This window comes from Microcaecilia unicolor, unplaced genomic scaffold (genome assembly GCF_901765095.1).
Source record: "Microcaecilia unicolor unplaced genomic scaffold, aMicUni1.1, whole genome shotgun sequence".
Taxonomy (NCBI): Eukaryota; Metazoa; Chordata; class Amphibia; order Gymnophiona; family Siphonopidae; genus Microcaecilia; species Microcaecilia unicolor.
In genome coordinates this window covers 1-127,940 of record NW_021963278.1, presented here as the reverse complement: position 1 = coordinate 127,940, position 127,940 = coordinate 1, and the positions used below count along the sequence as shown (strand labels likewise).

The 127,940-nt window shown below is 45.2% G+C and overlaps 1 protein-coding gene across 1 annotated transcript; it reads left to right on the top strand.

The window, feature by feature from the left end:
- Positions 1-11,035: 11,035 nt before the first annotated feature.
- Positions 11,036-114,940, top strand: LOC115459136 (amyloid-beta A4 precursor protein-binding family B member 1-like; the record flags this gene model as incomplete). The annotated part of the gene is made up of 12 exons (XM_030189009.1): positions 11,036-11,134; positions 27,438-28,181; positions 69,585-69,790; positions 83,800-83,856; positions 85,111-85,196; positions 88,544-88,604; positions 89,208-89,354; positions 101,330-101,457; positions 107,009-107,123; positions 108,546-108,630; positions 113,353-113,436; positions 114,825-114,940. Coding segments are annotated over exons 2-12 (1,815 nt in total), but the record flags the coding sequence as incomplete, so codon positions are not given.
- Between the last annotated feature and the right edge of the window lie 13,000 nt (positions 114,941-127,940).

Here is a 127,940-nt window from a genome sequence, read left to right as displayed (position 1 = left end):
TGTATTTTTAGGGGTGTCTCATTGGTATGTGTGTAGGTTTCGTATATTTTAGAGGGGTCTCGGGGGTATAAATGTGTGTTTCTGTATATTTCAGGGTGTCTCATGGCTGAGTCTGTATATGTAGGGGATACTTGGGGTGTAAATGTGTGTTTTTGACTAAAAGGCTGTTTTTTTGTATAGTTTGAGGTGTCTCGGGGGTATAAATGTATTTTTTCAGGGTGTCTCATTGGTATCTGTGTAGGTTTCGTATATTTTAGTGGTGTCTCAGGGGTATAAATGTATTTTTTCGGGGTGTCTCGGTATAAGGGCCCTGTTTACTAAGCCACGTTCTAGGCGCGTTAACATCTTTTAACGTGCGCTATGTACACGCCCACAATATCCCTATAGGCGCCTACACGGTAAGTGTGTGCTAACGCGCCTTAGTAAACGGGGCCCTAAATGTGTGTGTGTGTTTCTGTGTATTTTAGTGGTGTCTCAGGGGTATAAATGTATTTTTTAGGGGTGTCTCATTGGTATGTGTGTAGGTTTCGTATATTTTAGAGGGGTCTCGGGGGTATAAATGTGTGTTTCTGTATATTTCAGGGTGTCTCATGGCTGAGTCTGTATATGTAGGGGATACTTGGGGTGTAAATGTGTGTTTTTGACTAAAAGGCTGTTTTTTTGTATAGTTTGAGGTGTCTCGGGGGTATAAATGTATTTTTTCAGGGTGTCTCATTGGTATCTGTGTAGGTTTCGTATATTTTAGTGGTGTCTCAGGGGTATAAATGTATTTTTTCGGGGTGTCTCGGTATAAGGGCCCTGTTTACTAAGCCACGTTCTAGGCGCGTTAACATCTTTTAACGTGCGCTATGTACACGCCCACAATATCCCTATAGGCGCCTACACGGTAAGTGTGTGCTAACGCGCCTTAGTAAACGGGGCCCTAAATGTGTGTGTGTGTTTCTGTGTATTTTAGTGGTGTCTCAGGGGTATAAATGTATTTTTTAGGGGTGTCTCATTGGTATGTGTGTAGGTTTCGTATATTTTAGAGGGGTCTCGGGGGTATAAATGTGTGTTTCTGTATATTTCAGGGTGTCTCATGGCTGAGTCTGTATATGTAGGGGATACTTGGGGTGTAAATGTGTGTTTTTGACTAAAAGGCTGTTTTTTTGTATAGTTTGAGGTGTCTCGGGGGTATAAATGTATTTTTTCAGGGTGTCTCATTGGTATCTGTGTAGGTTTCGTATATTTTAGTGGTGTCTCAGGGGTATAAATGTATTTTTTCGGGGTGTCTCGGTATAAGGGCCCTGTTTACTAAGCCACGTTCTAGGCGCGTTAACATCTTTTAACGTGCGCTATGTACACGCCCACAATATCCCTATAGGCGCCTACACGGTAAGTGTGTGCTAACGCGCCTTAGTAAACGGGGCCCTAAATGTGTGTGTGTGTTTCTGTGTATTTTAGTGGTGTCTCAGGGGTATAAATGTATTTTTTAGGGGTGTCTCATTGGTATGTGTGTAGGTTTCGTATATTTTAGAGGGGTCTCGGGGGTATAAATGTGTGTTTCTGTATATTTCAGGGTGTCTCATGGCTGAGTCTGTATATGTAGGGGATACTTGGGGTGTAAATGTGTGTTTTTGACTAAAAGGCTGTTTTTTTGTATAGTTTGAGGTGTCTCGGGGGTATAAATGTATTTTTTCAGGGTGTCTCATTGGTATCTGTGTAGGTTTCGTATATTTTAGTGGTGTCTCAGGGGTATAAATGTATTTTTTCGGGGTGTCTCGGTATAAGGGCCCTGTTTACTAAGCCACGTTCTAGGCGCGTTAACATCTTTTAACGTGCGCTATGTACACGCCCACAATATCCCTATAGGCGCCTACACGGTAAGTGTGTGCTAACGCGCCTTAGTAAACGGGGCCCTAAATGTGTGTGTGTGTTTCTGTGTATTTTAGTGGTGTCTCAGGGGTATAAATGTATTTTTTAGGGGTGTCTCATTGGTATGTGTGTAGGTTTCGTATATTTTAGAGGGGTCTCGGGGGTATAAATGTGTGTTTCTGTATATTTCAGGGTGTCTCATGGCTGAGTCTGTATATGTAGGGGATACTTGGGGTGTAAATGTGTGTTTTTGACTAAAAGGCTGTTTTTTTGTATAGTTTGAGGTGTCTCGGGGGTATAAATGTATTTTTTCAGGGTGTCTCATTGGTATCTGTGTAGGTTTCGTATATTTTAGTGGTGTCTCAGGGGTATAAATGTATTTTTTCGGGGTGTCTCGGTATAAGGGCCCTGTTTACTAAGCCACGTTCTAGGCGCGTTAACATCTTTTAACGTGCGCTATGTACACGCCCACAATATCCCTATAGGCGCCTACACGGTAAGTGTGTGCTAACGCGCCTTAGTAAACGGGGCCCTAAATGTGTGTGTGTGTTTCTGTGTATTTTAGTGGTGTCTCAGGGGTATAAATGTATTTTTTAGGGGTGTCTCATTGGTATGTGTGTAGGTTTCGTATATTTTAGAGGGGTCTCGGGGGTATAAATGTGTGTTTCTGTATATTTCAGGGTGTCTCATGGCTGAGTCTGTATATGTAGGGGATACTTGGGGTGTAAATGTGTGTTTTTGACTAAAAGGCTGTTTTTTTGTATAGTTTGAGGTGTCTCGGGGGTATAAATGTATTTTTTCAGGGTGTCTCATTGGTATCTGTGTAGGTTTCGTATATTTTAGTGGTGTCTCAGGGGTATAAATGTATTTTTTCGGGGTGTCTCGGTATAAGGGCCCTGTTTACTAAGCCACGTTCTAGGCGCGTTAACATCTTTTAACGTGCGCTATGTACACGCCCACAATATCCCTATAGGCGCCTACACGGTAAGTGTGTGCTAACGCGCCTTAGTAAACGGGGCCCTAAATGTGTGTGTGTGTTTCTGTGTATTTTAGTGGTGTCTCAGGGGTATAAATGTATTTTTTAGGGGTGTCTCATTGGTATGTGTGTAGGTTTCGTATATTTTAGAGGGGTCTCGGGGGTATAAATGTGTGTTTCTGTATATTTCAGGGTGTCTCATGGCTGAGTCTGTATATGTAGGGGATACTTGGGGTGTAAATGTGTGTTTTTGACTAAAAGGCTGTTTTTTTGTATAGTTTGAGGTGTCTCGGGGGTATAAATGTATTTTTTCAGGGTGTCTCATTGGTATCTGTGTAGGTTTCGTATATTTTAGTGGTGTCTCAGGGGTATAAATGTATTTTTTCGGGGTGTCTCGGTATAAGGGCCCTGTTTACTAAGCCACGTTCTAGGCGCGTTAACATCTTTTAACGTGCGCTATGTACACGCCCACAATATCCCTATAGGCGCCTACACGGTAAGTGTGTGCTAACGCGCCTTAGTAAACGGGGCCCTAAATGTGTGTGTGTGTTTCTGTGTATTTTAGTGGTGTCTCAGGGGTATAAATGTATTTTTTAGGGGTGTCTCATTGGTATGTGTGTAGGTTTCGTATATTTTAGAGGGGTCTCGGGGGTATAAATGTGTGTTTCTGTATATTTCAGGGTGTCTCATGGCTGAGTCTGTATATGTAGGGGATACTTGGGGTGTAAATGTGTGTTTTTGACTAAAAGGCTGTTTTTTTGTATAGTTTGAGGTGTCTCGGGGGTATAAATGTATTTTTTCAGGGTGTCTCATTGGTATCTGTGTAGGTTTCGTATATTTTAGTGGTGTCTCAGGGGTATAAATGTATTTTTTCGGGGTGTCTCGGTATAAGGGCCCTGTTTACTAAGCCACGTTCTAGGCGCGTTAACATCTTTTAACGTGCGCTATGTACACGCCCACAATATCCCTATAGGCGCCTACACGGTAAGTGTGTGCTAACGCGCCTTAGTAAACGGGGCCCTAAATGTGTGTGTGTGTTTCTGTGTATTTTAGTGGTGTCTCAGGGGTATAAATGTATTTTTTAGGGGTGTCTCATTGGTATGTGTGTAGGTTTCGTATATTTTAGAGGGGTCTCGGGGGTATAAATGTGTGTTTCTGTATATTTCAGGGTGTCTCATGGCTGAGTCTGTATATGTAGGGGATACTTGGGGTGTAAATGTGTGTTTTTGACTAAAAGGCTGTTTTTTTGTATAGTTTGAGGTGTCTCGGGGGTATAAATGTATTTTTTCAGGGTGTCTCATTGGTATCTGTGTAGGTTTCGTATATTTTAGTGGTGTCTCAGGGGTATAAATGTATTTTTTCGGGGTGTCTCGGTATAAGGGCCCTGTTTACTAAGCCACGTTCTAGGCGCGTTAACATCTTTTAACGTGCGCTATGTACACGCCCACAATATCCCTATAGGCGCCTACACGGTAAGTGTGTGCTAACGCGCCTTAGTAAACGGGGCCCTAAATGTGTGTGTGTGTTTCTGTGTATTTTAGTGGTGTCTCAGGGGTATAAATGTATTTTTTAGGGGTGTCTCATTGGTATGTGTGTAGGTTTCGTATATTTTAGAGGGGTCTCGGGGGTATAAATGTGTGTTTCTGTATATTTCAGGGTGTCTCATGGCTGAGTCTGTATATGTAGGGGATACTTGGGGTGTAAATGTGTGTTTTTGACTAAAAGGCTGTTTTTTTGTATAGTTTGAGGTGTCTCGGGGGTATAAATGTATTTTTTCAGGGTGTCTCATTGGTATCTGTGTAGGTTTCGTATATTTTAGTGGTGTCTCAGGGGTATAAATGTATTTTTTCGGGGTGTCTCGGTATAAGGGCCCTGTTTACTAAGCCACGTTCTAGGCGCGTTAACATCTTTTAACGTGCGCTATGTACACGCCCACAATATCCCTATAGGCGCCTACACGGTAAGTGTGTGCTAACGCGCCTTAGTAAACGGGGCCCTAAATGTGTGTGTGTGTTTCTGTGTATTTTAGTGGTGTCTCAGGGGTATAAATGTATTTTTTAGGGGTGTCTCATTGGTATGTGTGTAGGTTTCGTATATTTTAGAGGGGTCTCGGGGGTATAAATGTGTGTTTCTGTATATTTCAGGGTGTCTCATGGCTGAGTCTGTATATGTAGGGGATACTTGGGGTGTAAATGTGTGTTTTTGACTAAAAGGCTGTTTTTTTGTATAGTTTGAGGTGTCTCGGGGGTATAAATGTATTTTTTCAGGGTGTCTCATTGGTATCTGTGTAGGTTTCGTATATTTTAGTGGTGTCTCAGGGGTATAAATGTATTTTTTCGGGGTGTCTCGGTATAAGGGCCCTGTTTACTAAGCCACGTTCTAGGCGCGTTAACATCTTTTAACGTGCGCTATGTACACGCCCACAATATCCCTATAGGCGCCTACACGGTAAGTGTGTGCTAACGCGCCTTAGTAAACGGGGCCCTAAATGTGTGTGTGTGTTTCTGTGTATTTTAGTGGTGTCTCAGGGGTATAAATGTATTTTTTAGGGGTGTCTCATTGGTATGTGTGTAGGTTTCGTATATTTTAGAGGGGTCTCGGGGGTATAAATGTGTGTTTCTGTATATTTCAGGGTGTCTCATGGCTGAGTCTGTATATGTAGGGGATACTTGGGGTGTAAATGTGTGTTTTTGACTAAAAGGCTGTTTTTTTGTATAGTTTGAGGTGTCTCGGGGGTATAAATGTATTTTTTCAGGGTGTCTCATTGGTATCTGTGTAGGTTTCGTATATTTTAGTGGTGTCTCAGGGGTATAAATGTATTTTTTCGGGGTGTCTCGGTATAAGGGCCCTGTTTACTAAGCCACGTTCTAGGCGCGTTAACATCTTTTAACGTGCGCTATGTACACGCCCACAATATCCCTATAGGCGCCTACACGGTAAGTGTGTGCTAACGCGCCTTAGTAAACGGGGCCCTAAATGTGTGTGTGTGTTTCTGTGTATTTTAGTGGTGTCTCAGGGGTATAAATGTATTTTTTAGGGGTGTCTCATTGGTATGTGTGTAGGTTTCGTATATTTTAGAGGGGTCTCGGGGGTATAAATGTGTGTTTCTGTATATTTCAGGGTGTCTCATGGCTGAGTCTGTATATGTAGGGGATACTTGGGGTGTAAATGTGTGTTTTTGACTAAAAGGCTGTTTTTTTGTATAGTTTGAGGTGTCTCGGGGGTATAAATGTATTTTTTCAGGGTGTCTCATTGGTATCTGTGTAGGTTTCGTATATTTTAGTGGTGTCTCAGGGGTATAAATGTATTTTTTCGGGGTGTCTCGGTATAAGGGCCCTGTTTACTAAGCCACGTTCTAGGCGCGTTAACATCTTTTAACGTGCGCTATGTACACGCCCACAATATCCCTATAGGCGCCTACACGGTAAGTGTGTGCTAACGCGCCTTAGTAAACGGGGCCCTAAATGTGTGTGTGTGTTTCTGTGTATTTTAGTGGTGTCTCAGGGGTATAAATGTATTTTTTAGGGGTGTCTCATTGGTATGTGTGTAGGTTTCGTATATTTTAGAGGGGTCTCGGGGGTATAAATGTGTGTTTCTGTATATTTCAGGGTGTCTCATGGCTGAGTCTGTATATGTAGGGGATACTTGGGGTGTAAATGTGTGTTTTTGACTAAAAGGCTGTTTTTTTGTATAGTTTGAGGTGTCTCGGGGGTATAAATGTATTTTTTCAGGGTGTCTCATTGGTATCTGTGTAGGTTTCGTATATTTTAGTGGTGTCTCAGGGGTATAAATGTATTTTTTCGGGGTGTCTCGGTATAAGGGCCCTGTTTACTAAGCCACGTTCTAGGCGCGTTAACATCTTTTAACGTGCGCTATGTACACGCCCACAATATCCCTATAGGCGCCTACACGGTAAGTGTGTGCTAACGCGCCTTAGTAAACGGGGCCCTAAATGTGTGTGTGTGTTTCTGTGTATTTTAGTGGTGTCTCAGGGGTATAAATGTATTTTTTAGGGGTGTCTCATTGGTATGTGTGTAGGTTTCGTATATTTTAGAGGGGTCTCGGGGGTATAAATGTGTGTTTCTGTATATTTCAGGGTGTCTCATGGCTGAGTCTGTATATGTAGGGGATACTTGGGGTGTAAATGTGTGTTTTTGACTAAAAGGCTGTTTTTTTGTATAGTTTGAGGTGTCTCGGGGGTATAAATGTATTTTTTCAGGGTGTCTCATTGGTATCTGTGTAGGTTTCGTATATTTTAGTGGTGTCTCAGGGGTATAAATGTATTTTTTCGGGGTGTCTCGGTATAAGGGCCCTGTTTACTAAGCCACGTTCTAGGCGCGTTAACATCTTTTAACGTGCGCTATGTACACGCCCACAATATCCCTATAGGCGCCTACACGGTAAGTGTGTGCTAACGCGCCTTAGTAAACGGGGCCCTAAATGTGTGTGTGTGTTTCTGTGTATTTTAGTGGTGTCTCAGGGGTATAAATGTATTTTTTAGGGGTGTCTCATTGGTATGTGTGTAGGTTTCGTATATTTTAGAGGGGTCTCGGGGGTATAAATGTGTGTTTCTGTATATTTCAGGGTGTCTCATGGCTGAGTCTGTATATGTAGGGGATACTTGGGGTGTAAATGTGTGTTTTTGACTAAAAGGCTGTTTTTTTGTATAGTTTGAGGTGTCTCGGGGGTATAAATGTATTTTTTCAGGGTGTCTCATTGGTATCTGTGTAGGTTTCGTATATTTTAGTGGTGTCTCAGGGGTATAAATGTATTTTTTCGGGGTGTCTCGGTATAAGGGCCCTGTTTACTAAGCCACGTTCTAGGCGCGTTAACATCTTTTAACGTGCGCTATGTACACGCCCACAATATCCCTATAGGCGCCTACACGGTAAGTGTGTGCTAACGCGCCTTAGTAAACGGGGCCCTAAATGTGTGTGTGTGTTTCTGTGTATTTTAGTGGTGTCTCAGGGGTATAAATGTATTTTTTAGGGGTGTCTCATTGGTATGTGTGTAGGTTTCGTATATTTTAGAGGGGTCTCGGGGGTATAAATGTGTGTTTCTGTATATTTCAGGGTGTCTCATGGCTGAGTCTGTATATGTAGGGGATACTTGGGGTGTAAATGTGTGTTTTTGACTAAAAGGCTGTTTTTTTGTATAGTTTGAGGTGTCTCGGGGGTATAAATGTATTTTTTCAGGGTGTCTCATTGGTATCTGTGTAGGTTTCGTATATTTTAGTGGTGTCTCAGGGGTATAAATGTATTTTTTCGGGGTGTCTCGGTATAAGGGCCCTGTTTACTAAGCCACGTTCTAGGCGCGTTAACATCTTTTAACGTGCGCTATGTACACGCCCACAATATCCCTATAGGCGCCTACACGGTAAGTGTGTGCTAACGCGCCTTAGTAAACGGGGCCCTAAATGTGTGTGTGTGTTTCTGTGTATTTTAGTGGTGTCTCAGGGGTATAAATGTATTTTTTAGGGGTGTCTCATTGGTATGTGTGTAGGTTTCGTATATTTTAGAGGGGTCTCGGGGGTATAAATGTGTGTTTCTGTATATTTCAGGGTGTCTCATGGCTGAGTCTGTATATGTAGGGGATACTTGGGGTGTAAATGTGTGTTTTTGACTAAAAGGCTGTTTTTTTGTATAGTTTGAGGTGTCTCGGGGGTATAAATGTATTTTTTCAGGGTGTCTCATTGGTATCTGTGTAGGTTTCGTATATTTTAGTGGTGTCTCAGGGGTATAAATGTATTTTTTCGGGGTGTCTCGGTATAAGGGCCCTGTTTACTAAGCCACGTTCTAGGCGCGTTAACATCTTTTAACGTGCGCTATGTACACGCCCACAATATCCCTATAGGCGCCTACACGGTAAGTGTGTGCTAACGCGCCTTAGTAAACGGGGCCCTAAATGTGTGTGTGTGTTTCTGTGTATTTTAGTGGTGTCTCAGGGGTATAAATGTATTTTTTAGGGGTGTCTCATTGGTATGTGTGTAGGTTTCGTATATTTTAGAGGGGTCTCGGGGGTATAAATGTGTGTTTCTGTATATTTCAGGGTGTCTCATGGCTGAGTCTGTATATGTAGGGGATACTTGGGGTGTAAATGTGTGTTTTTGACTAAAAGGCTGTTTTTTTGAATATTTTGAGGTGTCTCGGGGGTATAAATGTATTTTTTCAGGGTGTCTCATTGGTATCTGTGTAGGTTTCGTATATTTTAGTGGTGTCTCAGGGGTATAAATGTATTTTTTCGGGGTGTCTCGGTATAAGGGCCCTGTTTACTAAGCCACGTTCTAGGCGCGTTAACATCTTTTAACGTGCGCTATGTACACGCCCACAATATCCCTATAGGCGCCTACACGGTAAGTGTGTGCTAACGCGCCTTAGTAAACGGGGCCCTAAATGTGTGTGTGTGTTTCTGTGTATTTTAGTGGTGTCTCAGGGGTATAAATGTATTTTTTAGGGGTGTCTCATTGGTATGTGTGTAGGTTTCGTATATTTTAGAGGGGTCTCGGGGGTATAAATGTGTGTTTCTGTATATTTCAGGGTGTCTCATGGCTGAGTCTGTATATGTAGGGGATACTTGGGGTGTAAATGTGTGTTTTTGACTAAAAGGCTGTTTTTTTGTATAGTTTGAGGTGTCTCGGGGGTATAAATGTATTTTTTCAGGGTGTCTCATTGGTATCTGTGTAGGTTTCGTATATTTTAGTGGTGTCTCAGGGGTATAAATGTATTTTTTCGGGGTGTCTCGGTATAAGGGCCCTGTTTACTAAGCCACGTTCTAGGCGCGTTAACATCTTTTAACGTGCGCTATGTACACGCCCACAATATCCCTATAGGCGCCTACACGGTAAGTGTGTGCTAACGCGCCTTAGTAAACGGGGCCCTAAATGTGTGTGTGTGTTTCTGTGTATTTTAGTGGTGTCTCAGGGGTATAAATGTATTTTTTAGGGGTGTCTCATTGGTATGTGTGTAGGTTTCGTATATTTTAGAGGGGTCTCGGGGGTATAAATGTGTGTTTCTGTATATTTCAGGGTGTCTCATGGCTGAGTCTGTATATGTAGGGGATACTTGGGGTGTAAATGTGTGTTTTTGACTAAAAGGCTGTTTTTTTGTATAGTTTGAGGTGTCTCGGGGGTATAAATGTATTTTTTCAGGGTGTCTCATTGGTATCTGTGTAGGTTTCGTATATTTTAGTGGTGTCTCAGGGGTATAAATGTATTTTTTCGGGGTGTCTCGGTATAAGGGCCCTGTTTACTAAGCCACGTTCTAGGCGCGTTAACATCTTTTAACGTGCGCTATGTACACGCCCACAATATCCCTATAGGCGCCTACACGGTAAGTGTGTGCTAACGCGCCTTAGTAAACGGGGCCCTAAATGTGTGTGTGTGTTTCTGTGTATTTTAGTGGTGTCTCAGGGGTATAAATGTATTTTTTAGGGGTGTCTCATTGGTATGTGTGTAGGTTTCGTATATTTTAGAGGGGTCTCGGGGGTATAAATGTGTGTTTCTGTATATTTCAGGGTGTCTCATGGCTGAGTCTGTATATGTAGGGGATACTTGGGGTGTAAATGTGTGTTTTTGACTAAAAGGCTGTTTTTTTGTATAGTTTGAGGTGTCTCGGGGGTATAAATGTATTTTTTCAGGGTGTCTCATTGGTATCTGTGTAGGTTTCGTATATTTTAGTGGTGTCTCAGGGGTATAAATGTATTTTTTCGGGGTGTCTCGGTATAAGGGCCCTGTTTACTAAGCCACGTTCTAGGCGCGTTAACATCTTTTAACGTGCGCTATGTACACGCCCACAATATCCCTATAGGCGCCTACACGGTAAGTGTGTGCTAACGCGCCTTAGTAAACGGGGCCCTAAATGTGTGTGTGTGTTTCTGTGTATTTTAGTGGTGTCTCAGGGGTATAAATGTATTTTTTAGGGGTGTCTCATTGGTATGTGTGTAGGTTTCGTATATTTTAGAGGGGTCTCGGGGGTATAATAAATGTATTTTTTAGGGGTGTCTGGAGGGTATCTCTCTCTGTATACTTTGGGGTGTCTCTGGGTTAAGGTCGGATTCCTGGGCGGAGACCAGCGACCTTCTTCCTCCCACTACGCCACGTCCGTCCCGCCTTTTCGTCCTGGACCTTCCTAAGATGGCGCCGCCCTGCGACGGTGCGGACATACGTCACCGGAAGTGCGTGAAAGCGGATGTTGTGAGTGAGTGAGCAGTGGCGTCTCCATCCCTCCGCCGGTGTCTCCCGTTACAGCTGTTGTATGAGGAGGAGGAGCTTCTTTTGGACCGTATCTCTGACCCCGCCCCCTCCACGTAAGCACAACCCAACCTCTCACCTTATGTTTTTCTTTCGGCCTTGCGTTCCCGTTCGTGGGGGTGGGTTGGGGTTGGGGTTGGGGTTGGGGTTGGGGGGTTAGTGTCACTTCTCCCCTCCCCCCCCCCGGGCCTGGGTGTGAAGAGACGTTACTGCACCTCCTGCTCTTCTGTGTTTATCATCAGTTACTTAATCAGGGGATCTGAAGCCTTTGTGGAAATTGGCCTCGCCCTTAGCTTTAGCTTTTCAGAAGCAGCTGCCTCAGGTCCGTCCAATAGACCTATTGGTGATTAAAATATTCTGTAGTTTCCTTCTGCAAACATGAAGTCAGCCTCCCCCCCCCCCCCCCGAATAACAACCATGTGACGCTCTGTGGGGCCCTTTTACTAAGGAGCGTAGGCGCCTACGTCGTCAAATTGGTACAACCGCCCGGCTACTGCGTGCGTGGGTGCTAATTCCATTTTTGACACGCGTCCAAAACATGCGGTAGAAAATATTTTTCTACTGTGCAGCACTTAACCCGGCAGTAATAGGCAGTACACGCATGCTGCCGCTTACTGCCCACTTAGCGAATGAGACCTTGCCGCTCAATCAATGAGTGGTGGTAAGGTCTCAGGCCGAAAATGGATGTGCGTTGGTTTTAGTTTTGCCACATGTCCATTTTCGGCCAAAAAAGGGGCCTTTTTTTTTTTTTTACTGGCGCGCTGAAAAATGAACCTGCGCACGTCCAGAACACATACCTACACCAGCGCAGGCCACTTTTTGATGTGCCTTACAAAAACGGCCCCTGCATGACCTCCTTTCTCATTCTCCCTCCACAGAAAATGAAGGGCAAGGCCTGCTGTACTATCTCTTTCCTTCCCACCTTCCCCTGTAAATAAAAAATAAGATCAAGGTGTTCTCCACCCCTCCCTTCTTCCCTCATCCTCCCGAGAAAGTGAGCTTCTACTTCTCTGTACCATTTCCTCTCCTGGGAAAGTGGGGGCATAACATTACGCTTCTCCTATCCTCCCCTTATTGGGGAAAGTGGGACAGACCATGCTTCTCTGCCCCTAAAGGGACATCATTCTGCTCATTATTCTTCCTCTCGCTCCTCCTGTGGAAAGTGAGGGCTCGTCCCCAGTAAGGAAAGTGAAGGGTAGGGCTGAAACGTTAATACTGAATGCAGCCCTTCATAAAGTGAACTTATACACCTCTTTTGTCCACTATTCCAGTTACTGAGGTCATTAATGATGAGAAGGAATTGAGGATGGACAGATTAGATGAACCTTGTGGTTTGTACCAGACTTCACTTTGTATGTGTGTATTTTCTCCTTTCTGACTTCCTTCCTTATCCTTTTTCTTCAGTCTCCCACTTCTTCCCTCCAAAAGCTTAGAGGCTGTCTGCCTCTTTTTCTTGTTTTTGTCTTGCATTGTCAGTCACTTCCTGGTTCTTCATGGCACAGGAACTGATACTACTACTACTTAACATTTCTAGAGCACTACTAGGGTTACGCAGCACTGTACAAATTAACAAATAAGGACCGTCCCTGCTCAGAAGAGCTTACAATCTAAAGAACGAAATGTCAAGTTGGGGCAGTCTAGATTTCCTGAATAGAGGTGTAGTGGTTAGGTGCCGAAGGCGACATTGAAGAGGTGGGCTTTGAGCAATGATTTGAAGATGGTTAGGGAGGGGGCCTGGCGTATGGGCTCAGGGAGTTTGTTCCAAGCATGGGGTGAGGCGAGGCAGAAAGGGCGGAGCCTGGAGTTGGCGGTGGTGGAGAAGGGTACTGAAAGGAGGGATTTGTCTTGAGAGCGGAGGTTACAGGTAGGAACGTAAGGGGAGATGAGGGTCGAGAGGTAGGGAGGGGCTGCAGATCGAGTGCATTTGTAGGTTAGTAGGAGAAGCTTGAAATGTATGCGGTACCTGATCGGAAGCCAGTGAAGTGACTTGAGGAGAGGGGTGATATGAGTATATTGGTTCAGGCGGAAGATAAGACGTGCAGCAGAGTTCTGAACGGACTGAAGTGGGGATAGATGGCTAAGTGGGCCAAAGTACTGAGCCTGAATAAGACTTTGGTGTTATAGAAAACACAATTTAGCAAAGTTTTGGATGTGTATAGAAAAAAAAAGGAGGCATAGGGTGACACTAAGGTTTTGGGCTGAGGGGACTGGAAGGATGACAGTGTTAATTATAGAAATAGAATAAGAAGCAAAGGGGTGGGGGAGGGTAGAACATTGTTATTTTTGTTTCTGTGAAATCAAATCGATTATGCTAAGTTGAAGATATTAGCCACAAAGGCTGAGATTTGGCACTGGATTCCTGGGGAAATTTTTGGATAGAGTAGTGTGGTTGCTGTTAGTACGTCCAACTGCACAGAAATAGAGGTAGATAAAAACACAAGGTAATTTCTTTATTGGTAGGTTTGGGAGGGGGTCACTACCTTCTACATTCACCACTCCAAGGTAGCGAACTACATAAGAGGAAGACAAGAAAACCTCTTGATGAGGTGGGAGGTCTAGAACATGAAGTAATGGGGCTGATTGTATAGAAATAAAGCATAAAAGCAAAGAATGTAATCATTTCTATTAGACTAAATGCATTTTTGACTAAACTCAGATCAGAACAGAATAAATGAAAGATCTTTTGTGTCCTATTGAGCTACTATTGAAAAGGTGTGAGAGAAATTCAAATCCTTTATTCTGCATATTTTCTGTATTTCTGCCCCACACCTTGTCCGACTGTGGCTGGGAAATATCCTTGAAGCATGAACAGGAATAATTGGGCAGACTTGATGGTCCAGTTGGTCTTTCTGCTATCATGGGATATGTTATTTTAGAGAGGTGAGGGTGAAACCAAAGGTCAGCGAGGGTCTGTGATGTTTCATCAGGAAGTATGTTGGGCAGACTACATGGGCCTGGAGATCTCTATTTGCCCTTGCCCACTTGTGTTTCGGTTTTTTTTTTTTAATGGATGGTTGATGTAGGTACAGTTGGTGGATGAGCACAACTTCCAGATCCAGGTTTTATGAGTTTATATGTACTATCCAAAGGCAAGACTTAAAAAGTAGAGGATCAAGGTAGATCAGGGCTGCACAGGGCATGACAGGAGAATCTTGTGTCTCATTGTTTTCCACCCTAGGTGGAGATGTACCCTCTGAGGAGTGTGCAGTTACTACTGAAGGCTAAGTGAGGAGAAAACCCAATGCGTAATTCTAGGTTTGTAGATGCTGTGAGATATTTGTTTCTTTGGGTCCTGTTTACTAAGGTGCGCTTGCATTTTTAACGTGCGCTAAACGCTAGAGACACCCATATATTCCTACATAGCGCAGCTTAGTAAACAGGGCCCTTTGTTTTAAGCCCCCTAGTGTAAAAATACTCTATGCAAGGTAAAAAAAATAACACAATCAAAATATAATACAGAATAAACTAAGCAACTGTAATAAATAGTTATGCTCAGTAGAATTTTGTAGAGTTACATTAGAACAAATCATTCAAGTGCCTCAGTACAAAGCAACATATTAGTTTTTTCTTGGTTGTAAGAAAGTAAATATGCATTATCAGGGGTCTTTCAAGTTCATATCCTTTCTGATGCTTCTTAATCCGAGTCATGCATGTTCATCTGGATCCCTAGGAGTAGATTCATTTCTTTTTACACCTAGGAATGATCAGTGCTTCAGTCATTGTATTATAAAGAAACAAAGGGGTCCTTTTACCAAGCTGCAGGAAGGCCGTTTCCCCCCCCCCCCAAATGACTACGTGGTGAGATAATTACCGTGTGGCCATGCGGCAGGGAGCCCTTACCCACCACCCATTGAGGTGGCGATAAGGGCTCCCACGCTACCCCAGCAGTAACTAGGCAGTGCGCAGCGATGTCCGATTACTGCTGGATTATCGCTGCACAAGCCATTTTGGGGGTTTTCTTTTTCCCCCAGAAATGGTGCATGCTGAGGGTGGGGCTACCACCGTTGGTCGCGTTGGGCGGTGGTAGTCCTGGAAGAGCGAGCGGTAAGCCCGTGTTGGTCTTCCCGCCAGTCTGTAAAAGGGCCCAGAGTTGGTTTCTTTGTCTTCATTACTGAGCACAGAGACAAACATGGTTTAATGGGTCACAAGTTTTGCCTTGCCAATCTGCTAAGCATTTTTGAAGGCTTGAGTAAAGATGTGGATAAAGGTGAGCCATTTGATGTCGTGTACGATTTTCAGAAAGCTTTTGTCAAGGTCCCCCATGAGAGACTCCTGAGAAATTTAAAAAGCTGTGAGGTAGGAGGCAGTGTTCTGTTGTGGACTGATTAAAAGAGGGTAGAATTAAATAACCAATTCTCTCAATGGAGAAAGGTGAATAGTGCAGTGCTCCATGGATATGTACTGATACCGGTGCTCTTTAACGTATTTATAAATCATCTGGAAATGGGGAGAAATGAGTGAGGTGATCAACTTGTAGATGATACAAAATTCTTCAAGTTGAAAAATTGCATACAGACTGTGAGAAATTGCAGGAGGACCTTATGCGACTGGGGGACTGGCCATCCGAATGGCAGATAAAACGGAATGTAGAGAAGTTCAGAATGAGGTATTGGGAAGAATAACCCAAAATTGTAGATAAATGTGGGTTATTCTTCCCAATACATAAATGAAAGAAAGAGATCTAGGTGTTATTGTGGACAATACATTGAAATCTTCTGCTCAGTGTGGGGTGGCAGCTAAAATAGCAAATTAGGAAATGAAATAAGAGGCTAAATGAAATATAGAAGGCCTCGGTATCACTCCAGGATGCAACCGTTGTGTGCCTCAAAAAAGGTAGTGGAACTGGAAAAGGTACAGGTTAGGGCGACCAAAATGATAAAGGGGAGGGAACGATCTCATTTGAGGGAAGGTTACAGATGGAAGAACGTTTCAGCTTGGAGAAGAGACGGGTGGGGGGGGGGGGGCAAGATAGAAGTCTACAAAATCCTGAGTAGAACAGTAAATCTGAATCCGATGTTTACTTTTTCAACAAATAGATTTCTTTTTCTCTCAGCGCATAGTTAATCCGTTGAACTCATTGCCGGAGAATGAGGTAAAACTCAGTGTAGCTAGGTGTAAAAAGTGTTCTTGAATTGTAACAGTTTATGGATTTTCCTTCCTATTTAATAAGCTTATTATACCTCAATTTGCATCTGTTTGGTACATTGTGGATAACAAGAATTGACAATGTTAACAAATCTATGTAAGCCACATTGAGCCTGCAAAGGGGGTGGGGGGGGGGGGGGGGGGTGGGGAATGTGGGATACAAATGCAACAAATAAATAAAACAAATGATCTGACAAAAATCGTTGAATCTCCAGATATCTGGAAAATAAAAAGGTCTTTAATTTCTGGTGGAAACTCATGTAGTTATAGAAAGTTGTAATTATTTAAAGGTAATAAGTTCCAAAGTTTTGGTGCTTGATAAGCAAAAATAGAGGCAAAAATCTGTTTGTATATTATGTGTTTTGCTGTTGAAAAATGGACGGTTGCCTTCTATAGTGAGATGTTCTATACGGTGAAGGGAAAACTAACAGATTAATTGTATAGGTCAGAGACAATCTGTGACTGAATTTCTGAACAGCAAAATGCAGGGTTTAAAAGATAAGCATGCCTCTTTTGACCACCAGTGCAATTTTTGTAAGAGTTGGTAAATTCTGCAGGGTCTGCAAGCTTTTTATCAGTTCTATAGAACACCCAGCATGTAAGACATTACAGTAACCTAATCGTGTTAAAAGACTGAAATGATCAAATTAAAAGTACTTCATTATTCTACGTAGTTGGTGACATTTCCAAAACACCTTCTATATTAACTAACGTATTTTAAAGAATAAAGACAGTTTTAAAGTGATTCCTGAAAACTTTAAAGAATTCACAAGTAAAGGGTCTGTAAGGATAAGACCCTTTCCTGTTAACCATATCAATCTCGTTTTATCAGTGTTCCTCTGAAGCCCACTTTTCCCACTACAATAGCATTTATTCAAATAAAACAGAAAAAGAAGAGGGGAAGCCAGTGCTTGTCTCTGGGTCGGTGGCAAGGAATCCTGTGGCCACTTGGGATTCTGCCAGGGACTAGTGACCTGGTTTGGCCACTGTTCGAAGCAGGATACTGAGCTAGATGGACTTTTGCTCTGATCCAGTATGAATAAATGTTCTCATTTTCTTTAAACTGTTGCTATCCGCACGTCATCTGTTGAGTGGTGGGTCCACCACTCTTTCTTTGGTGAGTATTTGACCCTTCAGTATTACGCTGTTCTTTAATATTTGCATTTTAAACCCTTCTTCTTTCACCATATCTTGTGGCACAATATTCCAGAATTAAACTGTTTGCTGAGTGATTCTGTTACCTATTCACTTCCACAAAAGAGAGGGTAGAACAGTATACAAGCATACAACAAGAACAAAAAGAAGCAACACTGGGCCTTCAGGAAAGAGATAATTGCCGTCCTTTATTATGAAAAAGACCCGACACCGGCCGTGTTTCGGTGCACAAACGCCTGCCATAAAAACACAAAAATATATAATCATAAATACAAACTACATAAAAAATTTTTCTTTCATAAAATTGTGTAATGAATGGCTAAATTGAAAAACAGCTAAATTAAAAATACACAAAACCTCAGAGTAATAATTTAAAAAATGTAATGTTTTAAAAGAATAGAACTTTAAAACAAATTAGGACCAAAACCTTATGTAAGAATGTCAGTATTAACCCAAAAGTTTATAATGAAATAACAGAAAAAGCAGCTGCAATATACCAATATGTACAGTGATATACACATTAATAGTTTCCATAGATATAAAATAATAACATGGTGTTGGCTGTTCTTTTGTTCTCTCTGTGGATTAACTTGCATACATAAAGGAATTATTCAAGCCTATCAGCTTCTTCTCAGAGAAAGTTGATTGTGACCCCTGAGGCAGGCGCTCTGGCGCCGAAACACGGACCATGTCGGGTCCTTGATATGAATATTCTGAATAAACTGGTTTTTGATATCATCTCCCTATTGGTTTGCGCATTTGTCAGCCTCTACTTCTGCTGTTTTTCTTTGACTTTCCGTGGAGGCTTCTCCTGTCTTCTTGGATTTGCTCTTCACCTCCAGTCACCAATGACTTGTACAGGGGCATCAACAGCACCTTTCTTCTGCTGGTTATACCCCTCTCTATGCAGCCTAGCATTCTTCTGGCGATGGCCACTGTTTGTCACCTTGAGATCCTCAGACACCATCAGCCCAAGGTCTCTCTCCTGAGCTGTGCTTATTAATCTCTCTTCTCTTATCTGGTACATCCCTTTGGATTTCTGCACTTAACTAAATCAAATTCCTCTAAAAGTACCCAGAAATGTTCTAATAACAACAAACTTAAAAAAATCAAATGCATTAATTAAATATGTTAATGGTGCTCAGAGTTATTAAGTGTCTCGCATCAAAGGGTATGAATACCCAATCTATGCACTCAATATTTGACCATCATTGCACTGTACCCCTACTGCTTGCTAAAACCCTGGTGGCAAACAATATTATGCTGCATAGGCAAAATTCAGTCAGAAAAAAAGCTGCTATAAACGTCAATCAAGCTGGCTAGCAATAATTCAATGTCCTTATGTACTTATCTGAGGTGCAAAGTTCAAATCAATAGAGTTGACGTCTCCTTAATGGTGCGAAGACTGTATAACCAAATGAGTGTTCATCTGTGATTTCAACCAAAGTTCTGTTCTCACCATTAAGGAGATGTCAGCTCTATTGATTTGAACTTTGCACCAACAACAACAGTACTGCCCTCAGGTAAATACATAAGGACATTGAATTATTGCTAGCCAGCTTGATTGACGTTTATAGCAGCTTTTTTTCTGACTGAATTTGGCCTATGCAAAATAATATTGTTTGCCTCCAGGGTTTTAGGAGGCAATGATGGTCAAATATTGAGTAAATAGACTGATGCGAGGCACTTAACATAGTAACATAGTAGATGACGGCAGAGAAAGACCTGTACGGTCCATCCAGTCTGCCCAACAAGATAAACTCATATGTGCTACTTTATGTGTATACCTGACTTTGATTTGTATCTGCCATTTTCAGGGCTCAGACCGTAGAAATCTGCCCAGCACTAGCCCCGCCTCCCACCACCGGCTCTGCCACCCAATCTCCACTAAGCTTCTGAGGATCCATTCCTTCTGAATAGGATTCCTTTATGTTTATCCCACGCATGTTTGAATTTCATTACCGTTTTCATCTCCACTGCCTCCCGCGGGAGGGCATTCCAAGTATCCACCACTCTCTCCGTGAAAAAATACTTCCTGACACTTTTCTTGAGTCTGCCCCCCTTCAATCTCATTTCATGTCCTCTACTTCTACTGCCTTCCCATCTCCAGAAAAGGTTCATTTGCGGATTAATACCTATCAAATATTTGAACATCTGTATCATATCACCCCTGTTTCTCCGTTCCTCCAGGGTATACATGTTCAGGTCGGCAAGTTTCTCCTCGTACGTCTTGTAACGCAAATCCCTTACCATTTTTGTAGCTTTTCTTTGCACCGCTTCAGTTCTTTTTACATCCTTAGCAAGATATGGCCTCCAAAACTGAACACAGTACTCCAGGTGGGGCCTCACCAACGACTTATACAGGGGCATTAAAACCTCTTTTCTTCTGCTGGTCACACTTCTCTCTATACAACCTAGCAACCTTCTAGCTACGGCCACCGCCTTGTCACACTGTTTCGTCGCCTTCAGATCCTCAGATACTATCACCCCTAATCACTAATCACTCTGAGCACTATTTAATTAATGTATTTGATTTTTTTTTAAGTTTGTTATTAGAACATTTCTGGGTACTTTTGGAGGAATTTGATTCAGTACACGAGTACCTGAACAATAATTTATATCTTGCAATTGTTTGGTGTATTAAATTTTAACGTCAGACCTTTGACCACTCTTCTAATTTTTGGAGATCTCTTCTTATGGTTTCTACTCCCTCCAGGGTATCCACTCTATTGGCTCTCTTTGTGTCATCTGCAAAAAGGCAAACCTTTCCTTACAACCCTTCAGCAATGTCTCTCACAAATATATTAAACAGAATTGGCCTCAGCATCGAACCCTGAGGCACTCCACTACTCGCCTTCCTTTCCTCTGAGTGGATTTCGTTTAGCACCACTCTCTGTCCCTGTCGGTCAACCAGTTTCCTGTCCAGGCCACCACTTTGGTCCTAAGTTCAGCCCTCTCAGCTTCTTCATGAGTCTTCTGTGAGGAACCCTATCAAAGGCTTTGTTGAAATCCAAGTAGTTTACATCTAGTCCGTGTTCTTTGGCCATCCAGTCAAAGAAATCAATCGGATTCATTTGGCCAGATTTTGCTTTGGAAAGCCATGTTGCCTTGGATTCTGCAACTCGTTGGATTCTAGAAAAAACATTGTACAGTTGAGCAGAATTCCCCCAGGAGAAGACATAAAAAAATTCTCTCTGAGGGATTGTGAGGGTTTTTTTAATTTTTTAAAATTTTACTTGTTTGTTGATCAGAGGTTTTTAAAAAGACGGTCAGTGGTTTGGTGCTTTTGTGAGGAATTTAGTCTGAATTCTGTGCAGACTTTGCTGTTCATTATGAATTTTAGCTTTGGTTAGAGGACACTTGAGCATTTTGTTAATGTTGATCTCTGTTTATAGATTGGTGTAATTAGTCCCTCTGAGTATGAGCTAGAGGAATGGACAGAAAGTAGAATCAGGTTAGTCTTGTTAGTGCTTCCTGCATTTGTAAGTTGATGTATTTAAGCATTTCATTAAGTATGCTTTAATGGCGGTATTTCTTGATTTACTGTGTTGTTATAGGGGTGTGTGGTGATGGTTTGCCATTTTCAGTCATTTCAATTTCTCTTGTGTGAGAGATCTTCAGGTTTAATTTTCTTTTCTTTTTTTATATGAGGTAGTACTGGAATGGTTTAGGATTTGCCCCTTCCACATATTACAGAAGGAATTTTTGATTTATTCAAATGAACTAGAGCTGCTTCAATTTCAGGTAACTTTTGTTCATATATTTAATTAAATTTCATTTCAAAGTTGCTTTGGATTGTTTAAAAAGGTTGTGTGAATCTTTCTTGAGGAGCTCTGTGCTTTTTTAATAAGGAATATAAATCCTAGGTCAAATTATGCTTTATTGTGTTCTCCTAATTTTCTAGGTAGTGATTCCTTTCTCTTCTGGGGAAAATTGCATTTATTAATATTCATTTTCCTGAGCGTCAGCTCCACTGTTCTCACAAATGGGTATTATTCCCTCCTAACAGCAGATGGAGGCAGGGGTTTCACCTTGCTGGTGGTGCTGGCTGGAAAGATCCAGTATTTTCTCTACTTCAGCAGATGGTAAGTCATGCAGTCTTCTGCCCCTGCCATTGGCCTCGCTCCACGCTCTTCTGGCTTTGGCCGCACAGCTTGGTTGAGCCTAAGGGCTGCTCCCAGGATATCCAGTCCCTGGTCTGAATCTTGTAGAACGCGGAGCTTGGCTCCACTGCCCTCAGTCATGCTTTTTAGCATCTACTGGGTGAGGCTTGTGGCTGAGTCCTGTGGGACCCTGCTAGTGGGGTGTGGGTTCCCATTCATCCACTCCTTGCTTGCTTGCCTTGTTTGAGTGCCCTCTGGGGCTCCCCCGCAGCTACCAGGCTTAAAAAAAAATCCTAATTGGTTTGCCTGGCTTAGCTTTATTCCTGGGTGCAGGGATAAAGCTTTCAAAAAATAAAAGCAAAGCAATCAACCCCCCCCTTTTAACATAGCACTTGAGGCAGCAGGGGAATCAATGGAGGCCGGGCTCAAGTTGGCTTGAGTGGATAGGCAGGTCTGCAGCCTGCAAGAGCCAGCAGATTGCCAGATCTGCTGACTATCTGTCCCTCCTGTGATGGGCTGTTTCTAACTTCAGAGGTGGCCCCCTAGGGGGGTCGAGGGGCCACCAAAGCTACCTCTTTTTTTTTTTTTTTTCTCCTTCCTCTGAGACATCAGGACCCACGGTCCTTATGACCTTGGCAGGAATGGCAGCTATTTTGTCTCAGCTTCTGTTTTCTTCTGCTGCTGTTTCTCATAAGAATAGCCATACTAGGTCAGACCAATGGCCATCTAGCCCAGTATCCTGTTTCCAACAGTGGCCAATCCAGGTCACAAGACATAAACCCAAATAGTAGCAACATTCTGTGCTATCAATCCCAGGGCAAGCAGTGGCTTACCCATGTCTGACTCAATAGCAGACTATGGACTTTTCCTCCAGGAACTTGTTCAAACCTTTTCTAAACCCAGACATGCTAACCTCTTTTACCACATCTTCTCAGCAGCAGTATTCTTCACAGCTGCTATCAGGGCTCGAGGAGGTCGGGGAGGGGGATGAGGAGCCTTGCCTTCCCACCCACCTCAGGTCATCTTGCGGGGGGGGGGGGGAGGTCTCGATGGGGGCTTTTTGGAGCCCTGTGGATTATTTGGATCCAGACGACCCAAATGGTCAAGTCCTGCAGGAGGAGGCTAGCCTTTTGGCCAATGGTGGGGCTCCTAGGGACCCAGATGCTCCCAGCTGCGCTGCTGTTGTGGGAACCAAGCATCGCAGGGGGGATTGAAGGGTTATGTGGCTATCACGGTCAGCTCCACGGTGTCGGAGGAGAACCTGGAGCCCCTTTTTCACCCGCAGTCCCTATGATTCAGATTTAGATGACATTCCCCCACAGGAAGAGGAGGAGGAGCGGTCCCATGTGATCTGGCTCTTCCGTTGTGAGGATCTCTTGTCTTATTGATGAGGTTATGGGACTCTCGGGATGCTCTTGGGAGACTTTGTGGACCTCTCGGAGGGGGATTCTGTCTTGGAAAGCCTTGCAAGGGCCCTTGAAGCATTTTCCGTTGCATATGGCTTACCCACATGATGCTGGCAGAGTGGGAGGCTAAGGATGTACTGTAAGGTGGGTGTTCACGTTATGGCAGTCATCAAGGTGACCGCTGTCCCTGTTCAGGGAAGTTCAGCCCTCAGAGACAGCGGGAGCTCCACAGTAAGCAGGTGGAGCAGCAGTTGCATCTAGCCTTTCGGTAAGGGGGTCTAGCATCCACGCAGCTATCTTTGGCGGCTATGTGGCACAAGCTATGCTGTGCTGGAGTGGCCTTCTTAGCAGATTTCCTTTGTGGTCTGGTCTGCTGGGTCTCTCGGCCAAGAGCTCAGCTGTGGTGGACCGTCGCTGGCAGATGCAGCCTCCAAGAAACAGCTGTTTGGGGAGGGCCTGAAGAAGCTGATGAATGATATGGGGGAGGCTAGACTCCATCTGCCTGAGATGAGGCAAAATGGTTTCTGGGGGGGGGGGGGGAGGAGGAGCTGTTTCTGGCCAGCCTAACGTGTTCCGACCCAGGTCTCCACTTCAGGGCAGCCCTGTTAGTCGGTCTCCTTTTTGGGGCCCTAGGAGAGCCAGTCCTTCCAGGCCAAGCTCCAGCTGATACGCCAAGTCCCTCACTGGTGTGAGTGGGAGGCAGGTTGTCCCTCTTCCACTATGAGTAGACTCACATCCCCTTGGACCAGTGGGTTCTAAAGGTGGTCAAGAAGGGATACTCCTTGGAGCTCGCCTGTGCTATTCCTGACACCTTCGTGTCTTCCCCATGTGGCTCAGAGCAAAAGCTCTGGGCTGTCACACTAACTCTCCAGCACCTGTTGGAGCTGGGCACTGTGGAGCCAGTGCTTCATGAAGAGTGTGGCCTGGGCCATTATTCCATTTATTTTGTGGTCCCCAAGAGGGCAGTTCCTTCCGTCCCATTTTGGACCCATTTTGGGTTCAACATTTTCTCATGGAAACCATCAGGTCGGTGAGCACCTTGGTGCAGCTGTGCTAGTTCCTGACGTCCCGGCCTAGCTGTGCATTCCCATTACTTCACATCATAAGTACATCAGTATTGCCACACTGGGACAGACCAAAGGTCCATCATGCCCAGTATCCTATTTCCAACAGTGGCCAATCCAGGTCATAAATACTTGGCAAGATCCCAAAAAGCTCAGTACATTTTATGATGCTTATCCCAGAAATAAGCAGTGGATTAACCTTCGCTTCTGTGTTCTTGGGCATAGTTCCTAATTTTGGGTCCTGCCCTTTGGTCTGGCTACAGCCCCCCATACCTTTTGTCAAGGTTACGATGGTGGTTGCTGCTTATCTGTGTTGCAGGGAATCAGGTTGCATCCGTGCCTTAACGTCTGGCTGATTGGTGTGAACTCAGCAGCGGTGTGCAGCCTGGGCACTTCTCAGGTCATCTCCCAATTGGAGACCCTGGGCTGGGTTGTGAGTTGGAGCAGGGAGTTCGCTTCAGCGTTGCTAGGGGGATGATGTTCTGATGGAGGACCAGGCGGAAAAGATTCAAGTGCCATGGGTGGCGCCTTGGGCGAGGGCTCACATGTGGCCCTCCAGTTGGCCCTGTGGCTCGGTGGGTGCCAGTCTCTCACAACTTCTACCATCCTCTGTCTCTTTCACCCAAGGCAAGAATCAGTCTGTCCTGTTGGGACAGCACAGTTCCGCTCCTGGTTGAGGGGGGAGGGGTGCTGCTGTCTCCCTTCACACCCCCCCCCCCCCCCCCAGTTGATGCTTGTGACATGTATGAGAGTCTCCTCAACTGGGGTGCTCATTGCCTGGGTCGGGTGACTCGGGGAACCTGGATCCTGTGGGAGGTGGCTTGGTCCATCAGTCATCTGGAGACCCAATGGTTTGCCTGGACCTGTTGGAATTCCTGCCACCCTTTTGGGGGAAGGCAGTCAGAGTAATGTCGGACAGTGCACCTACAGTGGCTTATATCAACAAACAGGAAAGTACCAGGAATCGGACGTTAGCCTTGGAAGCAATGTGCCTCTGTTGGTGGCCGGAGAGACACTTGTAGGCCCTCACAATGGCTAATGCAATGTGCCTCTGTTGGTGGCTGGAGAGACACTTGTAGGCCCTCACAATGGCTAATGGCCCATACTGAGGGCAAGCACATTGTACGTGGATTTTCTCAATCACTCTCTCCTGGATCCAAGGGAGTAGGAGCTGGGGCAATAGGCCTTTCAGCTCATCCTGGACCACTGGGGCCCTTTGCAGTTTAATCTGTTAGCTTCTGCAGCCAATGCAAAAGTGGAGCATTTCTTCATTCGTTGGAGAGAACTGGCTTCTCAAAAGATAGATGCCCTAGTTCAACCATTTCCAATGAAGAAAGCACTCTGTCTTCTCTCCTTGGCCTTTGATAGGCTGTCTGTTGCACAGGATGGTGCATCATCCTTGTTTGGTCTTTTTAGTGACTGTGGATTGACCTTGATGGCCGTAGTGCGACCTTCTCCTATTGCCCAGGCAAGGGCCAGCGGAAATGCAAGATCCGGATCCCTTCTGGTTTATAGTCTGGCCATTAAGAGGGGGCACTTAGAGAAGTGCAGTTTTTCTCCCGCCACTTTTGGAAGTCCTCCATATCTGTGGCTTATATTAGGGTGTGGAAAGTTTTTGAAACCTGGTGTGCGGAGAGAGCTCAGGTTCCCAATATTCTAGGATTCTTGCAGCAGGGACTGGATCAGGGTCTGGCATTGGGCTCCCTGAGGGTCCAGGTGGCTGCTCTGTCAGTTTTTCGGGGTAAGGTGTGAAAGGCACTTCTCTGGCTTTGCACAGAGAAGTGTCCCATTTCCTGAGAGGCGTGATGCATTATGCGCTTCCTCAAACATGCCCCTCCTTCCCCTTGTGGGCTCTTGGTTCTCCAAATTCTGACCAAGGCTCCATTTGAGCCTCTGCGTTCGGCCTACATTAAAGATCTTGCTATAAAGACTGTCTTTCTGGTCGCTATCACCTCGGCTCAGAGTTTCCGAACTATAGTTGCTGTCTTGTCGGTACTCGTATCTCTCCATTGCAGAGGATTCAGTTCTCTTTTTATGGTCCCTTCCTTTCTCCCTAAGGTTGTCTGTCCATTCCATGTGAATCAGGAAGTTTGTTTCTCCTCCTTTGTGGAGGAGGGTTCTGTTCTGTGGACTGGAGTCTTCATAGTCTGGACGTTTGGAGGAGGATGCTAAGGTACCTGAAGAGATGAATGATTTTTGCCTCTCAGACAACCTATTTGTTCTTTTCCATGGTCCAAGGAAGAGCCAGGTGGCTTCTAAGGCTTCTATTACGAGGTGGATCAAAGCAGCTATTGAAACTGCCTACATTTGTAAGAATCATCTGGTGCCTAAGCGCCTGAAGGCCCACTCCACATGGACTCAGGCCACATCCTGGGCAGAGGCCTGGGCGGTGGCTCCTGAAGAAATTTGCAGGGCGGTGGTTGTTGGTCCGTTCATTTGATAAACATTACAGATTGGATGTACCAGCCAGAATCTGTTTGGAATTTGGCAGGGCCATCATTCAGGAGGGCCTTGTCTTCCCAGGCTCATTAGATCTGATTTGGTACACCCCACTTGTGCAGAACAATGGAACCGATGCTTATGAAGGACAAATTATCTTACCCAATAATTTTCTTTCCTTTAGTCAGCTACACCATTCTGCAACCTGCTCTCGGAAGATTTGGGCCCAGGACTCTGGTTGTGCTCTGCAATTTCCCTATCCGTGTTTAAAAAAAAAAAGGAGAGAGAGAGAAAAATGTAAAGAGTTAAATCACAAGTGTTAGTTTCCAGCAATAAGAGTGTCCCGTTATGATGATATATTCTGGAATATGCAGGGTTGCAAGTGGCACTCTGTGGTGTTAATGCTCGCCTGCTGTTCATTGCAGCTGCAGTGGTCAATGGGGCATGGTTGTGTTACAAAAAAGGACCTTCTGCTACTTTGGCAGATGCATACTGGATCTTTCCAGGGAGCACCACCAGCTAATACCCATGAGGTCACTGGTAAAACTCAGTTTTCTCTATTTTCATCTGCTGGTAGAAGAGGATAATATCACTTGAGCAGAACAGAGGAGCTGACTAAAGGAAAGAAAATTATCAGGTAAAACATAATTTATCCATGTGGTCAGTGACTTGTGGTTTCTGACTGTAGTTGTCATCAGGAAAGTGCTCATTTGGTCTTGCACTGAAGATTATCAAGTAGGGCCCTGGCTACTGGTGCTTTCTTTGCTTATAGATGTACTGACAACTGGGCTAACAGGGCATTTCTTTTTTTGTCTAGGATGGCTATGGTATAATCACTCCATCCCATTTCTCTCTTCTCTTTCAGACACACACACACTTTACGCTCTCTCTCGCTCTGTCGCTACTTTCTTCCCTCTGACATTGTATAAATGCTGTGCTTTTGGTGATGCACCTCCAGGGATAGGCAAGGCATGCACACAGTCTCTGTAGCCAGTTGGCAGTCGGTCCTGCTTTTCTCTCATATACTTTTTTTTTTCTTTTCTTTAGGATTGTAGGGGGCCATGTCAGGATCGTTTACTAAGGACCTGCTAAATGATAACAGCTGTCTGCAGTCACCCCTGACCTTAGACCTCCACTCCTCCCACAACCAGCTTCTCAACAACCAGATAACGAAGAGCACGTCACCTAAGAGCCGCAAGATCTATGCTTCCACCAACCTGCAGAACGCCATGGGCCTGGGGGCTCCGTCCATCAATGCAGGGTCTGACTGTACCAATACGAAGTGGATAAAGGAAGGGCAGAACCAGCTGCGCAAAGCTGCCGAGCACGTGATGCAAGACCAGAATCAGAATGTGACTTGTGAGCTTCCCAAGAAAGAACTATCTAATGAAAACCCTTTTGGGGACAAAGAGGAAAGCCAATCGTCTTCCAGTGCCAAGGGCTTCCTCAGCTATTACTCACAGCTTGAGGTGTCGGCACGGAACTCCATGAACAGCAACAATGGCAGGGAGACGCTGCTCATTGAACTGCAGGAGGAGAAGAGAGAGAGTGAGGAAGATGAAGACTCTACACCCGTGCAGAGTGAGCAAATGGATCCTGTTACCATGGATCTCAACTCTGAGACCTTGAAACCCAAACTTGAAGCAGATATGCAGCCTGAGGGAACAAAAGATCATGGGAAGAGTGCTAGCCTACTGTTTGGAATGAGGAACACAGCGACCAGTGATGAGGACTCCAGCTGGGCCACACTGTCACAAGGAAGTCCATCCTGCAGTTCTCCTGATGATGCAGGTAGGACATGGGTAAGGGAGATACAAGGTATCATCAGTGCTGTTTCTTTGTGTGATTTTTATGTGTAAATATTTTTTATTCAGTCATCAACAACCTTTGCAATATACAAGGTAGCAGATACTCAAGTACTTAAGCACAACGATAGACAAATGATGATCAAAATGATTGATTTTCCATCACATTCCCCACCCATACATCACTCAATCCCCCTATTCATGAAGTGCGCTAAAATTCACATCAAGGAATAGCACAAGTCTCAGTTGTGATCACTTAACATTCTGTCTGCTCCCCAAGCTCTTGTGCTCCCAGCCAGGTCCTCCAGTTATGATACATCTAAGTCATTTAAGATAACAGGATGGACTCTCAAGTGTGAAGTCGCCAAATAGGGATCCCATATCTTCAAAAATTTCCTGTTTGCAGTCCGTCCCCGAAGGACCGCTGTCATGTTTTCTATCTGAAGCAGCTCAAACATCTGATTATGTCATTGATACACAGTGGGTGGAGCTCTATCAATCCATTGTAACAATATACAGCACTTTGCCATCAAACAGGCTTTGTACAAAGGAAGTCCTGAGAATGCCATGCCCTCCACAATGCCATCCAGCAAATGCAAGAGAGATCTATGGGGGAGCACCTGCCAGTTACCGCCACAGACAGCACTCAGGGGGTCCAGAGAGTCTGTATTTGAAGGCATTCCCATACACAGTGTTTATAGGAGGCATTTGGAGCAGAACATTTCAAACGTTCTCTGGAATAAGTGCGAAATCATCCTCTATGATAATATGGAGGTGGTCATATTGATGACTAGCCAGTTGGAACGTGAGGGGTTGTGAGGCGCTGATTGGGTTAAAGTGCTAGGAACACATTCCTCTATTGTTGATGTTTTATCTAGTTCAAATGTAGACTCAAGGTACTGGTTTTGGAAGCTGAGGAATGGGGAACTCTCATAGTTGCTGGTGATGCATGTGGTCTGTTCTGGAGATTGGTTGCCCCTGAAATGTGAGTGGCTTACAGGCAGGGGTGTCCACCAAGCCAAGGCAGCCTGGTAGGGTGGAGGAAAGCGAGCAAAGGTTTATTTCAGAGTTCCAAATGTAGAAGTTAATGCCATCAGCAGCGGTATTATCCTTGATGGGATTCGTCTGTTTGGAAGGCACAATTAGGGGGAACCCTTGGGATAGATAACCTTACATGTGTGAGTGGTGTGAGCTGGATGAGAGCAGGGAGAAAAGCATACTCGTGAATCATCAAAGGCCTAGCCTGCAAGCAGCTGCAGGTTTGAGACTTGCTTTTCCTTGTGGTAGTCTTGGTTGCATTCTTTGGAGGGTGGGAGAGTCAGAGGTTCAGGTGAAAGTAAGTCATCTCGGTTGGGCCCTTATTAGAGCACATTCAGGTTCAAAGAAACTTTTGTGTAGGGAGATATGGATCACATGGGATCTGGTGAAGGGAGCTATTTCTGTCTCACCAGGTGATCGCCCAGTGATGAGTTCTCAAAATTTCAAATGCTCTGAATAGCGTCTGGGTGATTGGATCGAACCTGCATGAGTACAGGTCGTCACACTTGTTTCAGGTGTTACAGCCATTCGCAGAGTTGGAAGTGGAGGATGAGGATTATACCACATGTATGAACAACCGTATCTCAAATAATTAATTATTACCTGAATTGGTTATTACTCTATTTACCATTAACTTTCTTTTTGCTTCATGTACAATTTCTCATTCATAATAGATTTTCTAAATGTTAAACATCCATTACTTTCCCAGTATGTTTATGATATTGTATTGTAAAATTGGATTCTTACAACAAGTTACTTCCTTAAGCATTCTTCTTTGTTATGTATCCTATACTATTTATTGTAAGCCACATTGAAGTCAAACTTGTTTGGGATACTGTGGGATATAAATGTCACAAGTAATAAATAAATGTTAGAAGGAGAAATATGGAAGCAACAGGCCTCTGCTCATTTTTGTTTTCTTGGCAGGGTGAGAATAGTCTGGGTTGTGGGCCGTTCATTATTATTTTGGGCCCATCACTAGGCACATCAGATAGACCCCACCTTAACTCGGTCAGGATGGGACTCTTAAGGGGGGCATGAGGATGGCTTGGGAAAGCACAGTGAAGGACTTGATGGTCATAGGTTAAAGTTTGGGGATAAGCCTGTATGGGCAAATGGGGTCAGAATGAAAATCGAAATTAGTCTGACGAAGTTCACCTACCAGGAGCTCACATTGACAGTTATGTCCACAGGATCCTTTATGATTGCCTCCTATGCTCTGTTATTAGTCATGTTTTATTGGGGTGGGGGATAATTTATCAGTTACTAAAGAAAAAGGGGGGAAGGAAAGGGAAATGGGACTTGATATACTGCCTTTTTGAGGTTTTTGCAACTACATTCAAAGTGGTTTACATATATTCAGGTACTTATTTTGTACCAGGGGCAATGGAGGGTTAAGTGACTTGCCCAGAGTCACAAGGAACTGCAGTGGGAATTGAAATCAGTTCCCCAGGATCAAAGTCCACTGCACTAACCACTAGGCTACTCCTCCACACAGCCTTGGGGGTACTGTTGGCACTGCATAATAGTCAAACAACGGCTTCTGAGAAGGGCAATAGTCTGTCCTTGATGGACTCTTAATAGGAAGATGGTTGCCAGGGAGCAGTCGTGCCTGGGAACATGTGGCTGGTCATGTCTGGAGCTCTGAGGTGGGGCCTGATTGGGGGGAGCATGCAAAAAAGGAGAAAACTGACCAGGCTCATGGTACGTTTGGTACAGGTAAAACTGGCCAAATTTATCCTAAATCAGTGACTATTGAATTGTATTGGGCTGAGAACCTGGGGAACTGGGTTCGGTTCCCACTGTAGCCCCTTGTGACTTTGGGCAGGTTGCTGAACCCTCCATTGCCCCAGGTACAAAACTTATATTGTGAGCCCACTAGAGACAGAGAAAGTACCTGCATATAAGAAATTAAAGCAGTTTGATTGCAGCACAGAAAGCGTTATATCAAATCCCATTGCCCGCATTGGAAGGGGGTAGGACTGCATGAAGGGTGAGCACAAGGGGCATCTCGGATGCCTTGGTTAGCACGTTTCTATAATTGTTATTTCATGTTGAACATGACGAGAATCTTGGCTAGTTCAGTGAACCAAACTCCTATATGAATGCAGTAGGAATTGCACATTTTTTACATCTGCTGCCTTAAAAAAAAAAGTGTGAAGACTTTTGCAAGGCAGTGTAGCTAATTCCAGCAGTTGAATGGTATTTAGATAGAGGTATGCTCCTTTTTTCATGCTAAACCCCTTATTAAATTATGAGTGAGGATTATTTCACAGAAAGACGCGTTGAAATGGAGTTAACAGAAGCTTAACACATCTTTCCGAAACCAGGATGCTAGTAATGCTGGCTTTCAGGTCTCCCCCCCCCCCCCCCCCCCCGCCTCTTTTCCCTTTCTGAACTACTGTAATGTTGTACAAAATTGTAACGGGAGAGGAGAGACCCAGGCCACTGCACTTGGTGGAGCTGTGGCACTTAATAGGGATAAAAACTGACGTAAATCTGGACATAATGCTGAATGACACTGAAGAGGAAACTTGATAAAAATAGTCTGAGTTCACATGACTTCCAAGAAGCTATAGGCAGCGTCTTTCCTAGAACACAAACACATCGGGCTCTTCGCAGGGGTCTTAGGATAGAAGGATTGGGGAAGTACATCTGGCACAGCAGCGCATATAGTTCTTGACTTCCAAACTGGTTGCTGTGTTCTGAGATTTCAGCTCTGTTCCCTTTGGGATTATGTTCTGCAGTGTTGATCGCTGCTGTTCTTTGTATTTCCACGGCTAGTCCATTGCTGTCTTGTTTTAGTCCAGGGCTTCCCAGACATATCCTGGTGACTCCTCCGTAGCCAGTCAATCTGTTCTGCTCTGAGAGTTGTTTTACATTATAATCAGTTTCAACTCTTCATGTCTTATGTACCGATTATCCTGAGCCATTAGCGTCTGATCTGTGGCGCAGGTTTTTCAGGCTTGTCCTGGGATACCCAGTAGCCAGTCTGGTTTTCAGGATGCCCACAATGAAAAGTGTATATTTGTGTGCACTGCCTCCATTATATGTATGAATATTTGAAAACCAGGCCATGGTTGGGCTTAACAAAGCCAAGACTCCAGATCCCCACGGTGACCTAAAACTGAGATGTGGCAGCTGTAGCCAAAGAAAGATCGGCAGCTTCCTCCACCTGGAGATGACAGAGGAGGGGGTATTAGTGATACCTTGGGCTCGGAGGAGGACAATGAGGCAGCATCAACCCACAGGTGGCCACAGGCAGGCTAGTGAGAGGTAGTGATAGAGCTCCTTCTTTGGTGGCTTCGCATGCTGATATCGGTGGCCCGCTTGACTTTAACATAGCGGTATCAGGCCTGAGGATATGAGACCTGTTATCTATTAAATGGATTATGTTGGGGGAGCAATGCAATATGGTAGAGCACACTTTTTTTGGTGGGGGAGAAATTGAGCTGTAAATGTTACTGTTACAGAGGGCAGAAAGGAAAAGGCACATGATGGGTTTCATGTCCGTCTTCAGGGCTATGCTAGATGTAATGAAATGCCAACCAGATTTATGTAATGGAAGGGGGGGGGGGGGAGGTGACCTTTTCCAGAAAGAGGGAGCCACAAAACAATGCGTCAGATATCTCAGAGCAGGTAGATTCAGACAGCCTGATGAAACAGTTGCCTTAACCCTGGTAAAAATAAATTTGTTAGTGCCTTTCAGAGAAGCTTGTACACTGAGAAATGCAGGTGGCAGGGAGGTGTCTGGAGATAACATGCCTTCAAGCTGTTGCTTCTCTAGACTGGAAGTCATCTGCCCTGCTGGGACATGTGTTCTCTGTGGAGTTAATTATCTCTTTTACAGGCTGCAGACTCAGTGCTGTATCCAAGGCTCCACATATGTCAGGAGATGGCTGAGCTTTGTGAGCTTGATATGGTGGTGTCTCAGCAGACATTTTAGAGACTTGGATTGGCCTCTGTTAACTTTGCTGCTTCTTGTTCAATAAATAATTATTGATCAGATGATTGTATTCTTTTTGAGCCCAGTCTGCATTAGAAAGGGGTGGAGAATGTCTGGAGCAAACTCTCTCAAAATTTCATGGAGTGGGACCAAATTTGATGTGGGGGCAAACCAGTTGAAAAATGGGCCGGATCCAGAGAATGGTCCCCATGCTTCCTTGGGCCCAGATGCACAAAAATTAACGAGCCAGCAACGTTGTTTTTATACTGGTTTTAGCCAGTTAAGTGAGCACAGAGTTCAGCGACACATGCACAATGTAATGTATTTCCAAGGAGAGGTGAGCCCTTATACTCGATGAAGGAAATCCCTCACTGGGCTGCCGGCCAAAACCCTGAGTCCTCCCTGTGCCTCCCACCGTTCCCCAGGAATTGAGCTCCTGAGTGCGAGTAGCCAGCTACAGAAAGAACAAAGTCCAGCACAAAGTCCACAGGGTTAGACCCGGCAGCAGATAACAGCAAAACCCAGGGCTAGGCAAAGGTAGTACCAGGTAGCGGTCAAAAGCAGGTCCAAAGGCAGGCAGAGGTCAGTACAAGGCAGTGGTCAAGAGCAGGTCCAGTACCAGGCAGCGGTCAAGAGCAGGTCCAGGAACAGGCCGAGATCAGAACCAGGCATCAGACAGAAGTAGATCCAGAAGCACTGCAACTATCCAGCGAACTGAGTAGAAGCTGAAGCACGGATGGACTGAGGGCAGAGCCTTAAATAGAGAATCCTCCGGTGCCCATACTTGCAAAGACAGGGAACATGACACACAAAGGGGTTCTGCAGGCTCTTTTCCTGTCACGGTAGCATAAAACGATAATTACATGGTAAGTTATTTAAATGAGCCACTTACCATTCAAATGTGCATTCCTAGTAATGCATAGCTGTTTTCGTAGCGATGCACAGAAAGGACCGCCTATCTTTACAATGAATTTTTAACATGTGGTCAGGAGCTGTCGGTTCTGCCTTGCTGGCAGAGGAGAGCTGTGAAGTTGCAAAACGTAATAACAAAGTAAATGATGGCAGATAAAGACCTTACGGTCCATCCAGTCTGCCCAACAAGATAAACTCATTTTACATGGTAAGTGATACTTTATACCCAAGTTTGATTTGTCCTTGCCTTTCTCAGGGCACAGACCGTAGAAGTCTGCCCAGCACTGTTCTTGTACTAAAAGTTCTGAAGATTCCGTAATCCTAAAGAGTTACAAGATTCTGGAATCCCAATTAGTAGCAACATTCCATGTAGAACCCCAAAGAGTAACATAGAGGGGCATAATCGAACGTCGCCGGCGAAATAGATTGCCGGCAATCTATTTTGGCGGCGGCACAACAGCTGGCCGGAACCGTATTATCGAAAAAATGGCCGGCCATCTTTTTTTTTCAATAATACGGTTTAGCCCGGCCAAATGCCAGAGTTCACCGGGTTTGAGATGGCCGGTTTTGTTTTTCAGCGATAATGGAAAAAATTGCCGGCCATCTCAAACCCGGCGAAATCCAAGGCATTTGGTCGTGGGAGGAGCCAGCATTTGTAATGCACTGGTCCCCCTCACATGCCAGGGCACCCTAGGGGGCACTTCTAAAAATGTTTAAAAAATACAAAAAAAGCTCCCAGGTGCATAGCTAGCTCCCTTACCTTGGGTGCTGAGCCCCCCAAAATCTCCCCCAAACCCACTCCCCACACCTCTACTCCATTACCATAGCCCTTATGGGTGAAGGGGGACACTTACATGTGGGTACAGTGGGTGTTGGGGGGGTTTGGAGGGCTCAACACTTAGCACCACAAGTGTAACAGGTAGGGGGGGGGGGGGGGGATGGACCTGGGTCTGCCTGCCTGAAGTGCACTGCACCCATTAAAAACTGCTCCTGCTGTCAGGGACCTGGGTATGACATTTGAGGCTGGCATACAGGCTGGCAAAAAAGTGCTTTATTTTTATTTTTTTCGTGTGGGAGCGGGTTGGTGACCACTGGGGGAGTATGGGGAGGTCATCCCCCATTCCCTCCAGTGGTCATCTGGTCAGTTGGGGCACCTTTTTGAGGCTTGGTCGTGAAAATAAAAGGACCAAGTAAACCCGGCGAAATACTGCTTAATGCCTCTTTTTTTTTTTTACATTATCCGCGAAACCCGGCCATCTGGTAGCCACGCCCATGCCCGCCCATGTCCCTCCTTTGCTTCGCTGGCGACAAGCCCCTTTGAACTTTCGCGGCGAGACGACGGGAAAGCGGCGATGCTGTCAAAAAAGCAGCTTTCGATTATACCGATTTTGCCGCTTTTCCGAGATCACCGGCCACCTCCCGATTTATGTCGGAAGATGGCCGGCGATCACTTTCGAAAATAAGCTGGATAGTAACATAGTAAATGATGGCAGATAAAGACCTTACGGTCCATCCAGTTTGCCCAACAAGATAAACTCATTTTACATGGTATGTGATACTTCATACCCGAGTTTGATTTGTCCTTGCCTTTCTCAGGGCACAGACCGTAGAAGTCTGCCCAGCACTGTTCTTGTACTAAAAGTTCTGAAGTTAACGTCAAAGCCCCTTAAAATTTACACTCCAGCCCATCCATATCTATTCAGGCATGATCAGGGCACAGACCGTAGAAGTCTGCCCAGCACTGGTTTTGCTTCCCGATTACCGGTGTTGCCACACAATGTCTGCTAAGATTCCACGGAACCATTCCTTCTAAACAGGATTCCTTTGTGTTTATCCCACGCATGTTTGAATTCCTTTATCGTTTTCATCTCCACCACCTTCCGCGGGAGGGCATTCCACGTATCCACCACCCTCTCTGTGAAAAAATACTTCCTGACATTAGTCCTGAGTCTGCCCCCCTTCAACCTCAATTCATGGCCTCTAGTTCTACCGCCTTCCCATCTCCAGAAAAGGTTCATTTGCGGATTAATACCTTTCAAATATTTGAACGTCTGTATCTTGTCACCCCTGTTTCTCCTTTCCTCCAAGGTATACATGTTCAGGTCAGCAAGTCTCTTCTCATGTGGTTTGCAACGCAAATCCCATACCATTTTTGTAGTTTTTCTTTGCACCGCTTCCAGTCTTTTTACATCTTTAGCAAGATACGGCCTCCAAAACTGAACACAATACTCCAAGTGGGACCTCACCAACGACTTGTAGAGGGGCATCAACACCTCCTTTCTTCTGCTGGTTATCTCCCCATCCTTCTAGCAACGGCCGTCGCGTTGTCACATTGTTTCTTCACCTTCATATCCTCAGACACCAACACCCCAAGGTCTGTCTCCTGAGTCAAGCTTACTAATCTCTCCCCTTCTATTCGGTATCTCTCTTTTGGGTTTCTGCACTCACAAAACTTTACTGGGCCTGCCTGTTCTTTGTTTTTGCAGCTAACAGCGCCTTAGATGACAGATCAGCCCAGAGTTCTTCCAGCAGGAGCGGGAGTCAGGAATATGGGGAGAACAGATCTCAGCAGTGTGCTGCCAAGTCCTCAACCTCTAACCAGCTACATTGTTTGTACTAATTCCGAAAACCTCCAAAATATAGTAACAACATGACAAACTAGTGGAGGACAAATGAACTGTTTTTGGACCTTTGCAAGGTCCTTGTGGGTACAAACTGCTTTCATACACCCAGTTTGTATGTGTGTATGAAAGCTGTCTGTAGCATGTGCATAGCAGGCACACGTAGCGATTGGCTGTTCCTGGCCATGCTCGACAGACTGATTGGCTCCTTCCCCCCACTGAGCTGATAGTTGTTTTTGCAAGCAGCTCATTTGCATCCCGTTTCGTCTGAGCATCGCTCGCTATTTCCAACGCTGTAATTTTTACTGAGTTGCAAATAGCGATCAGTGCTTTAACAGGTCTTTAGTGCATCAAGGTGTTTGGAGTGAAGATGAGTATTTAAATTCCGTATTAAAGTTCAATTTAAATAAATGATTAAAAAAAACAAAGATTTCAATCTTGGTGGAGTTATTGGACCCCTGATGAAGATCATAAGTGATGCCGCTGAAAGTTTGATATACCACTTTTGGAAGATTTCTTTCTGTGTATGATTATATGGCATTTCAAGTTCTGTTAGATTTATTTATAATAGTGCCTTGTGTTGAACCACCAATAATATTTAAGCACAGAATAGCATTTCAGACTTCACATATTGTGTACAGATGAAACTCCAGCTTCCAATTGTTTATCTTGTACACAAAATATTCTGCTGCTAATGCACGCCTGTTTACATGCTGACTGGTGTGCTGTCCTGTGCTTGTTTGCATCAAAATATTTGCATATGGTTAGGTTAACAGCATTAGGGGTGCTTCAGAAAACCATGAGCTGAACTTAAGCCCACAACTGTAGTACATGGATTATTACACCGACCCCAAATGAGTACCTGAGGCAACAGGGAGATAGCACGACTTGTCCAAGGTCACCAGGAGTTACATCTTGCTTCTTCTCCAGCTCTTTGCATATTCTATACCAGGAAGCCTGCAACCTTTTGAGCTGAGACACTCGTGTAAATTTCCTCCCTCTTCCCTAGTTTCATGTTTCAAACTTTTTTGATATACTCAGGCTTATTTTCGAAAGAGAAAGACGCCCATATTTACACCCAAATCGGGAGATGGGCGCCCAAAGTTGATGGGGGCGTGTCGGAGGCATGGTGAAGGCGGGACTGGGGCGTGTTTATTGGTCGAGGAGAGATGGGCGCACTCGGCCGATAATGGAAAAAAGAAGGGCGGCAGTAGTGAGAATTTGGGCTGCTTTTTTTGGACCCCTTTTTTTCATGAACAAGTCCCCAGAAAGTACCCAAACTGCCCAGATGACCACCCGAGGGAATCGGGGGATGACCTCCCCTGACCTCCCCCAGTGGTCACTAACCCCCTTTCCACCAAAAAAAAAGAACTTTAAAAACTTTTTTTTTCCAGTCTCTATGCCAGCCTCAAATGTCATACCCAGCTCCATCACAGCAGTATGCAGGTCCCTGGAGCAGTTGTTAGTGGGTGCAGTGCACTTCAGGCAGGTGGACCCAGGCCCCCACCCCCCCCACCTGTTACACTTGTGGGTTTGGGGGGGAGGGATTTGGGGGGCTCAGCACCCAAGGGAAAGGAGCTATGACTTGGGAGGTATTTTACTGTTGTTTTTTTTTTACTTTTTACAAGTGCCCCCTAGGGTGCCCGGTTGGTGTCCTGGCATGTGAGGGGGACCAGTGCACTACGAATACTGGCCCTTCCCACAACCAAATGCCTTGGATGTGTTCATTTTTGAGCTGGGCGGCTTCAGTTTCCATTATCGCTGAAGACCGATACCGCGCATCTCAAATCCGCCCAAATCTGATGCATTTGCCCGGCACCAACCATATTATCGAAACAAAAGATGGACGCCCATCTTTTTTGAAAATACGGTCTGTCCCGCCCCTTCGCATACCCGTCCTCGGAGATAGTCGCCCATGGAGATGGGCGTCCAGGTTCGATTATGCCCCTCACTGCCTGTTAGAGAACAGTTTATATACAATCGCAGTCATGAATGTAAAAAAAAAAAATAATAATAAAACACAAAGCAAAAAGAAAACAAACAAATATAAAATAAAAATAAAATTAAATTGTTAAAGAAAAGGAAATTACAGTAAGGATTTAAATGATGAAGCAAAAAAAAAAAAAAATAGTGGTTCACTAGAGTTTAGCACCAATATCTTGGAGTCCTGTAAGCTATCGGAAACCAATGTTCTGCCTTTAAAAGAGGAGTAATACGATCACATTTTAGAGTGTATTCCCTCTTTTCTTGGTCTTTGCTAATGCTGATCTTGTTCCTCTCATCTGATTTCATTGGCCTCTGTTTCTTGTCTGTTTTCGGCCATTGATATGCTGCTCATTCCCTGCTGTTTCATCAGCCCAGTCTCTACACATTCCCTCTTGCTAGCCATTCCTGGTCCAGCTTTACTTTCTCTGTGAGCCTTGTCTAAGATTTGTATGTAAGATGAAACCTAGGCCTATACCCCCTAATTCTAGACAGAATTTGTTGGTTTGTATTTCTGTTTGCTCTGAAGCAATTGATGTGGTTGTAGGAGGAAGGAGAGTTACTAAGAACGGTGGTAATAGGGTACAATGTTCTTCTAGGCTTGAAGAAGAGTCTTCTAATTGAAGGAATCCACTTGATCTTAAAGCGCTAGTCGAAGAACCATTATGCGTTATTGATCATGATTTTACTCCAGTCCCTGTCATTTATCTGTGAATAATAAGCTTCTTGTCTTGCAAGACCTATTGCTACCTTATAATTTGGATTTTATGTTTATCTCGGAAACTTGGTTGACTGAATTAGACAGCCCTGTACTTTCTCAGTTATGTCCTTCTGGTTATGGTATTCTTCGTTCTCCAAGACAGTGTAAAAAAAGGGGGTGGTTTAGCTGGAATTTATAAAACATTTTTCAATCTGTCGTTAACTCACTCAGGTGTTTTTCCAGAGATTGAGTTGATGTGAATTTTGCGATTACTTTATTAATGAGTGTGGTGCTGTTTTTATTGTATCGTCCTTCAGGCTCGTGGGCTGAGGCAGAATCTATTCTTTTAGATATAATCAAGCTGCATGTCAGTGTTCAAGACTGATTGTATTAGGTGACTTAAATCTGCATTTGATACAACTGTTTTTTAAAGTTTTTTTTTGTTCTTGTGATTTGTGTCATTTGGATTGGCTGTTTTCATGGGTAGGACTACATTCTTTAGATTTTCTTGCTATGTTCCCTTCCAATCTGGTTGATACCTTTTCTTGGTTGGCTGTTCCACAGTCCGACCATTTTTTGATAGATTTTACTTTGACAATTGTTTTTCTAAATCTGTTAAAAAGAGGTTGACCCAGATTGGTTTCACCCGGGGTAAAGTTAACGAGGCTTTATTTTGGCCCGAGCTGGGGCCCCAGGGGTCTCCTTTATCTCTGTACTTTTTTACTTTTTTTAATGTCTTTGGGTACAATTCAGTTGGAAGTGGGAGAGCTAATTCTTTCTTTCTTTCTTATTCAGATGGTATTTTTTTCTTGTTACCAGTACTTCTTCATGTTCCAGATCTTTCTAATAATGTATTGTCTGCAATGAATAGGATACAGAATTGGGCATTAACCAATAAGTTAAAATTAAACCCAGATAAAACGAAGGTGCTTTGGTTTAAAAATCTTGTAGTAGTTGTACCTTTTGTTACTCATTTTGTCATATAACAAAATTTTATCAGTTCAATTAGAACCATTTTGGATTATTACAGTACTAGTAAAAAAGCCCCGTTTCTGATGCAAATGAAACGGGGGCTAGCAAGGTTTTCTTCTGTGTGCATGTGGGAGTGTGCTGTCTGTCCCCTCTGCTCTCTGTCCCCTCCTCCCTCGGAGTCAAGTCCTTCAGTGTTGTTTCCTGCTGTGCTGTGTTTGTGTTACAGAGAGAGCGAGGGCGGGGCAGACACTCATGGGGAAACCAGATATCTCTCCCCCTTCACACTTCCGGCTGGAGGCTTCATTTAGAACGTTGGTGGTGCCTTTTATATATAGAGATGGTTCCCATGTAAACCACCTTTGGCAAAAAAACTCTCTTAGATTGAGGCAATCTAGATTAATAAGAGGTTTTTTTTTAATCTAGAAATGTTTGCTGACTTAGTTCAAATGTCAGTCCTCCCCCATTTAGATTACTGCAATGTTCTCTATGCGGGCTTGTCTGCGCGAAATTTTAAAAAGCTGCAATGAATACAAAATACTGCAATCAGGTGAATTTTTGGACTGTCACGTTTACCAGCATTTCTAATTATATTGCTCAACTTCATTGGCTTTTAGTTAGAGAGCGGAGTTCATTCAAGGTGGCATGTATGGGATGACTTCAGAACTATTGATTAAGTTTATTTCTGTTCCTCTGTTTGGGGTTTTCATTTTGCTTATGTGATGATTTGATTCTTTGCCCACCTATGAAGAAAGACTAAGGAGGCTAGGGCTTTTCAGCTTGGAGAAGAGACGGCTGAGGGGAGACATGATAGAGGTATATAAAATAATGAGTGGAATGGAACAGGTGGATGTGAAGCGTCTGTTCACGCTTTCCAAAAATACTAGGACTAGGGGGCATGCGATGAAACTACAGTGTAGTAAATTTAAAAGTTATCAATAGAAATCAAACAAAATAAAACATGGAAAAGAAAATAAGAGGATACCTTTTTTATTGGACATAACTTAATGCATTTCTTGATTAGCTTTCGAAGGTTGCCCTTCGTCAGATTTGCTTATTTCCGATCTGACGAAGAAGGGCAACCTTCGAAAGCTAATCAAGAAATGTATTAAGTTATGTCCAATAAAAAAGGTATCCTCTTATTTTCTTTTCCATGTTTTATTTTGTTTGAGTTCTATTGATAACCTTTAAGAGTGGACTAACACGGCTACCACACATCTCTACGTAAATTTAAAACAAACCGGAGAAAATGTTTCTTCACCCAACGCATAATTAAACTCTGGAATTCGTTGCCGGAGAACGTGGTGAAGGCGGTTAGCTTGGCAGAGTTTAAAAAGGGGTTAGACGGTTTCCTGAAGGACAAGTCCATAAACCACTACTAAATGGACTTGGGAAAAATCCACAATTCCAGGAATAACATGTATAGAATGTTTGTATGTTTGGGAAACTTGCCAGGTGCTCTTGGCCTGGATTGGCCGCTGTCGTGGACAGGATGCTGGGCTTGATGGACCCTTGGTCTTTTCCCAGTGTGGCATTACTTATGTACTTATGATAGGAACGAACTCTTCTGTCAAGACTCCAGGCTGATGGGGCAGGGTTCACTTGCCCGATGAAATGGACACTGTGGCCGAGGAACTCACTGTTTCCTGGCCCACAGCAATTACATTTCACATATGTTGTTCCATTGGTCTTTGTACCAGGGCCATCTTTTTCATGGGCCCATTTATCTTCCTTTTGCCCATGAAGGAAAACAACCAGAGTCCCCGTCCCTTGGCTCCTCAGTAGGCTCCAAAGGGGCGGAAACTTCCCCTTTGGTCATGCCCTTTCGGGCACGTGCCCATGGCAGCGTACCGCGGTAGGGCATCCTCTTGAGTAGCAGCTGGTACTGGAAACAGCCCAATGGAAAAGTGACTGTCTCAAATGTCACTGAGCTTTCCCAAGATTTCCATTTTTGTCTGCATGTTTCTAGTTTGTGATCCCTTAATCTACATTGGTTGATGGTCGTTCTGTGTATGATCGTGGTGAGGGATTCTGCTGGGGTTTGGTTTATCCATAGGGATTAGTATGGCCAGGTAAATGTGAAGGGTTTATGGGCCAGAAGTTGATCAGAGAAGTGGGTTGATTTTGATGTTGGGAGGGTGGATCATGATTTTGTTCATTTTTGATGGGGTTATGCGAATCTGATTATTATTTATGCAGATATTGTTATAAAACTTATTTAAGATGGTTTTCTAATTTTTATTCACTGTATTCTATCGAATTTATAAATTGATTTGAGGTAGTTCTATAAAAAGAGAAATAAACGGGCATGTGGTCAGCTGGCTTACAACTAGGTAACTTTAACCACATTTTCAGCAGACTTAGCTGGGTAATTCTGCTGAATATGTAAGTTATTGGGGTAACTGTGGACCAGCAAGATGCATGGTCTGACTTACTCGGTTAAGCTTAAGTACAAATTCAAGATATGAGTTTATCTTGGGCAGACTAGATGGACCATGCAGGTCTTTTTCTGGCATCATCTACTATGTTACTATGTAAGTAGACAGCATTAATTTTCAGGGCTAGCTGGATATGTCCCTGAATTCAGCAAGCACTGCCTTCAGATAACAAACTTTATCCAGCTAATGGGGTCACTGGACAGAATTTATGCAGCTAGCCTACTCAAATTGTGCGAATGTCGGACCCCCATAGGAACATGGGAAAGTAGGGAAAAGGTGGTGAGGCGCCTGTATAAGACTCTGTTCCTTGTCATCAAGCAGATGAATCCATTACAAATGGGTTGTGTCCACCTACCAGCAGGGGGAGATAGAGAGCACTGAAAACCATAGTGCCTCTTGGCCAGCTAGCTCTATCTGCCTCTCAGTATTCTCTATCTCCCCAGCAGGGTTGGACGCAGCTTATTCAGCTCCTTCAAACATCTGCCTGGGGTGGCTCCTGGGCTTTTGCCAGTTGTAGCAGGGGTGTTGTGGCTATTGCTGCTTTACTTTAAAGGCACATAGATTCGCCCTTTCCCTGCCTTACCCTTCCCCCTTTGTGGATGCAGGCATATAGGTTTGCCCTGTCCCTGCCTTTCCCACACTCTTCTATGTGGATGCAGGCACATTGGTTCGTCCTTTCCCTGCCTTTCCCACTCTCCTGGACCTCCGGACTGCCTGTGTAGCTGTTGCCTCTAACTTTCCTCACAGCGTTAAAAAAAAAAAAAAAAAAAAACGCGACGTGCTTGTTAGCGCTGCGATTCTGAGGCTTCCCTCTGTCTGTGCAGCGTGACCGGAGCTCTGTGACTTGGTCTGGTGAGGTAAGAGAGTCTTGTAGTTTCTCTGGGGAGGGCCCGCGATCGGGACATTTTTGGCGCGAATCCGCCATTTTGAAATTTTCCGCCCTTTTCGGCGATGGCTGCAGAGGTTGTTAAGCGCTGTTCATGTTGAGGCAAGCACAGATCCGCAGTGGGGCTCTGTAAATCGTGCTCTTCAGACGTCAGGGCCGGCCTGAGCATGGCGAGCAAGGTTTCTTCCCGCTCGGTGGAGCTGGCAGCGGGCGCCATCTTGGCTGCGCCGCATGGCTCGACCCCCGCAGGAGCGGAGTGGTCTTGAGGCCGGAGGGGAGCCTCGGATGGAGGCTACCAGAGGAGCTGCTTACCCCGGATTGGAACCGGGAGGCCAGGGTGAGCCTTTCTCCCCTGAGTTTGTGTTGCTTTTACATAAAGCGTTCATGTTAAAAGAGCTCTGCCGCAGATGTCTGACTCTGCTTTGCTACCTGGTTCCCCTCCGGTGGACACCGGCCTGGGATTGCCGTCAGTCGTTTTTTTTCCCCAGACAGTTGGCCGCAAGACAAGCGCAGAAGGATAAATTCCCCTTCAGAGAGTGGCACACTCCCCTTTCCCCCCCCCCCCCCCCCCGTGTTCAGGCTGTGGGGATTCTGAGGGGTCTGGCAGGCCTTCGTGGTCCGAAGAGCCAGAGGAAGGTGTAGGATTGCCACTGGATCCAGATGATCCCACTGCGGTTAGGATTTTCTACCGCGAGGAGCTGCCAGCGCTTATTTCTGATGCCTTACAGGCCCTCTCTATTGAAGATCCTGTGATGGGCGAAGCCTCCTCTGGTTATCCGAGGATGGCAAGTACTAAGAAGCCTGCTCGAGCCTTTCCTTTGCATGACTCCATCCAAGAACTTATTTCGGCTCACTGGGCTGATCCTGAGGGGCCTTTGAAAGTTGCCAGGGCAATGGGGCACTTATACCCTCTCAGTGAGGAGCACTTGGCACGCTTGGCCGTGCCTAAAGTGGATGCCCTAGTCACGGCTGTGATGAAAAAGACTACCCTCCCAGTAGAGGGAGGGGTCGCCCTGAAGGACATGCAGGACCAATATCTGGAATCAGCAATCAAACGGTCCTTTGAGATTTCAGGCCTAGCCTTACGGGCATCTGTGTGCAGTTGTTATGCTGCTCGAGCCTGGCTTGGTTGCAACAGGCAGTGGAACAGCCCAGGGATGGAGTGGAGCCCCTTGCGGAGCTGGCACCACGGATGGAGTCGACCTTGTCATTTTTGTCTGATGCCCTCTATGATCTGGTCAGAGCTTTGGCTAAACAGATGGCTGTGGCGGTGGCTGCTCGCCACCTTCTATGGCTACGGCATTGGGCGGCTGACATGGCCTCTAAGCAAAGGTTGGTGAAGGTGCCCTTCCAGGGCCTTCTCCTATTTGGTGAGGAGTTGGAGAAAATTGTTAAAGGCCTGGGGGAAACTATACCCCAGCGCTTACCCAAGGATAGGCCGCGCCCTTCTTCCAAGGGTCAGGCAGTTCCCTCCTCTTCCAGACCTCGCTTCCATGAAGCTAGAAGGTACCGCTCGGGGCATTCTGCTGGGTTTACTTCACATGCCCGTTTTCAGCAGAGGAACTCCTTTCGCTCGGACAAACGTTCCACAGCGGCCGGCTCAAGGCCTGGAGTTCATGGGCGACCCTCTCAATGATGGTGCGCCGGCCCAGTCCTTGATTCCTGCAGTTGGAGGACGTCTTTCCCTCTTTCTCAAGGAATGGGTCAAGATTACCTCAGATCAGTGGATTTTGAACCTGATCAGAGATGGCTACAGATTAGAATTCAATGCCCCGGTGAGAGACGTGTTTGTGGAGTTCCGATGCGGCTCTGCCGTCAAAACGGGCGGCGGTAGAGGAGACCTTGCAAGGCTTGTTGCACCTTGGGGCGGTGGTCCCTGTGCCTCCCACTGAGATCGGCTACAGTCGTTACTCCATTTACTTTGTGGTGCCGCGAAAAGGAGGGTCTTTTAGGAAGTCAACAAGTCACTAAGAGTGCAGCATTTTTTGCATGGAAACCCTGCGCTCCGTCATTGTGGCGGTACAGCCAAGAGAGTGTTTCACGTCTCTGGACCTGAAAGAAGCTTACTTGCACATTCCTATTTGGGCCCCCCCCCCCCCCCCCCCCACCGGTTTCTCCGGTTTGCGATGTTGGGAAAACATTTCCAGTTTCGGGCCTTGCCTTTTGGCCACGCCACTGCTCCCCGAACCTTTTCCAAGGTAATGGTAGTAGCTGCCTTTCTCAGGCGAGAGACCATATGCCTGGAATAGTCTTCCTGAGCCGGTACGTCAAGCTCCATCTCTGGCCGTCTTCAAATCTAAGCTAAAAGCCCAACTTTTTGATGCTGCTTTTAACTCCTAACCCTTATTCACTTGTTCAGAACCCTTATTTTATCATCCTCACCTTAATATTCCCTTATCTCTTGTTTGTCCTGTTTGTCCTAATTAGATTGTAAGCTCTGTCAAGCAGGGACTGTCTCTTCATGTTCAAGTGTACAGCGCTGCGTATGTCTAGTAGCGCTATAGAAATGATAAGTAGTAGTAGGTATCTGGGTTCTCCCGTACCTCGATGACTGCCTCATCAGAGCGGACTCTGCAGAAGAGAGTCATCATGTAACAGCCAGAGTGGTCTCAGTACTTCAATCTCTGGGCTGGGTCGTCAATATACCCAAAAGTCACCTGACCCCCCCCCCCCCTCAATCTCTAGAATATTTGGGGGTCCGGTTCGACACAGCCTCAGGGTTTGTCTTTCTACCCGACCAAAAGCGGTGCAAGCTACAGAACCAGTTCTGTTTGCTCCTGAGGATGCCTCACCCGCGAGCTTGGGACATAGTCCAGCTGTTGGGGTCGATGACGGCCACCTTGGAAGTGGTGCCATGAGTGAGAGCGCACCTGAGACCTCTGCAGTGTTCCCTGCTTCAACAATGGTCTCCAATATCTCAGGATTACCAGCGCAGACTCACGTGGCTCCCTGCGGCCCGGCTCAGTATGGAGTGGTGGCTCTCAGACAGCATGCTGCGGTGAGGAACGCCGCTAGTGCTTCCTGATTGGTGCCTGGTGGTAACAGATGCCGACCTGCAGGGCTGGGGGCACATTGCCAGGGAAGGCATGCCCAGGGTCTCTGGACATCTGAGGAGTCGGAGTGGTCCATCAATCGCTTGGAGTTGAAAGCGATATTCCAGGCGCTTCTGGCCTTTCACACGACCCTGGAGGGACTGGCTGTCAGAGTTCTGTTGGACAATACGACAGCAGTGGCCTACATAAATTGACAAATCCCTTTCTTCCTTTCTCACTGACTTTGATGCTTGGCTTTCCTTATTTCTTGAACCTTCATCTCCTTCCCTCATTCTTGGGGATTTTAACATTCATGCTAATGATCCCTCTGACTCTTATGCTTCGCAGTTTCTTGCTTTAACATCCTCTTTCAATCTTCAACTGTGCTCCACTGCCCCCACTCACCAGAACGGCTACTGTCTTGATCTTATCCTCTCCTCAAACTGCTCACTCTCCAGTTTCTGTGCCTCAACTCTTCACCTCTCTGACCATCATCTGATAACTTTCACACTTAAACACCCTCCTCCCCAGTCTCGTCCAATCTTAACCAATACATTTAGGAATCTTCAGGCTATTGACCCTTCTACTCTGTCCTCCAATGTTTCAAATCTCTTCTCTACCACTATGTTATCCAAGTCTGTCAATGAGGCTGTCTCTTCCTATAATGCTATTCTCTCCTCTGCTCTGGATACTCTTGCTCCTCTCATTCCCCGTTCTGGGGTCATCTTTGACTCTTCTCTCTCCTTCTCTGCTCATATCCAGCAGATTGCCAAGACCTGTCGTTTCTTTCTTTACAACATCCGTAAAATCCGCCCCTTTCTTTCTTAGCACTCTACCAAAACCCTCATCCACACCCTTGTCACCTCTCGTTTAGACTACTGCAATCTGCTTCTTGCTGGCCTCCCACTTAGTCACCTCTCCCCTCTCCAGTCGGTTCAAAACTCTGCTGCCCGTCTCGTCTTCCGCCAGGGTTGCTTTACTCATACTACCCCTCTCCTCAAGACCCTTCACTGGCTCCCTATCCATTTTCGCATCCTGTTCAAACTTCTTCTACTAACCTATAAATGTACTCACTCTGCTGCTCCCCAGTATCTCTCCACACTCGTCCTTCCCTACACCCCTTCCCATGCACTCCGCTCCATGGATAAATCCTTCTTATCTGTTCCCTTCTCCACTACTGCCAACTCCAGACTTCGCGCCTTCTGTCTCGCTGCACCCTACGCCTGGAATAAACTTCCTGAGCCCCTACGTCTTGCCCCATCCTTGGCCACCTTTAAATCTAGACTGAAAGCCCACCTCTTTAACCATTGCTTTTGACTCTTAACCACTTGTAACCACTCGCCTCCACCTACCCTCCTCTCTTCCTTCCCGTTCACATTAATAGATTTGATTTGCTTACTTTATTTTTTTTGTCTATTAGACTGTAAGCTCTTTGAGCAGGGACTGTCTTTCTTCTATTTTTGTGCAGCGCTGCGTACGCCTTGTAGCGCTATAGAAATGCTAAATAGTAGTAGTACTGTAAAACGTACCAAACCCCAACCTTGGCTGACCTCTAGAATCTGCTACCTATGTTCCTGTGCCCACTCTGCCGAACGCCTTTGGCTGAAATCCCGTGCCCATGCTGACTTCATACATTTCAAATTCTTGCTGACCTCCTTCCAGTCTGCTCTTTTACTTGCCAAACAGGACTATTACATCCAGTTGACTAATTCTCTTGGCTCAAACCCTCGTCATCTCTTTGCCACTGAACTCTCTCCTCAAAGTGCCTTCACCTCCAACCCCCATTTCACTTTCCCCCCAGACTCTGGCTGAGTTCTTTCATGATAAGGTTCACAAGATTAAACTTGAATTCTCAACCAGGTCACTTCCACTTCTCCTTCCCTTAGTCCATTCTCTCAACCCTCCAACCCCTGCCTCCTTTTCTTCCTTTTCTGAAATCACTGAAGAGGAAACTACACATCTTCTTTCTTCCTCAAAACTAACTACCGGTTCCTCTAATCCTATTCCCACCCATCTACTTAACACTATCTCTCCTACTGTCATCCCTTTTATCTGTCATATCCTCAATCTTTCATTGTCCACTGCGACTGTTCCTGATGCCTTCAAACATGCCGTAGTCACACCACTCCTTAAAAAACCTTCATTGGACTCTACCTGTCAGGTTCTCAGGTTCAGAGCCCGCGGGGCCGGGCTCTGGAGCAAACGTGAGCCCTTGGGCTGCTGCCGAGGAGCGACAGCAGCAGGCAAAACCCACCAACCAACACTGGGTAAGCACACCAGCAGGGACTGCAGGCACTGCCCAGCGAACCGGAACACCTGGACTGGAATCCCCCGGACTGGAGGACACAGGACTGGAACACTGGACTGCATCCCTCGGACTGGAACACACACCGGACCGGAACACACTGGACTGGAGCACACCAGACTGGAACACACACCGGACCGGAACACACTGGACTGGTCCCCCGGACTGGAGGACACAGGACTGGAACATGGGACTGGAGCACACTGGACTGGTCCACACAGCTTCACCTGCACTTAGCTACTAAGCCCCCCAGAAGTTGAGCTCCTGGGTTCGAGTAGCCGACAGGACTTACTGGATACCGGATGACATAGGGACCAGGACTGGAAACAGAAGTGCTCCTAAACCTAAACTGATCTACTTGCTCCCAAGCCCTAAACCAGCAGGAGTGTTCCTAACAGTAAACTGACAAAAGGACTTCCTAAGCCCTATACTAAACAGGAGCTCCTAAGCCCTGTTCAAGAAAGGGACTTCCTAAGCCCTAAACTAACAGAGCAGGGTACTAAATACAAAGCTAACACAGGTGCTACTAAGCACCAAGCTACAAGCAGAGCTTTACACTAATAAGCTAAACACAAAACTAAACCAGCTACCTAAGCACTGCTCTAGCAAGCTAGATACAACTAACAAGGTGCTTCCTAAGCACTACTCTGGCAAGCAACCAGAAGAGCTCCTAGCACTAAAAGGGAAGACAGGGGAGCCACAAGGAGGGAAGCTAACACATAAGCCAAAAGTGCTTCTAAAGCACCAAACACCAACAGCAAAGACTGCAATGCTCCCAATAGCACAAACACCAGAAGTACTTCTAACAGCAAACTCTGCAGTGTTCCTAACAACACCAAACCCTGAAGTACTTCTATCAGCAACAGAGCTTCCAAAGCCCTACACACAGCAATGCTACCAAAACCAAGAGGGAACAGAAGGGAACCAAAAGGGAAAAGCAGGAAAGCTAAACACACAGTCACCAGTGCACACTGCACTAACACTAACCTGGCCCTTAGCAAAAGCAAGCAGGGAAACTAGACACAACGTCAGAAGTGCACACTGCACCACCCTACCTACAGCAAACACCACTGTTGCAAAGGCCCTGAAGGAAACAACACCACTTCCTTATCAAGGCCCTCCCTGATGATGTCACACTCCCTAGACCTAGGCAAAAGCACACTGACCCAGAGAGGCCCAACCCACACCAATGCAAAACCGTGAAACACTTGAAGCCAGTACACCCAAAGAGAGGTAGAGCAACTCAGGCAACATACCCACAGGTGCAGTGTAGTGAAACAATTAGAGCCATGCTGCTGGAAGCTGCCAGCACAGAGAGACCGTGAGGCATATTTTCAAAGCACTTTGGGAGGCTAAGTTCCATAGGTTTCTATGTAACTTTGGGAGGCTAAGTGCTTTGAAAATGAGCCTCAGAGCCAGCTCAGCAAAGACAGAGAAAGAAACAGAAGCCAGCTAAGAAGCTGACCCCCAGGAAAGAGGTAAGTTTGAGAGGGGTACAGACCCCAATCATAACACTACCTGTCCTTCCAACTGTCGCCCCATCTCCCTCCTCCCTTTCCTATCCAAGATACTTGAACGTGCTGTTCACTGCCGTTGCCTTGACTTTCTTTCATCTCAAGCTATTCTTGATCCACTTCAATCTGGCTTTTGCTCCCTTCATTCAACTGAAACAGCGCTTGCTAAAGTCTCCAATGATCTGTTCCTAGCCAGATCCAAAGGTCTCTATTCTATCCTCATCCTTCTCGATCTATCTGCTGCTTTTGACACTGTTGATCACAGCCTACTCCTTGATACGCTGTCCTCACTTGGATTTCAGGGCTCTGTTCTTTCCTGGTTTTCTTCTTATCTCTCCCAGCGTACCTTTAGTGTATACTCTAGTGGATCCTCTTCTACTTCTATCCCACTGTCAGTTGGTGTACCTCAGGGATCTGCCCTGGGACCTCTTCTCTTCTCCATCTATACTTCTTCCCTTGGTACTCTGATCTCATCCCATGGTTTTCAGTATCATCTTTACGCTGATGACTCCCAGATCTACCTCTCCACACCAGAAATCTCAGTCGAAATCCAGGCCAAAGTATCAGCCTGCCTGTCTGACATTGCTGCCTGGATGTCTCAGCGCCATCTGAAACTAAACATGACCAAGACTGAGCTTCTTATCTTTCCCCCTAAACCAACCTCTCCTCCTCCCCCATTCTCTATTTTTGTGGATAACGCTCTCTTCCTTCCTGTCTCATCATCTCGTAACCTTGGTGTCATCTTCGACTCCTCCCTCTCCTTCTCTGCACATATTCAACAGACTGCTAAAACCTGTCGTTTCTTTCTCTATAATATCAGCAAAATTCACTCTTTCCTTTCTGACCACACTACCAGAACCCTCATCTACGCTCTTATCACCTCTCGCCTAGACTATTGCAACTTGCTTCTCACAGGTCTCCCACTTAGCCATCTCTCTCCTCTTCAATGTGTTCAAAATTCTGCTGTATGACTAATATTCCGCCAGGGTCGTTATGCTCATATTAGCCCTCTCCTCAAGTCACTTCACTGGCTTCCTATCCGTTTCCGCATACAGTTCAAACTCCTCTTATTTATTTTTTTTATTTAATTTTATTTATTTCAATATTTAAACAAGCATAAACTTGTTTATGAAATACAGCAATAATATGTCAAATAAAATATACAAATAATCATCAAAATAAATGTCATGCTTCCTTAGATCACAAATACACACTTAAGAGGGGCTGAATGAATAGAGAAGATTACATAATCATACATAATTATCTTTAAATAGGCTGCATGTCTCTCATTTACTTTCCTTAACTCTTCAGTTGTTTCATCTCTATGAATGATTTGAGCTGTTCTGGTGAATAAAACACATATTTTGTCATTCCCAGTTTTACAATACATTTGCATGGATACGCTAGAAAAAAGGAACCCCCCACTTCCAATGTCCCTTTTTTCAAAGCCAGAAATGCTTTTCTTTTCATCTGGGTCTGTTTTGTGACATCGGGATAAATCCATATTCTCTCCCCTCCAAAGAGGGATTTTGCATTTTTAAAGTACAGTCTCATTACAGAATTCAAATCCTGTTCGAACACAAATGATACTAATAAAGTAGTTCTTTGAGTTACATTTTCCAGAGATTGTTCTAGTAAAAGCAAGATGTTATTCAAATCTGTTTGGTCTTCAGCCTCATTCCCAGTCCTTCCCATTTCCCCTTTGGAAATTTCAATATAATACATTTTATTTATTAGAGGCATAGCTTCTTTAGGTAATTTCAAATTTTCATTAAGATATCTCTTAAATAAATCTAATGGAGAGATTCCTGGGGATTTAGGAAAGTTCAAGACCCGAAGATTTAGGCGTCTATTATAATTCTCTATAAGTTCTATTTTTCGTCTCATCTCTGTATTATCTTTAATTGCTGATATTTTGTAATCTTGTAACTGTTCCAAATCTTTTTCTACTTTAGTTATTTTCTGGGTCCACCACGTTTTTCATCTCATCAAATTTCCCACAAAGAAACTGCAACTCACCCGATTTCTTTTGGAGAATATCTTCCATGTTATTCAACTTAGCCCAGATCATTCCTAGATTCACCTCCGGTGTTGTTCCTTGAGGTCAAGCCTCAACATTTGGCGTCTCTTTTAGCAGCCCAGGACCCTCATTTGGCGACTTCTCTGTCTCACTTCCGATGGCAGAGCACGTCGTCTCCTTGGCGGTCTTCGACGCCGGACACAGAGGGAGTGCTTGTGTTGATGGCGATAGGGAGACTTCCTCTCCCCGTGAAGTTTCCTCTTCTCCGGTCAATGCCACAAGGGGATCCCTCTCCCACATTTCTTGAGAGACGCCGGAGAAAAATCGCTCAATTCTCGGTTGTATTGGTGTCGAGGTAGTGGGAGGCGAAGGCAGCCGTTTCACAACTCCTTTTCGCTTAGTATGCGGCATATTCAGGTAAGTTTGTAAGAAATTTTTTCCCCCGAGAATAGACGAGCGTTTCGCTACCGGTCAGCATGCGGCCATCTTGAAACGCCCCCTCGTATACCCCAAACTCCTCTTATTGACCTATAAGTGCATTCACTCTGCAGCTCCTCAATACCTCTCCACTCTCATCTCTCCCTACATTCCTCCCCAGGAACTCCGTTCACTGGGTAAATCTCTCTTATCTGCACCCTTCTCCTCCACTGCTAACTCCAGACTCTGTTCCTTTTATCTTGCTGCACCATATGCCTGGAATAGACTTCCTGAGCCGGTACGTCAAGCTCCATCTCTGACCGTCTTCAAATTTAAGCTAAAAGCCCACCTTTTTGATGCTGCTTTTAACTCCTAACCCTTGTTCACTTGTTCAGAACCCTTATTTTATCATCCTCACTTTAATATTCCCTTATCTTTTGTTTGTCCTGTTTGTCCTATTTAGATTGTAAGCTCTGTCGAGCAGGGACTGTCTTTTCATGTTCAAGTGTACAGTGCTGCGTACGTCTAGTAGCGCTATAGAAATGATAAGTAGTAGTAGTAGTAGTAGACAAGGCGGCACTCAGTGCAGGGCACTGGCTGCGCAGGCCGCGCAAATTTGCTACTGGGCCGAGCTACATCTGCAGTTTCTATTAGCAGCTCACATTGCAGGTCAGAGCAACGTGCAAGCCGATTATCTAAGCAGGCATCAAATAGACCCAGCGAAGTGAGAACTGGCAGACGAAGTGTTCCTTCAGATCTGTGCCAAATGGGGGACGCCTGTAGTGGATCTTATGGCGTCAAGCGCAAATGCCAAAGTCCCGTGCTTTACAGCAGACGGAGAGATCCTCGCTTGGCGGGGTTGGATGCCTTGACTCAACCCTGGCCTCAGGGTCTCCTGTATGTGTTCCCTCCTTGGCCCTTCATAGGGTGAGTACTCCTGCGGATTCGGCTACATCAAGGAGAAGTGGTTCTCATTGCCCCAGATTGGCCCAGGTGGCCATGGTATGTGGACCTCTGGTGGATGCTGGTGGAGGCTCCCCTTCCTTTGCCTCTGGTACCGAACCTGTTGTCACAGGGGCCGGTAAATATGGAGGACGCCTGCCGCTTTGGTTTTACGGCATGGCTATTGAGAGGGCGCAAATGAGAGACAAGGGCTATTCCAACAAGGTCATCTCCACTCTCTTTCAGGCCCGCAAGCGTTCCACTTCCGTTGCCTATGCTCGGATTTGGCGCCAGTTTGAAGCTTGGTGTGCTGCTAAAGCGATTACACTCATGCGGGCTTCGGTCTCGCCGATACTTAACTTTTTGCAGGATGGTCTACAAAAAGGTTTGGCCTATAATTCCCTGCGTGTTCAAGTTGCAGCCTTAGCATGTTTTTGGGGGGAAGGTCGCTGGCCTCTCCCTGGCTGCTTATCCGGAGGTGGCACGGTTTCTTGGAGGGGTGCTTCAGCTCCGTCCTCCCGTGCGGGCTCCGTGTCTGGCCTGGAACCTGGGGTTAGTTTTAAAGGCCCTTCCGTGTTTGCCCTTCGAGCCGCTTAGGCGAGCTTTGGAGAAGGATGTGACCCTAAAGACGGTCTTTTTGGTGGCCATTACATTGACTAGACGGGTGTCTGAGCTCCAGGCGCTGTCCTGTCGAGACCCATTTCTGCAATTGCACCTTCTAGATCTGCGAAGGGCTTTGTTGCAGTATCTGCGCATGTCAAATGCTTTTAGGACCTCTGATCACCTTTTGTTTTGTTGTCAGGTCCTCGCAGAGGGTCTCCAGCGTCTAAAGCTATTTTTTCAGCATATCTGCTGTCTGGCCGGTGTCCGCCTGAAGCCTTTAAGGCACATTCCACAAGAGCGATTTCCTCTTCTTGGGCTGAAACTGGAGCACTCTCTCTTCAAGAGATATGCAGTGCAGCGACATGGGCTTCTAAGCTCTCATTTGCCCGACATTACAGGCTGGATGTGGCTGCCAGGAGGGATGTGCATTTTGGAGCGCAAGTGCTGGCGTGTGGTGTGGCCTGTTCCCACCCTATCTAGGGATTGCTTTGATACATCCCATTCGTAATGGATTCATCTGCTTGATGACAAGGAAGGAAAAATTAGGTTCTTACCTTGGTAGTTTTCTTTCCTTTAGTCGTAGCAGATGAATTCATGAGCCCTCCCTGATTGTTTGATTGATTGATTAATGCTGTTTTGGGTTCAGTTTTTCCTGTAGATATGTTCCCTCATTGTGAGAAGTTGGAAAACAGTCTTCAGGATTTCTGTTCTGTTACAGGAGGTTGAGTTCGTCCCTCCTTTGAATTACTGCTCCTGTTCTGGGGCGTTCGTTCGCTGTGAGGAAAGTTCATGTTATTCTACTTTGCGGTGTAACACTGCTTTGGAAGCTTCAAATACTAAGAGGCAGATGGAGCTAGCTGGCCAAGAGGCACTATGGTATTCAGTGCTCTCTATCTCCCTCTGCTGGTAGGTGGACACAAACCCATTCGTAATGGATTCATCTGCTATGACTACAGGAAAGAAAATTACGGTAAGAACCTAATTTTCCCGTGAGGCCTCATTTAGAATACTGTGTACAATTCTGGAGAACGCACCTTCAAACAGATGTAACAGGATGGAATCAGTGCAGAGGGCAGCTTCTAAAATGGTCCATTGTCGTTATCATACATACATAGTACCATAGTAGATGACGGCAGAAAAAGACCTGCATGGTCCATCCAGTCTGCCCAACAATAAAGCGTATGGGGACAAACTTAAAGATCTCAATATGTATACTTTGGAAGAAAGGCAGGAGAGGGGAGTTTAAATACCTATGTGGCATAAATGCACAGGAGGTGAGTCTCTTTCAGTTGAAAGGAAGCTCTGGAATGAGGGATATAGGATGAAGGTGATAGTCTCAGAAGTAACCCGAGGAAACACTTCTTCACGGAACGGGTGGTGAATTTGTGTAACATCCTCCTGGTGGAAGTACTGATGACGTAAACAGTTTCTGAGTTCAAGAGAGTTTGGGGTAAGTACAGTGGTGGAAATAAGTATTTGATCCCTTGCTGATTTGTAAGTTTGCCCACTGACAAAGACATGAGCAGCCCATAATTGAAGGGTAGGTTATTGGTAACAGTGAGAGATAGCACATCACAAATTAAATCCGGAAAATCACATTGTGGAAAGTATATGAATTTATTTGCATTCTGCAGAGGGAAATAAGTATTTAATCCCTCTGGCAAACAAGACCTAATACTTGGTGGCAAAACCCTTGTTGGCAAGCACAGCGGTCAGACGTCTTCTGTAGTTGATGATGAGGTTTGCACACATGTCAGGAGGAATTTTGGTCCACTCCTCTTTGCAGATCATCTCTAAATCATTAAGAGTTCTGGGCTGTCGCTTGGCAACTCGCAGCTTCAGCTCCCTCCATAAGTTTTCAATGGGATTAAGGTCTGGTGACTGGCTAGGCCACTCCATGACCCTAATGTGCTTCTTCCTGAGCCACTCCTTTGTTGCCTTGGCTGTATGTTTTGGGTCATTGTCGTGCTGGAAGACCCAGCCACGACCCATTTTTAAGGCCCTGGCGGAGGGAAGGAGGTTGTCACTCAGAATTGTACGGTACATGGCCCCATCCATTCTCCCATTGATGCGGTGAAGTAGTCCTGTGCCCTTAGCAGAGAAACACCCCCAAAACATAACATTTCCACCTCCATGCTTGACAGTGGGGACGGTGTTCTTTGGGTCATAGGCAGCATTTCTCTTCCTCCAAACACGGCGAGTTGAGTTCATGCCAAAGAGCTCAATTTTTGTCTCATCTGACCACAGCACCTTCTCCCAATCACTCTCGGCATCATCCAGGTGTTCACTGGCAAACTTCAGACGGGCCGTCACATGTGCCTTCCGGAGCAGGGGGACCTTGCGGGCACTGCAGGATTGCAATCCGTTATGTCGTAATGTGTTACCAATGGTTTTCGTGGTGACAGTGGTCCCAGCTGCCTTGAGATCATTGACAAGTTCCCCCCTTGTAGTTGTAGGCTGATTTCTAACCTTCCTCATGATCAAGGATACCCCACGAGGTGAGATTTTGCGTGGAGCCCCAGATCTTTGTCGATTGACAGTCATTTTGTACTTCTTCCATTTTCTTACTATGGCACCAACAGTTGTCTCCTTCTCACCCAGCGTCTTACTGATGGTTTTGTAGCCCATTCCAGCCTTGTGCAGGTGTATGATCTTGTCCCTGACATCCTTAGACAGCTCCTTGCTCTTGGCCATTTTGTAGAGGTTAGAGTCTGACTGATTCACTGAGTCTGTGGACAGGTGTCTTTCATACAGGTGACCATTGCCGACAGCTGTCTGTCATGCAGGTAACGAGTTGATTTGGAGCATCTACCTGGTCTGTAGGGGCCAGATCTCTTACTGGTTGGTGGGGGATCAAATACTTATTTCCCTCTGCAGAATGCAAATAAATTCATATACTTTCCACAATGTGATTTTCCGGATTTAATTTGTGATGTGCTATCTCTCACTGTTACCAATAACCTACCCTTCAATTATGGGCTGCTCATGTCTTTGTCAGTGGGCAAACTTACAAAATCAGCAAGGGATCAAATACTTATTTCCACCACTGTATATGGGATCGAGGGAGTGAAACAGAGAGTAGATGGCATGGATGGGCATACTGGATAGGCCATATGGTCTTCCATCTGCCTACATTTTTCTATGTTTCTATTGTAGATGCTGGAAGAAAAAGACCAGCTGGCCCATCTACATCAGTTATTCTGGTCAATGCAGCTAAAAATATATGCCCACAGCTAGACACATAGTAAATGAAATGATGGCAGATAAAGACCTGAACAGTCCATCCAGTGTGCCCAACAAGATAAACTCATTTTACATGGTATGTGATACCTTTATACCCGAGTTTGATTTGTCCTTGCCATTCTCAGGGCACAGACCGTAGAAGTCTGCCCAGCAATTGTCACGATCGTGCCAATGTTTCAGGCTCTCAGTCATCTCGCCACCTGGTGGCCAGACCTGATGGCTGCATTGGACTGTCTGTGTGCTGTTTCCCATGTTCCAGAAATCATGCCGGTCCGGATCTTCCAGCCTCCCAGACTGTCTCGGAATTTTTGGAACTTAGCAGCACCCTTATCTGGTGAACTCCCTTGTATGTGGCCTTTATTAGCCACCTGGAAGCTTCTGTGTTTGCCTTTGCATCGCCTAAGGTCCCTGGTATGCTGGTGTGCGCTGTGCACTTCTGCCTAGTCCAGTTTATTGTCTGAGATTCTTGCCTGATTCTAGTCTAGTCTTTGTGTAGTTTATCTTGTACTGTATTGCTTGTTTCCCAGTCTTGTTGCGGGAGGTGGTGGAGATGAAAACGGTAACGGAATTCAAACATGCGTGGGATATGCATAAAGGAATCCTGTGCAGCAGGAATGGATCCTCAGAAGCTTAGCTGAAATTGGAGCAGGTGGGGGGAAGAGGGGTTGGTGGTTGGGAGGCTAGGATAGGGGAGGGCAGACTTATACGGTCTGTACCAGAGCCGGTGATGGGAGACGGGACTGGTGGTTGGGAGGCGGGAAATACTGCTGGGCAGACTTATACGGTCTGTGCCCTGAAAAAGACAGGTACAAATTCAAGATATGAGTTTATCTTGGGCAGACTGGATGGACCATCTACTATGTTACTATGTTACTATGTTTGTATTTCTCTGTCTGTGTTTCTTGTTTAGTGGCTGCCTAGCAGCTTTCAGTTCTGTCTCTTATCTGTCTGTGTTTCCTTTCTTAGTGGCTGCTTTGCAGCTTTCAGTCCTGACCCTTAAGCCTGTCCATCTCCCGCCTAGTGTAGTATTGTCTGTCTGTGAGTCCTAGCCCAGTTTCCTGCTTTGCTGCCCATGTTTATTCCTTTCCCCTCTGACCCTCAGTCCCTGTTCAGCCTAGTGGGTACCCAGTTCCTGCCCTGTCTGGTAAGTCCTGCCGGCCGCCTGCACCCAGGGGCTCAACTCCTGAGGAACGGCGGTCAAGTGCAGGTGAAGTCTAGCTGTCCCTGTCAGAGTTCTGCCTTGTCTCTGGTGTGGGGTGGTTTTGCCTGCCACTGCTGCTCCACGGCAGTGGCCCAAGGGCTCATGAACCTAGTTTCTGCCTTGAGAACCTGACAGCACTGTTCTTGTACTAAGTTCTGAAGCTAACGTCGAAACCCCTTAAAATTTTCACTCCAGTCCATCCCTATCTATTCAGTCATGATCAGGGCGTAGACCGTAGAAGTCTGCCCAGCACCGGCTTTGCTTCCCAATTCCCGGTGTCGCCACCTAATCTCTGTAAAGATTTCATGGATCCATTCCTTCTAAATAGGATTCCTTTGTGTTTATTCCACGCATGCTTGATTTCCTTTACTGTTTTCATCTCCACCACCTCCCGCGGGAGGGCATTCCAAGTATCCATCACTCTCTCCATGAAAAAATACTTCCTAATATTTTTCTTTAGTCTGCCCCCCTTCAACCTCTTTCATGTCCTCTAGTTCTACCGCCTTCCCGTCTCCGAAACAGGTTTGTTTACTGATTAACACCTTTCAAATATTTGAACGTCTGTATCATGTGACCCCTGTTTCTCCTTTCCTCCAGGGTATACATGTTCAGGTCGGCACGTCTCTCCTCATGGCTTTCAACGCAAATCCCATACCATTTTTGTAGTTTTTTTTGTTTTGTAGACACAGAAGATGAACTATATATGTAGGGTATTGCTTGTTTATCCAAGTCAGATTTTATTGTCTTCCTCTTTGCTTCTGTACCATTCCATGCAGCTGAGTATTTGACTGTCTTTCCTAGCTCTGCTTGTTGCTTGGTCTTGTTAGTATGGGAGAGATACCGTGTGGCTGTAACACAGAGAGCCTCATGATATGGAACCCAGAGCGAACAGCTGCTTCAAGAGTGATGACAGCAACTGTAGAAGAGACTTGAATGTGTATATCCCAGAGGGAAGGAGGGATTGGGGAGATATGATACAGACGTTTAAATACTTGAAAGGTATTAATGAGCAAAGAAATCGTTTTCAAAGATGGTGAAGCTACAGAACTAGAGGACATGAAATGAGGCTGCAAGGAGGTTAAACTTAAAAGAGAATAGTAGGGGAACCCACAAGGTAAGGGTGATTCTGGATTTAATGTGCACGAATGGAGAAAGTGTGTCTAATGTCTGGGTGGGTGTCCACTGCACTGTATGCTTTGATATGAGCTAGCGTGGAGTCCAGTCACACAAAACTCTTTTAAGTCCTGGATTTCAAACATGCAGATGTCAGCATGTTTGAAGGAAAAAGCTAATAGGGTGGGAGGAGGTAGACGGACAGTGGACTATACTGAAAGGGGCCAAAAAGAAGGGCAGCAGTTCTTTAAGGAGAGTGAGAAAAAGAAATTCATAAGCTTCTCAAAAGAGTTGGCTGCAAAAATAGTATCATTAACAAAAATGTATATATAGAATTTATATTCTGCTCAGTTGTTGCTGATAACGTTGAAACCCTCTGCTCAGTGCGGCGGTGGCTAAGAAAGCAAATAGAATGTTAGGTGGTATTAGGAAAGGAATGGAAAACAAAAATGAGAACATTGTAATCCTTTGTATCGCTCCATGGTGTGGCTGCATCTTGAATATTGTGTTCAATTCTGGTCGCTGCACCTCAAAAAAGATATAGCAGAATTAGAAAAGGTACAGAGAAAGGCAATGAAAATGATAAAGGGATGGGATGACTTCCCTATGAGGAAAGGCTAAAGTGGCTTCACCTTGGAAAATAGCTGAGGGGGAGATATGATAGAGATCTATAAAATAATGAGTGGAGTGGAAAGGGTAGACGTGAAGTGTCTGTTTACTCTCTAGGACTAGGGGGCACGCAATGAAGCTACAAAGTAGTAAATTTAAAACAAATCGGAGAAAATATTTCTTCACTCAACGAGTAATTAAATTCTGCAATTTGTCGTCAGAGAATGTGGTAAATGCAGTTAGCTTCGCTTGGTTTAAAAAAGGTTTGGATAATTTCCTAAAAGAAAAATCTGTAAGGCATTATTAAGATGGACTTGGGGAAAATCCACTGCTTATTCCAAGGATAAGCAGCATAAAATCTGTTTTACTGTTCTGGGATCTTGCCGTGTACTTGTGACCTGGATTGGCTGCTGTTGGAAACTAACTTTCACACTTTGAAGTGTGGGAAAAAAGCATAGAGGGGAGTTGACTGCACAGTGTGTCAGTTATATACAGCTGTAAAGACCGTTGCAGGTATAATAACTCTGGCTGCCCTTCCGGGCTGACAGGATAAGCCATGTTAGGCTGTGTCACTGTGCTAGGTAGAGATGTTAATCAGGTATGACTCTTGCCACCTTGCTGGTCTTTATTTGCCACCATCTGATTATAATGGTGACCTGGTCTCTGGCAGTGCATGGGGGGAAGCAGAGGGGCAGTAGCCTCTGGCTCAGCTATTGACAGTAGTGACGACAGGGAAGTGCAGAACGCTCCTGCTGGTGACTCATAGTAATTCAGGTCCTGAAGGATCTGCGGCAGATCTTGGAGGAGGGGAGGGAGAGAGACTGTGAGTTGGGGGGTCCCTTCCCCCTTTCCTGCTTCAGTTGGAATACAGAGAAGTTGAGAGCTCTCAGCTGCCGACTCGTACATACAAAGAAAATTTGTCCGGCCTGATGTAGGACCCTTAGAACTTCCCCTGCAGCGTCTTTAACAGGGGCTTCTGTCTCCCTCCCCTTCACCCTTTTTTACTCATGCTTTCAATGCCTTTTATCTCTCTCCTATATCCCCAAGTCACCTTCTGTTACTGTCTTGTTTCATATTCTCTTTACTGTTATCAGCTTAACGATTTGTACTGAAAAAGATATTATGCTATGATCTCTCTTATTATATTGTATTAATGTAAACTGCTGTGATGGCTTGTACCTTATATCAAGAAATAAAGAAACTTGAAACTAGTAATCAAATAAATTACGGAACAGCGATAACATGGACAGTCCCTGAGTTCTTGCGCCATGTCTGGGATATGACACATTTTACTGTTGTTGGTCACCCTGTCCCTTTACTGCTGCCTTTATTCATGTTGATTCTTCCTCTCTCTGTATTTATTCCTTTTTCTGCCTTGATGACATGTTCAATTCACTCTGCACCTCCCTCTAGTCTCTTCTGTTCACCCTGCCACTCCCTCTGCCTTCCTATCCTTTGCTGCAGTTTCCCTGCCTGTCTCTCTTGTGTTTCTACTTCTTATCTCTCTGGTTATCTTCTCTATCTCCGTTCTTTGTCTGATACACTATCTCCCCCTTGAGAAGCCAGACTTGCCTGCACAGGAGAGGGAGGAGGAGCTGCCTGGAACATGCTGCTGCCTGTTCACTTGCGTCTTGCCTGGGAAGCCGAGAACCAGCATGTCTGCTGTCTGAGTGCTCAGAGCAGAGGGTTGCTGGATCTTGGAGTCGCAGCAGGAATAGTCCTGAATCAGGGGTCAGTGTTTGAGGATTGTGAGATGGACTCTGTGTGGGCCTCAGCTGCTTCCTTGGATCATGTACACTGAGGACTACTTCCTGGCCATCATTTTGCAGGATAGCTCTCCAGGTAGGGTAGGAGAACTGCTTGTCTTTTTATTTGCCTTTTGCCTAATGGGATTTTCTCAGTCTGTAAATACGCCATTCTACAGTGCTTTCAAGTACGTCTGCTCCTAGAGCCTCATTCCATCAATGTGTTGTTATCGGTGCTCAGGAAGCAGAAAAAAGAGCTCATCACCGCCCCTTACACCCACTTCAAATGTCTACTAATCTGAGGCATCACCCTAGTCCCTGGCCTTCTCCACAATGTATTACTTGCCTCTTTGCCACCTGAAGCTCTAATCTTTCTCTTTTACCACCTCAGCGTTGCCCTGAGATACCATCATCCTCTGCTTCCAGTCTCTCTTATGCCATCTCAGACCAAGGCATCCATCAGTGCTTACTTTTTTGAGTGCTTACCGTAAATTTACTGCTAGGGGTGCCACCATTTTCAGAGCCAGAGCCAACGAGGCAGGATCAGAAAGGGGTGCGCTTCAATCCCTAGAGACTTCCCTATGTTTCTTCCAGCCCACATCCCTGCACCTCGTGAGCTGCCTGTGCGCACTCTTCCAAATTTAGTATTTAATGTAGTAGGCCCCTCTCTGGGGAATGCATTATAGACGGTGGATACCCTCCCTAAATGTAAGGCTGTGCTTAATGTTCATCTGTTTTGTGAGGCTTTTAATAGATGAACATATTTTTTATTTTTGTTACATTTGTACCCCGCGTTTTCCCACTCATGGCAGGCTCAATGCGGCTTACATGGGGCAATGGAGGGTTAAGTGACTTGCCCAGAGTCACAAGGAGCTGCCTGTGCCTGAAGTGGGAATCGAACTCAGTTCCTCAGGACCAAAGTCCACCACCCTAACCACTAGGCCACTCCTCCACTCCGTTACCGTTATGGTCTTCAAATGTAGTCTGAAACCTGGCTCTTTGGTCTTTTATAGGGTGCCTCAGCAAGAACCGGTTTCCCTATTCCTCCCCATGGCTTGGTGCAGCCTTAACATCGGCTCTGAGCTGGCATAAGGTTTGTTGTGAGAAGAGAGCCCTTGTTTTAAATTTTAAAATTTTTAGTGTTGCCATACTGGTACAGACCAAAGGTCCATCAAGCGCAGCATCCCTGTTTTCAACAGTGGCCAATCCAGGTTACAAGTACCTGGCAAGATCCCAAAACAGAAAAATACATTTTATGCTGCTTATCCTAGAAATAAGCTGTGCATTTTCCCCAAGTCCATCTTAATAATGGCTTATGGACTTTTCTTTTAGGAAGTTAGCCAAACCTTTTTTAAACCCTGCTAAGCTAACTGCTTTTACTACATTTGCTGGCAAAGAATTCCAGAGTTTAATTACACGTTGAGTGAAGAAATATTTTCTAAGATTTGTTTTAAATTTACTACTTTGTAGCTTCATTGCCTGCCCCCTAGTCCTAGTATTTTTGGCGTGCTTCTTGCTGAGCATTGGGAAGGAACAGGGAATTAGTTCATCAGAATGCATTTGCATGCTTGTTGTGCTATCCTTCAGCGTGCTTGTTATTCCCCACAGTGGGGACCTTGTTTGGGATAATTGTGGGATACAAGTGTCCTAGAAAAATAAGTAAATGGTGTACTGGCAAATGCAGGCGTTAGTCTGCTGCTAATCACTTGCATTTGCTTCTGAACATTGGTGCAAGAAGGGAGGCAGGGAGCTATAAAAAAAGATGGAGGGGCTGTAAAAAAGAAAGGTGGATGCTGTGGGTGGAGGGGAGAGGCTGTAAAAATACTGTGGAGGGAGGAGACAGTAAAGAAAAGGTGGATTGCTCTGGAGGGAAGGGGCTGTAAAAAAAGTAAAATACATTTTATTTTATTACATTTGTACCCCACATTTTCCCACCTATTTGCAGGCTCAACGTGGCTTACATAGTACTGTAATGGCGTTCGCCAAGTCGGTAGATAACAAATACAAGCTTATATTGTGGTCTAATGAGGTAGGTGTGTATTAGGTACCATGAGGGTCGAGGGGAATGAAGATTGTAAGATCGTTGGTTATGCTGTGTTGCTGGGTGTGGGGATTTACAGTGGATCGGTGGGGTAAGCCTTTTTGAAGAGGTTGGTTTTGATTTTCTGAAGTTTATATGGTCATGGATTGTTTCCACAGCTTTTGGGAGTCCATTCCACAGTTGTGCGCATATGTAGGAGAAGTAGGATGCGTAAGTTGTTTTGTATTTAAGTCCTTTGCGATTAGGGTAATGTAGGTTTAGATATGATCGTGATGATCGGATTCTGTTCCTGGTTGGTAGATCTATGAGGTCTATCATGTATCCTGGGACTACGCCGTAGATAATTTTGTGGACCAGGGTGCAGATTTTGAAGATGATCCTTTCTTTGATTGGGAGGCAGTGCAGCTTTTCTCGGAGGGGTTTGGCACTTTGGAATCGCGTTTTACCAAATATCAGCCTGGCTGCTGTGTTTGGGCGGTCTGGAGGTTTTTTGTGAGTTGATAAAGGGGAGGGGGCTGTAAAAATGGTGGATGCTATGTGTGGGTGCAGGGAAAAATATGGATGGTATCCGTGTACAGAGAGGGAGGGCTCTAATATTGGTTAAATTACGGCAAACTTGCAGAATTTGCAAATTTTGTGTTCAGAATTTTTTTTTTAGAATTCCGGCAGGAGTTTGTACAAATGAAACTTCTGTATGTGTTGATGTTGGTGTGTGTGTATGGCGGGAGAAGGGGGAGGAGAAATTATGCCCCCCCCCCTATGTCTCTGTACATTTCTATGGCAGAAGAAATTCCATGGTCACAGCATACATACATTGATTTACTGTAACATAGTGATTAAGGAATTGTAGCTTTCAAATTGCCCTCCCCTCTCATCTCCTCTCAATATTACAGATATATGGATAGCTGACACATGTGCAAGACACACACAGAGGCAACATAGCTTGAAACAGTGTCTCACTCATCTAGCCCCATTCTCCAGCTCACATGCCAGGTCTGTCTGACGTATTTCATCAGTGGTAGGGGAAACTAAGATGGCAAGAAAGCATGGGATCTTTCAGCCTAGGTTGTGCTGAAGCCCTGCCATTTCCCACCCAGTCTGCATTGGGACGAGGAGGGCATGGCAGGCTGAAATGCCCCCAGCCTTCCTTTCCATCTTAGTCCCCCCACCCCTGCAATGTGTTCTGGCTGCTGACCACAGTGGCAAGGTAGGGAAATTTTTGTCATTTGGATTTTGCTCACACCTTATTCAGTAGGTAGCTCAAGGTGAGTTACATTCAGGTACACTGGGTATTTCCCCGTCCCTGGAGGGCTCACAGTCAAAGTCTGTACCTGAGGCAATGGAGGGTTAAGTGACTTAAACCAGGTACCTCTGGATGTCAACACCTGTGCTCTGATCACTAGGCTACTCCTCCACTCCAGTCAAAAAGGGGAAATGCTGACGTATAGGGGCAGAGAAATGGCGTTCTGCAGTAGCAGTGAGGGAAGAAGAACTGAGGGTAGGAAAGAGGTGCTGGGCCACTGAAAGTATGGGGGAAGAGAGGAGAGATGCTAAGTTGGGGGAGGAAGAGAGAGAGAAATACTTGCAAAGGAATACAGCAGGTAGATCTTTCCAAATGTATATCCCAACTACTTCACAAGAAGAACCTCACTGATTGAACTTCATTGTCGCTCTTTGGGATGGACCATCCTTGGCATTTCTGCTCATCTTTCCTGACACCAGTGGCGTTCCGGATCGCTGATGCGCCCCGCCCCCCGGGTGCAGCGCCCCCCCCTGGAACAGCGTGACGCCCCCCCCCCCCCGGGCGAAAGAACCCCCCCCCGGAGCAGAGGGAGCATGAAAACGAAGAGCCGACAGGCGCGCGGCACCCCCCCAGCGGCGTGCACCCGGGGCGGACCGCGATGCCCCCCGCCCCCTGGGCAAAAGAACTGCAGGTGGATTAACAGATTTACTTCTCTGGGGGTTTTTTTTCAGGATGTCAGAAATCCTGAGGGTATGATTTGAGGTGTAAAGGTAAATGTAATGTAGCTCTTGTATTCTGCCAACTCCTAATATCAATGGTTCAAATCTCGCTTCTGCTTCTTGTCATCTTGGGCAAGTTAATTGCATCAGACACAACTTAGATTGAAATCCTTCCAGGGACAGGAAAACTCTATTGTACCTGCTGAATGTAACTCACCTTGAGCTACTCCTGAAAAGATATAACATAGTAACATAGTAGATGACGGCAGAAAAAGACCTGCACGGTCCACCCAGTCTGCCCAACAAGATAAACTCACATGTGTCATTTTTTGTGTATACCTTACCTTGATTTGTACCTGTCTTTTTCAGGGCACAGACCGTATAAGTCTGCCCCAAGATGTGCTCTAAATGCAAATAAGGGGAATTCTGTAAAGTATCGTAGATTTCCTTGAAGATCATAGTTACACAAATCCAGAATTTAAAAAATAGTGCCTGATTAATTTGGTCTAAATCCAAATAAATACATAAATAAAGAAGACTCTCTGAAATGACTTTACATTGGAAAATATTCTCTTTTTGTGATTTATTGAAGCCTGCCAAATATTTGACCATTCCTATAATACCTTCCCTTAACTTTTTTTCCTCCAACAAGTACATTTTGACTATCTTGAGCCTTGCATTGCATTGAGCTGCACATCCTGTTTCACTGGACCCCTTCTCTGGAAGGTTCGACCTCCATAACTGAACACCGTACTCAAGGTGGGGTCTAACTGGTGACCTACAAAACCAGTACTACAACTTCCCTTAATGTACTCAAGAGTACCGAGAGCTTTCCCAGTATCATCATTGCATTGACTCGCTCCCTTTAAGTCTTCTGAGATGATCACTCCGAGTCCTAGATCTCGTTTAAAAATTCCAGTTCTCCTTCTTCTAATTAATATGTGGCTAATAGATTTTGTGTCCAATTTTTCAAATTTATTTTCTAAACTCTTATCACAGTTAGCACATCTCTTTTGTTATAGACCACCCTTACTCCAGTTTCCTTTAGAACATTTCTGGCCATATGCATGCAGGGCTGCTTTTACCAAAGGACAAAAGAAGCGGATGCTCCAGGCCTTGCATAAAGGGGGCCCAGCTGCCCATAGATACATTTAACCCTGTCTGGTGTCTCTCTCCTTCCCCTCTGCTCCCCTGGTGTCTCACCTGTTCTCTTTTTGCCCATCTCCCACCTCCCCATGATTGTCCAAACTTGACTTCTATTTCTGGCAGTAGCAATGATTAAGACAGGCTACCTCTAGCAGGCTCCGGGGCTTTTCCTCTGCTGCGGCCTGCCCATGCAGAAGCAGGAAGTTGCATTAGAGGAGGCAGGATATGGCAGAGGGAAGATCCTGGGGCTGACTGGAGGCTGCAATCTTAATTGCTGTAGTTGCCAGTGATGGAAGTCAAGTTTGGATGTCTGTGGGGAGGGGGAGGAACTGGGAGATGCGGGAGAAAGGGGAGAAGCTGGAAAATGACACAGGGAGGGTGCTAGGGACTGGGACACAGAGGGCTAATACTGGACATACAGAGGGCAGATGCTGAACAGGGCAAGGTAGGGACATGCAGGAGCTAATGTGTGTTGAGGTGGTTGTATTTATAGCAGACTTGTGTATGATCAGCTTTAAATTGTAAGATACTACCTCTTGAGAGATCTTTAAATTTTCCATAGATGTATTGGTAAGTGCTTGAAATAAAAGAGTTTAAAATATGTAACGTCACCCATGATACAGAAATCCATTAGTAGGTGCACTTGAAGGCATTGGCAGTCAATAAAGATAGCCAACAGCCCTTAGGCCTCAGTTCCTTCACCACCATGAGCAAAACCTCACAGTTCCCCTTTCATTGGGGTGGTAAATCTAACTCTTTGGGGATTGGCTACCTTTCAGCATCTTCCTTCCCTTCCCTCCCTCTTCTAGCCCAGCTACTTCCTTACCCCCACCCCGCCAGCCCCTTTTCTTCCAGCCAAAAAAAAAATAGAAGTGATATAAAGGTGCAGAGCTGCTGTCTAGGCCACCTCACCCCTTCTGATCTGAGCTTCCTGTTTCTGAAGGGTGGAAGCAGTAGAGCTGTTAGTGGCATGGCCCAGACGGCAGCTCTGTGCCTTTATGCTGCTTTTTTTTCAGCGGGAAGCAGCTTGCCTGGAACAAGGCTTAGGAAACTGTTCTACTGGATCTGGGAGAGGGAGGAGGGAGTGGGTCCCATAGGTGGTTAAAGCTGCAAATAGTCATTAGCCAGGAAAGAGGGTATAAAGACTAATGCCATCTCCTTCTCCTGCCCAGGTTGCGGTAATGAAAACCAGCTAATAGCAGTAGCCCTCGATGCAGTCCTTTACTCAGTGGAATTTATGCATTTTGAATTTTGCAATAATTAAGCCTATAGATAGACTCCCAGTCTACACTTCCAAGGTTCAGAGTTCAACATTTTTGACATACTGTCTAATCTATTACAAAATCTAAGAAGCGGCTTATGTATTTTAAAAATATGTAGTAAACTAGAAGTTAGAGAGGGAAGTTAAAGACATACAAAGCAAATCAGGTAAAATTCATAAAGCATATTGGACAGATTCAGTAAATGATGCAAAAATTATAATATCCAAAGTAAAAATAACCAAGTAACATCAGGGAGGGAAAAATATGAGACAAAGCAACACTGGATGTGCACCTAGGTCATTCCCAGCCACGAGGCCTGTGAGCGACATGGAAACTTGTATTAAGCTGAATTTGTTTAAAAATTTGCCATTACCACCAGGATAAGATACTGAACAGTAAGAGATCACATAACCACTAGAAATGAAATTCCCCTTAAAAGCCCCCAGTAGGTTGAAACACCTGAACCAGGACAGCAGAAGTGAGACTCTTTAATCCACCCGCAGTGGGACGAAGGATTTTAGAAACGTGGAGGACTTTGAGGTGTCTGAAGTATAAGGGAGTTGCACAGTATATGATAAAAGGGAAGCCAGGTAGGTGGATGTTTGTGCTGTGGATTTGGTTTTACACAGAGCTAGGAGAAGGCACTGGATATTAAGTCATGGTGTCAAAACGCTGCAGGGTTGACTGTACTACACCAGATTCAATTCATGTTATGGGGGCTGTTTTTGTTTACATTTTCAGATTCCATCTGGAACCGTAATACTTTTGAGACGGACTCGGACCTGCCTGCCGGATGGATGAGGGTACAGGATACATCGGGGACTTATTACTGGCACATTCCAACAGGGACTACCCAGTGGGAGCCACCCTTGGCACACTCTGATAGCAGCGGGACTCAGAAAGACCCCACCTCTTCTCAGGGCACCACCCCTTCCGAGGAGCAGCAGGTGAGCAATATTGGAAGCTGACTGACGTCAGTTCCTTCATTTACACCTCACTCTATAGCATTCCCAGGCACTGTACCGAGCAGTGTGTCCTAATGGGTTAATTCTGCACGGACATAACAGTAATAAAGCTCACTCCTAAGTCAAAATAAGTGGAGTATGATCACTCTCTGAAAATGACTGCTAACACTCACCGTAGTACTCGCATCATCCCAAAAAGAGGTCCGTTCTGTAGTTCATAGGATGTAATATATAGTAACATAGTAGATGACGGCAGATAGAGCTGTACGGTCCATCCAGTCTTCTCAACGAGATAAACTCATAGCATAAAGTATGATGTGATACTACATATGCATTCTTGATCTTGATTTGTCCTTGCCATTTTTACGGCACAGATCTTAGAAATGTTTGTTTATTCCGTGCTTAATATACCTCCTTTCTGTAGATACAGTCAAAGCGGTTTACATCTACGGTTTTTGCAGGTACTTTTCTGTCCCTAATGGCTTTACTCTCCAGCTTCTGAAGTTGTCCTCGAAGCCCCACTCCAGCCCATCCAAATCTGTCCAGTTGCGATCAGGGCACAGACCGTAGAAGTCTGCCCAGCACTTGCCTGTCTGTATAAGCAACCTGTCAAGTTGTTCTTGGAAATTACTTTGAATTAAGCCCGTAATGATGGGAAATATTGCTGTATCTTTCTGCCACATTTTCAGAATCTCTGTTTGCATTTTGTGGTGCTTCTACTGTGTGATGTGTTTCTTGGACTTTCTTGCAATAATGATCTGGTTTTCAGAGCTTTTATAGCATAGTTCTAAGATAGTTTGACATTTCTCCATTGATCAGTCACACGAGTGGAGCGCCATCATCCAACAGTGCTAAAATTTAAGTGTGGGGGGGTGGTCTTTTCAAGGCTTGTGAGTATGTGCGACATAGCTATCAACACATGAGCACACTTGGTCCTTTTGGGATAATTTCATCACAGAATGCCTGAAAGTATTTCAGAAAAAGAAATTATTTATAAAGACGTCTATGTGCCTTTGTAAAATAGGTTTCTACAGTGACTCCCAGTAGTGTACAGATTTATACCTGCCCCAGTAAGATAACAATGTGTGCAGTGCTTTTCGGTCAGTGTGCCATGAGAAACACCGAGAAGCTTGCCCTATCTATTGGACAGTGCCCCAGAGCATACTACCAAAACCCTTAGACTACTGCAACTTACTTCTCACAGGTCTCCCCCTAATCCATCTCTTTCCCTTTCAATCCGTTCAAAATTGTGCTGCACAACTTATATTCCGCCGGTGTCGCTATGCTCATATTAGTCCTCTCCAAGTCACTTTATTGTCTCCCTATCCGTTTCTGCATACATCTCATGCATCCAGCTTCTCCTTTTTGGGCAGCCAGCTTTGGAACACTCTGCCAAGATCCATCCGAACAATCAACGACCATCTACCATTCAGAAAAATGTTGAAGACCCATCTCTTCAAGAAAGCTTACCCTACTGACCCAACTTAACTTTTTAAGCCCACCCACATGATTCCTGCCCCGACGATTATTATACCTTTGACCATGTCTCACAATCTCCTTATGCTCATTCCTCAATCTCTTCCTCTCCATCCTTCCTACTCCTTACCCCGCCCAATCTCTTCTCCTTTTGCTCATCCTATCTTTCTTTACCTCTCCATGCTCAATTTACATATCCTCAAAACCCCACTACTACTATGTTTACTACAACGTGTAACATTCTCCTTCAAGACTTTGTAATTCTGTTTACTATGTAAGCCGCATTGAACCTGCTATGTGTGGGAAAGCGCGGGGTACAAATGTAATTAATAATATAAGGGAGAAACTCTGCAACACTTATGAAGTAACCCCAGGATTAGGACAGGAAGAGGTAAAGATGCAGGCTTTTGCAGCTGGTATATTTCTTTTGCTTATTGACCCACACTCCTCCTTACAGAGCGCATTGCAAGAGTTTTGACATTTTCAGCAAATTGCAGACCTCACAATTAATTACACCAAGACAGAGGCAGTACCAGTACTGGGTGACCTCAAGGAGTTGTGGGTGGACACCTTCCCTTTATGATGGGCTACCCCTAGTTTGATATTTGGGAATGTATTTACCAGTTGTGGATCGAGATTTATATAACTTGAATGTTCCTTCATTGTTCTCTCTCTCTCTCTATATATATATTTTTTTAACTTATTCCAAAAGTACAAAGACTAGGGGACACTCAAGGATGTTACATGGAAATACTTTTAAAACAAATAGGAGGAAATTGTTTTTCACTCAACGTATAGTTGAGCTCTGGAGCTCATTGCCAGAGGATGTGGCAACATAGGTTAGCATATCTGGGTTTAAAAATGGTTTGGACATGTTCCTGGAGGAAAGGTCCATATGTCATTGAGATGGACATGGGGAAGCCACTGCTTGCCCTGGGATTGGTAGCATGGAATGTTACTGCTAATTGGGTTTCTGCCAGATACTTGTGACCTGGCTTGGCCACTGTTGGAAGCAGGATACTGGACTAGATGGACCATTGGTCTGACCATGTATGGCTACTCTTAATAGCCACTTTCATGACACTTTTGTTGAAAAAATTACTCCCACTACACCCACTGTTATTTTTATTCCTTGAAGATCAAGTCTTAGAAACCAGTGAAATTATTTTAGTCTAGGAGCAGTTTCTGCTTGCACGAAAATTCCTTCGGACTGTGTGGAGATCCTACTAGACGTATGCAGCACTGTACATGATGTTATATGCAGGCACTTTCTTGTCCCTAGAGAGCTCACAGTCTAAGCTTTTGTACCTGGGGCAATGGAGGGTTAAGTGACTTACCCAAGTTCAGTCAGTGGGAATCAAACCCAGGTCACCAATATCAAAGCCCACTGCACTAACCATTAAACGACTCCTCTAGTCCACACAGACAAAGGCAGGACCCCCCCCCCCCCCCCCCACCACACACTATCCCTGAGGTTCTGGATTTCAACTTTCAACCTAACAGCCTAAACCCAGCTTCTACAATCTCCCTCCTACCTGTGTCGTTGGTATGCAGGATGAGAAGAATTGAGAACTTTGATAACTTTCCTATGCATTTAGATTTAAGACTCTTGAATTTTTCTCAGTTGTTAACAGCTGCACCTGAATAGCCTTTTTTGTATAGGTTTTTGGAGGAAAAGCTCTTGCATTCTTTTCAAGGAGATGCTGAAAATTTGGAACTGGGCAGTGTGTGCTGGGTATATTTGCATGTTTGTCTGTAGTGGTTCTCAAACAAGTCCTTGGACTCTCCCAGTTTTCAGGATACATACCATGAATATGAGAGAAATTTGCATGCATATTCATTCTGGATATCTTGAAAACCTGACTGGATAGATGTGTCCCGAGGGCTGGGTTGACAACCTTTGGTCTGTGCTATAATTTACCGTCTGTAAGCTGAATATTTTCTTGGGGCGTTTCGGTTCTCTCCTTGACAGGTAGCAAAACAGCGATGTCTTTCCTAATTTCCTTCATGTATTTGGCAGTGTTATTTAGTAGGGGTGTGCATGTGAATAGTTTTGGGGTTTGTATCAAATTAATGAAGTTAAAAAATGTTAGTTCAGTTAACTCTATGTGCATTTATTGGAGGTTTTCTGCATGTGTATGCTCATTAAACACACGACATTGTCTGAAATGAAACTGGACGTCTCAGCTGTTTAGCTCTGTCTTTTCTTCTGGTGTTTCCTGGCATTCAGTCCTTGGAAAATGAAGCTGATTACATTGATCAGTTCCACCACATAGAGTGTAGTTGTCTGAAATTGCTGACTCATCCATTTTCAGTGTGTTCTATATTGATGTCCATCTCTAGTAAGAAGATTGAAGCAGCAGTGTGGGTTCATGCAAGCCACAGGGCCAGTGGGTGGGGCGAGTGCAGCTTCCTCTGCAGAGCATTCCAGTCCTACAGTTTCTTGCAGACCTGCAACAAGATGTTCAGCTCCTTTAAGAAAAGGAAGAGAGATGGGGGACGGCTCCTGCTGCTTTGGGGTGTTATGCAGAAGTACTGCAAGGTATGGGAGAGAGGCAGGCACTGTTCTGAGAACTCCAAGTGGGACAGCTCTGGTTATCCCACAGTACATCAGGGTGGGCAGAGCTGTCATTGAGATGAGGAAAACCTTTATTATGCTGCAGTTAACCCGAGTGTAAGGAACAATCTGGCTTGGGAAAAGTTCTGATTTGAAATTTAGGAGATGTTTCTCAGGCCGCTCTGGGAGTCTTGTGCCCATTATATGAGTACAGAATGCAGGGTAAGCGGTTTAAACTCTTTCCTGGTCAGCAATAATAAAGAACAAAGGAAGATCACTGTCAAAAGTAAATTCTCCCTGTCAGTCTTGTCTACAAAGACTGGAGGGAGTGTAGGATCTGGAGCCCGATTGATTGCTAGTTGGGTGGTTTATTTATTGCATTTGTATCCCACGTTTTCCCACCTCTTTGCAGGCTCAATGTGGCTTACAATAAATGACATTAGAAAATAGACATTATACTGGAGAAAGAGACTAAGCCGAACCACAGCTCCCAGAACAAGCACAGCCGCAATCACAATACTCCCCGATCGCAAATGACTGACAGCTGTCGCCTCCAATCTCTTTCTCCAGTATAATACGAGATTAATTGTTACAAGTATTTTGGTTTTTTGTTTCATGAATATCTTGGAGGTGTACCTGTAAACGTCAGATTCAGGACCCCTGAGGAAGGCCTGTTGGCCGAAACACGGACCGTGTAGGGGCCTATTAAACTTTTTCTGGCGCTCTTACTCCCTTGTTTTTGGTCTGTTTTGGTTTATCTTCCGCTTTTTTTGTGTTCTTTCTGGTGTGCCCCAGGACTTGATCCTGTCCCCCACTCTATTCAACATTTTTCTTGCCCCTCTATTAACAATCATTCAGGAACAAGGTTGTTTGCCCTTTTGTTATGCCAACCAGTGGCGTAGCCATAGGTGGGCTTGGGTGGGCCAGGGCCCACCCATTTATGGCTCAGGCCCACCCAACAGTAGCACATGTTTAGTGGTAACTGGTGGGAATCCCAAGCTCCACCAGCTGAAGATTTCCCCCTGATGGTAACGAAAATGCTACTCTCCACAACACCGGCACCTGCCCATGCTCAGTTTTCAGTGCATTCCTGCTGCCAAGGTGGAAAGAAGCGTTTTCCCACCAGCTGAGGTTTTTTTTTTTTTTTTTGGGGGGGGGGGGGGGGGGGAGGGGAAGAACACTTGGTGCCCACCCAATTCTTGCCTAGGTCCACCCAAAATCTGTTGTCTGGCTACGCCCCTGATGCCAGCGACATCCAAATTCTTTTCTGCACTCCTAATTCCTCACTTTCTTCAATCACCCTGACCTGGAGTCTCACTGCCATCTCCTCCTGGTTAAAAGATAATGGTCTTTTTCTTAAAAAAGCAAAATGTGACGCTATCGCCGTTACTAGTCCTCACTCATCTTTACCTCCTGTACCTATTCTTGATAATACACTGCTTTGCTTCAGTGATTCCGTTAGGGTTTGTGGTTTTGATTCAAAACTCACTTTCAAGACACAGATTGATAATGTGGTAAAATCTTCCTTCTTTGCTTTACACTGTATTTGTTCAGTTCACTCGTTTCTTTCCTCTCAATCCATCTGTTCCCTTATCTTGGCATTGGTTATCTCTCGGCTTGATTACCGTAATTTATTTATGTAAATTTATGTAAGCAACATTACATCTCCATCAACCCTCATGCTCTTTGCAATCATCGTTGTCAAACATGCTGAATGTACCATCATTTCATTTAGTATACTTGGATGAATATAGAAATTCTGTTTTTTACATAAAAGGACCACAAATGTGAAATACCCTGCTGAACAATATTCGATCTATGCAAAATTTGAAATAATAAGAGCATAAGAATAGCCTTCCTTAGCATCCCTCCAGACTGGCCCAGAATGTGATTGATGGGTTGTGCATGCCTTCCAGCAGGTGGAGACTGAGAATTTTGACTCGAGAGAGCCAATAAGAGCCCTTGTCAGCTAGAGAGAGATCCAATATTCTCAGACTCCCTCAGGTGGAAGTTGGTGAGCCCTTCAGTCTCTCTACTTTATGCTATTTCTTTCTCTGTAGTAACAGCTGGTATTTTTAAACAGATCTTCTGTGCATCTGGGGTACTTGGAACCTGCTTGTAGAGGCTGAGGTCCGTGAGGATCTCTGTCAGCCTCGGAGGGTGTCACACATGGGTGGCCGGGTCCCTCCACCCAAACAAGTCCTACCTATTGCAGCAAGGTGCGCTGCCTCTTGGTGATATTTGCCTCAGTTTCTTTGAGGGAAGAGCGGTTAAGGCAGGGAGAGGCAGCCACGTTTAAAAAAACAACAAAAAAACCCAGACAGCTGTAGTGTAAGCGAGTAAGGCAGCTCACTTTGCTTATTTGGTAGTGGCTGGTCTCAGTTTCCTTCTCAGTACCGGCTCCGCCGCTGAGGAGTTAAAAAAAAAAGCTGCGGTGCTGTTTCTTGTGGCATGGCAGATAAACTCTGACGCTGCGCTGTGTGTCAACGGTGGGGTCTTGGTAAAAGCGGCTGTTGTAAATTTTGCACCGTTTTGGAAAGCTCTTTGGAAGCAGGTCCCTCTCCTTCAGTTTTTTTTTTTTTTAAGTTTTTTATTTATATAATTTTCAGAACCATACAAAACAAAATTTAAGACTTTTCTGTCATATAACAGGATATCTTAAAGAACAGTTGCATATTACAGTAAATGGTCCTATCATAACTACCTCCTGTAGATCCCCCCCTCCCCTCTCCCCTCCCCTCCCCCCCCCCCACTGTCCCTTTAACAGTCCTGAAGTCTCTGTTACTGCGCTGCTGTTGCGGACCAAGTGTTGTATTGTTCCCATATCTTCCTATGTTGGGCTAAGCGCCCTTTACTCATCGCTGTCAGCTTAGACATTAAGTGGATGTAGTTCAGTTTTTCCAGCACCACTGAAATGTCCGGTAGGCTAGGTTTTTTCCAGGATGCCGCCAGCACCAGCCTGCCCGCCACAAACACCTGAGTGGCAAACTGGTGGACGTGTGACGGAATCACTGGTGGTTTAAAGTGAAGTAGACAGTGTTCCGCTTTCAGCTGGTATTGTGCGGTCGTCACTAAATTTACAAAGTCCACTATTTTCATCCAGAATCTAGATGCATATACACAGGACCACCATATATGGTACATATCACCTTCCTCTCCACAGTCCCGCCAGCATTGGGAGGAACCTGTCCCAAACATCCTGGCCAGGCGGCTTGGGGTATAGTACCAACCGTACAACATCTTATGCCCATTTTCTATCATAGCACTAGAGATCGATACCCTAAGCAAGGATTTGAGAGCCCTTCCCCACAGTGCGGGATCATATGTTGTCCCTATTGCCACCTCCCATTTATGTATGTAATATTCTACGGGATCTTCTCGGGCCAACAAAGCCTTATATATTCTTGAGATGCCCCCCCTGTTCCCCCCTTTTGTCATCCCTATCTCTAGTTGTGTCTCGGCTAGCTCCAGCTCCTCCCTTGCTTTGTTTTTGATAAAGTGCTGTACTTGATAATAATAAAAGGATTGCAAGGGAGAGAGCCCGTGTATTTGGCATAGTTCCGAGTAGGGTGGGACCGCACCCTCCTCACACATTTGTCCTAATTCACAGAGTCCCCAATCTTCCCATTCCTTATATACTTTATCTGATCTACCCGGCCCAAATTGGGGGGCGAATCTAAGAAATGTATGTTTGAAATATTTACGCTCTGGAAAAAACTGCTTCCTAACCTTGTACCAAATTGTTAGTGGCCACTGCAGGAGAAGGGGACTTCTTTTAATTAATGCCCAGAGTGTGGAGTTAGGTAACCATGGTATTGCACGAAGTGGGTAGGGCTCCAACCAGCTTTGTTCTACCTCTGTCCAGAGTTTCCCTGTATTCTGAAGCCAGATTGCTAAAATTCGTAAGTGGGCTGCAGTCTGATACATCTGGAATTGGGGAACCCCCATGCCTCCCCGATCTCTAAATTGATACATCATCTCTCGCTTTACCCGAGGTGGTCTCTTCTTCCATATAAATGAGAACACCCTGCCCTGTAAGCCTCTGAAAAAGGCCGCTGGTATTTCGATTGGGAGGGCCGTGAATAGGTACAGCAGCTTCGGGAGCATCATCATCTTGACAGCGTTAATTCTACCCACCCAGGATAGTGTCAATCCCTCCCAACGCTCTAGGTCCCTAAAGAGCTCTCGCACCTTACTTGGAAAGTTATATTCAAATACCTCCTCCATTCGGCGTGGTAAACTGACCCCCAGATATTTGACAAACTTTTTAGCCCACCTATATGGGAATTGTGTCTTCAATGTTTCCAGGACTGTGTCAGGTAGGTTTATATCAAGTGCTTCGGATTTGGTAAAGTTAATTTTAAAGCCGGACACCGCCCCATATGCCTGTATTTCTTTCTCCAAAGCGGGGAATGCAACCAGGGGGTCCTTTAACAGAAGTAGGACATCGTCTGCAAATAATAGAATTTTCGTCTCAATACCCCCCCCCTATAAGACCCCTTATTCTCTCATGTGCTCTAATCCTAGATGCCAGGGGTTCCATTACTAGGGCAAACAGAAGTGGCGACAGTGCACAACCCTGTCTGGTGCCCCTCTGCAGGGGAAAGGAGTTAGTTAATGTCCCATTGATCCGCACCGCTGCCCTCGGATTCTCATATATAAGAGACAGCCATTCCACGTACCGTCCCCCCACCCCAAACTTCTCAAGCACTGCGAAGAGAAATGACCAGCCGACCCGATCAAAGGCCTTTTCTGCATCTAAAGACAAAATACAAAGGGGAGATGTAAGTATTTGGGCCCCCTGAATAACCTGTAGCGCTCTCCTAATGTTGTCAAAGGTCTGGCGCTCGCGTACAAAGCCCGCCTGGTCTTCATGTATAAGCTGTGGGAGGTATTTCTGGAGCCTAGTGGCCATAATTTTGGAAAATATTTTATAATCTACTCCCAACAAAGAGATAGGCTTGTAGGAGCTACACAGCTGGGGATCTTTGCCTTGTTTAGGGAGAACCGTGATTGTAGCCAGATTCCATGTAGGTGGGATGCCCGTGGCCCTATCCAAAGAGTTAAACACCCGGAGCAGCAGAGGGACCAATTGTTTTTGAAAAGTTTTATAAAATTTATTTGTAAAGCCATCTGGCCCTGGAGCTTTATGCACAGAGAGCCCATGAATCGTCTGTTCTATCTCTTCTTGCGTTATGGGTTCCCCCAGTACCTGATTTGCTATGTCAGGGAGCCGCGGGAGCTCCACGCCCTCCAGATAATTACTAATCTCTTCAGTTGCACAGCTTGTTGTATCACTATATAAGGTCTTATAATATCCACTAAAGGCTGCATCTAGAAACTCGGGTTCTGAGTGCACCACTCCCCCTGCATCCCGTAGGCCCCCTATCAAGGTTCTGCTAGCATGTTGGGCCAGTTTATGGGCTAGTAGTCTGCTAGGTTTGTTACCAAATTCAAAATGTTGTTGGCGTACCCTCTGTAGTTTTTCTGCCAGATCTGCTAGTTCCAGTTCATGTATCTGAGTTCGGATTTTGTGTGCCTGCCCCCTCAGTTTCAACGGATTTTGATCTATTCCTTCTTGCAACAGTGTCTCCGTCTGTAGGAGTTGTTGGCGTAATTCCCTTTCTCTAGCACATCTCTCCTTCCATCTCCTCGCCCGCAGTGCGATCAGATGGCCCCTTATTACTGCTTTAAAGCCCTCCCATAGCACAGTTGGGGAGACCTCATCATTATCATTGAATAGGATATAATCCTGGATGGCCGATTCTATCTGAGAAATATTAGATGGATCCGCCAATAAAGCATCGTCCAAGCGCCACTGCCGTTTTGTTTTATTAGGGTCTAACCCCTTGATTGTTAGTAGCACCGGAGAGTGGTCTGACCATGTATGAGGTAGTATAGTGTGTTCCCCCACCACCCCTAACAGAGATGCATCCCCCATCCATAGGTCTATTCTAGAAGAGGACTGATGCACTGTGGAAAAATATGTATAAGCTTGCCTGGGATGGATTGTCCCTTCGCCATAAATCAATAAGTTGCCATCGTATTATAAACTCGTGAAGGTGTCGCCTGTCTTGTTTAGCGTAGTTCGCATTACGTGTCGTATTATCTAGTAGTGGATGCAGAGTGAGGTTGAAATCACCACCTATCAGGAGAGAACCCTCCAAATGCCGTAGCAGTATCTGATCTAGATCCGAGAGGAAGTCTCCCTGCTTAGTGTTAGGGCAATATATGTTCACCAGTGTGTAGGTCTTCCCCCCCATTGTTAAAACAATTAACAGATATCTCCCATTCTTATCCTTGATAACCTTTTGTACCTCCCAATTCTTGCCACTACAGAATGCTATCAGGACCCCTTTGCTTTTCGTATTATCTATATTGGAGGCGAAATATATGAGAGGGTATTTCTTATTAGCACATAGATATTCATGTCTGGGCTTTAAATGGGTTTCTTGTATCATCCCTATATCTACCCCAAGCCGCCTCAATTCCCGGAACAGTAACTGCCGTTTCCTAGGTATATTCAGCCCTCGGACATTGAGTGACATGCATTTAATATCTCCCATTACCTCTTACTATACATCCATTCTCCCTGCTTCAGCGCTTTTACTTTATTCATAACTTGTGTCCTATTTGCTGCTAGAGACATACATGGTTTGCTTCTATTTCTCATTACTCCCCCCTGTATTCCCCCCCCTCCCCACTTTCCCCCATACATTTTAGGCATCCCAAACAGAATCTCTATGGGTGCCTATTCAGAGAGGAAGGAACAGCTGGCCCTGCCCTGGGGCCCCACAACAAAAACACATCATAACTACCTCTTGTCCAAAAGCTGGAATTCTGCTCAACTTTTTCAACATCCAGCAACAATTTTAAAGGTAATAACTTTCCCGAATATAAAGTTTGTGCCTCGTCAGGTGATCTTTGAGGCCGATTGTTGTCTTTGTAGTCTTTTCCGGCCGTTTCCCACTCGTTGCCATTTTGGTGGGAGGGAGCGGGAGTTTGGTCTTGCTCCCGAACTGGCCTCCCGCCTGTCACTCTCATCTGCGGACTCCGGGCATACTGCTCTGGCTTCCAAAAGAGACTGAATCTGATGTTGTTTGCCATCTTTATAGAATACCAAAGCGAAGGGGTGCCGCCATCTGTACTGGATCTTCTGCTCTCTAAGATATCTCGTGAATGGCCGCAAATCCCCTCTCCTTCTCAGCGTCGCCGCTGCCAAGTCCTGATATATTTCAACATGGTAGGAATCCCATTTAAAATCTGAAGTTTGTCGCATCAGTTTCAGTATTTGTTCCTTTAGTTTGTAGCTACTGAAGCAGGCAATGATATCTTTGGGTCTATTATTTCTTACCGGTCCCAGTGCCCGGTGTGCCCTCTCCAATTGCACTGCCTCAGGTTCCATATTGGCCCCGTTCTGTGTGAACAGTTCTTGTATTATTTTTTGTACTACTTGCTCACTGTCCTGGTATAGAGGTGTGTCCGGTAGGCCTCGAAATCTCAAATTGTTGCGGCGTCCCCGATTCTCCAGATCTTCCAGTTTATCTTGTAATATTTGCTGTTCGCTCCGGAGTTCATTGATATGTTGGTCCATCGAGCCAAGGGCCTCGCTGTGGGCTTCCACTTGGGCCTCCGTGTCCTCTAGCCACACTCCCAGCTCTCTTATCTCGTCGCGCAAGTCTGTGCCCAACTTAGCTACCTCAGCTCGCAGTGCCTTGAGGTCAGCGCTGATGTTTTGCAGGCATAATTGCAGGCTGGGCTGCTCTTCTTCTGTGAGTTCTGTTACCGATCGCTGTTCCAGCGTTGGCTCCTGGGGTTTTGCTTTCTCTGTCAATTCTTTATTTTTCCGTGCGTCGGCCATTTTGTTTTTTATCGGGGTCGCGCCTCCGGCGAATGCAAACCTTGAAAGATCAGCCACAGTTCGGCGAAAATTCATGCGCTTTCGTGGTATGAGTTCCCGCTTTAGTGCTGCCGTCAATTTTAGCTTTCCAGCTTAGCTTTGGATCGCGAACGCGATCGTTTTTGCCGCGAGGCCACCGGAGCTAGCTTTTCAGGTGTCCATGCTGCCCGGTGACGTCACTTCCTCCCCCCTCTCCTTCAGTTTTAACGGCTATGGCCTTGGGGGGTAAGGACTCGTCCGTGGTGAAGGAGAAGCCGGCGGCTCCGGCAGGAAATGCTGCCATCTTGCCTCCTTCCTCTGTGTTATCAGATTCGTCTGTTTCTCTGCCGGTTCCATCAGTTCAGCCACAGCAGGATCAGAAGGGGGTTTTCCTCCACAATTTGTTCTTCAAATGTACAAGGCTTTTCTTTTACAAAAAAACAAATCTTTCTCCCTCGTTGTCTGTGAGACGGTCTGTGGAAGGACAGTTGGTGTCAGCTAAGAGACCCAGGGAGTCCTGGGATCTGGATGAGGAACTGGGTTCTGATCCAGACCAGGAAATGCCCTCTTTCGAGGAACAGGAATTTTCAGTTGGGGAACATATGACTGAGGACTCTGGTCAGGTAGATTCAGGTGCTGAGCTCCTTCTCCCAGGGAGGATTCTTCTGTGGTTAGAATTTTCCACAAAGAGGACTTGCAGGAATTAAATTCTTTGGTTTCTTGTACTTTACAGTTTGTGGAAGAAGAGACTCCCGCTGTAGAGCGCTATTGAAGGGCATTCACAAGCCAGGTAAGACCCTTCCTATGAACCAGAATATCAGGGACGTTATTCAGGCACAGCGGGATGTACCCGCTATGGTTCGTCCCTTCTGAAGCCTCCGGTGGTGGTTGCGGTAGTCTCCGCAGTTACAGAAAGGAATACAGTACCCATGGATGGCGACACTGCGCTTAAGGATGTTCAGGATCGCTGTATGGAGGCTTTGTTGAAGAGTAGCTTTGATGTCTCTGCTTTTTGTCAGTACAGACAGCCATTTGCAGTTCTTTAGTAGCTAGAGCTTGCTTTCGTTGGTCTGAGAAGGTGTTTGATAGACCTTCGGATGATTTGTCTGTCATAGATGCTGAAACGGCTAAGATGGGATCTGCCTTTTTGGCAGATGCCTTGTATGATTTGCTGAGAGCTTCAGCTAAGTCTGTGGCTTTGGGGGTAGCTGATAGAAGGTCTCTTTGGCTACAAGGATGAACAGCGGATGTGGCTTCTAAGTCTATGCTCAGTAGGTTTCCCTTTCGGGGTTTTCTCTTGTTTGGACAAGTTAGTCTTCAGTTTGGTAGATAGTAAAATCCTGCGGCTTCATGAGGACCTGCTTAGGGCATCTGGGCTAGATTTATTTTCGAGCCAAGGTTGAGGTTGTGATTTTCATCGCTTTAGACCTGGTAGAGTGACTCCAGATCAACGGTCCTGTTTTTTCAGAGGAATCAGTTCTTTCATGGAGCTTTGCAGAGGGGGCAGGGACACGGGAGCTTCTTTCCAGTCTCCTGCTCATCCGGCACAATGAAGGATTCCGGGCCCAGCCTCTAATTCCTGTGGGAGTGCACTTAGCGCAGTTTTACTGGAGGTGGACCCAGATTACCTCTGATCAGTGGGTACTGGAGATTATTCGAGAAGGGTATGCCTTAGAATTTGCGCGTCCTCTTCCAGATGCTACTTTTTTGAGATGATGACCAGAACTGAACACATTACTGAAGATTATAATAAAGACCTATTTCAAGAGGCAATGTAATATCAGCACCTGATAGAATGATGGGTTGGTGACATTATTTTTGTCTAGTTGTAGAGGGTCATAACTGTTTGATGGAGCAGTGAAGAATTGTGTTATGGAGAACTATGTGTAATTGATATGTCCTGATCGGCTGAGTGATGTATTGCATTTTTTAAATTATTATTTTATTTTAATTTTTTATATCTTGTATGTATTCCGCCTAGAACAGGAAAGAGAGCGGAAAATAAATATTGAAATAAATAAACATGGCAGTCATACTCTCACAACTATTTTTTCACTCTCTTCTTGTCTCTTTCCTCAGCTAACATGGATGGGATTCAGTCAGGGGGATCGATATGATGATGGAGAGCTCTGGAAGGTGAGAGTCCAGCACTCATTTTTTAGAGTAAGGATAATGCATTTGATATCCTGCTGTTCTGTGGTACAACCAAAATAGTTTGTATATTACTAGCCGTTAAGCCCGTTAAAACGGGCGAGATTTGTGTTTTGCAAAATGTAATAATTCTCACATCCATCCATGTCCAGCAAACCTCCTCTCTCCCCTGCCTTCCCCCCATGTCCAGCAGCCCTCCTGTCTCCCCTGGCCTCACCCCGTCCACCGACCCTCCTCTCTCCCCTGCCCTCCCCTCATATCCATCAACCCTCCTCTTTCCCTTGGCCATTCCCCCTGCCCTCCCCCCATGTCCAGCAACCCTCCTCTGCCCTCCCCCTGTCCAGCAACCAACCTCTCTCCCCTGCCCTCCCCTCCATCGATCCATGTCCAGCAACCCTGCTCTCTCTCCTGCCCTCCTCTCTCCCCTGCCCTCCCCCATGTCCAGCAACCCTCCTCTCTGCCCTGCTCTCTCCCCATGTCCAGCAACCATCCTCTCTCCCCCTGCCCTCCCCCCATGTCCAGCTACCCTCCTCACTGCCGTTCCCTCCCCCCTCCGTGCTGGGCCCCCTGCACTGACATGAGAACGCCTCTCACCTCTGTGTGAAAGTGCTGCAGGCAGCAGCAGATCGCTCTGCTGCTGCCTGCAGCGCTTCCACACGGAGGTGAGAGGTGCTGTCATGTCAGTGCAGGGGGCCCGATACGGAGGGGGGTGGGAACGGCGGCGGCAGCGACGTCGGGGATGGGGGGGTGGAGGTTGGTGTGCCAGCGATGTTCCCTCATCTCCAGGCTCCAGCAGCAGCGTCCGTTTCCCTCTCTGTTCCGCCCTCTGACGTCATCACGTCTTGACGTGAGGGCGGGACAGAGAGGGAAGTCTCTACTGCGCATTTGCGGGTGAGTCGGTCACTTGTCATTTATATGTTTGATACACAGTGGCCCTAGTGGCCTCACAGTCTTATGTTTTTGTACCTGGGTCAATGAAAGTTAAGTGAGTGCCAGGGTCATAAAAGGAATTGCAGTGGGACTTGAACCCAATTCCCTTGGCTCTCATCCCACTGCACTGTTAGGTAGCTACTGCATTCTTTTTAACAGTGACTGGAACTCAACATTACAGGATACTAGTGTCAGGAAAAACAAGGGAGCCTGGGTTTATGTTCCGAGATGCTAGTCTGAGCAGGATCTGCATTTCAGAGAAATACATAGAGGTGAGCACTGTCTGTGTAATGGTTTTCCATTCCTTAGGATCTCCGGTCAGCAGAGATGATCTCTGAGTCCTGTCAGAAGGATGTTGAAGAAACAGCACTACGCTATTCATCTCTGAAGATCAGGTGAGGCGGTGTAAGAAAGCTCAAGGGGACGTCAAATAGTTGGCAACACAATACCTTGTGACAGTGTTTCATAGCAACATGAGCACAGTGTGAAGAACTGAAGAGGGGTCAGGAGGAGTCTTTGTCACAAAAATATGTCCTCCTTTTTCCAGTCAGTACCAAATTAATTGCTCCTTCTTGCAGAACTGGGATGATGCCTCATTCGTGAACAAGGAACTAGGATTCACAATATGAATGTCCAAGGGGTATATATAGTAAATACTTTGTCCTGTTCCTGCAGGGATTTTCTTCACAAGTTTCTTTGATTTTTTAGTTTGAGTTTTCAGCTTGGTATTTTTCTACCAACTTTATTTAAAAAAAAAAAAAAAAAAAAGAGGGGTGAAAGCAGAATTAGGACACATTCCCTTACTACTCATAGTAACATAGTAAATGACGGCAGAAAAAGACCTGCACGGTCCATCCAGTCTGCCCAACAAGATAACTCATATTTGCTGCTTTTTGTGTATACCCTACTTTGATTTGTACCTTTGCTCTTCAGGGCACAGACCATATAAGTCTGCCCAGCACTATCCCCGCCTCCCAACCACCAGCCCCACCTCCCACCACCAGCTCTGGCACAGACCGTATAAGTCTGCCCAGCACTATCCTCACCTCCCCAGCCCTGCCTCCCAACCCCGGCTCTGGCACAGACCGTACAAGTCTGTCCAGCACTATCCCCGCCTCCCAACCACCAGTCCCGCTTCCCACTAGCGGCTCTGGTACAGACCGTATAAGTCTGCCCAGCCCTATCCCCGCCTCCCAACCTCCAGCCCCGCCTCCCGATCTTGACTAAGCTCACAGTAAAAAAGAATGTACAAATTTTGGTGTTATCTCAATAACATCTACAAAACTCCATCCACTTCCAGGCAGTATACGTGGCGATATTTTTTTTTTATCGCTACTGGGCTCACAAACCTGCCTTGCAAACCAACATTAACACCCAGGACCCAAAAGCAACAACTCTGCCTATGAAAAATAGGAAATCCAAACACAGTAATGTGCCCTAGAGCACTAATAAACCTTTGGAAGCACAGATCCAAAAACAGAACTAGCAGGTCTGCTACAGACTCCTGCTAAGAAACTGTACGCTAGCAGAATATCTGACCTCAATCACACGTGCAAAATATAGACAGAACACGCTGGACTGTCACAGAGCTCTACACAGAAACTACACACCAGCCGAGTACCTGACCTCATTCACATGTGCAAAACCCAAATTAGACCCTCTCCATATATACATAACATAAGAACATAAGCGTAGCCATATTGGGTCAGACCACTGGTTCATCTTACCCACTATCCTGTTTTCCGAACAATGTCCAAGCCAGGCCACAAGTACCTGGCAGAAACCCAGACCGTGGCAACACTCCATACTACAAATCCCAGGGCAAGCAGGAGCTTCCCATGTCTGTCTCAATAGCAGACTATGGACTTTTCCTCCAGGAATTTGTCCAAACCTTTTTTAAACCCAGATACGCTAACCGCTGTTACCACATCCTCCGGCAGAGTTCCAGAGCTGAACTAGTCGTTGAGTGAAAAAATATTTCCTCCTATTTGTTTTAAAAGTATTTCCACGTAACTGCCTCGAGTGCCCCCTACCTAGTCTTTGTACTCTTCGAACAAGTAAAAAATCGATTTACTTCTACTCGTTCTACACCACTCAGGTTTTTGTAGACCTCCATCATATCACCCCTCATCCGTCTCTTTTCCAAGCTGTAGAGCCCTAACCTCTTTAGCCTTTCCTCATACGAGAGGAGTTCCATCCCCTTTATCATTTTGGTGGCTCTTCTTTGAACCTTTTCTAATTCCGCTATAAGTTTTTTGACATACGGCGACCAGAACTGAAAGCAATACTCAAGGTGCAGATGCACTGTGGAACGATACAAAGGCATTATAGTGTTTTCAGTCTTATTTTCCATTCCTTTCCTAATAATTCCTAGCATCCTATTTGCTTTTTTGGCTGCTGCCGCACACTGAGCAAAAGATTTCAGCGTATTATCTACATTGACACCCAGATCTTTTTCTTGAGCGCTGACCCCCAAGGTGCACCCTTGCATCAGGTAACTATGATTCGGATTATTCTTTCCAATGTGCATCACCTTGCATTTATCCACATTAAATTTCATCTGCCGTTTGGATGCCCAGTCTTCCAATTTCCCAAGGTCTTCCTTCAGTATTTCATAGCCTGCACGTGTTTTAACAACCTTGAATAGTTTTGTATCATCTGCAAATTTGATCACCTCACTTGTAGTTCCAATTTCTATATTATTTATGTATGTTAAATAGTACCAGTCCCAGTACAGATCCCTGCAGCATGCCAGCGTTCACCCTCTTCCATTAAGAGAAATGACCATTTAACCCTACCCTCTTTTCTGTCCAGTAACCAATTCCTTATCCACACCAGAACCTTGCTTCCTATCCCATGACTCTTTAACTTTCTCAGGAGTCTCTCATGAGGAACTTTCTGAAAATCTAGATAACATTGCATCAACTGGGTCACCTTTATCCACAGGTTCATCGAGATTTCTTTCAGTTTCTCTTCATTGTCACCCTTGAAAACCATCTGTGGTATAGGTAGATTTCTTACATCTTCTTCAGTAAATGCCGAGGCAAAGAATTCATTCAGTAGGTTTCCTTAGTGACTTCACTTCAACTCAAATTTGATCATGTTATGATCACTCTTTACCAGCGGACCCAACACCGTTACTTCTTGTATTAAGCCCTGCATTCTACTAAGGACTAGATCTAAAATAGATCCCCTTCTTGTCGACTCATGGACCAGTTGCTCCAAGAAGCAGTCATTTATTACGTCTAGGAATTTTACCTCCCTAGAATTCCCTGTTGTGGCATTTTAACCATTCACTGTTGCTGAATTTGCTAGCAGAAGGCTACAGTTCTACTCAAGAAACTGAACTGTAATTTTATTTTCATTATTTGCTATGACTTGAACTACATTAAAAAAGAGTTGTATTAAAAATTGAGAGTCTACTGTTAACGTTTTTACTAGGGACAGGTTTAGCTGGCTGTTGAAGCTTTGTGACCATCACGTTGCCTAGCACAGCACACTGTTGATTTGAAATAGGCGGTGACATGTAAGGTGGATACTGCTGCCCTAATAAATGAATGAGTTGATTATAGATGTGCAGGAGATGGAGACAGTGGATGTCTGTCCTATTATGCAAACGGAAACGTTCCCTTTGGTGCAGGCAACTGGGGGAGGGGGAATTTTAAATCATGGCGTCAGTACTGTTATTTCTCTTCCTTCAATGTTCCTACTTATCTTGCTTTTTGTATGTTTTCTCTTTCAGCTCTGATCAATGCAAAGATGAAGAACAGCAGCCATTGATTACCAATGAGCAGGAGTCTAAGGTGCAGACCTTAAAGGCTTTTGTTATGATGTATAAGGGGATGGGTGCAGGTATTTCATGAGGAAGTGGTATCGCAGTGTGGGTACAGAGAGGACAGCAAGTGATTTTTTTTTTTTGTTACATTTGTACCCCGCGCTTTCCCACTCATGGCAGGCTCAATGCGGCTTACATGGGGCAATGGAGGGTTAAGTGACTTGCCCAGAGTCACAAGGAGCTGCCTGTGCCTGAAGTGGGAATCGAACTCAGTTCCTCAGTTCCCCAGGACCAAAGTCCACCGCCCTAACCACTAGGCCACTCCTGCTGTGGGATGAAGGTTTGAGGATTGATAAGGGCATCGTGTGGGAGCAAGGTTCATAGGTGGCCGAGTGAGTTATGGTGTGGGGTAGGAGGTATGAGAGAGGATCTATAGACAGCTGAGGGAGCAGTGTCGTATGTGAGATGAGAAAAAGACAGGTGAGGTCAATATGCAAGGCTATATTAGATAGCTGAAGGAGCACCGTCGCGGGGTGAGAGTATAGGTGATATGGGGCAAACGGACATGACTGACCAGTGCAAGAGAGCCATAGCTGCAATGTTACATTTTAGCTCTGTTTCATCCCTGCAGTGTTTCTCAGTGCACTTGTTGGGTTGGGTGGAGATGACGGAAGAGGAGCTTGCCCCAGGAAAGAGCAGCGTGGCAGTGAATAACTGCATTCGCCAGTTGTCCTACCACAAGCAAAGCCAGGATGATCCAGCAAAAGACTGGGGGGAGGTGAGTTGCTTTGATACTGCTCTGAAACTTGGGGGGGGGGGGGAGTATTTGTCTTTCACTGTTTGAGGCTGAGTGGGGTGAGTTGCTGCACTCTTATGGGCAGATGATCAAAGCCCCGCGCTGTTCCAAACAGCGCTCTAAATATAGTGCTGGAACAGCGCGGGGCTTTACCGCATGGATGATCAGAGATAATGCATGCAAATTTAAGCAGCGCAATTATCTGTCATCATCGGGTAAAAGTGCGGGCAAATTGTGCCAAGCATGCGCTCAGCACAATCCTCCCGCACTTGTTTGACAGGTCTGGGCTGTCAAAAGCCCAAACCTGGCAAACACCCTGCCCTGTCGGTCAAACACCCTGGCCCGAGCAACGGGGGCTGGAGGTCCGGTGGACCTCCGGTCCCCCCTGACGATCCCACCCCCCCCCCCCCCAGGTTCTGGGAGGGCTGGAGATCCAGTGGGTCTCCAGCCCCCCAAACCCCCAGAAAATGTCCATTGGCCACCGCCCAAGCCCTCTCCCCACCTAGGTAGCAACGGGGGGGGGGGGGGGGGGGCTGGAGGTCCGGCGGACCTCCAGCCAACCCCGACTCCCCACCCTCCAGCGTTGGCTACCGAATTCCCTCGTGATCCAGCAGTAGCAGTAAAAGAGACCCCTCCCCCCCTCCCCCCTACCTTGGTTGGAGGAGGGAGGGAGCCTGCCTCCCTCCTCTTCCATGGGTGAGCCCCATTGGGCAGTATTGATTAAGCTAAGTAACAACATTTCTTGGTTGAGAAACAGTTTAACATCACGATTTTGATTTTTTGCACACAGGGTAAAGTAACACCTATTAGTAGCCTTTACATACATACATACAAGTGAAGTTTTTTGTCCAGTGATAAAAACGGAGTCAAAATTACGTTGGCATTTGAGTGCATTTTGTACATCGTTGCCTAACGGTGACTACTGAGGTCTTTTTCTCCACTATAAACCAAAAAAAGAGCAAATAAGTAACGCTACGCCTTTGCTACCACACATTCTCTAACTCTTGTGTTAGTTTAGCTTTTTTCAGCAATATATTTGTGAGGACATTGCCAAAGGGTTAGAAGGTAAAGTTTACCTTTTTGCGGACGATACTAAGATTTGTAACAGAGTGGAACCCGGGAGGGAGTGGAAAACATGAAAAAGGATCTACGGAAGCTAGAAGAATGGTCTAAGGTTTGGCAATTAAAATTCAATGCAAAGAAATGCAAAGTGATGCACTTAGGGAGTAGAAATCCACGGGAGATGTATGTGTTAGGCAGTGAGAGTCTGATATGTACGGACGGGGAGAGGGATCTTGGGGTGATAGTATCTGAGGATCTGAAGGCGACGAAACAGTGTAACAAGGCGGTGGCCGTAGCTAGAAGGTTGTTAGGCTGTATAGAGAGAGGTGTGACCAGCAGAAGAAAGGGGGTGTTGATGCCCCTGTATAAGTTGTTGGTGAGGCCCCACCTGGAGTATTGTGTTCAGTTTTGGAGGCCGTATCTTGTTAAGGATGTAAAAAGAATTGAAGTGGTGCAAAGAAAAGCTACGAGAATGGTATGGGATTTGCGTTACAAGACGTATGAGAAGAGACTTGTTGACCTAAACATGTATACTCTGGAGGAAAGGAGAAACAGGGGTGATATGATACAGACGTTCAAATATTTGAAAGGTATTATTCTCCAAAGACAAGCAGGCTGATATTCTCACAAGTGGGTGACGCCACGTCGGCCCCGGAGGATTTTAAAGCAAAATCTCAAAATCTCTTTACGGCGTTCCGACGCGCGAGCGATCGTACTGCGCATGTGCGCACACCTCTTCCCGCTCGCCGTGCGGACACGCCCCTCAGTTTTTCTTTTTCCGCGTCTGAGGAGACACGGAGTTCGTTAGGGCTTCGTGTTTTCTTCAGGTCTTCGGAGTTAAATCTCTTTTTTATTTTTTCATTTGTACTTTTCATGGCAGGCTCATTGTGGCTTATATATACAGGTATTTTTTGTGTACCTGAGGCAAGAAAAAATTTAAGTAATTGCCAGAGTCACAAGGGGCTGTGCCTGAACAAAGCATATAAGCTTTTCTTTTCTTTTTTCTTGATAGTGCTGGTATATTGTTATCTGTGGGCTCTCTCTAGCCAGCAAACTAAACAAGCCCACATTTTTATGATCCATTTATTAAAACTTTACAAACGGCTCTCCAGAGCTGTGACAGCCTGCTCCAGCACACCACTGTCTTTAAGCCCCATAAAAGGTGTATGTCACAGGAAAAACCAGGAACCTAAGCAGGTGCATCCCTGGTCAGCCACTGAATGGGCAACCTGGTGACACAAATATCAGTGGTGTAACCTTTGAAGTGAGTCTCCACCCGCCTCAGCGCCTCCTGCTCTGCAGGTCATTCGGGCGCATCGGAGGATGTGTCTTGGGCCGGATCATCTCCCTGTGAAGCGCAAGTAGTGTCTCAAAGAAACGAGACGTATTCTACTCTGCCAGGGATGCCCAAAGGAGATCATTCTGGAGTCCGACAGAGACCGATGCACGCTGGGTATAGTTATGCATCGAATAGGTCTCCACCTGCCTCGGCGCCTCCTGCTTGGCAGGTCATTCGGGCGCATCGGCGGATGTGTCTTGGGCCGGATCATCTCCCTGTGAAGCGCAAGTAGTGTCTCAAAGTAACGAGACGTATTCTACTCTGCCAGGGATGCCCAAAGGAGATGCCCAGAGCTTTGCTCCCTCGGTTATGGAGGTATCCGGGCTTCAGACATCAGTCGGTGCCGAGAGCGTTGCTCCCTCTGTTATGGAGGTATCCTGGCATTGGACGTCGATGCACCGGTACGTCGGTACCAGGTATCATCGGTACCATGGGTCCCGTCGGCACCGGGTATCATCGGTACCATGGGTGCCGTCGATGCCGAGTGTCATCGGTGCCATGGGTGCTGTCGGTACCGGGTATCATCGGTGCCATGAGTGCCGTCGGTACCGAGTATCATCGGTGCCATGGGTACTGTCGGTACCGAATATCATCGGTGCGTCGGTACCGAGGAGTATCGATACCAGGAACATTGGTACCATGGTCGGTGTCATGGGTCCCGTCGGTACCGGGTATCATCGGTACCATGGGTCCCGTCGGTACCGGGTATCATCGGTACCATGGGTGCCGTCGATGCCGAGTGTCATCGGTGTCATGGCTGCTGTCGGTACCGGGTATCATCGATGCCATGAGTGCCGTCGGTACCGAGTATCATCGGTGCCATGGGTACTGTCGGTACCGAATATCATCGGTGCGTCGGTACCGAGGAGTGTCGATGCCAACTACATTGGTACCATGGTCGGTGTCATGAGTCCCGTTGGTACCGGGTATCATCGGTACCATGGGTCCCGTCGGCACCGGGTATCATCGGTACCATGGGTGCCGTTGATGCCGAGTGTCATCGGTGCCATGGGTGCTGTCGGTACCGGGAATCATGGGCACCATCGGCACCAGGTATCATGGGCACCATCGACTATCGGTACCAGGTATCATCGCCCATCGGTACCGAGTATCATGACAGATATCATGACCAGGTACCATCGGTGCCATTGGTACCAGGTGTCATGAGCACCGTCGGTGCCATGCGCACCATCGGTACCGTCGGTGCTGTTGGTGTCGGATATCAGGGGTACCATTGGTACCACATGTCATGGTTACCATCGGTACCAGGTATCATAGGTTCCATCGATACCAGATACCATGACTATCATCGGTACCAAGTACCAGTATCATCGGTACCGTCGGTGCCATGGTCTTGCAGTCTGGTTTCGATTCCCATTGCATTTCCAGACTTTGTCCTTGGCTTCGGGACCATGGGTACCATTGGATGCCATGGGTGCTACCGCCTCCTGCGGCATCTGGCTTTTCACCTGGTCTCCTTCACTGATGCTGCCTCTGGTATGGGTGTTCGCACCCTACTGGGGCAACTTCTCGACCCATAGTAGCCTCCATATCGGACGTGTTTGGATCTGAGCTGCTCTGTTTGAGTAGTTAGTTCAGTTCAATGATGGTCATCTGACATTACAGAGGAGATTGTGAATCCCAATGCCCAGATGCTAGAGGTCCTGGACTACTATCTTCACCTGAGTCTTCTGCACTCAGAACAGATAGGAGTTCTAAGAACTTACTTTGGCGCCCCCGGGGCCAGAGCATACATCCTTAGCCTCTTTTGGAGAATGGCGTACCAGGCTGGCATGATCGCATCCCAAATCAAGTCTTGTCAGATCTTTACGAGCATTTCCACCGGAGTAGGCTAGACCTTTTCACCAAGTGGTCAGGTAGCACACGGTGTGTCGCAGGTTCCTGTCCAAGGGCATTTTCGACACTTGTAATGTAACACCTAGATTTCTGCTCTAGGTACAGTGATGCGCAGACTCTCATGACTGTGTGCCTCTCTCCTGGAGGAGGAGACTCAGCAGAAAACTGTAGATATGCTGTACATACACTTCCTCATCTTGGAAGTTCTTTAGAGAGAGGAGTAGTTTTCCTTGTGCCTTAAGGGGTCGTACCTATAGTCCTACTTCTCGACAGCCGGTTCGGGCTATGCCTCAGCACGCTCGTTCTAGTCAGCGGCGTGCACCTAATCAGGCCCCTGCAGCTATTCCCCAGGAAACAGAGGGGTTTTTGACTGGCTCCAATTCAGTATAGCCATTCTCAATCTGGAATCAAACCCTCCACATTGTTCATTGGAAGCTTAATCCTTTAGCTTCCATCAAAAGTGAGTACTTGCAGAGGAACTCTCTGTTTTTCTCAGCGCCAATGCAGTCGAGCCCGTTCCACCAGGGCAAGAAGGGTTGAGATTCTATTCCAGGTCTTTCTTTGTGGGTTGCGTCCCATCATAGACATAAGGGGCCTAAACAGATTTGGTTCAGGATGCTTTCCCTGGGCATCCTTCTTCCCATACTTCAGGAAAACGATTGGTTATGCTCTCTGGATTTACAGGATACTTATACTCTCTTTGCATCCAGAGTATGTTTTTTTCCTAGTGCCTGGCTGTTGTTGCAGCGTATCTTCATGGACTGGGAGTGCATGTGTTCCCTTAACACGATGATTGCCCGTCTCAACAGATTACAGCACAGTACATATTGAGACTTCTAGACACATGGCTTCCGCAGTTCATGTAACTCCCATGGCACTTTTGCACATGACATCCGCTCAGTGCATCCTAGCTTCCCAGTGGTATCAAGTTTAGGGTATCTAGAGGATGTAACCCAACTGTTCGCCAGTCTTCGGTATTCCCCTCAGAGGTGGTTAATTCTCTCTATTTTGATTCTGAGGCATCTTACTCAGTCAAAAGCTGCTGACGAAGGTTGCATCCCTCCTGGCTATCCAACCAAATTATTTTAATTCAACAAACAATCGGGTTGTGATGTACTCGATAACAAAGGAGTACTGGATCTTGCCCTCTGAGTTAGGATGCCATGCAGATGTAGCGGTGGGACCGCAATGCGGCATGTTTTCTCCAAGCCACTTATCTAATTAGCGTAAACAGCAGTCTGGCCGACAGGCTGAGCAGGATAATGCTACAGTTGAGCATGCCTATAGTTCGAAAGACCCCTCAGTGGATCTTTTTGCTACTTAGTCCAATCGCAAAGTCCCTCATTTCTGTTCCAGGCTGCAGGTTCACGGCAGGCTACCATCGGATGCCTTTCTCCTTCTTTGGGAGACAGGTTTTCCGTATGCGTATCCTCCCATACATCTGGTGGAAAAGACTTTGCTGTTTCTCAAGCAAGATTGTGGAGCCATGATTCGGATTGCTCTTTTCTAGCTGCGTCAGATAGGATTCCCTCTTCTTCTGGAGTTGGAATGTTTTCCAGCTCTCATTACGCAGAACGAGGGGGCACTTCTACATCCCAACCTCCAATCTCTGGCTCACACGGTCTGGATGTTGGGAGTGGGGTTTTGTTGAGTTTCCAGAGTGTCTCCCGACTCTTGCTTGCTTTCAGAAAAGATTTCACAAAGAGGTGTTATTCTTTTTCATGGAAGAGGTTTGCCGTCTAGTGTGACAGCAAGGCCCTAGATCCTGCATCTTGTCTTATACAGACCTTGCTTGAGTTCTTTCTACACCTGTCTGAGTCTGGTCTCAAGACCAACTCTGTCAGTATTCATCTTTGTGCAATAGAGCTTATCATCAACGTGTGAAAGGTCAGCCTTTAGCTGTCCACTTCACGAGAGGTTTATCTCTCCCCCAATATTGAGAGAATTCCTTGTATGTGTCTAGGGGAGATTATTTCTGTTGGGCTTAGCACCCACAATAATTTTGACAGTTGGCTCTTATGCTTCGGTCAGAGTTCCTATCACTCCTTATCCAGTATCTTGGGGTCCCAATGTCGTTTTCATCCAGCTGCTGCAAGCTCAATTCGGGCCACTGGATTCCTGCCATCTGAAGTATTGGACCTGGAAGGTCGTTTTCCTTAGTGGCTGTTCCTCAACTCGTAAGGTCGGTGAGCTTCGGTCTCTAGTAGCTCAAGCGCCTTACCTTACTTCTCATCTTAACAGAGTAGTTCTCTGCATGCAGACAAAGCTCTTACTGGCGCTGGTATCAGAGTACCAGCTGATCCAGTCAGTTGTCTTGCCAACATTCTTTCTCCCTCATCTTGCAAACCCTGGCAAAAGCAAGCTCCGCACTTTTTGCGTGGAGCAGACGAGCTCCCTCGGACGGTCCGCCCAGTTGTTTATTTCTTTTAATGCCAGTTGCTGTCGGAAACTGCATAATTTCTTCTTGGATAGCAGAGTGCATCTCCTTCATTTTTGTCCAAGCTGGACTGACTCTAGAAGGCCATGTCACGGCTCACAAAATTAGAGCCATGGCTAAGTCGGTGGCTCATCTAAGATCAGTCACTATTGAAGAGATCTGCAAAGCTGCGGTGTGGTCATCAGTCCACACATTTTCATCTTACTACTGCCTTCAGCAATAGCCGACTCGTCAGTCGGTTTGGGCAGTCGGGGCTGCAGAACTTCTTTGGGGTTTAGAATCCAACTCCAACCCTCCTAAGCCCATTTTTGTTCTGTTCCAGGCTACACTCATTTAGATATTTCTTCTTTTCAGGTCAATTTTATTCTGGCCTCGCCGTTGCGAGACTCAATTGACCACTGTTTGTTGTGTTGTGTAAGCCTGGAAGCTAGGGATACCCCACTTGTGAGAATATCAGCCTGCTTGTCTTTGGAGAAAGAGTAGTTACTTACCTGTAACAGGTGTTCTCCGAAGACAGCAGGCTGCATATTCTCACAAACCCTCCCACCTTCCCCTTTTGGAGTTGTCTCCTCCATCTTTTGGATTTAACTGAGGGGCGTGTCCGCACGGCGAGCGGGAAGAGGTGTGCGCACATGCGCAGTACGATCGCTCGCGCGTCGGAACGCCGTAAAGAGATTTTGAGATTTTGCTTTAAAATCCTCCGGGGCCGACGTGGCGTCACCCACTTGTGAGAATATGCAGCCTGCTGTCTTCGGAGAACACCTGTTACAGGTAAGTAACTACTCTATCCGCAAACGAACCTTTTCCAGAGATGGGAAGGCGGTAGAACTAGACAACATGAAATGAGATTGAAGGGGAGCCAACTCAAGAAAAATGTCAGGAAGCATTTTTTCATGGAGAGAGTGGTGGATGCTTGGAATGCCCTCCTGGGGGTGGTGGTGGAGATGAAAACGGTAATGGAATTAAAAAATGTGTGGGATAAACATAAAGGAATCCTGTGCAGAAGGAATGGTCCTCAGAGACAGTACATTTGGTGGGGTCAGTATTTTCCAACTTGTCTTCATGGTCTTTCAGCTCTCACTTCATCTGATCAGGCTGCTCAGCTATAAACACACCAAAACTAAACCTTCCAATCTCAGAAATGTTAAAAATCCTTGGAGTCACTATCGACCGCCACCTAACACTCGAAACTCATGCAAACAACATAACCAAAAAGATGTTCTACTGCATGTGGAAACTGAAAAGAATAAGACCATTCTTCCCAAGATCCGTCTTTCGCAGCCTAGTGCAATCCCTCGTACTCAGCCATCTGGACTACTGCAACTCACTATACGCAGGTTGCAAAGAGCATATACTGAGGAAACTTCAAACAGCCCAGAATACAGCAGCCAGACTCATCTTCGGAAAACCAAAATATGAAAGTGCAAAACCCTTATGAGAGAAGCTACACTGGCTCCCACTCAAGGAACGCATTACTTTTAAAGTATGCACATTAGTCCACAAAATCATTCACGGTGAAGCCCCAGCCTACATGTCTGATTTAATAGACTTACCACCCAGAAACGCTAAAAAATCATCCCGAACTTTCCTCAACCTCCACTTCCCTAATTGCAAGGGCTTTAAATACAAGGCGCTGCACGCATCAACCTTTTCTTTCATGAGCACGCAGTTCTGGAACACACTGCCATGCAACCTGAAAATGATCTACGAGCAAACCACCTTCCGCAAAATACTGAAGACCCATCTTCTTGAGAAAATTTACGGAAAGAACCAAAACACATAAAGCCCACACTCACTGTTCAGTAACGCATCAATACAGCCACTTCTGAACTCTCATCCCCCGAAATCTCACCACACTCATACCTTTACTCACAGAAAATGTATACTAAATGTTTTCCTGTTATTGCCCCTTTTTGTCTCCCTTGTTTCCTTCAAATGTTTCAGAACTTTTTCCATTATTATATTCCTTAACGATACTTTGACTTTGACTCGAATAACTCATGACAATGTAATCCATAACCGAGTTGTAACAAATTGTATTTCCATGATTCATAATGTATTGTAAGCCACACTGAGCCCGCAAATAGGTGGGAAAATGTGGGATACAAATGCAATTAAATAAATAAATAAAATAGATGAGCTGTAGTGACCGTGTGCTTGGGAGTCCAGTAACGTATTGCTTGTCAGTAGAGAAAGTAAAGGTGCTTCTTGTAGCAGGTGTTTACGGTCCCTCCCATGTCCCAGAGATTTGCATTACTTCTTGCGCTGTGCAACTACATGAGGAGGGACCCAGCATGCTCAGCACCTTATTCTAATTACAAACTCCAGTAGAACTGTTTCATGCTAACACCATGTGATGACATTCCCACTTGTGTGCCTGATTATTCTTGCTCTCTATGGATAACATCTGCACCAGGTAAGCAACTTTGCTTATCTGAACTGAGGGGAGCAATATTCCTTTATGCTTTTCTAGTGAAGGAGTAGCCTAGTGGTTAGTGCAGCGGACTTCGATCCTGCGGAACTGGGCTCAATTCCCACTGCAGCTTCTTGTGACTCTGAGCAAGTCACTTAACCCTCCATTACCCCAAGTACAAATAAGTACCTGTATATACTATGTAAAGTGCTTTGAATGTAGTTGCAAAACATACAGAAAGATGGTATGTCAAGTCCCATTCCCTTTCTAGAAATGATAAGCTGTTCTCTGTAGAGAATACCTGTTAAAAGGTAAGCAACTTACTTAACATGACCAAGGCATAAGCTAGCTGTTTTAAGCTGTGCACAAGCGCTGTCAGAAGATATTTGATGGCTGATAACTCACGAATGCTACGTGAGTGCAAGTCTTCATACATCTTCAAAAGCAGTTCAGGTTAAGCTTTGCCTATTCAGATTGCGTAAACTAGGATAAAATACAGCAGCTCTTGTAGCAAAACCAGTTCAAGGTAAGCTTAACTATTCAGATAAGTAAACTTATTTTTATTTATTTGTTTCTCGGACTTGATATACAGCAAATTGATCCAAACGGGCAACTAAGCGGTTTACAGAACAAAAAATACAGCAGTGCCATGCAGATGAGGAAGCAAAAGACAGTGGAGGGGGGGAGGGGGAGAGTCAAAGCTAGGGAGAGAAGGGCATATCAGGGGGATGAGAGAAGGACCTGAGAAGGGGAAGGTTCAAACGTTGGGAGAAAATACAGCAGGTACTGTAGTAAAAACAGTTCAAGTTAAGCTTAACTATTCAGCTTAAATGAAGTAATCCCTCATGTTTACCAAGCCCAGGTAGCGGCTGCTGTATGCTAATTCTGACACAGGAGAGGTGAGAATAAAAACAGCATCTATTGTAGTAAAAACAGCTCGTTGAGCTTATTTATTCAGATTAAGTAAGGTATGAGAAAAAAACAGCAGCTACGGTAGGAACGTTTTTTTGTATTTTGTCAAAAAAAAAACCCTTATGGGACAGAGTCAGCATGAGTTCAGCCCAGGGAGGTCTTCCCTCACCAGTTTGCTTCATTTGCAGTTGATGTAGTGTATCTAGATTTTCAGAAAGCTTTTGATAAAGTTCCTCATGAGAGACTCCTGAGAAAATTAAAGAGTCATGGGATGGGAGGCAAGGTTCTGGTGTGGATTAGGAATTGGTTATTGGACAGAAAACAGAGGGTAGGGTTAAATGGTCATTTCTCTTGATGGAGGAGGGTGAACATTGGCGTGCTGCAGGGATCTGTACTGGGACCGGTGCTATTTAACATATTTATAAATGATATAGAAATTGGAACAATGAGTGAGGTGATTAAATTTACAGGTGATACAAAACTATTCAGGGTTGTTAATAGTGAAATATTGCAGGTTGTTAACTGTGAAATATTGCAGGAAGACCTTGGGAAATTGGAAGACTGGGCGTCCAAATGGCAGATGAAATTTGATGTGGACAAATGCAAGGTGATGCGCATTGGAAAGAATAATCCAAATCACAGTTACCTGATGCTAGGGTCCACCTTGGAGGTCAGCACTCAAGAAAAAGATCTGGGTGCCGTTGTAGACAATACGCTGAAATCTTCTGCTCCATGTGTGGCAGTGGCCAAGAAAGCAATCAAGATGCTAGGAATTATTAGGAAAGGGATGGTGAATTAGACCAAAAATACTATAATGCCTTTGTATCACTCCATGGTGCGTCTGCGCCTTGAGTATTGCGTTCAGTTCTGGTCGCCATATCTCAAAAAACATATAGCGGAATTAGAAAAGGTTCAAAGAAGACCGACCAAAATATAAGGGGGATGAAACGCTTCTCATTTGAAGAAAGGCTAAAGAGGTTAGGGCTTTACAGCTTGGAAAAGAGACGGATGAGGGGAGATATGATTGACGTCTACAAAATCCTGAGTGGTGTAGAACGAGTAGAAGTAAATCAATTTTTTACTCATTCCAAAAGTACAAAGACTAGGGGACACTCGAAGTTACATGAAAATACTTTTAAAACAAATAGTAGGAAATATTTTTTCACTCAACGAATAGTTAAGCTCTGGAACTCTGCCGGAGGATGTGGTAACAGCGGTTAGCGTATCTGGGTTTAAAAAAGATTTGCACAAGTTCCTGGAGGAAAAGTCCATAGTCTGCTATTGAGACAGACATGGGAAGCAACTGCTTGCCCTGGGATTTGTAGTATGGAGATTTGGGTTTCTGCCAGGTACTTGTGACCTGGCTTGGACATTGTTTGGAAAACAGGATAGTGGGCTAGATGGACCATTGGTCTGACCCAGTATGGTTGCTTATTGAAAATACTTATTTTTCTTTTTTGCCTTCTAATTACTTTCTTATCAGTTTTAGCTTGGTAACAGAGAAATTGCTAGGTCATTTTTATAAATATGAATCTGTTGCATCGTGCAGAGAATATAAGCAAATTAGATGTACCATGTAATTTTTATGTGAAGTCTGTGCTGTCCTGTAAACTCCCGTTTGACTGGGTAGGAGTGGAGGATAAGGTGGAATCTACTGAGTAAAGATTCTCTATAGCCTCAGGCCTTGCCAGTGAGCATGAGTCTCAAATCAATAAATTATGACTGAAGTATCGGGGTTCTCAATTTTTCTCGGTCAGTGCATGTTCTATGCTTTCTGCAGGCCCACAGACCTTTCTCTGGAGAGGAGGATCTCAGTTTTTGAAGCCTAGTTCTAGGATGAGTCCATTTCTCAATGGTATCTCAACTGATTTGGGATGAGGGTTAGGATATATGTGGAAATCTCTGTGCTTGACTGTAAGTGTTCTCTGTCTCTGCAGGGTAAGGATATGCTGCTAGTACTGGAGAATGAGACCTTGAATCTGGTGGATCCCTTGGAGCATACACTGCTGTATTCCCAACCCATCGCCAGCATTCGAGTGTGGGGAGTTGGACGTGACAATGGAAGGTGGGTATATAAAGAGGGTTAAGACGTAGCCATTCCTTCTTTTCGGTCTTCATCTCATTTTAGTCTACATTGAGACTAGGTCTTGCTTAAGCGTTTTCATGAAAGTTCATTTAGCTATCAATCTAGTACGATTTGGAATCTGATACCTATATCTTTACTGACTGAATTCAAATATTTATCATTCAGAAAATCATTGAGGACTTATTTTTTAGTAACCATTTTGATTTATAAATAGTTTATTAATTGGTAAGTTAGGGGTTTTAATCTTTGTGTTATGTGACCCGCTTTGGTTCTCCAGTGTATAAAGGCGGGATATAAATACAGGAATGGAATTGAGTAGCCTTCTGTGGGAAGATGACAGAAGGTATGTGAAGGTTCCCTATAGAGTGGACAGAGTGAGTAGCCTCCTTGTGTTAGTGGGAGAATAGGGAGCCTCCCTGTTCTTTTGACACTTATTGTTACAGATGGGAATCTCAGGATTTGAACCTGCTGGAATTTTACTGTTCTAGCTGTGTTAGTAGGAGAACTCTATCTGTATCTGATATCTTGGAATGACAATGTTAACAAAACTATGTAAGCCACATTGAGCCTGCAAATAGGTGGGAAAATGTGGGATACAAATGCAATAAATAAATATCTACGTTTGCAGAGTTGCACATATCCACCCCAAATCACTTTACTAGCTTTTCTGTGCTGGGGAACAGAATTGTCTTTAACATTTGCTACACACTGACGGCCTAATTCTGTTTATGGTGCTCAAAATTGCCTTCGGAAATACGAGTGCGTACCCAATTTGTGTGTACAATTTAGTAGCTTAACGAGCCTGTTAGTACTCATCAGTGTTAATTGGCATTAATTAAAATTACGTGTGCATGTTTAGTCACCAGGATGAATGTGAATGTGTAAATTTTATGCACTGATCCAAAAATGGGGTGCAGCCATGGGAGGGGGCAAGGGAGGATCGGGGGTGTTCCTGGAATTTATGGACAGTTTTATAGAATAAGGCATGAGAATTTGTACCAGGTTTTACTTGGTTTAAATCCTTACACCCAAAATTGGCCATGAATTGCATGCTTTTCTATAAATGGTGCTGAACTCTGAGCACCGTTTATAGACTAGCACTTAGCGCTAATTTTTATCAGCGCCAAAATTTGGTCCTTAACCACTTGGCTTGTACTGAGCAAAGTACCACATAAAAATGCTCAGTCTCCCTCACACACAAACATAGTATGCAAATGAAGAACCCCGGAGGAGCGCAACGACGTGAGAGGCGAGAGGAGTGGCTGCAGAGCCGACAGCCAATGCCTGATGGCTGCCTGCGGTGCCGCGCTTGCTTTTTAAAAACAGCTCTTTCTGTTTATGTAGCGGCCGCTGGTGCTCAACAGGAGAAGCAGCAGTGGCTGGAAATGGGAGTTGGCGCCACGTGTTTCGTGGGAGACTTGGCAGATCTGTTGGGTGGGCGGGCCTGGAGGGAAAGTGGCTGGGTGGACGGATGGGGGGAGCGGCGGTGTCCTGAGGGGGGTGGAGGGGGAGAGCAGTGGCTGCGGTGACCTCGGGGGGGGGGGGGTGGAGGGGTGAGCGGCGGCAGCAACCTCGAGGGGGGGGGCGTGGCGGGCCTGGATGGAAAGAAGGGGATAGAGAGAAAGACTAGTCTGGATGGAAGAATCAGGAGAGGGGGTAGATGGTTGGAAGGATGGGGCAAGAAAGAGGGAAAACAGATGGAAGGATGGGGAGAGAGAAGTGACACTGAACAGAAAAGAATAGAGAGATAGAGAGACACTGGATAGAAGGAGGGGGAGAGAGACAGATGGAAGGATCAGGAGAGAGGGTAGATGGGTGGAAGGAAGGGGAGAGAAAGAGGGAAGACGCTTGATGGAAGGGTAGGGAGAAAGAGGAGATACTGGATGAAAGGATGCAGAAAAAAAGAGGGGCGACATTGGAAGGATGGGGAGAGAAAGAGGGGAGACACTGGAAGGATGCCCCCCTCTCAGCAGCTCCACCTCCTCCCAGTTCAGTACCCCCCCCCCAGGGGGGGAGGGGGTCCTGAGACCAGACAGGGGGAGGGGGTCCTGAGAGGGGGGGTGGAGAGGGTCCTGAGACCAGAGAGGAGGGGGGGAGGGGGTATCTCTGTCACACACACACTCTCTCTCTCACAGTCAGTGTCTTTCACTCACACTGTCTCTCACACACTCTATGTCTCACACTGTATCACATTCACTCTCTATGTGTCACACATTCACTCTGGAACACTCGATCTCATACACTCTCTCGGTCTCACAGAGAGTCTGTGTATCGCACACATACTCTCACACTCTCTCACACACACTCACACACACACACACACACACTATATCTGTGTGAAACACATTCTCTCATACTCACTGTGGCTCACATACGCACTCGCACACACACTCACTCTCTCTCTCTGTCACACACACACACTCGCAGATTCACTCTCTCTCTCTCACACAGTCACTCTCACACACACTCTCTCAAACATACACACTCCGAGGAAAACCTTGCTAGCACCCATTTCATTTGTGTCAGAAAGGGGCCTTTTTTACTAGTACATAAATAAATAAGAAAAATGATCGGGTCATAAATTGTACATGCCTCACTTGTAGGGCTGCACATTGATTAAAAGGTTCAATCATACGATTAATCGCAATCAGAATGTTTTATCGTGAGATTAATCGCATGATCCAAATATAAAGAGTTGAAATAAATTTAGCATGTACACATAGTCGTTTATATTTTATTGATCCTAAACATTCAACCCATAACTTTGATTCCAGTTTCCTTAAAAAACCCCAAACAAAAACAGTTCTTTCAGGCATGGGAAAGGCAATTCTATAAGCTTGTGCATAGAGACGTGGCTGAATATATTTTTTCTGCATTTAGCTGGCATCTTTCTCAGTAGTAGCTGTAGGTGAGCTACATTCAGGTACTGTAGGTATTTCCCTGTCCCCAGGGGAATTAGAATCTAATTTTGTACTTGTGACAAGGGAAGGGTAAGTGACTTGCCCAAGATCACAGGGTCCAGCAGCAAGATCTGAACCTGGCTTTGCTGGTTGTCAACCTGGTACTGTAACCACTAGGCTACTCCTCCACAAAGCTACAGAACTTCCTGTTACGGAGAGAGCCTTGGGGCTGGATGAGACACACTGTGCTTTCATTGCAGCGGCCAAGCCAAGGACCATGAGGAGCAGCACGTGCTCCAGCAGCTCTCTCTCCTGTATGCACTCTTTCTTCCAGCTCCTCACAACCCGCGGCCTTGATGCTAAAGTGAAATCTCACTGCTTTGCACCTGGCCCAGGCCTCTCTCCGTAACAGGAAGTGGTGTGAGAAGGTAGGCACTGTCTCCTCTCTTCCCTCCCATGATCACCATTTTTCCCTTCTTTTCCCTTCATCTCCTATTTCCAGCAACTGTCCCTCTAAGCACCCCCACCTTCCCCTGGCACCTCTTCTTTCCTCTTTAGCACCCCCCCCCCCCCCACATCTCTTTTCCTCTTTCTGATAGGTGCTGTGCAAGATTGGTTAGGAATTATTTATTGAGATTCTTGGAGAGTAATAACTGGTGAGGGGCAGGTGGTCTGTGTACTGGGCAAAGGGGCGGTTGGTCCTCTTTCCCATGACACCAGCCAGATTCCAGCCTGGCCAGCGTGCCCAATATGCAGCAGCTGGTTTTCCCTTCGTCTCCTTTGTGGGGCTGCAGCAGGCTTCCTCAGTATAGTTCTTGACCCTTCCTTTGGCTGCCCAAGGGGTAAGCTCTTTTGAGCAGGGACGGTACTTCCCCGTGTTAAACTTGTACAGCGCTGCGTAACCCTGGCAGCGCTATAGAAATGCTAAGTAGTAGTAGTAGTAGTAATATCCTGGCAACATCATCACTGAAAGCTCCAAATGTTTATTTTTGACATGTGCAGCACCATATTATGAAAAGTGGACGTTTCAAGCTTTCACTGGGTGTGTAATCCATGGCAGGCTGTAGCAGAGGGAACCTTAGTACTGGCTATGATGACCAGATTGAGCATCTGTGGACCATAGCTTGGTTGCCTCTGTTAAATGCATTTTGCTAATTCTCTAGGCTAGACTAGGACACGTTTGATCTTCTCTAAGGCTGGAATTAAGGTTGGTTGAAAGATCTAGAACAGTGCATAGTAAAGTCTCTGGCTGGTTGGGGTACCTGTAATATGACACACTGAGTGAAATCTAGGGCTCTGCTTTTATCTCTAAAGGCTACTGATGTGAGTTTGCAGATGTTTCGCTCTCTGAATTGTCATTCTCTGGCCTCCTCTTGCCCTGGCTCCTAATTTTGCTATCCTTTTCTTTCTTCTCGTCTGCTAATGCTGTGCTGTTTGACTCTTTTGCTGCATTCTGGGACACAGGGAGAGGTACAGTATTGTCCTGGCCTCCAGCCCCATCACTTCATCAAGTCTCATTGTATTATACAGCATCCTTCTGTGTTTCCTGCTCTCGGTGTGATGTGCTGTCAGCAGAGTGCTGCTTGTGTTTCCTGGAAGAGAAGATGGGGAAACGTAGTATAGCATACAAAGCGCTATTACCATGTTTATAAGTGACTTAAGGGGGTTGGAGATACTTTTGCAAATAGAGCAATAACTCACACACTTAGGCTGAAGAGAGAAAGGTGACTGGTGAGGCAGGATTTTCTATAAAGAGACATAGAAAGATCTAGTCTAACTGGCTGAACTGTACTGGGATACAGCAAAGGCAGTGGAGGGCAATGTAGAAATAAAGTGAGAGGAGCCAGTGGAGGTGCCTGCGAATGGACAGGTAAGGAGAGGGGAGAAGCAGGTGCAGCAGCATTCAGTGCATAGGGAGAGCAGAGAGGAAAGAGTAAATTGCAGTAGGAAGAGATCAGGACACAGGCAAAAGCTGGAAATGGGTCAATGAAGAATTGATTTCAGTCATCAGATGAGGATGCCACCAAAGTGATCGTGAGGTCAGAGTGAAGCAGAGAGGCAGCGTATAGTGAATTGGACTAAGGAGAAGGATTTTCTTGTAGAAATGATAAACGGTAATGCTTTGGTTTTAAGTGCAAAATTATATGAGCGACTAGAACCTCTGTCCCCTACATCCATTGAGCTCCGTAGCTCCCTGTCGTTGACACTTTAGTACACTTGTTAGATAGCTCAGTGCTCTGCCCATGGTTCTGAGGAGAAGCCAGACTGAGAAAGGAAGCATCGTGTCTCATGCAGTTGTAGCTTAATGCTATAGAGATCCATAGTGCCATGTCCTGTCTTTCTCTCTTTACTACCCCTGTCAGATAGTAAGGAGGCATTGAAGGTGTCTCATCAGCGCTCTGAAAGAGCTCACTGCATTCTCATGGTCCTGACCCAGTATTGCCCACCTGTTTTGATCATCATCATCATTGTGGTACTAGCAGGAAGTGTGTGTGAAGAAATCATCTCAGACCTCATCCATCTTATCCAGATGTTTTCAGCAGTTTTACCTTCCCACCTTTGTGTCCAGCTGAAAGGTGTATTCTGGCTACTGAAAAACCACATTTGTCTGTCTCCACATGTATTGACAGGGATTTTGCATATGTTGCAAGGGACAAGCTGACTCAGCTACTGAAATGCCATGTCTTCCATTGTGATGCTCCTGCCAAGAATATCGCCACCAGCCTACATGAAATCTGCTCCAAGGTAAGAAACGCACTTCTCTAGGGCTGAAACTTTCACAACTTGCACAAAATCTACTCCAAGTTGTTAGAAATTATATAGAAAGGAATTGAGACTATCACAATTAGGGTTCCTATCACTAAAATTAGAAACCCAATGCAAAAAAACCAAAACAAATGCAATAAGGTTTATGGTTTATTAGACCTAAATATACCACTATTTCGGGAAAAAAGAATGAACACCAGACAAATGCCACTTTTTTTTAATGCTCTCTCACCCATCTCCTGCCTTGTTTTCTGTACTCGACTCAGTTTTCTGCTTTTTCTTTTGCTCACGACTAAGTGTCACAAACGTACCCCAGGTACAGAACAGATTGTGAGCCCACTGGGGACGGAAAAAGTACCTACAAATAATATATGTAAACCGCTTTGATTGTACCTACAGAAAGGCGGGATGTCAAATCCATACATATTTGATTAATCCCAAAAAGATACCAAACAATAGTACAAGTGGCTCAAAACAGTGATGAAGACCAATATTTTTACCCATAAAGAAATCTGTAGATAGGTGGAAAATAAGCACCTCAGTTTACAACCTAAGAATAGAAGGTCTGTATCAGTCCACGTTGTGATGACAGATTGAGTCCCTCTGTACAGTCTTGGTCACCTTATCTCGAAATAATATAGGAAAAGTGAAAAAAGATACAGAAAAAGTGTGACCAAACTCATAAAAGGGCAGGAACCACCTCCTTTAGGAAGAAAGAGCTCTTCAGAACTTATGACTGACAGAGTGTTGTGAGAGAGAGGGAAAAGTTGTTTAACCTTGAAATGTTAGTATGAAGAGGCTGCACGTCATGAAACTACTATGTAGTACTTTGATTTGTGCACTCAGTGAAATAATAGTCACTCTGATGTGTTTTCAGACTGTGCAATTTGTTGCCAGAGGATGATGTTCAAGACAGTTAGCATACCTAGGTTTTAAAAAAGCTTTAGGTAATTCCAAAATTCAGAAACTTTTATTAGCCACATAGACTTGGGAAAGTTGCTGCTTACTTCCTGAAGTGAGCAACAAGGAATTGATCTGCTTTCTGCAAAATGCCAGGTACTTGTGACCTCATCTGGCTGCTCTTGGGATGGGAATTTAGGCTCAATGGACCTTTGGGCTGGCCCACCATAACATTCCTTACGTAAGGATGAGACTGTGCGCTCACACTGGGACTTCCCCAGCTAGCAACTGGCTGCAAGATCCCAGGTTTTCTATTCCTTTAAATAAACCTCCTCTCTCAAATACTGTGGTTTCCCTGTGTGCAGGCATTGCAATCAGCTCATCCCTGTGAAAAGACCTGCACCCACTCTGGGGTCTTCCTAGACTTTCAAAAGCATGGGTTGGGAAGATGATGCTTGGTACATCCCTTACTTACTGCAGTATTTTATTTCATTGCATTAGATCATGGCAGAGAGACGGACTGCTCGTTCTTTGGTCAATGGGTTGCTCCTTGATCACTCCAAGCTGGTGGATGTTCCATTCCAAGGTGTGTTTTTCTCTTAAACCTGCTTCTGTCTTATCACTGTGACATCCCTGAGTATTGTTCTCCCTGGCTGGCCTCCCTGCATGCTCGCTGAGTACTGTTCTCTCTCTGAATACAATGCAGTCAATGCCACCCCTGCCTGCTTACTGCAGGGCTGCAGTGCTCTTGCCTGGCCACAGTTGTCTCACTGCCCCTGCCTCCACTCCTGCTCAGTTTTTGTGCGCTGTAACTGTCTCAACTTGAGAAAAACTCTCCTGGTGAGTTGTTTGATTTGGTTCTTGACTATCAAGTATTATCCCTAACACCCACAAAGAAGATTCCAACACAAATTGCATACCCAAAATTGTTAAGGATGCACTAACAGGTTCTTTTGAGGGAGGAGTAAGGCATTGAATCTTCATCTTACTGGTATTTTAACTTATACCTGGTTATTTCTTCAATACCGACCTCAACAGAGTTCAATAACTGAAAAATTATCGGACTATCATTTGCATATAAATACATGTGACCCCCTAGACAGATCAAATCCCCAGTGTTGTCATTGGTGTGAGACATTCTGCTTCTGTGGGAGTAATTCTCCTGTCAATGACTCTGGGTGGATTTGGGATTTGGAGTTTAGATTTAATTACTCACTTCTACAAATCTAAGCTGAAGGTGAGTTATATTACATGGTCAATAGATCTTGCCTTTTGGAGCTTGCAGTATACAGTCACTTGACCCAAGGTCACAAGGAGTGTGCCTGTGAGAGAAGCAGGACTTGAATCCTAGCTTTTGTGAATCTGTGTTTTGTTGTTGTTGTACAGTTTTTCTGAGGACAGGCAGGCCAATGTATTCTCACGTGGATGACATTATCCGATGGAGCCTAGTTCTGACGCTGCCCAGCGTGCATGCATTTAGGAAAGTTCTGGCAGTGCAGGTACCTCAGTCTCTTCTTTTCCGTAAACCTGGGATGATGCATTTTTGTGGTCTCTCTTCAGCGCGTATTTCCTTTGAATTTCAAGTGCCTCCCCGTGCGAGTTTAGTGCATTTTTTTTTCATTTGTTTTCCTCAATATTTCCCTTGTTTTTGCCTTCCTTATTTTCTTAGGGTTTTTTTTTTTTTTTTTTTTGGCACTTCCAGTTTTCCTTATTTTTTTACAGCTCGTTAGGCCTGAGCTGGCCTCAATTTGGGTCTAGTCTTTTTCTGACCTTCAAAATTGAGGATTTTAATTTGGCCGCTATTCTTTTCTTGATGTCTAAAATTACCTCCAGTGGCTTCAAAAAGTGCGCCCAATGTACTGCCATAGACCCGCACCATTGGAGCAACGTGTACAGAAATTGGAATTCATAGTAGCCCTACTCGATACAATGCCTAGGCTCTTCAACCAGGCCTTCAACGGTAGAAGAACTAACTTCTTAGTCACACACACACACGCTCTCTGCAGCGGGACATGTTTATCCACTTCTACCCTAGCTGAGATAACATTTAGCCCTCTCTCTGACATCTTCTGTAACTTTGTGTAAATTAGTCACCTTATTTTCTAACTCCGTTTATTCTCTTACTTATTTATTTGTTCTATCTTTGCTTATACCCTATGCTGTCTATTAAAATGTTCTATTGCATATTGTGTTGGCATTGCAAAAAAAGAAAAGCACAACTGGGCCTTCAAGACAGAGACAACAGGAGTCATTTATTTAGATCAGACCCGACACGGGCCGTGTTTCGGCATAAGCAACGCCTGCCTCAGGGGTCCAAGTTCAATAACAAAGTACACAAGTAGGGAGTACACTAAAAACAAGTTTCTAGGCTAGTATACAACTCCCCACAAGAGAAAAGTCAAAGACTCCTGTGAAACTCCGACAGTCAATAAAACTTTGGCCCAGTTGTGCTTTTCTTTTTTGCTTTGCTATTTGTGTATATTGTTTTTCCCTCTCTGGTTACTTTAAGTAGTATACTATGCCATACTTTGTATTTTGATTTGATTCTTTTTACTGCTGTAATTGTTGCTTATGTTTGATTTAATCTTACTGTACACTGCCTTGAGTGAATTCTTTCAAAAAGGCAATAAATAAATCCTAATTAAATAATTGCAAGCTCAAACGGATACCTTGGTGATACTTGCCTCACAAGTCTGCAGCAGCAAGCAGGTCACAGCTCGGCAGATGTTGAGATCACTAGACCACATGGCCTCCACAGTGCACATCACTCCCATGGCTTGCCTCCATTTGAGAGGAACTCAATGTTCTGTGACTTCTCCTTGGTCTCAAGCTGTGGGGAAACTAGTGGATGTCATCTGAGTCCTTCTGGAGCTAGTTCACTCCCTACTCTGGTGGACAATTTGGCAAAATTTGACTACGAGACTCTCATTTCAAATTCCACCTTCGCAAAACGTGTTGACAACGGATGCATCCAACCTCAGATGAGCTTCACATCCAAGGGACATGGTCTGCTTAGAAGACCTATCTTCAGATCTTCATATCAACCTGCTGAGCTAAGGGCCATTTGGAAAGCTCTAAAGGCTTTCAGAGATCAGTTGCTCAACCAAATTGTTCTCATTCAAACTGACAACCAGGTTGCATTGTACTACGTGAACAAGCAGGGGCATACTGCATCCTAACCTTTGTGTCAGGAAGCGGTAGGGATGTGGCAGTGGCTCGTCTTTCATGGGATGATTTGGCAGGCCACGTGCCCGGCTGGCAAGGAGAACAGCCTGCTGGACATACTGAGCAGGGTGATGCAACCTCACTAGTGGTCGCTCAACATGGTCTACTACTACTACTATTTAGCATTTCTATAGCGCTACAAGGCGTACGCCTTCAAGCTTTTCTGAGAGTGGGGCACTCCCTTGGTGGATTTGTTTTGCCACTCATCTCAACAGAGTCCCTCAGTTTTGTTCCAGGCTCAGATCAGATGACAGACTAGCATCAGATGCCTTTCTTCTCCATTGGGAGAAGGATCTTCTGTATACGTATTCTCCCATACCTCTCATAGAGAAAACTTTGCTGAAACTCGAGCAAGATTGGCGAGCAATGATCCTAATCGCTCCTTTCTGTCTGAGACAGGTCTGGTTCCCTCTTCTTATGGTGGTGTCCTCTGAAGAACCGCGGAGATTGAAGTGTTAATTCAAACTTTCATCACGCAGAACATGGTTTCTATTCTACATCCCATCCTCCAGTTCCTGGCCTTCGTTAACAGCGTAGAATTTCAGTCCTTAAATCTGCCTGAGATTGTCTCCAGAATCTTGCTTGCTTCCTTCCATGAAAGATTCTCCTAAGAGATGTTATTCTTTTAAATGAAGGAGGTTTGCCGAATGGTATGAGTGTAAAGCCCTAGATCCTCACCTACCCTATAGAAAAACTGCTTGAATACCTTCCATACCTCTCTGAGTCTGGTTTGAAACCAGCCTGTTAGTGCAATCAGTTCTTACCATTTACATGTGGGGGGTAAGCCCATCTTTGTACATCCTCTAGTTTGATTCATGAGAGGTTTGCTGTTGACAGTGCCCTTGGACAACAACCTACAGTGTGATGGGATCTCACCATTGTTTTCATCCATCTGATGAAAGCTACATTTGAGCTATTGGATTCCTGTCAGCTGAAGTATCTGACCTAGAAATTGTATTTTTGGTGGCAGCCACTTCAGCTCGCAGAGTATGTGAGCTTCGGGCCATAGTTGCTGATCCACCTTATACTAAGTTTCATCACAACAGTGTAGTTCTTCTCATAAGTTCCTTCCTAAGGTGGTGTCAGATTTCCATCTTAACCAGTCAGTTGTTCTGCTAACATTTTTCCCAAACCTCATGCCCATCGTGGCGAAGTGTACTGCACACCTTGGACTGCAAGCGAGCCTTGGCCTATCTGGAGAGGAGTAAAGCCTATAAAGAGTCCGCCCAGCTTTTTGTTTCTTTTGACCCAAAGAAGATAAGAGTAGCCATTGGCAAACACACGCTTTCCAGTTTGCTTACAGATGCATCTCCTTCATTTATGTCCAGACAGGGCTGACTCTTGAGGGTCATGTCATGGCTCATAACATCAGAGCCATGGCTACATCAGTAGCTTACTTGAGATCAGCCTCCATTAAGGAGATACGCAAGGCTGCGACGTGGTCTTTAGTCCACACATTCATAGCACTACTGTCTTGAGCAGGATACTCAACTTGACAGCCGGTTTGGTCAGAGAGTTCTGCAGAATTTGTTTGGTGCCTAAAATCCAACTCCACCCCCAGGCCCATTTTTGTTCTGTTCCAAGTTGCACCTTCATGACTACTTGGCTATATTTTCAGGTTGATTGACTGAGACCTCAACATTCTGAGTCCCTGCTGTTCTAGCCTTGTTATTTTCGGTGAGTCTGGTAGTTAGGGATTCCTAAGTGTGAGAATACATTGGACTTCTTGACCTTGGAGAAGGCAAAATTACTCACCTGCAGCAGGTGTTCTCTGAGGACAGCAGGCCCAGTATTCTCACAACTCTCCTTGGAGTTGTTTTCAGCTATACCATCAGACTGAGGTACCTACACTTGTCCATCAAGCGGAAGGTACCTGCTAATGCTTGCTGGGATTCTGCCAGAACTTTCCTAAAGCTGTGTGCACTGGGCTTTGTTGGATGATGTCACCCATATGTGAGAATACTGGGCCTGCTGTCCTCAGAGAACACATGCTACAGGTGAGTAACTTTGCTTTATGTTCTTTTTAGTCTCATTTTAAATCTTAATCTGCACATACAGTAATCTTCTTGCTTTTTCTCCACAGTTGAGTTCCCAGCGCCAAAGAATGAATCTTTCCAGCGGTTTCAAGTGTTTTATTTGGGAAATGTCCCTGTCAACAAACCCGTAGGTATGATCCAAGGATATTGTATAAACCTACATACATGGCATTGAGGGGTATGTGTGATTGGTTGCGTGCACCAGTGTTCTGGTTTTTATTGCAGTGGTTTAAAACATATGTTGGCCTTTATGATGGTTGCTCCAAGTAGAATTGGTGGTGGTGAATGGTTGGGGACATGTAGAGGTCTGTCAGGGATGGGAACCTGCAACCCACCATTGTTTTATACGGCCTACTAGACCATAGGAAGTATACGTAGAAAATAGCATTAACTAGAGTTTTGCTGTCTTTAAACACTGTATTTTGCAAATATTTTCAGAATAGCCAGTTGTGAAGAAACAGTGTAAAAAATGTATTGGATATTTTCCTGACTTACTTAATTCTGAAGTGTGTTTCTCTAGTTTGACCAGCAGGTGCTACATGTTATGTTTTAAGCTGTTACAAACAACTGACCTTTCTTTCCTTTAGTTAACACGGATAAGGAAATGCCTGAGTGATGTAACCAGCTTTTTTTCAAATGTTGTTGTTCTGGGCTCTGATTGGCCTGGAGTTTGAAATTACCCAGCAGTTGCTGGCTGTTGCTTCAGTCTTAGCTCGTGAGAGAAAAGAGACAGATGAGGTTCGGTGAATTATATGTCCTGATCTCCCCACGTACTTTTTAGGAAGTAACAAATGTTTAGTTAGTGTTATAATTGATTCATATTTCAGTTACCTGTTATTGTTTGCTGATTGCACGTTTTTGTTCATTGTTCAATTTTTAAGACAATAAATAATTGTTTCTTGCCTCTGCCTGTCTGGACTGATAAAGAATCGTGGTGGTTGTTTGTTGAGTCTGTGAGTGCTTTCTGGGAACTGTGGGACCACTGGGAGTGTGTCGCCCCAGTAACCTAGAAATCACTGGGGATAATTTGAGAGCGGGAAACTCGACCAGAGGAGGTTGTAACCCAGTCGGTGAAAGGAGGGTGCTAAGGTGCACAAGCGGCAGGTGCAGGCAGTGGCCACGGGGTAACCCCAGGTGGATGACTTGGTGTTTCGTGACACTGCTCTATCAGTTTGTTGCCATTGTTTTAAATTAAATTTTTATTTATTTATCACAGAGGGTCTTTAGAGCTCTGTGCATTTCCAGTTCTGACATTGCATAATGTTGTGACCTGCTAGCTATATTACTGACATTCATGCAGCCCTCTTTGTATAAAGGTTGCCCACCCTTGGTCTATGTGATGGGCTTATGCAGTTGTAGGGTTGGATATATGTGGAGGTCTTTTGTGATAAATGCATGCAGTGGAAGGATTGGAAAGAGAGTGCTCTATGCAGTTCATGCATCCAAAGTTTTTTTCATGTTCACCGATAGATGTTTGGACTTAATCTCTGACTGTTTGCTGTATCCTTGGATTTTTCAGGGATGGATACAATTAATACAGTTTTAGACACAGTACTGACCACAATCAACAGATTGGATTGGATCCCAGTGTATGTTGATGTGGCATCTGCTACGCTTACCATTTTGCGAGAACAGGTAAGGCTGCACTTGAGAGCCAACCTGATATTTAATTTGGACGTATCTCTCACATTTTCCGTGGTAGTTCAGGGAATGTTATGCTCATGTAGATATTACCCAGATGGCTTACAATCTGAGTTTGTGTCTGAAGCACTGGAAGGTGAAATAACTTGCCAGATATCACAAGGAGTATTGGTAGGAGAAGCAGGATTTGAACCATGATCTCTCTGGTTCTCCAGCCACCCACCATCAGGAGAGAGGCTGAAGAAGCACACATTTCAGGCAGGATATTCTCATGTTAGGTTTCTTTTCTTTCTCTGGGTAACATGAGGTATTTTTAGACTTGTGTGATGTACAGTGGCAGCCAAGTGGGCACTGTTTGCTCTTATAGGTGCAGGCTCCATATGAGGAAGACTATTTTCAAAGGGATTTGTACAAGTCAAGGATTTGTACAAGTGGAGGAGTGGCCTAGTGGTTAGGGTGGTGGATTTTAGTCCTGGGGAACTGAGGAACTGAGTTCAATTCCCACTTCAGGCACAGGCAGCTCCTTGTGACTCTGGGCAAGTCACTTAACCCGCCATTGCCCCATGTAAGCCGCATTGAGCCTGCCATGAGTGGGAAAGCGCAGGGTACAAATGTAACAAAAATAAAATAGATACTATTGGAGATTCTACATGGAACGTTGCTACTATTGGAGATTCTACATGGAATGTTGCTATTATTGGAAATTCTACATGGAATGTTGCTACTATTGGAGATTCTACATGGAATGTTGCTATTCCATTAGCAACATTCCAAGTAGAAGGCTGCGCAGGCTTCTGTTTCTGTGAGTCTGATGTCCTGCACGTACATGCGTGACGTCAGACTCACAGAAGCAGAAGCCTGCGCGGCCACATTGGTGATCTGCAAGGGCCGACTTCTACATGGAATGTTGCTAGTGGACTAGCAACATTCCATGTAGAATCTCCAATAGTAGCAACAGTGCAGGAGTGGCCTAGTGGTTAGGGTGGTGGACTTTGGTCCTGAGGAACTGAGTTCGATTCCCACTTCAGGCACAGGCAGCTCCTTGTGACTCTGGGCAAGTCACTTAACCCTCCATTGCCCCATGTAAGCCGCATTGAGCCTGCCATGAGTGGGAAAGCGCAGGGTACAAATGTAACAAAAATAAAATAGATACTATTGGAGATTCTACATGGAACGTTGCTACTATTGGAGATTCTACATGGAATGTTGCTATTATTGGAAATTCTACATGGAATGTTGCTATTCCACTAGCAACATTCCATGTAGAAGGCTGCGCAGGCTTCTGTTTCTGTGAGTCTGACGTCCCGCAGAATCCTGCGTGGCCACATTGGTGATCTGCAAGGGCCGACTTCTACGTGGAATGTTGCTAGTGGAATAGCAACATTCCATGTAGAATCTCAAATAGTAGCAACAGTGGAGGAGTGGCCTAGTGGTTAGGGTGGTGGACTTTGGTCCTGGGGAACTGAGGAACTGAGTTTGATTCCCACTTCAGGCACAGGCAGCTCCTTGTGACTCTGGGCAAGTCACTTAACCCTCCATTGCCCCATGTAAGCCGCATTGAGCCTGCCATGAGTGGGAAAGCGCAGGGTACAAATGTAACAAAAATAAAATAGATACTATTGGAGATTCTACATGGAATGTTGCTATTCCACTAGCTGCACAGGCTTCTGTTTCTGTGAGTCTGACGTGCAGGACGTCAGACTTTCAGAAGCAGAATCCTGCGTGGCCACATTGGTGATCTGCAAGGGCCGACTTCTACATGGAAAGTTTCTAGTGGAATAGCAGCATTCCATGTAGAATCTCAAATAGTAGCAACAGTGGAGGAGTGGCCTAGTGGTTAGGGTGGTGGACTTTGGTCCTGAGCTCCTTGTGACTCTGGGCAAGTCACTTAACCCTCCATTGCCCCAAGTACAAATAAGTACCTGAATACAATATGTAAGCCGCATTGAGCCTGCCATGAGTGGGAAAGCGCGGGGTACAAATGTAACAAAAAAAAAACCCACCTTGATAATAAGCACCACAAGTGGGGTGAAGTGATCCAGTGACACTCTTACTGACATGGAAAAGCTGTCTCTCAGTTGAGCTTTTTCTGGAAGGCCTTTCTGAACTGCACAACCACCTCAGTATATTTCCATTCAGTCTGACGTGCTTATTTTTGGGTAAAGCTGTCCAGCCAGGGAAAGTTTCAGTCATTTACAAGGGTATGATAACTGAAAATTACCACTTCTCAAATGTGGTTGAAAATATGCACAAGTTCCATAGAGCATGTACTTAGCCTGTTTGGGCTGCAGGAGGTAAATGAATGGTTGCTTTCCAGAAGTACAAGTGTTAGTTTTGTCTGCAATACCAGTTACCCACCATATAGTAAATATAAATATTCAACTTGGGGATCTGTACTTACAAAAACATGTAGATAGGCCAAAGGAAACCAAAATGGGGAGAATATTTCTAGTGTTATAAAGGGTGATCATAAGCTGTACCAGAAGAGATGACCTAAAGGTGTATGTTATAGAGAAGGGGAACCTGCCCACCAGAGGATGTATTATCCTTTTGCACCGAGGATATGTCTCCGATTACAGCCCACAGGGGAAAAGATAGGACTGCTGTTGTATTTGGAGACTCAGTCATTAGGCATGTAGATAGCTGGGTGGCTGGTGGACGGGAGGATCGCCTGGTGACTTGCCTGCCTGGTGCAAAGGTGGCAGACCTCATGCAGCACCTAGACAAGGTTTTAGATAGTGCTGGGGAGGAGCCGGCCATCTTGGTACACGTGGGTACCAACGACGTAGGAAAATGTGGGAGAGAGGTTCTGGAAGCCAAATTTAGGCTTTTAGGAAGGAAGCTCAAATCCAGATCATCTACGGTAGCATTTTCTGAAATACTAACTGTTCCACATGCAGGGCCCAAGCAACAGGCAGAGATCCGGAGTCTCAATGCGTGGATGAGACGATGGTGCAGGGATGAGGGTTTTGGATTTGTCAGGAACTGGGCTGCATTCTGGGGAAGGGAGAGCCTATTCCGATCTGATGGGCTTCACCTTAACCAGGGTGGGACCAGGCTGCTGGCATCAGCATTTAAAAAGGAACTAGAACAGCTTTTAAACTAGAAACGGGGGGGGGGGGGGGGGGGGGGGGGGGGGGGGGAAGGCCGACAGTCGCTCAAAAGTGCATGGTTCAGGATAAGGTATCTTTTGAGGATATCACCCAAACAGGGAAGAAAAGTTTCCATGTAAGTAAGGATGTCTGTAGTGGATCAGATGGCCTTAAGTAAAATGAATAATAACCAGACAGAAGATAACATGTTAATAATGCCATGTATTAAATGTGATATAAAACTGAGCAACAAGCATGCATTGAAATGTCTATACTCAAATGCAAGGAGCCTGAGACATAAGATGGGAGAGCTGGAATACATTGTACACAATGAAAAATTGGATATTATAGGCATCTCTGAGACCTGGTGGAAGGAAGATAACCAGTGGGGACACAGTCATACCGGGCTACAGATTATATCATAGTGATAGGTTAGATAGGAGGATTGCCTCGCCTCACTCTATGCTTGGAATAAACTCCCCGAGCCCATACGCCAAGCCTCCTCCCTGCCCATATTCAAATCCTTGCTCAAAGCCCACCTCTTCAATGTCGCATTTGGCACCTAACCATTATACCTCTATTCAGGAAATCTAGACTGCCCCAACTTGACATTTCATCCTTTAAATTGTAAGCTCCTTTGAGCAGGGACTGTCCTTCTTTGTTAAACTGTTACAGCGCTGCGTAACCCTAGTAGCGCTTTAGAAATGTTAAGTAGTAGTATATTAATGAGAACCTTGATTCAGATAGGCTGCAGATATTGCAGGATACAGAACCCCTATTGGAATCTTTGTGGATTGAAATTCCACGTGAAATGGAGAAAAAAAATGGTGATAGGAGTTTACTTCCGTCCACCTGGCCAGGACGAGCAGACGGCCGCAGCAATGTCAAAGGAAATTATCCGGATATAGGACTGGGTTAATGTAACATCGGTACACGCTAGGGAGATAAAATTCTTGGTGAAAATCAAGGACAGCTTTATGGAACAGCTGGTTTCAGGAGCCGCCGACAAGAGAAGGAAAAATGCTAGACTTAGACCTTAGTGGAGCTCATGATCTGGTGCGGGGGGGGGGGGGGGGGGGGAAACGGTGCGAGGGCCACTTGATAACAGTGATCATAATATGATCAGTTTTGATATGGCATTGAAGTAAGTGAACTTAGGAAATCAAATACACTAGCGTTTACCTTTAGAAAAGGTGATTAACGACAAACTGAGGAGGCAGAACACGGTTGAAAAAAAGACTAAAAGGAGCAGCTCACAGGGTAAAAAACATGCATCAGGCGTGGATTGCTGTTTAAAAACACCATCGTAGAGGTACAGGAACAATATATTCCACGTATTTAGAAAAAGGGCGAAAACAAGACCAAACGTCAGCTGGCGTGGCTAAACAGTAAGGTAAAGGGACGCCAAAAAAACAGACCTTCAGAAAATGGAGAAGAGAATCAAATGAAATAATAAGATAATCATAAGGAATGCCAAGCCCAAATGCAAAGCAGAGATAAGGAGGGCAAAAAAGGACTTTGAAAAAAGTAGCGTTAGAAGTGAAATACCATAGTAAACATTTTTTTAGATACATTAAAAGCAGGAAGCCGGCCCTAAAGAATCTGTTTGGGCCGCTGGACGAAAGTGGTGTTAAAGGGGGCGATCAGGGAACACCAAGCTATAGCGGAGAAATTAAATAATTCTTTGCTTTGGTCTTCACTGAGGAGGATTTGGGAGGACACCTGTGCCGGAAAACGGTATTTGAAGCAGGCGAGTCAGAGAAACTAAACGAATTCTCTGTAAACCTTGGAGGATGTAAGGGTCAGTTCTGCAAACCTGAAGAGTAGTAAATCACCAGCGACCAGATGGTATTCATCCCAGAGTATTAATAGAACTGAAAATGAACTTGTAGAGCTACTGGTTAGTTAATATTGCAATCTATCCCTCTAAAATCAGGTGTTGTACCGGAAGACGGAGGGTGGCCAATGTTACACCGATTTTAAAAAGGTTCCAGAGGAGATCCGGGAAATTATAGACCGGTGAATCTGACGTCCGTACCGGGCAAAATGGTAGAGGCTATTACTAAGAATAAATTACAGAGCACATACAAAAACATGGGCTGATGAGACGGATTTAGTGAAGGGATTTAGTCAGCACGGATTAGTGAAGGGAAGTCTTGCCTTACCAATCTACTGCATTTTTTTGAGGGGTGGTGAACAAACATGTGGGCAATAGGGAGCAGGTGGATATTGTTGTATCTGGATTTTCAGAAGGCGTTTGACAAAGTGCCTCATGAAAGACTCCAGAGGAAACTGGAGAGTCATGGGAAAGGTATTAATCTGCAAACGAACCTTTTCCGGAGATGGGAGGGCGGTCCTGTTAGAACGACGAGGACGATATGAGAGGTGAAGGGGGGCAGACTCAAGAAAAATGTCAGGTAAGTATTTTTTCACAGAGCTGAGCGTGGTAGAATACTTGGAATTCCCTCCCGCGGCGAGGTGGGGGAGATGAAAACGGTAGCGGAATTCAAGCATGCGTGGGATAAACATAAAGGAATCCTGTGCAGAAGGAATGGATCCTCAGAAGCTTAGCCGAGATTGGGAGGTGGGGCTGGTGTTTGGGTGGTGGGGCTAGTTCTGGGTAGACTTCTACGGTCTGTGTCCTGAAAATGGGGCTAGTTCTGGGCAAGACTTTTATGGTCTGTGTCCTGAAAATGGCATATACAAATCAAGGTAAGGTATACACAAGAAGTAGCACATATGAGTTTATCTTGTTGGGCAGACTAGATGGACCGTGCAGGTCTTTTTCTGCCGTCATCTACTATGTTACTATGGATTAAGAGCTGGTTGAAGGATAGGAAGCGGAGAGTAGGATTGAATGGTCACTATTCTCAATGGAGAAGGGTAGTTAGTGGGGTCCCTCAGGGGTCTGTGCTGGGACTGCTGCTTTTTAACATATTTATAAATGACCTAGAAATGGGAGTAACTAGTGAGGAGGTAATTAAATCGCAGATGACACAAAGTTATTCAGGGTCGTCAAGTCGCAGGAGGAGTGTGAAAGATTACAGAAGGACCTCATGAGACTGGGGGATTGGGCGTTCAAGTGGCAGATGAAGTTCAATGTTCACAAGTGCAAAGTGATGCATGTGGCTAAGAAAGCGCACAGAATGTTGAGTATTATTAGGAAAGGGATGGAAAACAAACACGAGGATTTTATAATGCCGTTGTGTCGCTCCATGGTGCGACTGCACCTCGAATATTGTGTCCAATTCTGGTCGCCACATCTCAAAAAAGATATAAAGAATTGGAGAAGGTGCAGAGAAGGGCGACAAGAATGATGAAAGGGATGGAACGACTTACCTGTGAGGAAAGGCTAAGACGGTTAGGGCTCTTCAGCTTGGAGAAAAGGCGCTGAGGGGTGGTATGATAGAAGTCTACAAGATATGAGCGGAGTAGAGCAGACAGATGCGAAGTGTTTGTTTACACTTTCAAACAATATAGAACCAGGGGACACAAGATGAAGCTAGAATATGGTAGATTTAAACAAACAGGACGAACATATTTCTTTACTCACGCGTGTAGTTGGACTCTGGAACTCGTTACCGGCAGAATGTAGTGACAGCAGCTGGCCCTTACGGAGTTTAAGGGAGTTGGTAAGATTCCTGAAGGAAAAGTCCATTGAACATTATTAAATATATATAATAAAATTTTTTTTTTTTTTTTTTTGGGGGGGGGGGGGGGTTGCCGGGTTCTGAAGCCTGGATTGGCTGATGCAGAGACAGGATGCGGGCTTGCTGGACCCTTGGTCTTTTCCCAGTATGCTTATGTGACATTTAAGTACATTGAAAGTTTACTACTTGTTTGTTAATACTTTTTTTCGGTGGCGTGGAAGCTGTAGGCCTAGGGGTGAAGATAAGAAGCCTCAAGAGGATACACTCGGAAATATTTTGCTGTACTTAGGAAACTAAAAATCCAGAATCTCCAGGGTAGCATTTTTGGAAATGCTCCTAGTTACTTACGCAGGAATTACAGAGGTAGGCTGAGCTCCAGAGTGTCAGTGTGGGAAAGAGATGATGCAGGAAGAAGAGCTTTAGATTCATTAGGAGCTAGTTAATTTTTGCCACTTGGGAAGCTTGTTATGACAAGAGTAAGCTCTGTATTAACCAGAATGGAGAACTGCTATCACTCAGAAAGGAGCTGGAACAGTCACGTGATTCAAAGTTAAGTATCTTCAAAGAATACTTGGTTACAGAGCAAAAACACAACTTCTTAAAGGTTCTTGGACAAGTTCCAGCAGTTTTCAGATAGACAATTTGGGAGTGATTCTTTGAAGTTGGTACTAACATTTGTGTGCCAGTTACATGTGTAAATGTTTTTATAATAATCAGAGACAGCTTAGTCATACCAATGTACATAAGTACTACCATACTGGGACAGACCAAAGGTCCATCAAGCCCCAGCATCCGGTTTCAAACAGTGGCCAATCCAGGTCACAAGTACCTGGCAAGATCCCGAAACAGTACATTTATGCTGCTTATTCTAGAAATAAGCAGTGGATTTTCCACAAGTCCATTTAATAATGGTCTATGAACTTTTTTCCTTTAGGAAGCCATCCAAACCTTTTTTAAACCCCGTTAAGCTAACCGCTAATTACTACATTCTCTGGCAACAAATTCCAGAGTTTAATTACACGTTGAGTGAAGAAATTTTTTCTCCGATTTGTTTTAAATCTTGATATATAATAGCCACATTTCATATTTGTAAAGTTCTCAGTGGTGTAGCTCTCACGATGTAAGACTTCAGTGGAGATACTTACCACACCTCAATCATCACAGGACATAGATTTAATTGAAGACATCCACATTATAGCTATGAAAGGTGAGGGTACTTCTAATAGCTGACTTCAGTATTCTGGATGTTGATTGGGACATCCCTGTTGTGGGGTCATATAGAAGTAGGGAGATGACCCCACAACAGGGAACTTCAGTTCACCATCTTGGGTCCTAACTTAAGGCTGCTCAGTTTATCCATGAGCTTCATATGAGGAAATTTATCACAAAGACTTTGCTGAAATCCAAGTAGACTTCGCTGAAATCCAAGTAGACTGCATCTAGTACACGGCCTTGATCTACTTCTCTGATCACCAAGAGAAATCAACCATATCTGTTTAGCACAATCTTCTTTGGTAAAATCAAGTGTTTAGTTTTTCAATTACGGCCTTTTCTCTTCCTAGACACCCCTTGGGTCACCTAGAGGCCCAAATGGTTTCCTCTTAGGTTTCTCATTTTTTAATGTTCTTGAAAATGCAGGATCTAAGTAGGGAGATCCTGCATTTCCTCATAGGATGCTCATGCCTTAAGTTAGGACCAAGATGGAGAACTGAAGTAGAAACTGATTGACTAACAGATGACAGATGGTACAGTATCAAATCATGCAGTGATCATTGCCACCCAGTTGAGTGCTCACATGGACATTCAGGCACACACTCTCCATATGTGAGCATTAAATCCAGCAACAGCCCTTTCCTGGTGATTCCCTCACCATTTGTCTAATCAAAGTCTCTTATAGGTCATCCACTATCTTTCTACTTCTTTCTAGATTTGCAGACTGGGATGTTCCAATCCATATCCATATATTGAAGTCGCCCCGGTGTCAGTACCTTCCTTTTCTTTCTCACCTTTGCATTATCATCGATCAAGTTTTCTGTCCAGTTCATCCATTTGAGTTTTGAGGTCTGTAGATTCCAACAGTGTGGATGCGGGTAGCATCTCTTTCCAGTACGATCCACAGGGCTTCGTCTTTTCCCCACATTCTCCGTATTTTCAGCTGCCTTTAATATTACCTTTTATACAAAGAACTTTTTTCTCCTCTTTTGCCATTTCTATTCCTCCTATATAGGTTGTAGCCAGGTATGGTGATATCCTGTCCATGAGACTCATTGAACTGTGAACATAAGAGTTGCCCTACTGGATTAGCTCAGTAACTGGTATCCAGCAGTGGCCTGATGGAGTCCCAAAAAGTAGCAAAATTCCATACTGCTTAACCCTGGGATAATCAGTAGCTTTCCCCAGGACTACCTTAATAAACAGTGTTGGACTTTTCCTCTGGGATTTTGTCCAAACTGTGTTTAAAACCCATTTACATTAAGCTGCTTTACTATTGCTCTGGCAGTGAGTTCCAGATCTTAACTATATATTGAGTGAAAAATATTTTCTCCCCTTTGTTTTAAATGTGCCACTAAGTAACTTCACGGCGTGTCTTCAAGTCTTTGTACTTTTTTTGAAAGAGTAAGCAATCGATTTGTCTTACTCATTTCACTCCACTCGGGCTTTTATATACCTATCTCATATCTCCATCAAATGTCACAATGTCCAAGTTTAGGCCCACCATAGGGATTTCCAGGACAGGAATATTTTTGGCTAAACTATAAGCATTTGTGCTCATAGCCTTCCACAATACTGGGAACAGGTTAGTAGATTCATGTTTAAGCCTCTTTCAGGTCTTGGGGATGAATACCATCCAGTGCTGGTGATTTTTTTCTCTCTTGAGTTTATAAAAAAAAAGTTTCCTTTTGTCATCTTTATTTGTGATAGCTAGAAATTAAGAAGTGTGCTTGGAAGTAGTTAGGAGTTGGGGAGAGGGTGTTTCTTTTAAGCAAGACAATAACCAACCCAGTGGCGTAGCCAGAAGGCGTTTTTTTAGGTGTGCCAACAGGTTGGATGGGTGGACACTAGAGTTGCCACTTTTTGAAAGAGAAAAGAAAACAGTCACCTAGTGCACCCATGCTTTGTCTATACCCCACCCCATGCTCTACCTCACTCCCAATTACTAAAATAAGGGTAGCAGTGCAGGCCAATTGAGAGCTAAGGGAAGTTCAGTAGACTGCAATCTTCAGCCCCCATTCAGTCCACCAACACACATATGGTACTGAAGCCAAATACATTTCACATCCTGGCCCTCCATCAACATACAAAGAAATTTTGGTTTCTAGTGTAATTTCAATGATAAAGTACTTTTTAAAAAGATCTATAAACAAGAAGTCACTCAGAATCTAGAGCAAATCTACCATGCCAGCACTAACTTCCAAAACAAGGATCCTACCTATGAAAGGTAGTACCCCTAAATATTACAGTGGGACCCTAAAATATCGATACATCTATCGAGAAAACTGAACAAGCCAAATTACTACAGAATGCTACATACAAATGTCATGGTGACAGAATACCCTACACACACACACAACACAAATGCCAAATACAGAATAAGTGACCACCACACTCTATAAATATAAATTAAACTGAAACCCCCAAGAACCTGGAGAAACAAGAGAAAGACATTCCTTCTGTGTAAAATTTAAAGATAGCACATACCAGGGATGGTGTTAGAGGGAATCAGCTAGGAGCAATTGTGCTTGGCTCTCTGGCCAGAGAGAGTCCCAAGCCTGCCAGAAGCTGAAGAAGACGCAGCCTGGTAATGGCTTTAGGGTCCTCTCCCAGATTTCGGCCTTGGCCTCAGCCATGTCCTAAACCAAGCTCTGGCAAGATGTACATGCCAGATCTGACATATTCTAATCATAAATAGAAAATAAAAAATATTTTTTTTTGTACTTCTTTGGTCATTTTATTTTTCAACTCATATTGGTCCCAGTCTCTGGTTTCTGCTTCCCTCTGACTTTCCTGTCCATTTGAAATTTCTTCTCTCTCCTTGTCCACCATCCATTTCCCATCTCTGTGTCCCTGTATTTCCTTGTCCAGCATCTCCCCCTGTGTTCATATCCCCACATCCATCATCATTCCTTTGTGCACCCCATATGCCTCATGCCAGCATCTTCCTTCTGTGTTCCTAGTCTCCCCCTTGTCTGGTATCTCCCCTCTGTATCCATTGTATATCTATTCCCATATCTCCCTCCGCTCCCACCCAATGCCCATCATCTCCCTTCTGTTTCTCTGTACTCCCTGTGTCCCCTTTCTCCCTCCTCCACACCAATGTGTCCCTTTCCCTCTCTGATGCCACCCCACCAGCTCTTCTCCTCTTCTCTTCCCTCCATGCATCTGACTCATTCTCCTACTGTAGGTTCAGCATTTGACCTCCTATTCCTTTATCTCCTTAGTCGAGCATCTCTCTCCTTTCCCTCTAACCCCAACCCCTTTCCCTCCCATAGGTCCAGCACCTCTCTCCCTTCGAGGTCCAGATCTCTCCCCTTTCCCTTCAGCCCTCCCCTGCATATCTATCACCTCTTGTTCTTCCCTCTCACCCCCTGGCATACTCCTGCACCTCTCTCCCTTCCCTCCTACCCCCCCCCCCCCACAACATTATCCCTCTTACCACTTTGAGTCCGTAATTCTTAAAAAGGCAATCTGTAATATGAAATGAACTATTTGTAGCAAGATCGTGCTAAGTTTTTCTTCCTGCAACTTGTGCTGAGGTGATAATTGCCACTTTTCCTTCTGATTTCAGACAGAAGAGGTTATTCAGAGTGTCGTGTGAGATTCCTGTCTTTTATGGGTGTTGGCAGGGATGTTCACTCCTTTGCCTTTATCATGGCTAATGGACCTGATAATTTCTGCTGTCACATGTTCTGGTGTGAGCCAATGCTGCTACCCTATCTGAGTCTGTCCAGGCTGCCTGTATGGTAAGTGCTGTCTTCCCTGCGGCTTTATCTTCATTTCAATTCATTTATTGTATTTACCCAAACACTGAAGAAAAAAGCAATTATGACTATGTGTATAACGTAACCAATTACTGACAGTCTGTGAAACAGAGGTACAGTCCTCACACACTCTGCTTATGATACTCATAACCCCCCCCCCCTCCCCTCCCCCAACCTTTCTATCTGAGGCCCCCAGATCTGTGTCTCATGGTCTGGCCTTTTCCTTCCTTGAGACATCCAGCTGTGTGAATGGTAAGTTTCTCAGGGTCTATCCCCTCCCTCCCTCTCCTTCCTTTGGTCATTGATATTTATTGATGGAGATTAATTTTGTCACAGACTTCTCCTTCTCTCAATGGGGGCAGCCACTTGTGTGGCCTGCCAAACTGGTTCCTCTTTTCCCCCAGTACTGTTGTGACTCTAATGCCTAGCAAATGTCTGTTCACCTGACCCCCTTTCCTTTTAGTTGTCATGTTAGTATTGTCCCGTTTCCTGCTGTTTAGGATTGTCGGGGAGAGTCGTGGCAGCTCTTTTCATACCTAGTCTTTGGGAGGAAAACAGTTACTCAGTAATGCTTCTAATTCAGAGGTTCACATAACCGCTGTGTAGATGAGACCTCAGCAGGGGGTATGTAGCAGACCTTTCTCACATCCCTTTCACTGCACCTCCCACCACTACTGCTACTTTTCCAGACCAGTCTTGGCTCTGCTGAAGTCTCCCTTGTGCGTGCTGTCAGTTCTACCCCCCCCCCCCCCCCCCCTCCAAAGCCCCAATGTCAACTTCCTGTTACAGGGCAGAGGATCAGGAATTGCGGACAGCACATGCATGGAGACTGTGCCCCTGAGTCTGCTTCAGGTTGTTTTCGTGCTGCTGATGGTTTGGAGAAGAAACAGCAACTATCAGGGTAACAAAGATGCGAGGGAAGAAGCAGGAGAAGAGAGGGGAGGGGGCGATGCTAGAAGGATAGAGAGAGATATAGAGGAGAAATACTGCATGTATGGGTGAGGAGGAAGACAGGGCTGATGCTGATGGGAAGAGGATACAGTTAGTGAAAGACCGGGGAATAAAAGGACATGGGAATAGGAGAGCCAGGGTAAGGGAAAGATGGAAGAAGACTGGATAGTAAGAATTAATCTGGCCAGAGGCAGAAAACTGAAAGAAAGAAAGAGAATGAAAAGAAGATGGAGGAAAGCAGAAACCAGAGCTTGGACACAATTAGAAAAATAAAATGACCAGACAATGAAAAGTAGAAAAAGTAATTTTATTTTCTATTTCG